Source organism: Impatiens glandulifera, chromosome 8 (genome assembly GCF_907164915.1).
Source record: "Impatiens glandulifera chromosome 8, dImpGla2.1, whole genome shotgun sequence".
Taxonomy (NCBI): Eukaryota; Viridiplantae; Streptophyta; class Magnoliopsida; order Ericales; family Balsaminaceae; genus Impatiens; species Impatiens glandulifera.
Window position 1 is genome coordinate 13,604,296 of NC_061869.1, and position 142,377 is coordinate 13,746,672.

Here is a 142,377-nt window from a genome sequence, read left to right on the forward strand (position 1 = left end):
TGTACGAATGATCTCCATACTTATTAAAAAAACAATATTTGACACCTCTTGGACATTAGTTGACAATTCATCACTCTTTTGATAATTGTAATTCCTGCTACAACAATTCATCTAGGTTTCGGTTGCACTAGATTACATATCTATTTTTCATTTTAACCTTAGGGTTTTATTTGAAATTGATTTTTTCTTTCACCCTTTTGATTTCGTTTTTAAATATTTTAAAATATACAAAAAAAATATTTATAAATATGATATTTATTTTGTCAATTTATTTTATTTTTGTAAATTTTTGGGTTTAATAAAAAAAATTTTGTAATAAAATGGATATAACTTTATAACTTTTTCCTAAATTATTTATTTTAATCCCTTTTCATTTTTAAAAAAGAATTAATTAGGGATAAAATGTTTCAACATTTATCCCAAATTATTTTATTTATTTTCTTTGGCCATTATCTTTAATTAATATAGAATTTAATTATTACAATAATTAATCCAATTAATTATTTGATTAGGCTTTGGCCTTGGTTTTAATCATTTTCATTTTATTTATTCAAAAATAATCAAAATAACTACTTTAAATTTTAAAAATTGGGTATGTAAATTTTTAGTGCTTATAGAATGCCCTCTCGAATCAAGTTTGATTACAACAAACTAGTTTTGAAAATGCAGATTCAAGTGTGACATCTAACACAAATATTTTCTTATCCAATTTATATTATTGAGGGTGATATCTGGTGTGAGCTAATGTTGGAGTGACGTGGTGTTACTGTATATAAAATTTGTCGAGGTGCTTCCAAGCATTGATTATAGATATTTCTTTTGGTCATTATCCTAACAAGGATAGTTTATGCATCCTGTATCACAAATCTTAAAAAAGTATTCGTAAAATTCAAAGAATAATGATATCAATGCAATTATAGGCATTTTTTTGAAAAATGAAAACCTATTAAGCATGAATATCAACGGATTATTCAACGTAGTCATATATAAATGACTAAGGTTAATGTCACTTAATGGGATATAAAAGGAGAACATGAAAGTCTTAACTACTTTTCATGTAGGTTACTAACAAATAACATCTTCGGGCGATCATATGTATATGATTGTGAGACTATCAACAAATATGTTTAAGTGAAAGCTAATAAGCTTGTCACATGCTTACTAAAAACTAATGCTTCGGACTATCATCTACAAATGATCATAGTAATATCAACAAATGAGTTTATAGTGAGAGTTAACAACTTGCCACAGAGGCTACTAGTTACCAACAAGTAATGTCCAAGATAATCATGTATAAATGATCGTGGTACTATCTACATATATATATATTTTTTTTGTATTTTTTGAATTTGAGGAGATCACTTATTGAGAAATAGAAATTTGATTGGGTACATATCGAGAGATAGAACGGATCATGTATGAATGATAGTAGTACTTGTTTAAAGACAAGGTTTTGGATACCTATCGAGAGGTAGGGTTAACATTCCTATCGAGGGATAAAGTTTTTATTGGATCATATACGTGTGATTTCAGTATTTGTTAACATACAAAGTTTTTGATACCTAATGCGAGATAGGGTTTTTATAGGATCATGTACGAATGTTCTCGGTACTTGTCGACAAATAAGGTTTGGATACCTATTACGAGACAGGGTTTTGATACGTATCGAGGGATAGAGTGTTGATACCTATTAATGTATATGGTTTTTATAGGATCATGTATGAATGATTTCAATACTTCTCGACATACAAGGTTTGGATACCTATCGCGAGATACGATTATGATACCTATTGAAAGATAGTATTTTGATACCTATCGAGATATAGGGTTTTGATACCTATCGAGGGATAGGGTTTTGAAACCTACCGGGAAATAGAGTTTTGATACCTATCGAGAGATAGGGTTTTGTAACTATCAAGAGATAGGGTTTTGATACCTATCGAGATATAGGATTTTACTGGATTATGTACGAATGATCTTAGTACTTTTTAACAAACAAGGTTTGATACCTATCAACAAATAGGATATTTGGACGGAATCAAATAAATCTATATCTCTTACCTATCGACATATAGGGTTTTAATGGATCATGTGCGGATGATCTTTATACTTATTAGCAAACAAGGTTTGATACCTATCAATAAATAATGTTTTAACGGAATCGTGTACAAACGATGTCTTGTACCTATCGACAAATAGAGTTTTAATGGATCGTGTACCAATGATCTTAGTACTTGTTAACAAACAAGGTTTGATACTTATCAATAAATAGGGTTTATGAACAGAATCATGTAAACCAATGTCTCATACCTATCGAAAAATAGGGTTTTAAAGGATCATGTACGAATGCTCATAGAACTTGTTAACAATGAAAGTTTGATACCTATAAAGAAATAGGGTTGTTGGACGTAATCGTGTAAAAAATGTCTTGTTCCTATCGACAAATATGGTTTTAAAGGATCATATACATATGATCTTAGTACTTGTTAACAAACAATGTTTGCCACCTATCAATAAGTATGGTTTTTGGACGGAATTAGGTAAAAATGATGTCTTGTACATATTGACAAATAGAGTTTTAATGGATCGAATGATCTCAGTACTTGTTAACAAACAAGGTTTGACACCTATCAACGAATAAGATTTTAATGAATCATGTACGAATTTTCTCAATACTTGTTAACAAACAAGATTTGATACATATTAACAAATAGAATTTTTGGACGGAATCGTGTAAAAACGATGTCTCATACCTATCGACGTATAGGGTTTTAATGGATCATGTAAGAATGATCTCCATACTAGCTAAAAAATAAGGTTTGACACCTATCGAGGGATATGGTTTGGATACCTATCGACAAATATATTTTTTGTCGGATCATGTACGAATGATCTCGGGTACTTATCGACAGACAAAGTTTGATACATATTAACAAATAGGGCTTTTGAAGGAATCATATACAAATGATGTCTCATACCTATCAACATATAGGGTTTTTGGATACTAATTAACAAATAGGGTTTTAACGGAATCGTGTAAAAACAATGTCTCGTACATATCAATAAACATGGTTTTTGGATCCATAATAACAAATAGGGTTTTAACAGATTCGTGTACAAACGATGTCTTTTACCTATTGACATATGGTTTTTGGAATCTCGGTTTTCTTTTGTAGTATTGGTCACAGATCTTGCCTTTTAAGGAAATATTTCAACAGAAACATTTTCCCTTTTTTTTCATAGTGGACTTCACAACAATTTGAAATCTGTCAATCGACGATTTTGAACTTTATTTATGAATAGATGACTCATGTTTATGGATAAAGGAACATTTTTTTGTTCCTCAGTTCCTTGTATTTTTTTTAGATTGGTATGAACCTGGTCCTTCTAATGAACTATGACATTTTTGGATTCAAAATGTGTTCAAGGTTAAGCTTTGACCACCTCTTCCTATCCATTGTGATGTTTTTTTCTTTCATCAAGAAATCAATTTTTTTCTCCTATTGTCAAGATATCGACTATAAACTGACCTCATGTATAAACGATTATCCGAAATCATAACTCTCGAAGAAGAGAGTCAAAACATTGATGTTTTGACAGGGGTGCAACAATTTTTTTTAGTTTGTCCTTAAACCACATTTCTTGATAGTACACTCACAAATCTTCCTGATAATCAAGGAGTCAATGAGTAGGCTCAATCACATATTGAATAATTCCCTCGACAATTACAACCAAGAGCTCTCCGCGAAGATCAATAATATCAGAATACAGATTGTCGAAGTAACGAACTTTATTAAGCAAACAAGGGACAATCGATAAGGGGTTCCCGATGTTAAAAAGAGGGAAAGTAGTAAAGGAGGAAGAGTAGCGAGGGGGAAACTGGGAAGAGGAAGGTAGAAAGGAAAAGAAGCCAGCTGAAGGATCAAGATAAAGGGGAGAAAATAAACTATGAATATCTTACTTATTTATATTTATATTTATATTTATCATTGTCTATATATATATATATATTCTATATTTCCCTTGCGCATCATAACTTAGTTTTAACATCATCAAAAAGGAGGAAATTGTTAAATTAAGTTAAATTAGGAAAAAGGGAAATTGTTAATTTAAGTTAAAGGGGAAATCATTAAATTAAGTTAAATTATTAAAAACATTTTAATTGATTAAAATGAATTTAGGACAATTAAAATGAACACAAATGGTTTTGATCATGGTTTTGATGAATGAATAAAACAAAGTTCAACAATGTGTTTATGCGTAGGTAAAACTGAAGATGCGCTAACATCAGAGATGACATCTGCTGAAGATGCGCCATCAGCAAAGTTGCGCTAACAGCTGAGTAGCTCAACATCATAGTTGCGCTAACAACTGAGTAGCTCAACAGCAAAGTTGCACTAACAGCCGAGTAGCTCAACAACAGTGTTGCGCTAACAATTGAGTAGTCCATCAGTAGAGTTACGCTAACAACTAAGTTGCCATCAGTAGTATTGCACCAACAACTATGTTGCCATCAGTAGTGTTTCGCCAACAGCTGTGTTGCGCTAACAATTATGTTACACCAACAATTGAGTTGTCATCAGTAGTGTTGCGCCAACAACTATGTTGTGCCAATAGCTGAGTTGTCATCAACAATGTTGCGCCAACAGTTGTGTTGTGCCAATAACTAAGTGTTCTATCAATAGAGTAATCCATCAGTAGAGCTTATCAACAGCTGAGTGCATTATCAGTAAAGTAATTCATTAGCACATTTGATCAACAACTGAATTCGTCATCAACAGAGCTAATCATCAGTAGAGCTTGTCATCAGTTGAGTTCCACATCAGCTAAATACAACAAAATGTACAACTAGCTCTCTACTCTGACATGCAAAATGATAAACGAATATTTCATTCTTTTGCGCACTAAAATCCTGTACGTTAGGGATACAACAAACATACCATTACCACGTATACGAATATTCCATTCGTCCATGCACTACACCCCGTACGCCAGGCATACGACAAATGTACAATTGTCATATATTGAAAGAATGTGCTCGACCGATGCCATGCATGAAAGATAAAAAGGCATTAAAAGAACAACGATGAATCTCCTGGTTCTCTCTTTTGACTCTTTGATTACTTTCTCTCTAGTTCGTTCTTCGCAAGTGAATACGTTAAGCACACACGTTACGATATACGTTGAGAAATAATCATTTGTATCATTCATTAATCATCTACTTGTATAATTTGAACAAATAGTGATCTATTCAACAAGATAGTGTGGGAACTAGGAGTTCAGATAGACAATTGTTAAGACTTTTTATCTGAGTGGGTTTGTGTAGAGGCTATACAAATCAAAGTCTTCTAGTGAAATCCTTATGGAAACTATTAAAAGGGGTAACGTATGAGTGTTATCTCCGAACATCCATAAAATCTTGTGTTATCTTTTGGAAACAGAAATTGTTTCTGCATATCTTATGCTTACTGTGAAGGAATTTGTTGCATGCTATGGGATGTAAACTTGATTGATGTCCAGAAATTCATTCACAGTACGGCTGATCTATATGTTTGCGTCGCTCATTCAGAGCTAGGAGGTATGTATTTTTATTGTATCTTCTATCTTGGTGTGTTTGACAGGCGGAAAGGAACACATGAAAGTAGTAATGACAGTGATTTTAATAATTGGATTGACAATATTTGTTATCATAGTTGTTGCATGTTTTTCTTGGTTTTGGATGGATAAGAGAAGATGTTAGCTTTAAGTTCAAATACAACTAGTTATCTAGCTCTTGGATTCATTTTAATACTTAGATAAATAATTCAGGCACAATGCAATAATATATATGGTGTGTGGTTATTTGAAAAAGGAGATGGGTAAGCAAGGAGAAGAGAGCTTGTTAGGATCGGGATCGCCGATATGGGATCGGGGTCCAGCTAAAGGAGACCTCTTAACATAAAAACACACACAACGGTTGGTTCTAATTCGGTTAAGAATTAAAACCGGTGTGAACACTACACAAACTGTCACAAACCTTAGAAGTAACACACACGGATCGGTTGGAAATGAGAGTGGAGAAAAGTCGGTTAGATTTAGGGAAACCGGTTCGGTTGGTTTGGTGACCGAAAGTAAGTGAATGATAAAGAACACAGATTTTATGGATGTTCGGAGATAAAGCTCCTACGTCACACCTTCCTCTCAAACAATGAGAAGGATATTCACTAAGGAATATTCCACAACACAATACACAATCGACTCTTATTTACAGTCCGATGTACACTTTACAATACTCACATAATATTATAATACACTCTTACAAATATGTGAATACACAGATTTCTTCAATTTGTTCTTATCACTCAATAACTTTTCAGAGTTATCAGAATTTATTCGCAGGATTCAGAGTTCAAAGCTTTTAAGATGAGCGCAAGAATCAGATTGAAGAGAAGCAAGTTTTCGCACGGGAGTTGGAGACTTAACAAGAGAGTTTTTCTTCATCCTTTGTGCTTCCTTTTAGTAGAAATATAACAACGGTCATATTTCTCTCTCTTCAAGGTGAATTGTCAAAAGGAGCCGTGTCGGTCCAGATTAGGTGCCTTGCACGCTTTGTCTTTTGTACACTAACCTGTCCATGTCCCTTGAAGATTGCTTGTAGACTTGTATAAAGCTAGATAATCATTTGTATATATTTTTGTCTTGTTTCAGAACCTTCTTCTTCATATTCCCAAGAAATATTTTGTTTATCTTAACACGTTAACTTCCAACGTATCCATATCTTTGATTAATCTGTCCGTTGGAGATGTGCGGTGACTTTAAGATCTTCAAGATATTGAGTCAACTGGATAATTTCGGTTTGCAATTCAACCGGCTTTGATGTTGAGCCGATCCGGATTTCTTGGGAGGATAAATTAGTTGAGGAATTCCGGTTTGAGATTTTTTAGGATAATCGGTTTGACCGGTCTGGTTGGAGATATGTACTTAGCAATGGGTTGACCGTTCTGGTTGGAGATATGTACCTGCACATAAAGTTGAATTTAGTTAAGTTCTTTTAGATAGTTAATTACTTATTAATTAACTATCTAGTTTTTCTAACAATTTCTCCCTTTTTGATTATTTAGAATAAATATTCAAAACTTGTAATCGTTGGTCGGTTTAATAGAACTTAATTTTGGTTTGGTCGATTTAAGAAAAATGGTTTGAGAAGAAAATTTTTGTATACGTAGCAATTTCTCCCTTTTTGATACTCTTAATATAAGAGTGTCAAAACTAGTAAGATAAAAATTGAAGCCGAAAATTCTGTATTTTTCAAAATATAATTAATTTCCCAAAATAAACTTAAGTCATATTATATATAAGCTTGAACCGAAATATTATAGATATTATAAGCAAAATTATAGGATATATATATTTGAAATGGAAATTCTTAAGAATTCATTCGCCCTTTTCTCCGGTTTGTTGATCATGTGATGAACCCATCTGTATACAAAACCCGTTCCCGAAGTGGTTGGGTCGTCGAGATTGTCACCCGGTTGACCTGAGAATCCAGCTGACTCTTGATGTCTTATTGGTAGAGCATGGTCTTGAATATGTGAGGATTAGTGACATTGCATGAATTGTTCAACCGCGTCTTCTCTAGTTCCTTGATCTGACCGGGCGCTAGATCGGACAGATTGGATTGGAGCTGGTGAGATCGGTGTGTTTGAGATTGCAGCCCAGCGCCTTCTTGGATTTAAAGGTGGAGCATCTTCCTCTACTTATTCAGCGGTTTGATATATGAAAGGATTTGCATTCGTCTGAATTCCTGTCTGTTCAGCGAGGTCTAGAACTCTTGATACTTTTGTCCTTTTTCGTTTCTTTGTCTGACCCCATGTGTTTTTGGCAATCGGAGTGGATGTCTTTCTCCTTTCTTCATTTGCCTCGGCTAGGATTTCTTGTTGCTGGAAGTTTCTAGCCGCATCATCATTTGCGTGTACAGCCGCTTTGGGGTTATCTTCCTCGTCTTGCATTTTCTGGGCTAACTTTGCATCAGTAAATACGGTTTCCTAAGCTAACCGAACCTTTTCTTCCTCATCAGCCAAAATATTTCTGGCTGTTTTTCATCTTTTTTGATTTGTTCGGTATTGTCAACAGTTTTGACTCTTGCCAACTCATCTAGCTAGACCGACATGGGTTGAATCATTTCAAGTATTTGAGACGTGGCCCTTTCAACTTTTTCTAATTTAGAATCGGTCGAGGAAGCTCTAGCTTCGAATGATGCCTGCCACAAGTTAGCTTTATCATCCAGGGATGCCTTCCATAAGGTTATTGAGTCCTGGACCGTTTTCTGGATGAATGCCTTTAATTCATCCGGGAGAAAGACAACTTGATGTTGTACCGGAGACCTAGAGTGAAACGATAACGAGAGAGAGGGGTCGGTCTGGTTTGAAGTGTTAGGAGACTCACCCACTGGAGACTTACCCGCTCTATCTTTTTCTTGGGACGCGGAGGAGGATTCTGATTGGCTTTCTTCGATTTTATCTTCTGCCGGTCTAGATGATTGACCGACCTTAAAGTTTGTTTGTACAAGCTGTTTCCCGTGTCGGTCAACCTCTCCAGCCGGAGTGTAGTACATTGCAACATTCCTCTTTGTTTCTTCCTCCATCCGCTTTATGTCGACTTGAAGTCTTTCTATAACCGAGTCCAGAGTATCGGTTGACTGACTAACCGATTTATCAGCCATCGACTTCTTTCCTTTCTTCGCTTTTCCCTTAGATTCTTTAACCTTAGGCTTCTTAGCCTTCGGTTCACTTTCCTTTGGTTCCTTCTCTTTTGGTGTCTTTGCGGCTCTAACTAGACTTTTTCCGATGTTTACGGCATTTACAATTTTGGAGTTGAGAAGAGGAGTACCTGATCCGGTTGGGATCTGAATATGTTGCAGTATCTTACCGATCTACATGGCGTAGCCTAGAGACCGGTCCTTCTTTCCGACCACCATTTCACATAAGTTCTCAAATAGTACACTGGCCCAGTCAATTTTATCGCCACGAATAATGTCAGCCATCATCTCAAACTTCGACCAAGTCAGGTTATCAAAATTACCTCCTTTCCCTTGAATGGATTTGGAAACGATGTCGCATACCAACCGATATTCAAACTTCAGCAGTCTTTTCTTTCCGGTGAACTCCACCAATTCATCCGTATTGGAGATTATTTTCAGAATTTCCACAGATTCTTCTTCCTGTAAGTTTGTCGAAAAATCGCGTAACTTAGTGGGAAAACGAAGGGCTGCGGAAAACGTTTCCTCCGATAGCTGGAACTCAGTGCTACCCACTTTTGAAGAAATAACCCTCTTCTTCAGACTTATGTTCTCAAAGAACTCTTTAACTTCCTCCTGATATACCACGAACGGTCCGTCAAGGAAGGATTCCAGACCAGAATGTTTGATCAGATCCATCATCCTCTTGATTTCTGCAGTTCCGTTGTTGTTGATGTCCTTGAAATCCACTTGCACGATGTGAACGAAAAGTGCACTATCACGTCCCATATTTGAGATTTAAAGAAGGGCTATGAAGAATATAGAATAAATTGAAGGCAAGAGCAGTTAGAATGCACAATAGAGAGAAAGTAAGCGTGAATAAAATAATGAGCAAGTATGTCTATATATATGAAGCGGTTTGTGACGGTTACATAACTGAACCGTCACGTTCTTTTGGGAAAAGGCGCCAAAGTTTCCCTCCAAAAGTTATTGCGGTAACTTTTGGCGGTAAACTATGGGCGCTAAGAAATGAGCGGTAAACTCGGGGCGGTAAACTATGGACGGTAACTGCGGTCCATTTAAACGTTAACATGAAGTTAGCCGCGTTATCTAGCCGAAATGTTTGATAAGTTAGCCGACATTTTTTAAGTTCACCGAAATTGATAAGTTAACCGAAATTTTTGAGTTATACGTTTTAAATGTTAAGGTGAATATTCTTTGAGGTGACCGAGATTGATAATTCAACCGAAATATGTTTGAGATCTAACCAAAAATTTTGAATTTCACCGAAATTGACAAGTTACCCGAAATTTTGTGGGTTAACCAAGATTTCGAAATGAGCGGTTAAATTTAAGTAGGAATAACAAACGGTCGTACAACAAAATGACCGGATTGTTCAGAAACAACAAGTGCAAGATATTAAAAGGCTTAGTCCCTAGTTCCCATTCTTTCAATCGAGCCTTCCACCGTTGAACCGGTCCTTGCTTCTATTCTTTGAATCCAATTTTCCACCGTTTTTTCAGTCAGAATGTTGGCCAAACTCAGTGGAGTTCCCGGTCCAGTATTTGGGATGATGGAGCGAAAATATCGGTTTATCTAAGGAGCGAAACCGATTCTTCTTCTACGGGCTCGAATCAACTTCTTCAAGAGGTTGAAGATGAGGGAGGCTCAGTTGATGGGCATATCTTGTGTTATTGCGATTATCATTTCATAGACTTGCCGAGTATAATTCTGGTTCGTCATATGTCCCAAAATGGAACGTTGAATGATATCACTAAAAATTTCAACGTGAGGGGCAAGATCAGATTTGCGGCCATGATAGTTGACCGGATTGGAGGTGCGAGAGAGTGTGTAAGAGAAATCCTTATTTTCTTGGATGAGGGGAGATGGAAAATCCGAAAATCCTTCGGATGGTAGATCGAAGAACTCCGCAAATGAGTCTTCAGAGATCTGATAGAATTCACAATCTATGTAAGTAGTGATGCTCCCATCATCCTGACAACAACATTGTTGAAGAACTCGGTGACTTTCTCATCTAGGATGGAATCGGATCCTTCAATAAATTTCCGTAGTCTGAAATGAACAAGAGGATAAAAGATGACTTCTCTTGCTCTAGAGGATAAGACGGATTCGAAATCGATGATCAAGGAGTTTCTAATTTGTGGATTCATCTTGAAGGATGTTGGATGTCAGAGTTTTAGCTTAAAGAGAGTAACGCAAGGAATGTTGTGATTTTGATTTGTTGGCGAGGGACTCTTTAAATAGTTGAACTGTTTTAAGGACATTTATCATCTTCATTTATTGAGAGGATTTGTCCGTTATGAGATATCTTGTCAATATTCCTGAATTGAATTCTTTTTGGGATTTGGGCAAGATATTCTTTTTTCAAGAATATATCTTGGAAAGGAGTGATATAAATTGTCCTGCCTAGGTTGAACGGTTAAGTTTTTGAAAAACGGTTAAGTGTAGACTTTGTTTTTAACATATTCAGTTTCAAGCTTTGAGAAGCGGTAGCTTCTCCCTGAGAATGTGCCCGGTTAGATATTAAACATTTGAAAAAGGCAGTAGACCGAAATTTTTAACACTGAATTTCATTTAAAACCGGAAATTTTCATAACCGAAAGAACAAAAAAATATTCGATTATGAATTTTGGGATACATATTGAACTAATGGACCTTAAAATAAGTAGTGAGATGGAACAATAGCCGGAGTTTTTCTAGCTTTTGCTTTGTCCATCAGGTCAAGGCGTGCTTGGATCCTATCCTTTGTCAGCAACTGGTTCGGATAGAAGTTGACACTTGGGTCGAGATAGACGTTGAGATCAAAGAACATACCGCAGAGCTATGGAGCATATCCAGTTTGTCCTTTGTTAAAAATGATCATATCCTTCAGATTGTTGAATATGATCCGGGACTAGTTCAACGGAGTGTCTTCGGTGATGGCAACTATCATTTCAAAGATTTGCTGGGTGTATTGTTGAGTGTTTTCCCTTGCAAGAACACTTTTGCTAAGGATTTCACTAAGGATTTGAAACTCATTTTGAAGAGAGCTCTTGGATCCCCAAGTGTTGATGGGAGTCATAGAGCCGGAAAAGTGATGACGCGTCTCATTGATGACTATTGGAGAGTAGGTAAGATCGGTGAAGCCTTCAGTGGGTAAACTGTAGCTTAGTGCTAGGTCAATTTCATTGAAGAAGATGGTTTTACCATGAACTTGAGCGAGGATAATATCCCCCTCAATAACCTTAGCGGTTCTGAAAAACTCATTAACTACATTATAGTCAATGACATATCGGTCCTCTAGAAATTTTCGTAAACCGGTGGTTTCAAGAGATCATAACAGACATTGAATTTCAACATCGTCAGATTGAGAAGCCAATTCGAAGTCGGTGAGAAGAACTTTATTTGCAAGAAGGAAAGACATTTTGTTTGATGATGTTGATAGAGAGTGTGATTGGAAGTGAAAGAGGAATGTGTTATTTAAATACCCATGGTTTGGTTAGCGTATCTAGGTGGGGTATATTCATGTTTAGATATGATGGTTATTTCTAAGAAAAATAATGATGAGATTAGATGTTCAAAGAAATTTTGATGGAGTGTTAGTCTTTCTCTTAATAGTAATAGACATGTGTCTTCACGTTGTTTGAGATTTAGACTATTTTCTTTTTAAAAGGATAATTTTTAAGCATGCATGACAAACAATGTCCACCTGTCCCATGTTGACCGGAAAATAAAACTAATCGAAATTAAGATATACATAATCAGTTGATTTTTTATGACCGGTTTTTCGAGATAGATTATTTTATTTTGGATAAATACTTGCTGATTAGGCAGTAGTTATTCAACTTAAAAAATAATTCCACCTATTTTATCCGAATCATTTGAATCGCTTGATTTGTGTACATATAATTTGGTAAGTTGATTTAACCCATCTCAACCAAAGACAGCTGTCCGGTTTAACATACTCGACTTTTTATCCCATTAGTTTTTCATGCACATGATGGATAAGGTTCCGATCGGTTTTTAAATAGAGTGCAGGTTTTCAAAACATATACGATCAGTTTTTCAAAAAGTTCCAAGAGCGTGATTTGAGAAGCGCCCGGTTTTCATGAGAAAATCTTTTTGAAAACATGCAGAAGCATTTAAGACAAAAGTTGACTACTATCAGCAAGTCCTAAAATGTTTCTAAAGAAAGAAAACATAGCTTCCGGTAGTGACTTTTTGAAGATACCGGTCACTTGCTGATCGGTTGAGACGTATTTTAGCCGGATGTGCTTCTGCTGCACATGCTCTCGGATGAAATGATGTCTGATGTCGATATGTTTTGTTCTTGAGTGCAGCACTGGATTGTATGTGATAGCTATCGCGCTGGTATTGTCACAAAAGATTGGTGATTCTTCAGCAGTTATACCGAAATCCTTCAGTCACTGTTGGATCTAGAGAAGTTGAGCACAACAGCTTCCGACCGCAAGATACTCCGCCTCTGCGGTTGAAGTAGCAACCGAAGTTTGTTTCTTACTGAACCTTGAGACAAATCGGTCACTCAAGAACTGGCATGTACCATTGGTACTCTTTCGGTCTATTTTACAGCCCACGTAGTCTACATCAGAGTAGCTGATTAGGTTAGAGCTTGAGTCATTTGGATACCATAATCCCACATCTTGAGTGCCCTTTAGATATTTCAGGACTCTTTTAGCCGATGTATAGTGTGATTGCTTTGGATTGACCTGAAATCTTCCGCATACTCCGACCGCAAACAATATGTTCGGTCGGCTTGCAGTCAGGTACAATAGTGAGCCGATAATCCCTCGGTAAGCCGTAATATCTACTCCTTGACTGTCCTCATCTTTGTCTAACTTGATAGATGAACTCATGGGAGTTGCAGCTGAAGAACATGTGTCATTCTGAATTTTTTAGCAATTCGGTTGTGTACTTGGATTGGTTGATAAATGTATTTCCCTCTATCTACCGAACCTGGAGACCTATAAAGAAGCTTAACTCCCCCATCATACTCATTTCAAATTTTTCAGTCATTAAATTTGAAAATTTGTCACACAACTTAGAATCGGTTGAACCGAAAATTATGTCGTCCACATATATTTAAACAAGGTTTTATTTACCGAGCCTATGGTAAAGTCATGATTAAATAAAAATTTTGTTAATGTATCATACCATGCTCTAGGAGCTTGTTTCAAACCGTAAATGTCTTTATCTAGCCGATATACATGACTTATTAATTCTGGATTTTTAAAACTAGGAGGTTGTTCAACATAAACCTCTTCACTTAACTCACCATTTAGAAATGCACTTTTAACATCCATTTGAAATACTTTGAAATTTTTGAAAGCCACAAACGCAAGAAATATTCTAATGGCTTCAAATCTAGCCATGGGAGAAAATGATTCTTAAAAATCTATGCATTCTTCCTATTTATATCCTTAGGCCACTAATCTGGCCTTGTTCCTCATAACTAAACCGTTTTCATTGAGTTTATTTCTAAACACCCATCTTGTTCCTATAACCGATTGATGTTTCAGTCTTGGAACTAGATGTCAGACTTTATTTCTCTCAAACTGATTTAGTTTCTCTTTCATTGCTAATATCCAATTGAGATCTATCAATGCTTCATCCACTTTTTTCGGCTCAATTTGTGTTATGAAAGCCGATTTTTCACATTCTTCCAAAAGTTGATGCCTAGTTCGGATGGGTGATGAGGGGTTACCTAAGGATGATCTTTTTTCCTTTTAATGTTCGGTCTAGTTATTTCTCCCAAATGACCAGTTATCTGATCAAGGTTAGACATACCAGGAGGCTGAACATAGTCAAGCCAACCGGTTCCTCAGTAAACTTTGAGTTGTCAACTTTCTGCTATGGGGCAGCTTGATCCGGCTGATTTTCAGCATTAACCGCTTGATCATAGACAAATCTTCTAAAAACAGGGACCTCATCTTTATCATCAGATTGGATATTTGAATTTTCCAACCGATTATGTAGATCAAAGGATGAAGCAGTATTACTTTCAACTGATTCATCGAAAACAATGTGCGAAGATTCTTTAACATTTAAGGTCCTAGTATTATATACTCTATATGTCTTACTAACTACTGAATAACCCAACATTATTCCTATATCAGATTTAGCATCAAATGCGGTCAAATAATGTTTGTCGTTGATGTGAATACAACATTTACAACCAAAAATTTAAAGATAACGGATGTTAGGAACTTTGTTATAGCATACTTCAAACGGTGTTTTATTTAGCCGTTTGTTGATCAAAGATCGGTTTTGTGTATGACATGCAGTGTTGATAGCTTCAGCCCAAAACTTTTGAGTGACAACCGAATTGGCTATCATGGACCTTGCGGCTTCCTTAAGAGTTCAGTTTCTTCTCTTGGCCAGTCCGTTTTGTTGAGAAGTTCTAGCACTAGACAACTCGTGCCTAATACCGGAATCATCAAAATTGCAGTTATCGTACTGTTTGTATATTCGGTTCCTCTATCACTTCTAATCTTATTTATTCATATTGATTTCTCATTTTGTAATCTTCTAAGCAGTTTAATCAAGTTTGGAGTAGCTTTATTTTTGGAAACTATAAAAATCACCCAAGTAAATCGAGAGTAGTCATCAATAACAACCATAGTGTAATGCATACCGCCTAGGCTTGTGATCCTGACTAATCCAAATAAATCCATATGAAGTAATTATAAGCATCGGTTTGATTGAAAATTGACTGTATTTGTTTTCCCATTTGACATGCAAAACATACTTTATTTTTTGCAAATTTCATGTAAGCCATTCCTTGGACTAACCCTTTGGTGTAAATAACATTAATATTTTTAAAGTTCAAGTGGTTTAGTCGTTTGTTCCAGAGCCAATTTAAATCATTTTTAGTTATCATGCAAACCGTGTTTTCACTTTTCATTTTCCAATCTACTTTGTAAATGTTTCCTAACCTATTTTCGGTTAATAAAACGTTACCCTGAGTGTTCTTAACTAAACATGCATATTTGTGAAATTCAATTTTGTATCCTACATCACACATTTGACTAATGTTTAGCAAGTTAAAATGCAGGTTTTCAACAAGAAGTACATTGCTTATAGTTAAGTTGCCATAGACAATCTTACCCTTGCCCACGGCTCTACCTTTAGAGTTATCACCAAAAGTGATCATTGCACCAGTTTCTTGAATGATATTGGTTAGCAAACCACTATTTCCAGTTATGTGTCTAGAGTAACCGCTATCTAGATACCATTCCGAGTTTCCTAGCCGCTTGTTTTTCTTAATCTACAAAAATAAATATTTACACTTATTTGGTACCCACATTTACTTGGGTCCGTGGTTGATTAGTCCCTTGGGAATCCAAACTTTAATTAATCGAATGACTTTCCCAGTAATAGTGTTAATTATTTCACTGTTACCTGGCTTGACATCTCTTTATCTGCCAGTTGGTGTTTCATTGTATCGTGGTGAATGTTGATTTGTTCTGTATGAACGTCTGTCGGTTTCTTTTCTTACCAGCCGGTTGACTTTCCTTCTCTTAGGATGAAGCCATTTAGCCGTGTCGGTTGGACTTACATATTTAATTTCCTTAGCCAGTTGTATGTCATGATCTGCCTCGGTATCGGTTGAACTACTTTTAACAAAACTTATGAACAGAAGCTTGTTCTTGTTGAGATTAAACTCTTTGGAATGTTTCCGGTTAGCTGATTTACCACCTTTGTATCCAAGGACAAACTTGCATTTTGGGTGTCTTTGGTAGATAGACATCTGACTTATGACTTCACTGGATTTTTTACAAGCAGACATGACATACTTAGATCTTTCATTTTCTTCGGTTTGCGATTGAGCTGTCTCCTTGAGCTTCTCATTCTCATAGGATAGTTCAACTGGTTCATCTGTCTTGGTTCCACTCGATTCACCGGTTTAAAAGTTGCTCAGTTGATCAGTATGGACACTTAGCCGGGTTGGTACACGGGGAAACAGGTTCTTGAACTCAATGACCATGTCGGTGAGAGTAGTGACCAAATCTTCCTTGGTAAACTATTCAGAAATGAAATCAGATACCTCTTCCTCCTTAGCCATGAGACAAGGAAATTTGTTGTCATCGTTCTCCATGTCGGAATAAGCCCAATAGCTACCACCGTCATCGACTAATAATGCCTTCTGAACTTCTTTGCCTTCACCGGATTGCTGATATTCACCTCTCTGGTTATTGTCAACCGGTCTTCGGTCATCCGGTCTTCGGTTGTCTATCCTTGGTCTTCTGCATTCCGACCTGTAGTAACCTAAAGGATTACAATTATAACATCTAACATTAGATTTATCACCGTAGTTGTAGTTCTTTTTATTTGATGGTTGAATCTTCTTTATGAATCTTTCGAATTTTCTTGCAAGCATGGTCATTGCATCTTCGGTAAATTGTTCAGTGGTTTTGATTGGTGTCGGAACGGTTGGCTCCAAATATGTCACTAGAGCTTTGGTTGCGGTTGACGTTGAGGATTCATCTTCGATCCGAGATCTCATCTCGAACTCGTATGCCTTCAAGTCCTCAAACACATCATGCAGTTTCATTTTTCCAAGACGGTTAGATTCTCGCATCACCATTATTTTTATGTCCCAAGAACTAGGAAGAGATCTCAATGCTTTGACAATGGTCTCTTTGTTGTCATACTTCTTCCCAAGTGTAGACAACTCATTCACCACATTTGTGAACCAATCACTGAACTCCTTCATGGTTTCACCCGATTTCATTTTAATGTTCTCAAATTTCTGAGTTGCCACCAGTATCTTGTTTTATTTTGTTCTTTCATTTCCCTCATGAAGCTGAATCACCGTTTCCTAGGCTTCCTTTGCAGTCATACAATCTCTGACTTTTCCGAAAGTGTTTATGTTTAGAGATTTGAAGATATGTCTCCTGCAATGGTTGTCTATGATGTTTCTCCTCCTATCTTCGGCTGTCCATTCACTCTTTTCCTTCTCAATTTTTATCGGACCTTCGTTAAGAATGGTCGCCATTTCATCATCCATGGTAATCAAATGTAGATACATCTGAACCTTCCAATCGACAAACGCCTCACTTTCTAGCATTGAGGGCTTCTTATTGTGAGTCATGTTTCCCAGCTTCGTATTACTCGAGTGTTGAGACTAGATACTCTGATACCACTTGTTAGGATCGGGATCGCCAATAGGGGACCGGGGTCCGGCTGATGGAGACCTCTTAACACAAAAACGCACACACAACAGTTGACTCTAATTCGGTTAAAGATTAAAATTGGTCTGAACATTACACAAACTGTCACAAACTCTTGAACCAGGTTCAAGTGCCGAAGTAGTTTGTTTCACCTTGAAGTAACACACACGGATCGGTTGGAAATGAGAGTGGAGAAAAGTCGGTTAGAATGAGAGAAACCGGTTCGGTTGGTTTGGTGACCGAAAGTAAGTGAAAGACAAATAACACAGATTTCATGGATGTTCGGAGATAAAGCTCTTACGTCACCTTTTCCTCTCAAACAATGAGAATGATATTCACTAAGGAATATTTCAAAACACAATACACAATCGAGTCTTATTTACTTCTCAATGTACACTTTACAATACTCACACAGTATTGTAATACACTCTTAAAAATATGTAAATACACAGATTTCTTCAATTCGTTCTTATCACTCAATAGCTTTTCAGATTTATCAGAGTTTATTCGCAGGATTCAGAGTTCAAAGCTTTTATGATGAGCGCAAGAATCAGATTGAAGAGAATAAAGTTATCGCACGGGAGCTGGAGACTTAACCAAAGAGTTTTTTTTCATCCTTTGTGCTTCCTTTTATAGTGGAAATATGACAACGATCATATTTCTCTCTCTTCAAGGTAATTGGTCAGAAGGAGCCGTGCCGATCCAGATTAGGTGCCTTGCAACGCTTTGTCTTTTGTACACATAGTAGTTGTATATTTAGTGGTTTCCTACCCCTTGAAGATTTTTTGTAGACTTGTACAAAGTCAGGTAATCATTTGCCTGTATTTTTGTCTTGTTTTAGAACCTTTGTTGGGTCAAATTATTTTGACTGAGTGTCAAAATATTTTGACTATAGGAATTTTGATGATGAGTGTGTATAAAACTTAATTTAAGTCGTCTAATCGTTTTTGGTGGAGGTGTATCGAAAACAAGTTATATTAGACTAAGTCTAAATGAGGTTCATTAGACTGATTGGCCATTAGATGCATTGAGTTAGATGTGCAGTTTAACGGATATGCAGTTAGACGTGTAGTCTAACAGGAGTAGTTAGACGTGCAGTCTAATGGATATGTAGTTAGACGTGTAGTCTAATGGATACGTAGTTAGACATGCAGTCTAACGGATACGTAGTTAGACGTGTAGTCTAATTGATACGTAGTTAGACGTGCAGTCTAACAGGCGTAGTTAGACTTGTAGTCTAACGGATACGTAGTTAGATGTGTAGTCTAACGGATACGTAGTTAGACGTGCAGTCTAACGGATACGTAGTTAGACGTGCAGTCTAACGGATACGTAGTTAGACGTGCAGTCTAACAGGCGTAGTTAGACGTGCAGTGTAACGGATACGCAGTTAGACGTGTAATCTAATAGGCGTAGTTAGACGTGTAGTCTAACGTACGAGAGTTAGATGTGCAGTCTAACGTATGAGAGTTAGACATGCAGTCTAACTCCTTCAAATTAGTCTGAAGGGATACGTAGTTAGATGTGCAGTCTAACGTATGAGAGTTAGACGTGTAGTCTAACTCCTTCGGATTAGTCTGAAGGGATGCGTAGTTAGACGTGCAGTCTAACGTATGAGAGTTAGACGTGCAGTCTAACTCCTTCAGATTAGTTTGAACGGAACTATAATTAGACGTGTCGTCTAATCACATTAGACCAGGTGGTCTAATGGATCCTGCTATTAGATGTGGGCGTCTAATTTCATTAAACGAGGTCGTCTATGTGAAATACGTCTAATGTCATGCTTAAGCATTTTCTTGAAGCTAGCACACGTCTACCCACGATCAACTAGCTGTACGCTACTCCTGCTTCACTTTCCAGTGAGGATCAGTACGACAACCAGTTGCAACCAATTGATTAATGCCACGTAAGCAAATATTCTTACTACTACTTGTTTTTTCAGAAATATCCTAGAAGAATATTTGGCGCACTTCCAGATTGGTATGGCCACGATCCTGGTACTCAGAGTCTGTTGTGTACTATGGAGGCGTTCCAATGGAAGCTCGCCACGTGTCATTATGGAAGATTTGATCGTTGGTACCTATTCCCTATTTAAAGATCTTCAAGGACAATGGAAGAACTGCTGGAAACTACTGCTTGAATTACAGATTAATCTATATATCGATACTCAGACGCATAAAAACTGATATACGAAAGAGCTGCTTTCTTACTTTACTGTGTTTATCAAGAGAGAGTTAGAATCAAAGCATTGTTTTAGCTGAGTGATATATTTCATCATATTGTAAGTTAAATAGAGTTTGTTCTGTTCAACAATGAGCTAATCGTGCGACTGTATTTGATTCTAAGATACTTATAGTGAATCCTTCCGGTGGTTGGAAGAAGGGGTGACGTAGGAGAGTTTGCTCCGAACATCCATAAACAAACTGCTGTGTCATTTTCATTATGTCATCTTCTCATTCTTGGTTCTTAGCTTCAAACCTGAGAAAACGTTTCCGTACTTGAATTGTTCAAGAGTTTGTAAGGGTTTGTGTAGAATAGAAAGTGATTTAAATCCTTAACAGGATTTCTATCAAACCGTTTTCCCGAAGCCGTCATCAATAGCCAGACCCTGTATCTATTGATTACGTCGATCCTATCAACCTTATTCTTCATATTCCAAAGGAATATTTTGTTTATCTTAACACGTTAACTTTCAACGTATTCATGTCTTTGATTAATCTGTCCGTTGGAGATGTGCGGTGGCTTTAAGATCTTCAAGATATTGAGCCGGTCGGACAATTTCGGTTTGCAATTCAACTAGTTTTGATGTTGAGCCGATGCGGATTTCTTGGGAGGATAAATTAGTTGAGGAATTCCGGTTTGAGCTTTTCCAGGATAATCGGTTTGATCGGTCTGGTTGGAGATATGTACTTAGCAATGGTTTGACCGGTCTGGTTTGAGATATGCACCTGTACATAAAGTTGAATTTTGTTAAATTCTTTTAGATAGTTAATTACTTATTAATTAATCATCTAGTTTTTCTAACAGAGCTGAATGAGTTTTGTATGAATGCAACTAATATGATAGGTGTGTCATTTAAAATAGACAGAATAAACGTTTTTTTTTTGTGTAAAAGTCTCAAATATCAAATCTTGGACAGTTTGATCCTTAAATAGCTAAACTCAAAGATAATTAGGCGGTTTTCTTTAAAGAGTGATAGATCCTTTTAAAATTGAGTAAACAAATGAATAAATTTATAATATAAATAAAATCGTATTATTGACCACTTAATATTTTTTTTAATTACCCATCTTGCAATTAGTTCATGATGTGGAAGATTTTAATTAAATTGTAATATTTTAATGTATCTTTTTAAAAAGTGATTATTTGTTACAATCACACTTTTGATAATTACAAAATAAATAATAAAAGTGATTTTGATATAAAAAAATATTATTTTAATTGATGTTTAATTATAGATGAAATGAGTTGAAAAGTTAAGTAAAAAAGTAATATTATTGTCCAAATATATACTCATTGCTAAAAAAAGATTTACATTCCCTATATCTATAAATTAAAGTTTTCTTTAAAGAAATATTGATAAAATTTTCTTATACTTTAAAAACATAGTAGACCAAATTAAAATTTGATTTGTTAGCATCAGAAAGAAAATCTCATATGGATTCAACATTTCTTTGGTACGATCCTCAAGTTTGCGAATGGTCTAAGGATGAACAAGCTCAATTGGAAAAATTGCTTATCATGTACGTGATTACTCAATCTCTTTATTTATTTTTTCTCTTTTCAATATAAATAAATTTGTTCAGTTTTCAAGAAAATTATGCTAATCTAAATGGAAAAACCCATTTCATGAAATTTTAGTTACATCGATTACCTAATTAGTGCTAAGTTAAAACTATATTGATTAAAAATTATTTGATTTTGCATTCTAGGCCTGTCTAGAATAATCTCTTAAACTCGTGTGTTTTTTTTCGTTTTTGGGAATTTTTAATAAAATAACGCTAAGTCGTTTTTCCCAAAAAAAAACATTTGTTTGATTTTGTATATTAACCTAATTATATGGCTGATATTAACTTTAAATATTTTGAGATTTTGAAAGAGAAAATGAATTTAATATTGTTTTCATTTTTTTTTCTTGTTTCGATTATGTGTAATGAAACAGATGAATGAATTTACTTTTATTTATTTATTATTTATTTTTTCTATTATGTTGAACTCTATGTTATAAAATATAATGTGGTGACATATTCTGTATTTATTTGATTGTGTATCATAAAACAGTTGTGCATATTATCTACGGTCGACTTCTTTAAAACAAAATTGTAATAAATAAATGAATTTGGTTTTTTCTTATTATTCTTTTAAGAGGTGTTGTTTATTCTTTTATTCTTATTTTTATTTGTTTACATTATGCCTTTTATAATTTTTTCTATTTCTCATTCTAATTAACCTTCTCATTTTAATTATGACTCTTATTGTAACGATTGACTTTTTTTTTCAAATAAGCTTAAATAATAATTATCATTAATATATATTTCAGATATGCATCAGAGACTAACATAGACAAATATATAAAGATTGCTGATCATTTGCCTGGAAAGACAATTCGTGATGTGGCATTTCGCATCAAATGGCTAATTGTTTGTGTTTTTTGAATCATAACCTATTAATCTCATTTGGTGTTTTTTTTTTCTTTATGTTTCAATCATGAAAACATTTGATGTTTTATGATTTGCAGGAAAAGAAAATTATGAAAAAAGATAAAATGGTATTTTCTTAATTATTTGTGCAATCTATTGTAAACTATACCTATTTTAATCTTCTCCTACAATAAAAGTTTTAAATTTCATATTGAAATTAATTAAGAATGCAATTGTTATTTATTAATGGGTCTTCCTTTCTTTACAAAAACAGGGCACAAAGAAACCGAATGATGACAAACCTAATATCTTTGTGGGTTCAATTAATTCACATGAGACAGCCTCGTTCAAAGGTTTTTCTATCAAAACTTTTCTTTTGTGACAATAATTTCGTAACTCAATAATGAGATCTTGTTGTAAAATTTTAGAATTTTTTTTGTGTCTTTTACTATTATATGGTTTAATGGGTTTAATCAGAGTTTTCTTTTCAAATTAAAAAATAATAATAATTTTGTTTCTATTACAGCTACATTAGGGGGAGCTGGAGAGCTGTTCGAAGAAAATAACAAAATTTATGATCAAATTACCTCAAATTTCAGCTTTCTCGAGGTGAATCATTAATTTTCTACATTAATTAATCATCATTTTAGTCTAATCTGATTTTATATGATTTTATTTTTATTGCAGATACATACGAATTCCAATCTCTTAAGCCAAACAAAGAATAACATATTTAAAATGTTTAGCAAGTATGATACTTTATCTTCCATCATTCCTTTTGTTTTAGTTTTGGATTTGTTGAGTTTAACTATTTTTTGATAGATTTAACATTTAATAATTGAAACTTATTGTTTGATATTTGTGATTGTGAAGCATGGATGAAGATATAGAGCTAATGAAGCACTTGCCGCCAATTCCCGAAACGATTAACATTGATGTCGCCAATTTGTTCCTGAGGAAAGGGTGTGGAAGGAAAAGGAAACAAAGGATGGATCCGAATCGGACCTAAATGGCCTTCTTAGGTTAAAATGATCTTACCTTGCTATTTTTCTCTTGGGAGTTTTCTGAATTCACTTTCTACATGGATTAACAAGTTGACAATTATTCTACCCTATTCTTGTTTGATTTTGTTGTTGTTTAGATGTTTGAATGTGTTGAATTATTTGAGTTTTTATAGATTCTTTTTACTCCCCCAATGAATGGTTAATCATGATAAATTTTAGTTTTGTTTTTAAATATTGTGAATGTTGAATTGGTTTTTGTGGTTCACAATTGGCTTATGTTGAAAAGATATTTGATAATCTTTTTAATTCTATAGAAAAACTATTTATATTTGTTATTGGTTGTGGTAAGATTATATTAAAAACAATCAGTCTAGTGGTGTCCTTTATGTTCACAATAGGTTAGTCAAATAAATTAGCTTTGAATATTTTTGGGGATTTTCATTTCTTTGAGATTTTATACATGTTAATTTGTTTTGATTTTTTCCCATGAACTTTTTCATTGGTCTCATGGATAGATAATAATTTTTTTATATAACATTTGTGTAGTTAAACATTAATGTTTTGCATACAAAAAAAATGATGAGTTAATTGAACAAAAATAACTAAGCTTATAATCAAATTATTCAACTTTCAACTCATGGTTTTATATTTTTCATCAATAATAAATAATTCTTCTTCTCTAATATCTTTTTTAATATATTTAGTTAAATAATTATTTAATAATTTGTAAATTATCCGGGGTGTGAGCATATGAACTCATGAACATGTGCCTCTAGAAAAATGATTAATCTATTTAATATTAAATGTTAATTGTTTTCCTAAAGTAATGTGTAATTATTGTTAAACAAAGAATAATAAATTTGTTTAGGAAAAACAGTTATTTAAATTATTATTTAAAAATGAATTCTAAAAATATTGTAAATTAAAGAAATAATTGAAGAAAAGATGAAAACAAAAACATTTTAAATTATAATAAAGTTTAGAAGACAATATGTATACTTGGAAAACATGTGTATTCCTCTTTGCTATCCAGCGATTTTACTGCCATTTTCAAAAAAAAAACTTAAAAAAATAATAATACCTCCCAACAAAAATTAAACGTTATAAAAGGCACGTTTAACGACGCTTATTTAAGCGTCGGTAAAAATAATTCAAACGTCGCCAAAGCCTAATTTATTTTTAAACTATTATTTTAACATTTTTTTTAAAATGATATTTTAATATTTAATTTTTTTTATAAATTAAATAATTAAATTAAAACATCTCAAAGATAATAAAAAATTAAATAATTAAATGAAAAGAACATTAAATAGTTAACTTACATATAATTCTATTTATTTAAATAAAATACAATTAAATTTGAAATAAATAATTTCATTGAGATAGAAATAACTTTACTAATCTCTGTCACACTTTCATCCACGATCAGGATCCTTCGACAATTTGAGATCCTTAGGCGATTTGAGTGTTGGTACAGTTGACTCAGCTTCTATTAATGCATCCACAATTGCCTCAACTTCTATTAACCAACTTCTTTTAATGTATTCACAATTCTCATTTTCAAGTTAAATGAGTAAACAACAAATACAGACAATGGTTTCAATACTGCAAATACAGACAATGGTTTCAATACTTCTATTAGAAAAACAAAGTGGCATGCATACCTCTTTTGCACCACAAATGCTACCACAAATGATGGTCATGGTTCAATGGTTTCAACTCTATCAAGGGCCATTCAGATGATGAGTACATAACCAAAGAGTACTTAACAAATACTTAACAAACAAGATTCAGTCATTAACCTAGGCCAAAAGTCTATGACCCAGGAACATAAACAATGAAATGCTAACAGACATTAGCAATGCTGATAACCCTCTGAAAATGTTGTTACAGGCAACAAATAAAATGGAAAAAAAGGCAAAGTGAACCCTCTGAAAATGTTGGTACAGCCAACAAATAAAATGCAAAAAAAAGGCAAAGAGATTGTCAATTAATAATTGAACCCTATTAAGTAAAATATGATTTCCAAAAGAGTTATTCAATAAAAAAGAATGAGAAAAACAATTCCGCATTAACCAAAGACCTAACTAACTTAAAAAATAAGATCACCTTTATGTGGATACACTTCCAGCACCCCATATTTCTCCATCTACTGATGTACCCATTCCTACCATTCAATCTTTAAATAGACAATAACATATCAAATGCCGAAGATAATAGAAAATAGTAAAGACGAAAACCACCACCAAATATTTAGAAGATAAATATACATTCACAACAAAAACTTTCAAGAATGTTGTCTCCAAGGTAGTCATTAAAAGGTAAGATCAAGTAGGAAATGAAGTCTTAAATTAAAACCTCTTTTAAAAGCTCATGATATAACACAATGCTCAAGTTGACATTTTAACATGAACTTGTGAAAACATATTAGACGATAATTATGGATCAATACTTAGTACCATTAAATGAAAAAAAAATCCATGATATTAATGCTAAGATAACTGCAGGTTTCTACCTCTTGAACTATTTTGAGTCCCCAAAAGATTAAGGGGCTTTCCAGTCTCGACATTGTCACTTCAAGAAGCAAAACATGTTAGAAACAACAATAAGCCTTCATTACATAAAAACAAAAAACTATATTTTACTGAGTATAAAATAGTACACATTGAAGAATAAGCACAACTCTTTCCACGAACTTCAGTTAGGTGTTCACATTTAACTACAACAAGAAAAATAAGATGAAAATAACAACAAAGAAATAATCAGGGGAGAATATATAAAACTTCATCAACCTGTAAGAATTTTGTGTTGTGAATCAAGCTTTACAATGAAATCTGAACGACGCAGGGCTAAAACACGACACCGATAACCTTTTACATGACCAACTTTGATCCTCAAAGATATATCAATTGTGAACATTGCTTTGTTAATCCTCAAAGATATCAATTATGAACATTTCTTCGTTGTCCACTCGGTTGACTACAGAAATACATATATTATTTACATGAATATACTAATATAAAAAATAGGATAGAAAATAGGAACATAAACAAAAGATGAATTTGAACACACATTTGTTGTTATTTTCGTCCTGTTCTCATGGCCTCTTAGTCGGTAAAAGTGTTTTATGAGATGACGGACCATCATCAAATGCTGAAACCACTGTTTCTTCACCCTAATTAAATATAGAACATTAGATTAGAAAGTAAAAAAAATCCATACAATTGGAAACATGAAAATAGTTATAGTTAAGCTAAGAACAACCTTTCCACTATAGATTTTTAGCTTATCACACAAATGAGATTTGCAGTAGATATAACCACTATTTTCTAGTTCATTTCATTATATAAATATATATACACCATTCATATGTATATCAACTTTACAATCCATTGTCTTCCCTGAAATAGTTGTGAAAATAAGGTCAGTATTCATAAGCTAAAATTAAACAACCAGTACTAGAAATGGTTTAAGAACTAAAATGAACCATCTACAACTCGAACAGTGTCGTTCACCAACAAAGTCTTTTTGTTGTTATCTAATGTGTGACATGTACAAATGATCTCAATACTTGTTAAAAAAAACAAGGTTTGACACCTATCGAGGGATATGGTTTGGATACCTATCGACAAAAATCTATGATCCGGGAACATAAACAATGAAATGCTAAAAGAGACATTAGCTATACTGAAAACCCTCTAAAAATATTGGTACAACAAATAAATAAAATGCAATAAAAGGCAAAGAGAACCCTCTGAAAATGTTGGTAAAGCCAACAAAAAAAAGGCAAAGAGATTGTCAATTAATAATTGGACCCCATTAAGTAAAATATGATTTCCAAAAGAGTTATTCAATAAAAAAGAATGAGAAAAGTAATTTCGCCTGATGTACCCATTCCTACCATCCAATCTTTAAATAGATAATAACATATCAAACACAAAAGATAATAGAAAATAGTAAAGACCAAACCACCACCAAATATTTAGAAAATAAATATGCATTCACAACAAAAACTTTCAAGAATGTTGTCTCCAAGGTAGTCAATAAAAGGCTATAATCAAGTAGGAAATGGAGTCTTAAATTAAAACCTCTTTTATAATCTCATAACATAACACAATGCTCAAGTTGACATTTTAACATGAACTTTTGAAAACATATTAGACGATAATTATGGATCAATACTCAGTACCATTAAATGAAAAAAAATCCATGATATTAATGCTAAGATAACTGCAGATTTCTACCTCTCGAACTATTTTGAGTCCCCAAAAGATTAAGGGGCTTTCTAGTCTCGGCATTGTCACTTCAAGAAGCAAAACATGTTAGAAACAACAATAAGCCTTCATTACATAAAAACAAAAAACTGTATTTTAATGGGTATAAAATAGTACACATTGAAGAATAAGCACTACACTTTCCACGAACTTCAGTTAGGTGTTCACATTTAACTGCAACAAGAAAAATAAGATGAAAATAACAACAAGGAAATAATCAGGAGGGAATATATAGAACTTCATCAACCTGTAAGAATTTTGTGTTGTGAATCAAGCTTTACAATGATGACGCAGGGCTAAAATACGACACCCATAACCTTTTACATGACCAACTTTAATCATCAAAGATTGATCAATTGTGAACATTGCTTTGTTGATCCTCAAAGATATCAATTGTGAACATTGCTTCGTTGTCCACTCGGTTGACTACAGAAATACATATATTATTTACATGAATACACTAATATGAAAAATAGGATAGAAAATAGGAACATAAACAAAAGATGAATTTGAAAAACACATTTGTTGTTGTTTTCATCCTATTCCCATGGCCTCTTAGTCGGTAAAGGTGTTTTATTAGATGATGGACATCATCAAAGGCTGAAACCACTGTTTCTTCACCCTAATTAAATATAGAACATTAGATTAGAAAGTAAAAGAAAATCCATACAATTGGAAACATGAAAATAATTATAGTTAAACTAAGAACAACCTTTCCACTAGAGATTTTTAGTTTTTCACACAAATTAGATTTGCAGCAGATATAACCACTATTTTCAAGTTCATTTTCATCATATATATATATACCATTCCTATGTATATCAACTTTACAATCCATTGTCTTCCTTGAAATAGTTGTGAAATTGAGGTCAGTATTCATAAGTTAAAATTAAACAACAAGCACTAGAAATGATTTAAGAACTTTAATGAACCATCTACAACTCGAAGAGTTCACCAGCAAAGTCTTTTTGTGGTTATCTAATGTGTGAATTTCCTTTCAAAAGATCCACATTTCAATTGACTTGCTTCAAGAGTCATCACAATTGGTCTTATAGAACTATTCTTCAAAATCTGAAACAAGAAGAATAAGTGAATAGTTAATTACGAGAACAAACAATAATATTTCCAGACCATATACCTTTATACTATCATCTTTCTCAAAATCCAACTACCACACCAAAATCACTTCTTCTGCAATAGAAAATTAACACTTGAGATTGCAAAAAATAAAATTAAGGTAAATTTAAGGAACATAAGGCCTTACCCAAAAATTACAGGGTCATACACTTCAAAGGTGCTATTCATGCTAGAGATGGAAGATGCCTCTCCTTTGCTTCCTGATCCTTCTACCTTGCCACCACCACATTTATCATTCATTTTAGTTGGTGTTTTCTTTGATTGGTCACCATAAATTTCAAACAACCATTCTTTATTAATAGAATCTTCTTGTTGTGGACTAAAACATAGTTGGTTGGTTGGTCACCATAAAGGAGATGACTCATTTGATAGTAGTTGGTCATCATTTTTATGGACTAAAACACAACCCTTAGAATATTTAAATTAAGAAGTAACAATCTTCGCCCTCAACCCATATAAAAACATTGTTTCAAGCATCAAAGTGTATTTACACAAATCAGTTTAATATTAGAAGCTTAAGAAATACTACAAGTAGAATCAATGATTGCAGATAGAACTTAATAAGTTCAAACAATAAATTGGATTTCTAATTATCATTAAGATACTAAAAAGAAACATTTTATCTTTAACCCTAGAAACATTTTTAGGATCAAAATAAAATATCGACCAATAGATAAGATATATATAACATCATTAGCTTCAGAATTAAATATATTTATATCTTGGAGTGAAAGAAGTATTTTCATATAAACAATTTTTTCAAAAAGTAAATATAAAATGCAGAAATTTGTAAGGGTGTTAGTAGATATAATAAAAACTTTACAAAATTTTCAGACATCAGTTGTAAGTCAATTCTTGGAATCAACTTCACAGGTCAATTCTTGGAATCAACTTCACTGTAGCTTTTTTCCTTGATTCATTTACATGTATAACCTTTAAATAAAGATTGAAAATTTGAGATAATAAAAGCTCCCAATTAGTGCAAGAACCAATATTCTCTGAAAAAATATAAGGACGGAAACACTAAAAGGAAATCATCAATAGCCTAGCTGAAAAATAGAAAATAGATTACCCTATACTTCCCCTTCTTGACATGAGCCCAATTACCAACAGGAATTTTACTAAATCTGCTCCTAACAGAGAGTAAATGGGACATTTCATTCTTTGGAACAGGCGCAACTCCGCTCCAATACCTGGTACAAAGAACTTTATAATACATACAATTAAAAGACATAATTATCCATATAATACACTAATTTAAGGATATTAATGCACTTCTACAAGTGTTGCACTACAAGGACAAAATTTCAACAACTTCAAAAAAATTAAAATAACTAGCCTTCAAAATTGATTGACAAAATTATCAGCAATATAAACACTAATACAGGAATAGTGATGCACTACAAGGAGATATGATATGAAGAAAATGCTTCAAAATTTTATGGACTAACTGAATTTCAACACCCTTGACCAAATTTAAAATAACTAGCCTTGAAATTAGATTTATTGCCGGTGTTGACATTTATAGCAGTTTTATTACAAATAAAAGCTAAAATAACAATGTCTATGTCTAAACGGTTGATTTCAGATGGGCATGTTCAATTTAACTATATTATTAGTTTCTCTCAAAATATCTAACACATCCATTGAATGAAGTAGATGCATGGATCGGTCTACTATTGGGTTTAATGATTCCAACTTAAGATTTCGAATATCTGAATTATCCTCCACCGTATCGATTGTCACTAGCATAGCTAGTTCTAGATTCTCCTCCATATTTAATATTGACCAACGAGAATTCTCAAGCAATTCGATAAAATCTCAGTAATACAAAATAGTAATATAAATGAACCAGATATGTGCCAGATTAATCTATAAGCGTACCTCAAAAGAAGAATTGACTCCCGTTAAGTGGTAATCAAGCCGAATATACTAAAACCCTAATTGGCTTCTCATAGGATGAATTCTCAAAGTAAAATGGATATGAGAAATGAGAATAAAATGATTACCTTTCCGGGAGGTGAAATGGAGATTCGGAGAGTCAGTTCTGTTGTTTCACGATGGAGTTTGAAGAGTTTGGAACAGTGGAGTAGAGTTGGAAAAGAAACTCCCATTTCCCTAACTTGCAATATGTTAGGTTTCCAAGTTGAGAAAAAGAGTAAATAAGTTGAGAAAGAAAAGAAATAGGCTAGGCCCAATGGGTTATAACCCTATTAAAACAAATACAGAGGGAAATTTAACGAGATGACCCTAAAAAGGCCTTAAATGCGCTGGTGACTAGCGCATAAATTAAATTGCACTGGTGACCAATTTATATTTTTTTGACAAAAATTCCCCCTTCTCCTAATGCGAAGGGGAGGATCGTCACGCGATGGGAAGACCTGTGAAAAGTTTAGAATACCTTTACTATTTAATATAACTTCCCTTTTTTTCATTTCTCTTCTCCTTCTTCTCTCTCTTCCCGCTCTTCTCCTCCTTCACTCTAAATGAAGACCTAAACGACGAACATCCACGAAGATCTTCGACGGACAGCCATAGTGGCAATCTTTGACAAACACAACCATGTGCACGAGTACGAATACTATGGAAACTGATACTCTTCTTCCTCGATCTATTTATTGTTTTTGTTTAAAAATGGTACGGTTGTCTCGTGAAGGGTGAAGGGAAAAATCATCACGTGAAGGGGACGATTGTCTCGCAAAGGGGACGATCGTCTCGTGAAGGGCCTTCTCGGCTCGCGATGGGCCTTCTCGTCTCGAGATGAGGAGAAGGAGAATAAAGATGAAGAGATGAGGAGAAGGATAATGAATATGAGAAGATGAGGAGAAGGAATATGAGGAGATGAGGAGAAAGAGAATGACGATGAAAAGATGAGGAGATGAGGAGAAGGAAGATGAAGAGATGGGGAGATGTGGAGATGAGAAGAAGGGGAATGAAGATGATGAGATAAGGAGAATGAAGATGAGGAGATGAGGAGAAGGATAATGAAGATGAAGAGATGAGGACATGAGGACATGAAATAAAATAAAATTTGTTATAATTCATTTTATTTTATTAAAATTCACTTGATATATTTTATGATAAAATCACTTAAAATTTGTATGTGATTCATTTTATTTTATAAATCTTACAAATTGATAATCCAAATTATAGGTTATTTTTTCTCTTTTATTTTGGTATAAAAAATATTTTTAGTGATAATGTATATTATAGTTTGATTTTTGGCTTTAATTAAATAAACATAGAAATGGGCAGAACATCCTTAAAATAGTCATGACAAACAAACAATGTTAATTATACAAAGGAAACAACACATGAGATTACAAGCAAAACTAAAGGCAAATAAATACTTGGTCAGTCTTTTGGCAAAAATAAGAAGAGATTTGCAAACAAGAAACACAAACAGTGTCAATGTCATCGCTTTCTTCTTGCAACATCAAATCGGAGTTTGGGGACAGATTCTATAAAATCTTAGAGCTGATCAGTTTCCCGAGCGAATGGAATGAAATCAAAGATGCAGCACTACTCAAAGCCAAGGGAAATAGATTTGCAACAAGCGTATTCAAGTGCGGCTTAGGAGCAGTGGTGTATAATATTTGGCAAGAACAGAATGCAAGGGTATATGGTAGAACCCGTAGTAGCGTTGAAGAGTTATGGAAAGATATTGTATCGGATTGCAGTGCCCTCGCGGGAACGTGGAGAAGAATTCCAAGCACGGAGCAAAACTGGAATATCTGTAGGAACTGGAATTTACCGTTTTTTAAACTCACTAAAATTGAAAGCATTGTAATCAGATAATTCATTTACGTTTTTAGCTTTTATTCAGAATGTTACGACTTCAAAATCATTCTAGGCCTGTCTAAAATGATCTCTTAAACTCGTGGTTTTTTCCCATTTTTGGGAATTTTTAATGAAATGACGCTAAGTTGTTTTTCCTAAAAAAAATATGATGCACCCTAACCTACCAATTTGACAACCTTCCTTCAATAATCTAATGGATTTCAAATTCCCCATCCATGACCAAGTCCATATGCATCCATAAAATCACCATGCCCATGATCACGATCATCGTGAACATGGTGGTGATGATTGTTATCAATCGCTTCATCATGAATCTTCTCCACACACTGCTCTACAAAAATTTCCTCACTCTCCTTAACGGATTTTGGTAAACTTGACAAAAACCCATAAATACTTTCAGCTAGTTCATCAACATTATCATCCTAACCAACATTCACAACAACAACAAATCAAGTATGAGATTTAGCCCATTTCCTAAACCATGTTTTTTTATCAACTATTATTAAGTAAGTTAGTTAATTAGCTGAGGCCACCTTCCTCCCAAATGTGTAAGAATCGGCGCATGTGATAAAAAATATATTTCAAACACAAAAGGGTCAATCAAATCAATTCAATTCCTAAGTAGTTCAATAGAAAGTAAAATCGTACCAATGGACAATAAAAAATAATGTTGAGCATCGTCCACACATTCAAGCATGGTCAAATGAAAGATCATTGTAATAATCATGAAAGAAATTGAAACAAGTACTTGTCCATGGTACACAAAAGTCCCATACGCTGCCAGGAAGATTATAACAACCAAGGTCCCCATAGCCATTAACTTCCCAAAGCTTCTAAGGATCCCTCCACAAAAATAATGGCGAAACAAGTAGACAAAATACATAGGCACAACCACGACAAACAAATGTTTAAAACAAAGAAGAACGGAAAAAATAAATCCCCCCATCAAGTCATTCCCTTCTTCAAGAAAAGATAGGGAGAGTAATAGTATGCCTAAACCCTAAACCCATCACGAGAAGGGATGACCCTTCGCGAGAAAGAATAGCCCATCGTGAGAAGGGATGGCCCATCACGAGAAGGGATGGCTCATCACGAGAAGGGATGGCTCATCACGAGAAGGGCTGGCATGTCACGATAAAGGATGGCCCATCACGAGAAGGAATAGCTCTTCGTGAGAAGGGACGACCCATCGTGAGAAGGGATGGCCCTTTGCGAGAAGTTCCATTGTGAGAATCACATAAATCTTCCCTGAAACGGAGACGAATCAGAGCATCATCTGCAAATAAGAACAACCTCATCTGCATGCATTTGCAAATATCATGGTTTAGGATTCCAACTGCATCCAACCTACATTGAAGATGAACACAAAAATATTTCATAAAACTATAATGGAAATAAGAACATAAATCGATCCAATCACATGATACTAGAACATGTTTTCGTCGTTGATCTTTATGATGTGTTCGTTTAAGGTTCTGTCGCCGTCGCGAGAGATAGAGAAAGTGGAGTAGAGAGAGAAGAGATAGAAAGGAAAATACTGAAATGAAAAAAAATGAGTATTTATATAAAGATTTAGGGTCTTTCGCGTGACGATCCTCCTTTCGTGTTACACGAATGGATATTTTTATAAAAAAAAATAAAAAGTGGTCAGCAGCGCAATTAAAATTATGCGCTAGTCACTTGTGCATTTAAGGCATTTTTTAAGGTCATTTGGTCAAATTTCCTAATATAAATTTAACAAATTATTTTATAACCATAATATTAAACAAATATAGGTTTAATATAATATTTTATTTTATTTTAGTTTATTTTATTTTTTAATTTTGATTTAATTAAATTTAAATAATAATTGATTAAAAGACAGTTGGTTAGTTGGTTGGTTATGATATAAAAGAATTAATAATTTAATTTTAAATTTAATAAAATTTTATATCAAATCTAATTTACAAAAATTAAAATAATAAAATAAAATATTTATAAAATTAAAAAAGTAAAATATAAAGAATATTAAAAGCACTAGTAGTTAACCTATAAGGTTTTTAATAAGTTTGTATATAAAAATTAATAAAGGTTGGTGTTGGTGTATGTAAATTTGGAATTTTATAAAAAAAAAATTGATTTTTACCTACGCTTAATATGGGTTGGCATTTAAGCGTCGCCGAAAATATATTTCGTACACATGTAAGAAAGTTACAAGTTCCTCGCACCTGATTAACTCGCGGGTTGATCGGGCTCGCCTGATTAATTTGCGGGTTTAATAGGCTCACCTTGTTGACTCGCCTGTGACTCCGGTAGGATACTGCTGGCAGACCGCTATCCACGACGGTCTCGGGCGACTTCTTCTATTTAAATTTCCAAAAAACAGATCAAACAAACTTAGAACTGTCTTCCTTAATTCTCTCTAACTAAATGATAAATATATAAAATTATAGTAGAATTTTATATAGTATTTATATATAATATTATTAAAGGAGAAATTTAGAATCTTGAAGTAGAGAACTTATAAACAAGATCAAGAATCTTACGATTATCTACAAACTTTTGCCTCTTGTTTATTTAAATAGTACCGTCTTCTTATAAATAGATTATTAGATAACTAGGTGCAGGATTAGGATGGAATGATCCTTACACGCAGGATTAGATACCATAATGAATAACTAAAAAACTATAAAATTGTAGTTTTAGAAAATGTTCAAATATTTAAAATAGAGACCATCCTTTGAAAGGCTAAAGGGATAAGCATTCATGCCTTTACCATGCGTAACTTAGCACCCAACGAAAACATAATTTTTTTAATTTCAATGTCATTCTTCATTGTCGACTTCTCAGGGAGAAAACCGGGTGACAACTCTTTCAAAAATAAATGGTAGTCAATTTTCTAAATCCAAATTTTGGTTCCTAATCTTCTTTTGTGAGATTAAGGAATAAGGTAAGACATGTAGTTTTGACAAAGATCGACGTTTTTTTAAATATTCTAGTCGTATATACCATTTGGTTCTTTATCTTCTTTTACAATATTTGAGAGTAAAATAAGTTTTGAGGTATTGACTATTTAGTGGAAACAAAACAATTTTTTAAAAAAAGTCTATTTTTAAACGTTATGAAATACAAATAAAACTATTATTCATTTTTTCTTTAAGATAAATAAAAATGTGATTGTAATGACGATTGTTCACATTTTTATTCATTCTCAATCTATCATAAACAATTTGATTACACTATGTATGTTAGAACAATATAGGCTCTCTCTGACCCATTGAGGCAATTCCATAGACACATAACCCATACGTATGGAAGAAAACACAATAGAAAGCAAAGGGAAGAAGGTCAATATCTCATATATATACATAAATGTTCTTAAACTATATTGAAGGTCACTTGAAGATCCCCTTCTTTGAACACATCAATTGTGAGTTCCTATTCAGCCGATCCACTTTCATTACAAATTCTTTATTTGTTGATCGGTCGATTGAAATCGTCAAGCTAGTTAGCTGATTTCACTTTGTAATTGCGGAAATTTGAGATCAAAATTATAGAATCATCATAGTATTGATCGTTGATTTCAAATTTTTCGTAATAGGTTTCACATTACTTTTCATTTGGAAAAATCACAATGGATGAATAATTTTGCAATGCAAGGGCTTGGTGCATAAAAAAATATGAAGGAGATCGAGCTAGAGTTCAACTCATTGATTTAGAAAGTTATTAGTATGCAGTCATTGATGAAGTGGTCTAGATCACATAAGGATTTTAATATTGAATTACCCTATTGTATCATTCATGATTTCACTAATTCAAGAAGGGTTCATTCATTATAGAGAACTAAAAATAATGTTAAACGTCAGTTCCTATCATTTTCATGATCGATCTGTTGAGATATATATTGTGATACATCAAGTAGACATATTTGTAGGATTGCAGCGCCCTCGCGGAAACGTGGACAAGAATTTCAAGCACGGAGCAGAACTGGAATATCTGTAGAAACTGGAATTTACCGTTTTTTAAACTCACTAGAATTGAAAACATTGTAATCAAATATTTCATTTATGTTTTTAGCTTTTTAACTTTTATTCAGAATGTTACGATTTCAAAATCATTCTAGATCTGTCTATAATGATCTCTTAAACTCGTGGTTTTTTCTCATTTTTGGAAAATATTTAATGAAATAACGCTAAGTCGTTTAAAAAAAAAAAGTAAACATATTTTATGAATTTAATAATTTTCATATTTGCTAATTTCCCCAAACAGCATAATGTTATTTTTAACCATATAAATTATTAAACAAAATTATACTATATATATATATATATATATATATATAAACACTAAATTTTTTATTGAGTTTTTTTAAAAAAATAATTATCTGTCTATCTTAACATTATTATTTTAATGATTAAATTACTTAAATTTTCAATCAGAATATTAAAATTCTTTTAATTTATTTTTAATAAATTTAATAACCTATCATAAAATAAAATCCCAATTAATTCATTCAAACAAACTGAAAAATTAACTCATAAAAATTCCAAAACCAAAAACAGGTCAAACAAGTTCCTTAATTCTCTCTAAATAAAAAATAAATAAAGATTTTTTGTTTAGTATTTATATATATAATTTTATTAACAGTAGGGGAAGAAATTTAGAATCTTGAAGTAGAGAAGTTATTACAAGATCAAGAATCTTAAAATTATCTAGAAACCTTTGCCTCTTGTTTATTTAAATTAATACCATCTTCTTCATTGAAACTGCTCGATCATTCTTTCATCTTCACTTTATACTAATTTAACAATGTTGTCCATTGATGATCTTGAGGATGAAGATAGTAATCTCAATCTTGGCATCACACAATCTTCTCTTTCTATAGTAAACTCACCTAACATTAGTTCTCTTATCAACCCTAGTCCTGCCGATCAGCCATCGTCATCGCCACCTCCGTCGCAGTCGCAGTCGCAGTCGCAGACGCAGTCGCAGTCGCAGTCACAGTCACAGTCACAGCGAGCAATAACCCCATGTCAACTCCGTCCCAACAAATCTCTTACTATTCGGCCTCCGTTTCCTTGGGCCACCGACCGACGTGCAACTGTCCATAACCTTAAGTAAGACTACTCTTTTTTTTTAGTTAAAGATATTTTAGTTTAGAGAAAATATATTTTATAGAATGATTTATTAAACAACCTTAGTATCAAATAAGGAATGATTTTCCAAGATGAGTAATAGTTATTTTCATCATTTATTTTTGTTCAGGCATATTTTATCGAGAAGAATCTTTACAATTAATGGAAGGGTTGAATGCAAGAAATGTGACTTTTCTTATGAGATATGTTTTGACCTCCATAAAAAATTTGAAGAGATCAAGATTTATATCCTCAAGAACAGTTCTAGCATGCAATATACCGCGACAGAGAAGTGGATGGATCAAAGATTCTTAAACTGCATATTATGTAGGGAAGAAAAATGTGTCAAACCGATAATTTCTCAAAAGAAGAAATCCATTAATTGGTTATTCTTGTTATTGGGTGAATTTTTGGGATTCTGTAACATTAAACAACTCAAGTATTTCTGCAGGCACTCTATGGATACAAATATGCCTATATTAAAAGGATGCTTAATTTACAATACGTACATGGGGCTATGTCATCAATTAGAGCCTCATGGTATTTTCGATTTGTTGTTTCCTTTTTAATAAACCTAATTCGTGAATTGTTTTTTTTAACAAGAAAGTGTACATTTAAGACCTAGTTTTTGTCTCATTTGTCTCAGCTGAATTCTAGCTTTCCTATTTTTACTAGTTTATCTAACAATTTGTTAATTAATAGGGTGATAAATAAGGGCCTCTTACTTTATCTAAAAATTTGTTAATTAAAGAATTTTTCGGTGGGTCGCTCTGACCTAGAATTTTTCCATAAATCCAGCGTCAATTGGGATTTTTGAATAATTAATCAATGGTAAAAGTGTTTATAAGAATGAGATAATACTATTATCCTTTCTCATAATCTCTTTTTTATCCTTTCACTTAATTTATTTTTTCAATATATAATTGACAACCATTTATAACAGATCATAAATTAAAACATATTTTCATTCTAACGTTACAAAAAAATAAACCAATAAGATTAAAATAAGTAAAAAAGAAATAATTGGCCAACGTTTTAGAGAGAGAAGAGAGTTCGAAAAGCCCTAATACTCGAGAACTCAGTTGTTTCTGTCGAACTCTCCGGAAAAACGCAGAAGCTTGAAGGTGACATCTAAGTTTGGATCTGCTTTGATAGAAAACTACCTTAGACTTCCTTGAAACTTCTTGAATGATTGTAAGTTGTCATTCAACCTGTAACTCGACTTCTCGATAAAATAATATTCAATCAACTTGAGAGTTGATTTCGTGTTTTTAGTTCTAGCATTTCATTCTTTTATTTTATAGCATAGGATTGATCCTTTGGTTTTTGGTTGATTAGAAACTATTGACCGAATCAGTTTCATCTTAATATGTATGTTTGAATTGAAAACGCCTAAAAATAAAATTGAATTTCTAAACAAATAAGTTGTTGTTTTTGAGCTCTGGCTCAATAATAGCGACTTGAAAACGATCTCTCAATGTTATGAAACAAATTAAGATTGGTCTTAGGTAATTTAATAATCATTTTAGGCGTTAAGAAAATATCTTAAAAAATATAAGGAACTATCGAAATTTTGATCGGTGTTAGGATGATCTAGACTTGAATTAAACAAGCTAGATAAGTTATAATCGATACTAAGAGTATTTTGAAATCTATCTTAAGTGGTGTTAAATTGAGTAAATTCTAATTTGGCATTGAGATTTATTTTCTCATATGTATGCCGGCGATGTGAAGACGATAGATTTGTTGTGTTATGGAGGTTGAAAATAACTCCATTATAAAGGATGAAGGGTCGAACGCAAGTATCGATTTGAAGAACTATGGCTCCTATTGTGAAGTGGTCTAACACGTGAATGATTATGTTATATATAAATACTCAAATGACCATTACATTGTCACCCAATTATGATAATTGAATATTATTATCTCGAATTAATAAATGTATCTTCTTTGTTTCATATTATTGTCTTTAAAAAAATAAAATAGTAAAAATAATTTTGTTGATTATAATTAACTAAAAACTCTTGGCCTAATTTGTTGATTATAATCTACTAAAACTCTAGGGTCTAATGAGTAGGGATAGCAATGGGGTAATTCGGGACGGGGAATGTATTTATCATCTCCGCCCTATTTTAATTTCGGGGATTTTTTTAATACCATCCCCGCCCCGTTCAGTTTTTTTCGGGTTCGAGGAATCCCGTGAGGTACCCTTAATAAATTTTTTTTTAAAAATAAATTAATATTAAAAAATATTATATAAATTAATTTTTTAATATAATATATATTGTAATATATTAAAATTTTATATTATTATAAAGAAATAACCTTATTACTCTTATAAAATAAAGTGAATAAATAAATATATTAGTGATTTAATATATTTAATTATGTATATGGTGTTCGGGATAGAATCAATGTGAAATTGGGTCGGGGCGGGGGGACACAAATACCTTCCCCGCCCCATCCCCGTTCGGTTTCAGGAAAAAACAGTCTCAAACGAGGTAATTCGATTCGGTTTTCGCGGAGCAGTTTCAAATTGCCATCCTTACTAATGAGTCACACACAATAAAAAAAATCAAGTTAAAATGTAAAACAACAATGTATTTTGAATTCGTTAATGAATATTATTGAGGATTTATAAGTTATTTACGATAAATAAATATTATATATAAAATGAGGATTAATTCTAATGGTTAGAAATTGTATTTGAATAAAAAAAATGTAAGATAATTTATTTAATTTATTAAATAAAATATTTTAAATTTAAAGAATTACATTGATGGTCAAATGCAATAATGTGTTCTCAATCTTGTGATTATTTTGTAATAATTGGGTTCTTTTGAGAGTCATTCCATTAGTTTTTCATTTTTTAATCTCTCAATTTTTTTTCATAGATTTTTTTCTTTTTAAAAGTTATTTTTAGAAAGAAAATATTAAACAATAAAAATACTAGCTTGTTTTTGTTGTTTAATCAATTTTTTTATACAACTATTTTTAGTTGTTTTGAATTTAAATTTTTTTTTTTTTGCGTGAATCAACATTAGAGATGCTGAAAAGACGTTTGGTGAATTAGAAGATGAATGGTCAATCAAGTCTTAATCATCCAGTGTTTCTGGGATTGAAAAAGGTACTTCACATACACTTCTTGAGAAGTCTAAGAAACCACAAGTAATATAGATAAAAAGTAGAATTCGTGGTCGTTAACGGTAATTATTTCAAATCCATAACTTTCCCATTGATTCATAAAGCACTACAGCAAAACAGATCTAGGGTGACGCTTAAAAAAACTTCTGCCAACCCTTAAAAGCGTCGCCAAAAATATCACCGACACTTACTTTTGCGTCGCCATAAGCAGGGTGGGCGCTTGTTATAACGACGCTTATTTAAGCGTCGGTAACATCAATTTAAGCGTCGCCAAATGTCTATAATTTTAAAAATAATTTTTATTTTTAATTTATTTTAACAATTTTATTCGAATTTTCATTTTGTTTTTAATTTTAATTATTCATTGAAAAGTACATTTAAAAATAATTGCATAATCATTAGTGACATTTTTAATAATAAAAAAATTAACATAAATTCTCACAGCATCAAATATATTTCAAACAAAAAAGTTTTTTTGAACAAAATAGCAATAGAGAACTGGAATGTCATCCACTTAATCTTCTTCTTGGACCAAAACTGCAATTATGTGAAAGGGATTATTTTTAAGATAAAGAAAGAAAAATGGTATATTGATGTAAATTAAATCAACACAAAATTTGAAAAACAAAACCTAATTGCTTTTTCATGCAATTGACAACTCAAAGATGAAGACGAGCATATAACACATGATTCACAATTAAACTGCTAAAAGGGAAATGAATTGAACTTCAATTATTGGAATCTAGATATTAAGATGGTTCATTACAAAATTTCAAGAATAAACTTTGAGAATTCTTGAAGGTTAATATACCGATTTGAAAACACCATTTCAACCAAATATGAATCTACATTGGATTATGTTTCACATGCCCTAAATGAGTGATATGCATGACCTAAAATTCTATATAACCCAATTTAAGAATACATTTTATATCTAGCTTTGTATCTAGATTAAGACATAAACATAAATAAGTTTTTCAGTTTAACAATGACTAATCGATTTGTGTCATTTGAATAATCTTTAAATAATCCAAAAACTTTTACCTATTCTCTCATCAATTAATTTATCAATCAAAATACTAATAAATGTTAATTCTATTCCCCAAATAACCCAACTTTTTATAATTTCAATCCGAAAAAGTATCATCAATAGTTTATCTATATAAATCTAGACAAAAAAAAGAGTATTTCCAATGTAGAATTGGCAAAATAATAGCCTTGGAAATACAAATATCTAGTTTAAAGATGTTTTCAAATTCTATGAGACAATTCATATGCAAAATAAAGACTTGAAATAACCAATAAAGATCATGAGACATAAAGTATAAACTATTTAAAATAGAATACCTTAGTGAATCTACTTAAAGCCACTAATATATGATATTATTAATTATATAAAGATCGACAATAATAATTGTCGAATTTCTTTGATAATCATGATTAATAAGGATGTTTGGTGCACATATCTATCACTAACAAATATTTCTATAAACAATTATCTTTAGCAGATATCATATATGTTAAATAGAAATATTCAATCAATCAACAACCAAACAAAGATAGACAAGACAAAATTGGAATGGATTAAATCCAAAATTAGAACTTAGAATAAGTTCCAACAACAATACTACAGCCATTCATCAATACTGTCAAAAGAAAAAACCAAATATAGAGGATTAATTTTCCTTTTATAATATTATAGCTCAAACATAAAAGTATAAAACTGTCATATCGTGGTCTTAGTATAAAAAACAAATAAAATAATAAACATATAATATATTCCTTGTCATAATGATTCAATAGAAAAATTTATATGAAAAATTTTGTATGACTTCTCCAAACAAAATAATAAACCCGTACCTTTGTAGCAAAAAAAAATGTACCTTATCAACAGTCTTCTCCAAATAGAATGCTTGATGACCCAACTGAACATATTTATTCTGTTCTAACACAAAGAGAACTTTCATAAGGACATATTTATGATCTTTAGAACAATTAAAAATAACAAGGAATAAAAAAATTACATCAACTATAAATATCATCAATAGTCATCAATAGTTTATCTATATAAATCTAGACAAAAAAAAAGAGTATTTCCAATGTAGAATTGGCAAAATAATAGCCTTGGAAATACAAATATCTAGTTTAAAGATGTTTTCAAATTCTATGAGACAATTCATATGCAAAATAAAGACATAAAATAACCAATAAAGATCATGAGACATAAGGTATAAACTATTTAAAATAGAATACCTTAGTGAATCTACTTAAAGCCACTAATATATTATATTATTAATTATATAAAGATCGACAATAATAATTGTCGAATTTCTTTGATAATCATGATTAATAAGGATGTTTGGTGCACATATCTATCACTAACAAATATTTCTATAAACAATTATCTCTAGCAGATATCATATATGTTAAATAGAAATATTCAATCAATCAACAACCAAACAAAGATAGACAAGACAAAATTGGAATGGATTAAATCCAAAAATAGAACTTAGAATAAGTTCCAACAACAATATTACAGCCATCATCAATACTGTCAAAAGAAAAAACCAAATATAGAGGATTAATTTTTCTTTTATAATATTATAGCTCAAACATAAAAGTATAAAACTGTCATACCGTGGTCTTAGTATAAAAAACAAATAAAATAATAAACATATAATATATTCCTTGTCATATTGATTCTATAGAAAACTTTATATGAAAAATTTTGTATGACTTCTCCAAACAAAATAATAAACCCGTACTTTGTAGCAAAAAAAAATGTACCTTATCAACAGTCTTCTCCAAATAGAATGCTTGATGACCCAACTGAACATATTTATTCTGTTCCAACACAAAGAGAACTTTCATAAGGACATATTTATGATCTTTAGAACAATTAAAAATAACAAAGAATAAAAAAATTACATCAACTATAAGCGTACAACCTAGTTCATATTGTGCATCTGAATCACCCATGCTGCAGCTTCAACTAATAAAGTAACTCCTCTATTTAAGTAGACAAACTACCTAGTTATTTGATATAACCATGTCAAAAGAAACAATTTACTATAGGAGGAGTTAATAATCAACTGAAAAGGAGAATGCAATTGTTATCCCTTAAAATATAAAAAAACATCAAGGAAGAAGTAAGCCGACAAAACAAACAAAGGAAAAAAGGTACAAGGTTTAGAGCTTGTTATCACTTACACAGCTACACATGCCCCCGTGTGTATGATATTTAAAATGTAACTTTGATAATAAAAAAAATGTATCTAGCTTGTGTATTTGAATTGTCAACCTCCATGGCTAACTCAAAATTTCCTTTGCCGTCTGCAATGTCTTTGGGTGATTTCCAAAGCCATTTTTATCATAATAACTTGAAGCTCTGTTCCAACCACCAAGATTATCTGAAAATTATAGTATAGTTCACAAATTACATCTAAATTCATAAACAAGACAAGTTCATAAAAAGAGATTCCTTAATCCTTACCACTAAATGAATTAATGATCCCCAAAACAATATATGTCATCTTGAAAGAAGATTTTTATGAGTTCATAATTAATGTTGGAAAGAAAAGTCATAGCTATTACCAGAACAATGTCTCACCATTAATATTCAGGAGCAAGAAGATCACAAATGACGCCCACAAGACAGGACTATTAATATTAAAAATAATACAATTTTCAGCAAAATACATATTTTTTAATCTAAAAAAATCATATTTGTTTAGATAATAACCTTACTCCTACAACTGTTTTGAAATCATCATCCAATGATGTTTGAATATACTTTTGAAAGTAAAATTTACTTCCTAGACCCATATGAACCTGCACCAGTACAATAAATGAAGATCATTACCATCCTCTCTCAATGAATTTCAATCTATAGAAGAAACTCTTATACTTATGAAACCATTTCGCAATGTTAAATAGTCAGACTTAGTAACTGATTTGAAAAATTGTTGAAAGAAGCATCTCTGCAACATATTGTTATCAATGGACCAGCCAAACCAATAAGAGATATAATAAATATGTCTTACAATATAGAAGAAGAATGGACTCCGACTGCAGAAATTAGTGTGAGCTCAAACAAATGAAGAATGGACTCCGACTGCAGAAATTAGTGTGAGCTCAAACAAATGATGTCTCGTAGGTAAGCCTAAATCGTGAAAGATCTACACATACTCGCAAAAAGAAAAAAATGTAAATTTCAAACATTTAATCAAAATTCCTATAATAATAATAATAATAATCCTACCGGTGGAAAAATAAAAATCAGGGGAGGGGATGTATTCTCCGATTCCCAATTTTTCTAACTACGGATCTTGAAGATAAAAAACAATTTATATAAGTTCATTCCTTTTGCAATATAATACAAATTTGGTTAGTTTTTGTTTATAGTTAAAATACCCTGAGTTTTGTAACTCCAATAGTGTAACTACACTGTATAATAACATGAAACGGTGCATGATGAAGTCCACTTATAGTTATAAGTGGTGCATTTACCTGTAGATGATGAAGAAAAAATCAATCAATAATGACTATAAGTTTCTATGTTGGGGGTGGTGGTGGGACACTTTATTCTTCGACCGTGATAGATAACTCATTCCAAATGTATCACTTTTCTTCCTTTTAACTAATCTTACATCTTTAGTGTCTATGTAAGAACACTCAGCAGCAAAAAAACACATGTTAATGAATTGGGTCGAACTGAGTATTAGTTTAAGAACAATAGATTGAGCCAGCCATAAATGACTTGGTTTGTTCTATGTTTTTCTTTTGAACATAAATAAAAAAAATGAGTTTTCAAGATGAAGAGAGCAAGAGTTATCACCTACCCGCTTACCTTCTGTGCAAAAAGCCTCCCCTAAGACAGAAATAATCAAGATATTCAAAATTCTGCCTCAATCACGAAGCTCCAAACAGTATTCTATAAGTAATGACCCATGTAGAACAATTGAGCAGCTATGAATTTCATAAAACAAATATAATTAGAAGAAATTACTATCGATCAAACGTGGATAATGAAACAATTAAAAGAATATAAACAAAAGTGAAACAATTAGAAGAAGATAAACCAAAGTGAAAGATCGATACATACTGACGAGATTTCTTCGAATCGATTTTCTCCGATCATGTACTCTAAAAGCATTAGAAGAAGATAAACAAAAGTGATGATTACCTATCGGTGGAATATTATTATGTCCAAACTTCGATGAAACGTTCTCTTTCAGTTGTTCTTGTCGTGCGTTGATTGCGACGTCCAGGAGAATGAGGAGTCGTAAGTGATTACCTAGTTAGATAGATGGAGCAATTTGAAGTAGCTCCACGAGAAAAATATATCAGGAATTGATATGATTTCATGAATATATCATGATGATGATGAAGATCTGCTCTAGAGATAGGAGGAAGAAAATGCCTACAACAGAGAGATTGGGAAAGTCGGTGATTAGGTTAGAAAATGAATGGATATGTTCTCAAAAAATTAATTAAGTTTGGGCTTAGGTGTTCTATCTACAGAGAAAAGAAGATTTTTAATTTAAAAAAAATATATAACTTTAATATTTGTTTTTAAATATAATATAATGTTTAGTTAATTTATTTTTAGTTTATATTATTTTTTATTTTTTATTAAATTAAATTTAAATAATAATTAATTAAAAGACAAATGTTAATTTTTTTTTAAGAATGATATAAAAAGTTTAAAAATTATGTTATATAAAAAATAATAATTAAATTTTAATGTTATTAAAATTTTAAGTCAATTTTAATTTATAAAATTAAAATAGTGAAATAAAATATTTAAAAATTTAAAAATAAAATATAAAAAATATAAAAATTTAGAATAAATAAATTATAAGGTTTTAAAAAAGTTTATATATAAAAAAATTAAAGGTGGTTGTATATGTATAAAAGTTGGAAAAGTATTTTTTTTTAACTTTTAACAACACTTAATATGCGTTGGCATATAAGGGTGGTTGAAAGTATGTTTTGTTACAGTGAGGGTTGTTTTCACAGATGGATAAAGAATTTTTGTGTTGCCCATAAAGTTCCCAACAATAACAGAATCCCAAGTTTTCACGCATTTTTCTTCAATCTCCAGAGGCAGTTCAAATCTGTATGGATGATCAAGGATGATAACTCTTGGGAACATAGTATCTATACAGACTTTCCCTTCTTTGAATCAGGCGCAACCCTGTTGCCCCACACTTGGTCATTTTGCCACGTTATATTTGGGTTATTTTTTATAGTATACACTATCATTTTATTGCACTTTGAGACCTCCTTCATGGTATTAACCGACCACTAAATTATCTCATCATATTGATCTTTGTTGAATTTGTTCCTTTGTTTTATAGTGATTAATGAACCGCATGTTCACTTCTTACTTTCTCCATAGTAATTTATTGCTTCTTGATTTGTAGAAATAATTTCCTCAGGACATGCCAGATTACCAATCTTATTTTTCTTCATAGACCAGGCTGAATGAACAAGAGTATTGTTAGAAAGAGTTATTGTATCTTTAGGAGGAGTATCACTAGTAGGGATTGTTGTGTTGGATGAAATCGCCTCCTTAGTACTGCCTCTTTTTACCTGATTAAGTTGGTCAGCCCACCTAACTCTTTTGTCACCTAAATTTCTAATAACCTCAACCCTTCCTGTCTTCATTAGAATGTCATCATTTGATGCCTTATTTTTTCTTTGGTTAGTAATTTTTTGTCCTTCAATAGGGGTATCTTCTTGACCGGGTAACTTTTTATGGATCTTTACTTCGGGATCAAGAGTTGCGAATGGGATAAAGGCTCCAAGGTGGGTAGGTTTTGGTTCTGGTCTTGTTTCAATTGTTGTAATACGAGGCATTTTAAGTTCAGCGTTTGAGATTGCTTTATTGGCTTATTTCATTTCTTTTGAATTAAAATTCTTCTTCAATTTCTTAGCGTACTTGGAATTGTTCAGTTCTGAATTAGGACTCTTCTTTATAGGATAAATACCCGCCTTCGATTTTTCAGCTGGTGTTCTTGATATAACTTTATGGTATTCCAAGTCACAAATAATTGCTACATCTGAATCAAATCCAGCCTCAATTTCAGAGTTTGTTTTGGCATTCGAATTCTTTCCATTGTGTTTATCGAATTCATTTGGACTTTGACCTATCAACTTGGTCAGTTCTGAAATTCGGATCGAGGTTTTTATCATTTCCGGTTGCAGTAGGAATGAGGTTTTCAGCATTCCCAGTTGTAGGAGGACCGAGTTTTATGGGTCCTTCGGTCCTGATTTTCGCATCTGGTTTTGTTGTGGATCTCATAGCTTTTCCATGTGTTGAACCAGTATGTTCATATTCAATTCTCATTATATGACCCATAATATATTCAGACTTAGACCCTGTATTAATTTTGACCGTAAAATTTTCAAGCCGGGATCTAGAATTCTCAGCTTCCTGTGTAATAATATCAGTTGAAGGACCGAGGGCATCGTCGGTCCTGGTTTCAGCCTTTGAATTTGTGAGGGATTCATGAGTCTTTCCATATACTGCATTCATGCATTTTAATTTCAAGTCCTGACCTTGAACTCCATCCGTTTTAGACCCAAAAGTAATCACAGACTATTCAATATATGACTTAATCCTATTTTTCTCAGCTTTTCAATTTTCTGCAGATTTTGACCGTTGATAGCAGGAGTTTCCTTGGTCAAAGCCCCTGTTTGTTCACCATATACGAGATTTGATTCATGATTCTCAATTTTATTACCCATCAGACCCATCATTTCAAAAATATCAATAGCAAGTTCTATGTCCAATGTTGATCTGCTTAACCCAACAGTTTCAAAGCCCATGAATTCAGCGCTATTGCTATTAATTTCGTCAAATACTGCGCTTTTCTTCAATGGTTCAATTGTTTGATCATAACCAGAAATCTTTCTGGACTTTTTAATAAATCAAGTCGAGCTAGATTCTGGCTTTGATTCGTTTTTCATAGTAACGTCTGAGTTTGGTGGATCTTGGATATAATTATCATGTTTCTTCTCGGTCTGGGGCTTAAAAATAACTGTAGGTTTTTTATTTATGTTTTTGATTTTCTGTATTTTTAAATTTGCATTAGTATCCACCTTTGCATCAGGATCAGACCCAATTTTTCCTACATAGACTTCTTCTTCACTTGACCCAACTTTTACTAATCCTTTCTGTGTTGATCCATCATCTTTGACCGTGATTAACTGAGCATCAGGATCGATTGAATTTATTTTTCTAACATATTATTAGCATTAATACACATCAGACTAATGTTAGTATCAGCTCTTAGAATTCCGCCTTTATATCCCAATTTTCCAACAATGTATGAACTTGATAGTTCATAACATTCAATATTTTGATGATCCGATGCACGCAAAGTGTTATGCCCAAACTCATCTTTTATGTTCAAAAAGGCTAGTAGGGTCAAGGGTGCAATTCTGGAATTGTTCATCCTTATGTATTTATTTATGGGTCATTTTAGGAAGAGACTTGTATTATTATTACTAGGGGCTGAAATATAAAAAGGCTGTGTTAATTATATTATGGGACAGTTTGTAGGAAGAACCATGGTAAAAGAGGCTCACACTTAAAATTTAGGAATAGACTTGCTGCTGCTATTATGAATTGGGATATAATTGCTATGTGTTAAATTATAAATATAGCCAGAATGTATAAGGGACATGGTATACTAGAGGCTTTTATTTTTACTTAGCCAATTTTTAATAAAAACAGCAAGTTGCATGGACCCATGTAAGGGGACCTACCAGAATAATTAGGATAAGTTTAATCCTAATTAATTCCCTCTTTAGTCAATAATTAAACCAACTTGCCTATTAATTAATTTGGACACATGGCATCCTAAAAACACCCCCACCATAACCATTTGCATGCCTTCCATTTAACCTAGCTGCATGCAATCCACTTTGCATATCAGCCCTTTAAATATACCCTTAGCCATTTATTTTCTTCATCAGCAAATTCCATTTTCTCTCTATATAAGCCAAACTTAGGAGCTTTGAAGAGAAGCAAGAGCAACCCTAGCAAAGACTATCTTCTTTATCCAATTTCGAAATTAAGGCAAGTCCTTCTCAAAATCACTCTTAAAACCCACACATAGCTATTTATATCAAGTACTTTCTACCAGATTTTCATATATGTTTGAAATATATGTTTTTATGTCATAACATGGGTTTTATGGATCAATCTGGTTTATAAACATACTGTTTTATCAAGCATTACAATGGTCATCATCTTTTTCAGAAAATACTAGGGTTTCTTGATTTGTTAAGTATAAACTTTTATAAAACAGAAACCCTTAAGATTTATGCATATATGGGCGCATATTAATATTTATGGATGAGTATTGACGGATAAGGGAGGAGGCTGGCTGGCATGAGCTCTAGTCAGCCAATTCCAAATGTATTGGCTGAATTATTTATGGGACCAGGGTATATAGCATGAGTTCTATTTACTGCTGCCCAACTAAAAGACGGTCCAAACAGGTTGAGGGCTTTTAGGGCTGGACTCCTAATTGTGCCTTTTCCAAATACGGCTCAAACAGATTCCTAGCCTTTAGGATCATCTCTGAATGGTGTAGGGTCAAACATGGCTCAAGATGTTACTGTACAGGCCCATTAACTCATATTTTATAAACATGCATATGGCTTTTTATGGACTGATCATCTCTTTTAAAGTATGAATCTTTTATGCATACATCTTTCTTTTTAAAAGCAAAGCATTCCAGCAGGTTTTACAATATTAATTGCTTGCTGAGTCTTTAGACTCATTATGTTGTGTGTGGTGTAGGTACCCAGCCTTATCTTTTGTACACTTGAAGGAATGAGGCTTGGAGAGGTGCAAGCTGTGGGAGAAAGTGTGGGAGGAGGGACCGAGGTTGTTAGATTTACTTGTCTTTTGTATCCACACTTGACTTTTATTTTGGGTCCTTTCTTATTGTCTTATGGTTCCTGTGTATAATACTTGTACAGAAATATGTTTGCATGATGGTTTATAGGTTATCCTTTTGTAGTACTTGTTGCTGTTTGATGCAGCTTGTATATATATCATATATTTTTTAACAGAACAAGTGTATATGGCTTCAGCTAGGGCTCTTAAAGTTAAATAGAGATACATGTTAAGTAGTAGCTTTAATATATGAGCAGGGACATCTCAGTTGGTATCAGAGCAACGGTCCCGATCCTTAGTACTTCCACACTCCAGCTCCTACAGTTTCATCTCCAAGATCTCGCCTTCAAATGTTTGTAAGTTTTATGTGATTAAATGTGATATTAGGATCGATGATAGGGAATAAGAATTCAGTTTATATGGTTTTAAAATATGCTAAGTTTTTCTTAGGGCTATATGTGATTTTAGATCTAAGACAATGGGGAAAGCTGCCAAATCCCAGTCTTCATCATCTTCTGCAGCAACAGAGCCAGATCAGAATACACTTTTGACAGGATTAATTTAGACCTTGAAGGAGCAGAATCGTCTTCAAGGGGAGCAAATGAGGGCAATGTTTCAGAATAATAATCATAATAGTACTCACCACAATCAGGAGGGAGGGCAAGCCCCTGTGTACAAACAGTTCATGACCTTTAAGCCAGTTGAGTTCAAGGGCAGTTCAGATCCTATTGTTTCTGAAGAGTGGGTACAGTCTATGGAAACCATCTTCGAGTTTATGCAGATTTTAGAGGTGGAAAGGGTCAGGTGTGCCACGTTTATGCTGAGGGATGATGCTAGAATTTGGTGGCAGGGTGCTAAGGCAGCGCTTGATCTTAGCAGCATCTCATGGGGGGAATTTAAAGATGTTTTCTATGGCAAGTATTTTACTTTAAGCACCAGAAACAAGCTAGCGCGAGAATTTATTTAAATTAAGCAAGGGGATTCGAGTATTGCAGATTATGTAAAGAGGTTTTAAAGAGGTAAGTACTTTGCTCCAATGGTGACCGGAAACGCTTCCATGGAGCTTAATCACTTTCTTGAGGGCCTCAATGCTACAATCCGTCGGGATGTGAGACTTAGTAATCCTTCTTCTATGCGGGAAACGATTGACCGAGCTCTAATGGCTGAGAAGGACAGCCAAGATATTATTAAGGAGGCTCAGGCCAAGAGGACCAGTTATCAAGGAAGGGATTCTCATGTTCCAGCAATGAAGAGGCCTTTTAATCAGTTCTTCAATAGAAATGCTTTGCCCCAGTCATCTCATAATCAAGCTGCTACTTCCCAACATTTTCAGCAGCCAAGGAACTTCTACCACAACAACAACAACCAAAGATTTTCTCAAAGGCCCCAACAGTCACAACAATCAAAGAGGGTTCAACCAGCTGAATCAGTATCCTCAGCCAAATCTTCCAACACTCCAATTCCAGTATGTACCATATGTGGGAAGACTCATATAGGGAGCTGTATGCAAGGGTCCAATGTTTGTTTTATACGTAAGCAGCGAGGGCACTTCCAAAGAGACTGTCCCAAGAAGAATGAGGTTGCACCAGGGAAGGTTTTCTCGATGACAAGGGAGGAGGCCGACCCTAAGACCACGATCATTACGGGTAATCTTCTAATAGCAAATATTTTAGCCAACACTTTGATAGACACTAGAGCAACACATTCCTTTATTACTGCATGTTTTATTCAAAAAGCTGGTTTAAAACCTGAGGAATCGTTGATGGCATATAGCATATCACTTCCTTCAGGCTCTCACCTGAATTCTAATAAGATTATTAAGGTCTGCCCAGTTTATAATCAGAACCATAATATGTTAGCAGATCTTGTGGTAGTAGATATGGTAGGATTTGATGTGATCCTAGGTATGGACTGGCTATTCCGACATGAGGCGCAGATTAATTGTAATAAGAAGACGGTTGTGCTAACAGATTAGTATGGGAAGACCTTTCTGTTTCGTGCGAATCCATCTTTTAAAAGGCATCAGCTATTTTTGGAAAGAGCCACCAGGGTGATGTCTTATAATTGTGCTATGATAGTTGGGCAGAAACTTAAGTTGGAAGACATTGAAGTAGTGAAAGATTTCCCTAGTGTATTTCCGGATGATATTTCAAGTTTGCCGCCAAAGCGTGATGTGGAGTTCTCTATAACATTGAAGCCATGGACACTGCCAATTTCAAAGGTGTCTTATCGTTTAGCACCTACAGAAATGAAAGAGCTGAAAGATCAATTGCAAGATTATCTAGACAAAGGCTTCATCCACCCAAGTGTGTCTCCATGGGGTGCACCAGTCTTTCTTGTGAATAAGAAAGATGGTTCCAAAAGGTTGTGTATTGATTATAGAGAGTTGAACAAGGTGACAATTCAGAATAAGTACTCGTTGCCAAGAATTGATGACCTGTTTGATCAACTTCAAGGTGCTGCGGTGTTTTCCAAGATTGATCTGCGTTCTGGGTATCATCAGTTGAGAATCAAGGAAGAAGATGTAAAGATAACCGCATTCCGAACCCGCTATGGGCATTATGAGTTCTTGGTTCTGTCGTTTGGACTAACCAATGCACTCGTTGTTTTCATGGAACTGATGCATAGGGTATTCCATTCATATTTGGATTAGTTTGTGGTGGTTTTCTTAGATGATATATTAATCTATTCGCGTTCGGAGGAAGAGCATAGGCAGCACTTGGCTATAGTTTTGCAAGTCTTAAAAGAAAATCAATTGTTTGCAAAGTTAAGTAAGTGTGACTTCTGGCTCAAACAGATTGCTTTCTTGTGGCATATTATTTCAGCAAAGGGGTTGGAAGTTGACCCATCAAAGGTGGAAACAGTTAAGGAGTGGGCGACGCCAAAGAACATGACTGAGGTGAGGAGCTTTCTTGGATTAGCAGGCTATTATAGGAGGTTCATCAAGGGCTTTTCTAAGATAGAACTGCCTCTTACAACTCTAACGCGCAAGAATGTGAAATTTTTGTGGTCTGATGAATGAGAGACAAGTTTTAATGAGTTAAAGCGGTGCCTGATTTCTGCCCCGGTGCTTACCATTCCAGAAGGAGTGGGCAACTTTGTGGTTTGCACAGATGCATCAAAGTGTGGTCTAGGAGCTGTTCTTATGCAAAACGGGAACGTGGTGGCTTATGCATCAAGGCAACTAAAGATTTATGAAAGGAATTATCCCACCCATGACTTGGAATTAGCTGATGTAGTCTTTGCTCTTAAAATCTGGAGGCATTATCTTTATGGTGAGAAGTCTCAAATATTTACGGATCATCAAGGTTTAAAATATTTATTTACTCAAAAGGAGTTGAATATGAGGTAGCGGCGTTGGCTGGAACTGGTTAAAGATTATGATTGTGAAATTGTTTATCAACCGGGGAGGGTCAATGTTGTAGTTGATGCCTTAAGCCGTAAGTCGGGTACCCTTAATATAATCACTGCCCAGTCTGACCTGATTCAAGAGTTTGAAAGATTAGATCTGGCTGTGATTGAGCCAAGGCAGGAGTGCATTCTTGCAACTCTGGCCATTGTTCCTGATCTTGTGGAAAGAATTAGGTTGGGACAAGCTGATGACCCATAACTAACATTATGGAAGGAAAGAGATGATAAGAGGGAGACACCTTTGTATAGCACGAGGAATAATCTGGTGTATGACAGGAATCGACTATGGGTACCTTCAGTTGGTTTGTTAAGGCAAGAGTTATTGGTTGAAGCACACACTACTCCATATTATATTCATCCAGGAAGCACCAAAATGTTCAAAGATCTTCAAATGTTGTATTGGTGGCCGGGTATGAAGAAGGATATCATCAAGTATGTTAGTGAGTGCTTAACTTGCCAGCAAGTTAAGTTGGAGCGTCAAAGGCCTTCTGGACTTCTTTGTCCACCGCCCATACCTGTTTCGAAATGGGATGATATTGCTATGGACTTTGTGGTTGGGTTACCTTTGACCTAGAGGAAAATGAATGTCATATGGGTAATAGTTGATCGTCTTACTAAGTCAGCACACTTTCTGCCGGTAAAGACAACTTTTTCAATGAATCAATATGCGGAGCTGTACTTACAAGAGATCGTTAGACTCCACGGCATCCCAACCAGAATCGTGTCCGACCGAGACACTCGTTTTACCTCTCACTTTTGGGAAATCTTGCACAAAGGTTTGGGAACAAAGTTAGCATTCAATACTGCATTCACCCCCAAATAGATGGCCAATCTGAAAGAGTGATCCAAATCCTAGAAGATCTGCTAAGGGCATGTCTTATTGATTTTGGTGGTGATTGGGAATCAAGGCTTCCGTTACTAGAGTTTGCCTACAACAATAGTTATCAATCTTCAATTGGCATGGCACCATTTGAAGCTCTCTATGGGAAGAAGTGTAGAACTCCCTTGCATTGGGATGAAGTTGGGGAAAGAGTGTTAATAGAGCCTGAGATCGTCTCTAACAGCTCAAAACCGACAGAAGAGATATGCAGATAAGAAGCGCCGGGATATAATATTCAACAAAGGTGACCATGTGTTTCTTAAGGTATCTCCTTGCAAAGGTATCATTCGGTTTGGAAAGAAGGGAAAATTGAATCCAAGATACATAGGGCCTTTTGAGATTCTGGAGGTAGTTGGTGAAGTTGCATATAGATTAGCATTGCCTCCGAGCCTTGTTGTTGTTCACAATGTTTTTCATGTTTCCAATTTGAGGAATTACATTCCTAATGCCAACCATGTGATTCAGTATGAAGAAGTTCAGTTAGCAAAGGATCTATCTTATGATGAGAGACCAACCCAGATCCTGGCCAGGCAAACCAGGAAGTTAAGAAATAAAGAAGTAAATATGGTCAAGGTGCTTTGGCACAACAGTTCAGTAGAAGAAGCCACCTGGGAAATAGAGCAGGATATGCAGCAGAACTATCCTGAACTGTTCCGTAAGTAAATTTCGAGGTCGAAATTTTTATAAGTAAGGTAGAATTGTTATGCCCAAACTCATCTTTTTTGTTCAAAAAGGCTAATAGGGTCAAGGGTGCAATTCTGAAATTGTTGACCCTTATGTATTTATTTATGGCTCATTTTAGGAAGAGACTTGTATTATTATTACTAGGGGCTGAAATATAAAAAGGTTGTGCTAATTATATTATGGGACAGTTTGTAGGAAGAACCATGGTAGAAGAGGCTCACACTTAAAATTTAGGAATAGACTTGCTGCTGCTATTATGAATTGGGATATAATTGCTATGTGTTAAATTATAAATATAGCCAGAATGTATAAGGGACATGGTATACTAGAGGCTTTTATTTTTACTTAGCCAATTTTTAATAAAAACAACAAGTTGCATGGACCCATGTAAGAGGACCCACTAGAATAATTAGGATAAGTTTAATCCTAATTAATTCCCTCTTTAGTCAATAATTAAACCAACTTGCCTATTAATTAATTTGGACACATGGCATCCTAAAAACATCCCACCATAACCATTTGCATGCCTTCCATTTAACCTAGCTGCATGCAATCCACCTTGCATATCGGCCCTTTAAATATACCCTTAGCCATTTATTTTCTTCATCAGCAAATTCCATTTTCTCTCTCTATAAGCCAAACTTAGGAGCTTTGAAGAGAAGCAAGAGCAACCCTAGCAAAGACTATCTTCTTTATCCAATTTCGAAATTAAGGCAAATCCTTCTCAAAATCACTCTTATAACCCACACATAGCTATTTATATCAAGTACTTTCTGCCAGATTTTCATGTATGTTTTTATGTCATAACCTGGGTTTTATGGATCAATCTGGTTTATAAACATACTGTTTTATCAAGCATGACAATGGTCATCATCTTTTTTAGAAAATACTAGGTTTCTTGATTTGTTAAGTATAAACTTTTATAAAACAAAAACCCTTAAGATTTATGCATACATGGGCGCATATTAATATTGATGGATGAGTATTGACGGATAAGGGAGGAGGCTGGCTGGCATGAGCTCTAGTCAGCCAATTCCAAATGTACTGGCTAAATTATTTATGGGACCATGGTATATAGCATGAGCTCTATTTACTGCTTACCAACTAAAAGACGGTCCAAACAGGTTGAGGGCTTTTAGGGCTGGACTCCTAATTGTGCCTTTTCCAAATACGGCTCAAACAGATTCCTAGCCTTCAAGATCAGCTATGAATGGTGTAGGGTCAAACATGGCTCAAGATGTTACTGTACAGGCCCATTAACTCATATTTTATAAACATGCATATGGCTTTTTATGGACTGGTCATCTCTTTTAAAGTATGAATATTTTATGCATACATCTTTCTTTTTAAAAGCAAAGCATTCCAGCAGATTTTACAATATTAATTGCTTGCTGAGTCTTTAGACTCATTATGTTGTGTATGGTGTAGGTACCCAGCATTAGCTTTTGTACACTTGAAGGAATGAGGCTTGGAGAGGTGCAAGTTGTGGGAGAAAGTGTGGGAGGAGGGACCGAGGCTGTTAGATTTACTTGTCTTTTGTATCCACACTTACTTTTATTCTGGGTCCTTTCTTAGTGTCTAATGGTTCCTGTGTATAATACTTGTACAGAAACATGTTTGCATGATGGTTTATAGGTTATCCTTTTTAGTACTTGTTGTTTGATGCAGCTTGTATATATAACATATATTTTTGAACAGAACAAGTGTATATGGATTCAGCTATGGCTCTTAAAGTTAAATAGAGATATATGTTAAGTAGTATCTTTAATATATGAGCAGGGACGTCTCACAAAGTCTTCACATCGGTCATGACTAGACCGAAATTTCCAAATACCTTTGCATTGCCCACTATACTCAATATTGCATCAACTAATTGATCATCCATATCTGTTCTGGACCCTGAATTCCCAGCAAGATTAGGACCCCAAATGGTCATCTAAATATCATCCATTAGACTAGAAGACCGAGGGACCTTCTGAAATGCAGCTATTTATTATATTTTCACCAAAGTCAGCATCACTTGATTTTTTAATAGCAAGATTCGATCGAGATTTTATTCCTATTATTCTCAGCCTCTTTAGGACCCAATATATCATATGAACAGCTCCCCAAAGTTTGTTGGACTGATAGGCTGTTAGGACTTTGATTCTCATCGATCATATTAATAGGAACGATAATTTCCAGTTCCTCTATTTCATTTGATTACCCAAAATGGTTTAGGCTCATTTTTCATTTTTCCCAAACCCAATCCCTAAATTCACATACTTAGACCCTAATTTCTTAATAGCTTTGGAACCCGATAATTCATTGGAGCGGCACCTTATAGTAACCAACTTCTCCACTTCACCCGAATTACCCAAGTTAGCATTAGTTTATAGTACATTTAACCCAGACCTGAATTTGTAGCAGCATTAGGCCCTAAAAGTTCATCGGAAATAAACACAGTAGATTGCAGGACTGAGGGTCTAGAATACCTGCATTTACCCATCAGATACTCATCCGTTTCAGCAGCAATGGACCATGTTTTCTCAAACTCATTGCCTGCTTCCTTAGCACCCGATGTTCACCCGTTTCATCCAGTATAACATAAGATCTTAGCACAATTAACCAAAACCTCAACCCTGAATTTACACTTGCACTATGACTCGGTTGTTCATTAGATATGCACCTAGTTGACTGTATGACCGAAGGATAATTAAACTGCATCTCCTCATCAGATTCTCATCACATTAACAACAACATACCCTAATTCAAATTTACTTACCACCCTTGACTCAGCATTAACACCCATTCCTTCCCAATTTGAATCCAACATTAGACCGGTAGAATTAGGACCCTATAGACACAAATCTTCAGAATTATACGCATTAAACTATAAGACCGGGGGACCCTCAACGTTTGACCCAGGATTAACACCCATCAGTTTTCCATCAGATTCAGCACCCACATACCATGTTTTAGCTTTTCCCACTTCACGACTCAGCAATAGAATCCAAATCATTCTTACCTGAATTCAGTATAAGACCGATAGAACTAGGACCCAACAGACACGACCTTGCATCAGCCTTTAGATTTTTCAATCCAGCATCATACCTTGAGGTCTCTACATCATCTAAACCCGATATAGCCTAAGGACCGATGGATATGCACCCGGTAGCTTGATTAATGGTTTCTTCCATCTCTTGGACCTAATTAACCTCAGTTTCAATAGGATTCGATTTCAAGACCGAATTTTCCACAAAGACTCAACTTTTGTAGCTGATCTCAAGAAATTTTTATAGATTGTAGGAATTAAAATTATATCTAATCTACTTCCAGTTCTATCATTCCTAGCCAAGCTAATCCTATCTTTTCTAACATGCTCATGAATGATAGATGCATCCCCAGTTCAACTATTCACATAACAATCTACATCAATGGGTTAGAAATCATAACTGAAAGAGGATTTGCATTAGAATCAATAGAGCTCTTATCTTCCATAGGCAAGACTCAATCCTTGATAGTAGGGATCGGTTTCTCATGATTGTTACTTAATCTGAGTGTTCTTCTGTCTCTCTCAGTCTTTTTGCAGGCCTCTGATCTCTTTGGCAGCTTCTCCAGATCAGCAGACTGAGCCAGTATGGCTCCCTTTGCCCGTGTTACAACGCTGGAAGGGCTCATTACTAGCCAAAGGATAAATCAACCTATAAAGAGGATTGATCTGCAAAGGAACCATAGAGTGGTGAGCTCTGCAGTAAACGGTTGACTCAATAGACACAATTGGAATTCCAAATGCACCTCAACAAGGGTTTGAGATTAGAAATTCAGTCAAGAATAGAACTAAATTACTTTGAATCAGCCCGTAGCTAGTACAACTTCCACCTCACAGTGTGGCCTAAAGCCTAGACCGAAGCCTTAGACTGTACTTGTAAGCGATGGATGAAGAGGGGAGTGTGACTGACGCTAGGAGTGCGACCGGTCTCGGTAGAAAGATGATTCGATGATTCACTCCGGTCCTACAGCAAAGTGACAACCACGACCATACCATGCTAAAAATGATTCTCGATTTGCAACAATTGAAACACGATCGACACGGTTGACACAACATAATCGACGACACGATCGGCACGAACGACACGATTCAACTAAAACTATGTTAATTTATAATAATTTTATGACAATATATTATTAAATATTAAATAAAATCCTTTTGAAATCAAAACAAATGGAAAGTCCCAAAATACTCAAAAGCTCAATGGAGGTTCTTAATTTGACTAAGGCCCTCTTGAAGCTTATTTCAGTTAACTAACCTATTATGAACCTAACACGACACTTCTGGATGAATTTTTATTTTAATATAATCTAACCACAACCAATCAATAGAAAATATAAATCTCTTCATAATTAAAATGTTGATCAAATATCTTCTCAAAATAAACTAATTTCCAATTACCAAAACCAATTGATCATCCACAAAATGATTATTAAAGAAAAACTAAAATTCATCATGATTAACCATCCATTGGTGAGACAAAAGTTAAATCTCAAACAATTCAACTCATTCAATTATCTAAATCAACCAAAAATCAAACAAAAATAAAGTAGAACAGTTGCTAACTTGTTTAGCCATGTTGAGGGTAAATTCAGAAGAATCCAAGAGAAATATAGCAAATTTAGACAATCTCCACCTAGAATGGTCCTAGGAACAAGTTGGCAACTTCAATGTTAATCTTTTCGGGAATTGGTGGCAGGTACTTCATTAGCTCTACATCTTCGTCCATGCTTCATAATCACAAATATCAAAGAATAAGTTTCAAGTATTAAATGTTAAATAATAACAATTTGATCAAAGATAAAGTATCATACTAGCTAATTATTTTAAATATGTTATTCCTTGCTTGGCTTAAAAGATTGAAATTTGTATATGTCTGCAAGAAAAAAAAATCATTAAAAGATCAAAATAGAGGAAAAGGATGATTAATTATTATAGGAAATTTTCTAATATTCAATTGAGATGATGTGCTTCACCTCTAGAGAACCAAAGTTTGAGTTAATTTGATCATAAGCTTTGTAATTTTCTTCAACTAGCTCTCCAACAACACCTAATGAAGCTACAATAAAATAAAGTTGTTGTTATTTTTAGTTTGAATCTGATTAAAATCATCTAATCATCTAAAATCTCAAAACATTTACAACAGATCTCATGATTGCCTTACAAATATTTGTCAAAAAAAAAAATATAAAATTTGAATATGGAAACCTTTGAATGAATCAGCTTCATCTGAATTAATAGAACCCACACTAATACTTGGGTTGTCATCAACTCGTCTTTTTGTACCCTATTTTTAAAAGAAAAGAAAAGAAGAACAATTAATAGATAACGGATTGCATACTTAATTTGAATATGAACTTTAAGGATTTTATTGTAGAAGAATCTTATAATGGGTAAGGTATAGATTGCACAAATAATTAAAAAAAATACCCTTTTATCACTTTTCATAATTTCTTTTTTATTATTATTGATCACAGTTTCCTGCATATCATAAAAACATCAAATTATTTCATTATTGAAACATAAAGAAACAAAAAATAAGATAATAGGGTTATAATTCGAGAAACACAAACATTCATCCATTTGATGCGGAATGCCACGTCACGAATGGTCTTGTCAGGCAAATGGTTTGCAATATTTGCATACTTGACTATGTTGGGCTCTGATGCATATCTGAAATGTATTTTAATGAGACATTGTTTATCTGTATTTAGAAAATTGAATTTGTACCATATGAGTTAAAGTAAGCTAATTAGAATAAGAAATAGAAAAACATTCTAGACCTAAGAAGAATGAAAAGAATAAAGAACTAAAAGTAGACTTTTTAATTATGAGAGTGAAAAAATTAAACCATTAAAAACCAAATCACTAAATCAATGGTTATAAGTTAACAAAAATGAGAATAAAGAAAACATATTAGATCTAACAAGAATCAATAATCAATTAAAATGAGACTTCTTATTAATAAATCATACAATTAAGTTTAATTAGTTAAGTTGACTTCAAATAATGAATAAGAAAAATGAGAATAAGAGAACAAAATTGACCTCAAATGAACAAGAAGAAAACATCAAATTCATTTAATTTGTTACAAAATTCTGCAAAGAGTTGAAGTCGACAAACATACGAGAAAAATAAATATTTTAAGATATATACATAATCAAATTATTACAAAATAAATCACCACATTAGCCTTCATAACTTATTTCAACATAATTTAATTTGTGAAACAAAACTTATTAAGATTCAAAGTATATAACAGCAAATAAATAAATAAATAAATAAATAAATAAATAAATAAATAAATAAATAAATAGAGATTGACTATTACATGATAAGCAAGTTTTCCAACATAGCTTGTTCATCCTTAGACCACTCAGAAATTTGAGGATCGTGCCTAAGAAATGCCGAATCCATATGATATTTTCTTCTTGATGCCATTAAATCAAATTCCAAATATCTCTTAAAGAATAGTAATTAAAAAAATTCAATATCCCAATCAAGAAAATCTTTATTTATAGATAAACTTTAGAAGGGGTTGAATTAGATGGTAATAAAAGAGAATACATTTATGTTAATATATCTATATTATTATTTTACTCATTAATCAAAATTAAGGACCATTATTATAATTAAAAATTAATTTTTAAAGAAAATAGATTGGAAGATTTTTTTGGTATTCATCTTTATCAAGTGGCTACAAATTAAAGTATTAGGAGAATAATTATAATATAAAATCATATTAAGTATGACTTATATATTTGACAAAAATGTAATCTTTTTTATTTATTTTTTACCTTTTTCAACCCATTTGACCTACAAAAGAATTATTACATTTATTTGTTACCTTTTTCAACCCATTTGACCTACAAAAGAATTATTACAATATTAAATTATAATTATTATATTAAATACAATCAATATTATTTTTACTTTTTAGATTATAATAATAATAATCAATTCACATTCTATCACTTTTTCTAAATAACTTTTTAAAAGATTCATGAAAAGATTACAAATTAATTAAAAAGATATGTTATTTGGGAATTAATTATAAAATGGGATTGAAAAAAAATCACATTTTTATGGTAAAAAATCTAATTTTATTTATATTTTAAAATCTAATTATTTAAACAAAAAAGATAAAAATGTGATTATACTATATTGTTGTTTTCAACATTATTATAACAAACTATCATAATATAAGAATGGGATAAGAAATAACTAATAAGAAATAAAAAATAAAAAAAATAACTATTTCAATCAAAATATATAGAGGTAATTATATTTTTACTATTAAATTCTATACAAATTTTTATATTACTCCTTAAAATATAGTGTCTAATTTTTCTCCAAAACACTATTAAATAATAAATAATTTGAAATACTACTATCACTCACTTTAAAACTTAACACAATTAGTTAATATTTTTTATTTAAATATTTTTATTATTTTATTTTTCTACTTTTTAATTTATTTTTATTAAACTTCTTTTTATTTAATAATATGTAACTTAATATAATTATTAATTTTTAATACAATATAACATTAATTTTTATTTATATTTAACAATAATTACATAATATTTTATATAAAAATAAATGTACAACTATATTAAAATTATAAATTAAAATAATAAATATTTATCAATTATTTTATATATCAATATATATTACAGTTAATTATATTTATTTAATATTTAAATATATATAATATATGTATTACAATTATTTATTAAATTTTATAGACTTATTTTTATAAAATATATTTATATAAATAATAAATAGTTATAAAATATCAACAAAATTACAATAATTCAAAATTTTTATTTTATTTTTTAATTTTAAGTTTCATTTCAATTAAATCATTCTTATAAACACTAAAAATCTACCTAACCAATTTATAAATATTAAAATAATTATAATTATTTTTTAAAAATAAAATCAAAATAATTAACCACAGTATCAAATTATAATTAAAAAATTAATTAAATTAAAGATTGTGATAATTAAAACCTAATTAATTAAGGAAAATGTCCAAAGAAATTAAATAAAATTATTTGGGATAAATGTTATACTTATTTTATCTCAAAATAATTTTTGAAAAAATTAAAGAGATTAAAATAAAGAATTTATGATGAAATGTGGTACTCATTTTATCCCCAAAAATTATTTATTTAGCCTAAAAAAAATTGACAAAATATTTTTCATATTTATTTTAAATATTTTTTATATTTTAAAGATTTACAAATAAAACCAAAAAGGTAAAAGAAATATTAATTTCAAACAAACCCTTAAGGTTTTAAATAAAAATTAAATTTACAATCGGGTGTAGCCGAAATTCAGAATAATGGTTACAGCTGAAACCACATCCATCGGATGGGCGTTGAATTTTCATCGTACGCCTAAGAGTCACTAGTGTCGCCTGCTGCAGTGAATGAAACACGCTTCTGCACCGCATACGAATAACTAACATCCCATTAGCTGAAACGTAACAGAGTGTCTGGAACGCGATAGAACGTTGACAGAACGCTAACAGACTGCTTCGTGTCTGCATTTTCGCCGGAAATGACATCGTTTCTTTTGCGGCTTTCTCTTCGTCGCGATCATTGGAGGGATAAGAACAGTAGCCATATTTGATTTTTCAAAGATAGAACTCTTTCGTTTCTAGATGATTTGGCTTCATTCAAAAGCTGAAATGATCATTTTTCCTACACTATAGGCATCAATGATGCCTATTCTGGTAACTAGTTGGAAGAATAGCCAAAATGTCATTAATGACTTTTGACTAACTCAAGCCACTTTCCTGCCTCAACCGACATCGGGAGGCTATTTAACAATTCTAAAAGAGAGATCATCTTAAGCCACGAATCAAAAGTTTCAGAAAATCCACAATTGAAGCTACAAGCTTTTGATTTTTTTAAATTTTCGTGTAAAGCCTTAAAATTTGGATACAGACATCTAGAAAGCTTCCTTAAGGTCTAAGGTGTGTTCTCCAACACTTGGTAAACTTCCAATCATCCTTTAATTCATACTTCCACTTTGAAATTGAAATTTTATATTTCAGTTTTCATAAGCTTGTATGATGTATGTTTCTTGAATTTGATAATTGGAAAATGATCTTAGGATAATTTATTAGCTTTCTATGAAAGCCAAGATCGATCAATCAATCTCAAACAAAAATTCCCAAATTTGAATTATAAAAAGATAAAAAAAAATGGGTTTTTTTGTTCTTTGTTAATCCTCATGAACAGCAGCTTAAAAAGCTTTTTAATATGTTTTTAATGATGTTAGACAACTATTTGGATAATGTTTGATCCATCCCAATCATGTTTGATCATAATCAAAAATTTCAAAATAAATGAAATTTTTGAGTTCTTCAATTGATCCAAATAAACAGTCAGTGTTCATGTTTTATTATCAATCAACTATATGAAGTATAAGAAAGTTATTGACAAACTCCTTATACTTCAAAACAACTTTAAAACCGAAAACTCGATTTTTGGCCATAAATTATTTTGAACAAATTGATCATCACCTAGGTCGAATGATACATTGGGATGATGATTTTAATGTTCTTGAGAGCTTTGTGAAGCTACCCAAGCCCTTGGATAAAAATATCCAAGCCTCCATTAAAATTGCAAAACCTTAAATTTTGATGTTCTTGAGGACAGACAAGTCTGACTAGGACCGACAGGTCCGACCGATGATCTTTAGTCAAGACCGAGAGGTCCGACCATGGATCTTTGGTCAAGACCGAGAGGTCCGACTAGTAAATCTTAGCCTCGACTGAAATATCCGAACGAGTCTTTTCAACTAGGACCGAGAGGTTCGATCGATGTTCTTCATCTAGGACCGAGATGTCCAACCGATGCTTTTTTACATCCAATCGAGAAATCGAACCTAGGACCAAGAAGTCTCATACCCCACCGAGAACTCCCAAACCTAGAATCAATGATCTCTAGTTAGGACTAAGACATTTGACCGAGAAGTCAGAACTATGATTGAGGGAGTCTCGCACCCGACCGAGAACTCCTGAACCTAGGATCGATGACTTCCACCTAGGACCAAAGTGTTTGACCGAGAATTCGAACCTAGGGCCAAGGAGTCTCGCACCCAACCAAGTACTCCCAAACACATAACACATGACTGATGACTTCGACTTAGGACTGAGGCTTCCGACCGAGAATTCTAGCACCCGAACGAGAATTATGGACAAGGACTGAAACACCCTAGCACCTTGACTGAGGGACTTCCACACCCCAACCGAAGATCTTGAACCCAGACCGAGGGGTCCCCGACCAGGACCAATGGCTTTTTATCCCCAATCGATAAAACGAACCTAAGACACCAGTCCTAAGGCCCATTTGGTTACATTTTTAAAATTCCAAAAGTACTTTTATAATTTTGGAACCTCAAACCATTTTATAAAAATCCCAAAATAGAAAATAATTTCAAAATATTTTTGAATATTTTTGAATATTTCCAAGATAGCACTGCCTCTTACAATTCTAACGCGCAAGAATGTGAAATTTGTGTGGTCTGATGAATGTGAGACAAGTTTTAATGAGTTAAAGCGGTGCCTGATTTCTGCCCCAGTGCTTACCATTCCAGAAGGAGTGGGCAACTTTGTGGTTTGCACAGATGCATCAAAGTGTGGTCTAGGAGCTGTTCTTATGCAAAACGGGAACGTAGTGGCTTATGCATCAAGGCAACTAAAGATTCATGAAAGGAATTATCCCACCCATGACTTGGAATTAGCTGATGTAGTCTTTGCTCTTAAAATCTGGAGGCATTATCTTTATGGTGAGAAGTCTCAAATATTTACGGATCATCAAAGTTTGAAATATTTATTTACTCAAAAGGAGTTGAATATGAGGCAGCGGCGTTGGCTGGAACTGGTTAAAGATTATGATTGTGAAATTGTTTATCAACCGGGGAGGGTCAATGTTGTAGCTGATGCCTTAAGCCGTAATTCGGGTACCCTTAATATAATCACTACCTAGTCTGACCTGATTCAAGAGTTTGAAAGATTAGATCTGGCTGTGATTGAGCCAAGGCAGGAGTGCATTCTTGCAACTCTAGCCATTGTTCCTGATCTTGTGGAAAGAATTAGGTTGGGACAAGCTGATGACCCATAACTAACATTATGGAAGCAAAGAGATGATAAGAGGGAGACACCTTTGTATAGCACGAGGAATAATCTGGTGTATCACAGGAATCAACTATGGGTGCCTTCAGTTGGTTCGTTAAGGCAAGAGTTATTGGTTGAAGAACACACTACTCCATATTATATTCATCCAGGAAGCACCAAAATGTTCAAAGATCTTCAAATGTTGTATTGGTGGCCGGGTATGAAGAAGGATATCATCAAGTATGTTAGTGAGTGCTTAACTTGCCAGCAAGTTAAGGTGGAGCGTCAAAGGCCTTCTGGACTTCTTTGTCCACTGCCCATACCTGTTTCAAAATGGGATGATATTACTATGGACTTTGTGGTTGGGTTACCTTTGACCTTGAGGAAAATGAATGCCATCTGGGTAATAGTTGATCGTCTTACTAAGTCAGCACACTTTCTGCCGGTAAAGACAACTTTTTCAATGAATCAATATGCAGAGCTGTACTTACAAGAGATCGTTAGACTCCACGACATCCCAACCAGAATCGTGTCCGACCGAGACCCTCGTATTACCTCTCACTTTTGGGAAATCTTGCACAAAGGTTTGGGAACAAAGTTAGCATTCAGTACTGCATTTCACCCCCAAACAGATGGCCAGTCTGAAAGAGTGATCCAAATCCTAGAAGATCTGCTAAGGGCATGTCTTATTGATTTTGGTGGTGATTGGGAATCAAGGCTTCTGTTACTAGAGTTTGCCTACAACAATAGTTATCAATCTTCTATTGGCATGGCACCATTTGAATCTCTCTATGGGAAGAAGTGTAGAACTCCCTTGCATTGGGATGAAGTTGGGGAAAGAGTGTTAATAGAGCCTGAGATCGTCTCTAACAGCTCAAAGCCGACAGAAGAGATATGCAGATAAGACGCGCCGGGATATAATATTCAACAAAGGTGACCATGTGTTTCTTAAGGTATCTCCTTGCAAAGGTATCATTCGGTTTGGAAAGAAGGGAAAATTGAATCCAAGATACATAGGGCCTTTTGAGATTCTGGAGGTAGTTGGTGAAGTTGCATATAGATTAGCATTGCCTCCGAGCCTTGCTGTTGTTCACAATGTTTTTCATGTTCCAATTTGAGGAATTACATTCCTAATGCCAACCATGTGATTCAGTATGAAGAAGTTCAGTTAGAAAAGGATCTATCTTATGATGAGAGACCAACCCAGATCCTGTCCAGGCAAACCAGGAAGTTAAGAAATAAAGAAGTAAATATGGTCAAGGTGCTTTGGCACAACAGTTCAGTAGAAGAAGCCACCTGGGAAGTAGAGCAGGATATGCAGCAGAACTATCCTGAACTGTTCCGTAAGTAAATTTCGAGGTCAAAATTTTTATAAGTAAGGTAGAATTGTTATGCCCAAACTCATCTTTTTCTGTTCAAAAAGGCTAGTAGGGTCAAAGGGTGCAATTCTGGAATTGTTGACCCTTATGTATTTATTTATGGGTCATTTAAGGAAGAGACTTGTATTATTATTACTAGGGGCTGAAATATAAAAAGGCTGTGCTAATTATATTATGGGACAGTTTGTAGGAAGAACCATGGTAGAAGAGGCTCACACTTAAAATTTAGGAATAGACTTGTTGTTGCTATTATGAATTGGGATATAATTGCTATGTGTTAAATTATAAATATAGCCAGAATGTATAAGGGACATGCTATACTAGAGGCTTTTATTTTTACTTAGCCAATTTTTAATAAAAACAACAAGTTGCATGGACCCATGTAAGAGGACCCACCAGAATAATTAGGATAAGTTTAATCCTAATTAATCCCCTCTTTAGTCAATAATTAAACAAACTTGCCTATTAATTAATTTGGACACATGGCATCCTAAAAACACCCCACCATAACCATTTGCATGCCTTCCATTTAACCTAGCTGCATGCAATCCACCTTGCATATCGGCCCTTTAAATATACCCTTAGCCATTTATTTTCTTCATCAGCAAATTCCATTTTCTCTCTCTATAAGCCAAACTTAGGAGCTTTGAAGAGAAGCAAGAGCAACCCTAGCAAAGACTATCTTCTTTATCCAATTTCGAAATTAAGGCAAATCCTTCTCAAAATCACTCTTATAACCCACACATAGCTATTTATATCAAGTACTTTCTGCCAGATTTTCATATATGTTTGAAATATATATTTTTATGTCATAACCTGGGTTTTATGGATCAATCTGGTTTATAAACATACTGTTTTATCAAGCATGACAATGGTCATCATCTTTTCAGAAAATACTAGGTTTCTTGATTTGTTAAGTATAAACTATTATAAAACAGAAACCCTTAAGATTTATGCATACATGGGCGCATATTAATATTGATGGATGAGTATTGACGGATAAGGGAGGAGGCTGGCTGGCATGAGCTCTAGTCAGCCAATTCCAAATGTACTGGCTGAATTATTTATGGGACCATGGTATATAGCATGAGCTCTATTTACTGCTGCCCAACTAAAAGACGGTCCAAACAGGTTGAGGGCTTTTAGGGCTGGACTCTTAATTGTGTCTTTTCCAAATACGGCTCAAACAGATTCCTAGCCTTCAAGATCAGCTCTGAATGGTGTAGGGTCAAACATGGCTCAAGATGTTACTGTACAGGCCCATTAACTCATATTTATAAATATGCATATGGCTTTTTATGGACTATTAACTCATATTTTATAAACATGCATATGGCTTTTTATGGACTGATCATCTCTTTTAAAGTATGAATATTTTATGCATACATATTTCTTTTTAAAAGCAAAGCATTCCAGCAGATTTTACAATATTAATTGCTTGCTGAGTCTTTAGACTCATTATGTTGTGTATGGTGTAGGTACCCAGCCTTAGCTTTTGTACACTTGAAGGAATGAGGCTTGGAGAGGTGCAAGTTGTGGGAGAAAGTGTGGGAGGAGGGATCGAGGCTGTTAGATTTACTTGTCTTTTGTATCCACACTTGATTTTTATTCTGGGTCCTTTCTTACTGTCTAATGGTTCCTGTGTATAATACTTGTACAGAAACATGTTTGCATGATGGTTTATAGGTTATCCTTTTTTGTACTTGTTGTTGTTTGATGCAGCTTGTATATATAACATATATTTTTGAACAGAACAAGTGTATATGGCTTCAGCTAGGGCTCTTAAAGTTAAATAGAGATATATGTTAAGTAGTATCTTTAATATATGAGCAGGGACGTCTCACAAAGTCTTCACATCGGTCATGACTAGACCGAAATTTCCCAATACCTTTGCATCGCCCACTATACTCAATATTGCATCAACTAATTGATCATCCATATCTGTTCTGGACCCTGAATTCCCAGCAAGATTAGGACCCCAAATGGTCATCTAAATATCATCCATTAGACTAGAAGATCGAGGGACCTTCTGAAATGCAGCTATTTATTATATTTTCACCAAAGTCAGCATCAATTGATTTTTTAATAGCAGGATTCGACCGAGATTTTATTCCTATTATCTCAGCCTCTTTAGGACCCAATATATCATATGAACAGCTCCCCAAAGTTTGTTGGACTGATAGGCTGTTAGGACTTTGATTCTCATCGATCATATTAATAGGAACGATAACTTCCAATTCCTCTATTTCATTTGATTACCCAAAATGGTTTATGCTCATTTTTCATTTTTCCCAAACCCAATCCCTAAATTCACATACTTAGACCCTGATTTCTTAATAGCTTTGGAACCCGATAATTCATTGGAGCGGCACCTTATAGTAACCAACTTCTCCACTTCACCCGAATTACCCAAGTTAGCATTAGTTTATAGTACATTTAACCCAGACCTGAATTTGTAGCAGCATTAGGCCCTAAAAGTTCATCGGAAATAAACACAGTAGATTGCAGGACTGAGGGTCTAGAATACCTGCATTTACCCATCAGATACTCATCCGTTTCAACAGCAATAAACCATGTTTTCTCAAACTCATTGCCTGCTTCCTTAGCACCCGATGTTCACCCGTTTCATCCAGTATAACATAAGATCTTAGCACAATTAACCAAAACCTCAACCCTGAATTTACACTTGCACTATGACTCGGTTGTTCATTAGATATGCACCTGGTTGACTGTATGACCAAAGGATAATTAAACTGCATCTCCTCATCAGATTCTCATCACATTAACAACAACATACCCTAATTCAAATTTAGGTACCACCCTTTACTCAGCATTAACACTCATTCCTTCCCAATTTGAATCCAACATTAGACCTGTAGAATTAGGACCCTACAGACACAAATCTTCAGAATTATACGCATTAGACTATAAGACCGGGGGACCCTCAACGTTTGACCCAGGATTAACACCCATCAGTTTTCCATCAGATTCAGCACCCACATACCATGTTTTAGCTTTTCCCACTTCACGACTCAGCAATAGAATCCAAATCATTCTTACCTGAATTCAGTATAAGACCGATAGAACTAGGACCCAACAGACACGACCTTGCATCAGCCTTTAGATTTTTCAATCTAGCATCATACCTTGAGGTCTCTACATCATCTAAACCCGATATAGCCTAAGGACCGATGGATATGTACCCGGTAGCTTGATTAATGGTTTCTTCCATCTCTTGGACCTAATTAACCTCAGTTTCAATAGGATTCGATTTCAAGACCGAATTTTCCACAAATAAGTCATTTTGGTCCAGATTATCAACCTTATACTCTAATGACTCAACTTTTGTAGATGATCTCAAGAAATTTTTATAGATTGTAGGAATTAAAATTCTATCTAATCTACTTCCAGTTTTATCATTCCTAGCCAAGCTAATCCTATCTTTTCTAACATGCTCATGAATGATAGATGCATCCCCGGTTCAACTATTCACATAACAATCTACATCAATGGGTTAGAAATCATAACTGAAAGAGGATTTGCATTAGAATCAATAGAGCTCTTATCTTCCATAGGCAAGACTCAATCCTTGATAGTAGGGATCGGTTTCTCATGATTGTTACTTAATCTGAGTGTTCTTCTGTCTCTCTCAGTCTTTTTGCAGGCCTCTAATCTCTTTGGCAGCTTCTCCAGATCAACAGACTGAGCCAGTATGGCTCCCTTTGCCCGTGTTACAACGCTGGAAGGGCTCATTACTAGCCAAAGGATAAATCAACCTATAAAGAGGATTGATCTGCAAAGGAACCATAGAGTGGTGAGATCTGCAGTAAAGGGTTGACTCAATAGACACAATTGGAATTCCAAATGCACCTCAATAAGGGTTTGAGATTAGAAATTCAGTCAAGAACAGAACTAAATTACTTTGAATCAGCCCGTAGCTAGTACAACTTCCACCTCACAGTTTGGCCTAAAGCCTAGACCGAAGCCTTAGACTGTACTTGTAAGCGATGGATGAAGAGGGGAGTGTGACTGACGCTAGGAGTGCGACCGGTCTCGGTAGAAAGATGATTCGATGATTCACTCCGGTCCTACAGCAAAGTGACAACCACGACCGTACCACGCTAAAAATGATTCTCGATTTGCAACAATTGAAACACGATCGACACGGTTGACACAACATAATCGACGACACGATCGGCACGAACGACACGATTCAACTAAAACTATGTTAATTTATAGTAATTTTATGACAATATATTATTAAATATTAAATAAAATCCTTTTGAAATCAAAACAAATGAAAAGTCCCAAATACTCAAAAGCTCAATGGAGGTTCTTAATTTGACTAAGGCCCTCTCGAAGCTTATTTCAGTTAACTAACCTATTATGAACCTAACACGACACTTCTGGATGAATTTTTATTTTAATATAATCTAACCACAACCAATCAATAGAAAATATAAATCTCTTCATAATTAAAATGTTGATCAAATATCTTCTCAAAATAAACTAATTTCCAATTACTAATTTCCAATTACCAAAACCAATTGATCATCCACAAAATGATTATTAAAGAAAAACTAAAATTCATCATGATTAACCATCCATTGGTGAGACAAAATTTAAATCTCAAACAATTCAACTCATTCAATTATCTAAATCAACCAAAAATCAAACAAAAATAAAGTAGAACAGTTGCTAACTTGTTTAGCCATGTTGAGGGTAAATTCAGAAGAATCCAAGAAAAATATAGCAAATTTAGACAATCTCCACCTAGAATGGTCCTAGGAACAAGTTGGCAACTTCAATGTTAATCTTTTCGGGAATTGGTGGCAGGTACTTCATTAGTTCTACATCTTCGTCCATGCTTCATAATCACAAATATCAAAGAATAAGTTTCAAGTATTAAATGTTAAATAATAACAATTTGATCAAAGATAAAGTATCATACCAGCTAATTATTTTAAATATGTTAGTCCTTGCTTGGCTTAAAAGATTGAAATTTGTATATATCTGCAAGAAAAAAAATCATTAAAAAATCAAAGAGGAAAGGATGATTAATTATTATAGGAAATTTTCTAATATTCAATTGAGATGATGTGCTTCACCTCTAGAGAACCAAAGTTTGAGTTAATTTGATCATAAGCTTTGTAATTTTCTTCAACTAGCTCTCCAACAACACCTAATGAAGCTACAATAAAATAAAGTTGTTGTTATTTTTAGTTTGAATCTGATTAAAATCATCTAATCATCTAAAATCTCGAAAATTTTACAACAGATCTCATGATTGCCTTACAAATATTTGTCAAAACAAAATATAAAATTTGAATATGGAAACCTTTGAATGAATCAGCTTCATCTGAATTAATAGAACCCACACTAATACTTGGGTTGTCATCAACTCGTCTTTTAGTACCCTATTTTTAAAAGAAAAGAAAAGAAAAGAAGAACAATTAATAGATAACGGATTGCATACTTAATTTGAATAAGAACTTTAAGGATTTTATTGTAGAAGAATCTTATAATGGGTAAGGTATAGATTGCACAAATAATTAAAAAAAAAAATACCCTTTTATCACTTTTCATAATTTCTTTTTTATTATTATTGATCACAGTTTCCTGCATATCATAAAAACATCAAATTATTTCATTATTGAAACATAAAGAAACAAAAAATAAGATAATAGGGTTATAATTCGAGAAACACAAACATTCATCCATTTGATGCGGAATGCCACGTCACGAATGGTCTTGTCAGGCAAATGGTTTGCAATATTTGCATACTTGACTATGTTGGGCTCTGATGCATATCTGAAATATATTTTAATGAGACATTGTTTATCTGTATTTAGTAAATTGAATTTGTACCATATGAGTTAAAGTAAGCTAATTAGAATAAAAAATAGAAAAACATTCTAGACCTAAGAAGAATGAAAAGAATAAAGAACTAAAAGTAGACTTTTTAATTATGAGAGTGAAAAAATTAAACCATTAAAAACCAAATCACTAAATCAATGGTTATAAGTTAACAAAAATGAGAATAAAGAAAACATATTGGATCTAATAAGATTCAATAATCAATTAAAATGAGACTTCTTATTAATAAATCATACAATTAAGTTTAATTAGTTAAGTTGACTTCCAATGAATAAGCAAAATGAGAATAAGCAAAATGAGAATAAGAGAACAAAATTGACCTCAAATGAACAAGAAGAAAACATCAAATTCATTTAATTTGTTACAAAATTCTGCAAAGAGTTGAAGTCGACAAACATACGAGAAAAATAAATATTTTAAGATATATACATAATCAAATTATTACGAAATAAATCACCACATTAGCCTTCATAACTTATTTCAACATAATTTAATTTGTGAAACAAAACTTATTAAGATTCAAAGTATATAACAGCAAATAAATAAATAAATAAATAGAGATTGACTATTACATGATAAGCAAGTTTTCCAACATAGCTTGTTCATCCTTAGACCACTCGGAAATTTGAGGATCGTGCCTAAGAAATGCCGAATCCATATGAGATTTTCTTCTTGATGCCATTAAATCAAATTCCAAATATCTCTTAAAGAATAGTAATTAAAATTTTTCAATATCCCAATCAAGAAATCTTTATTTATAGATAAACTTTAGAAGGGGGTGAATTAGATGGTAATAAAAGATAATACATTTATGTTAATATATCTATATTATTATTTTACTCATTAATCAAAATTAAGGACCATTATTATAATTAAAAATTAATTTTTAAAGAAAATAGATTGGAAGATTTTTTTGTATTCATCTTTATCAAGTGGCTACAAATTAAAAGTATTAGGAGAATAATTATAATATAAAATCATATTAAGTATAACTTTATATTTGACAAAAATGTAATCTTTTTTATTTATTTTTTACCTTTTTCAACCCATTTGACCTACAAAAGAATTATTACATTTATTTGTTACCTTTTTCAACCCATTTGACCTACAAAAGAATTATTACAATATTAAATTATAATTATTATATTAAATACAATCAATATTATTTTTACTTTTTAGATTATAATAATAATAATCAATTCACATTCTATCACTTTTTCTAAATAACTTTTTAAAAGATTCATGAAAAGATTACAAATTAATTAAAAAGATATGTTATTTGGGAATTAATTATAAAATGGGATTGAAAAAAAAAAATCACATTTTTATGGTAAAAAATCTAATTTTATTTATATTTTAAATCTAATTATTTAAACAAAAAAAGATAAAAATGTGATTATACTATATTGTTGTTTTCAACATTATTATAACAAACTATCATAATATAAGAATGGGATAAGAAATAACTAATAAGAAATAAAAAAAAAAAAATCACTATTTCAATCAAAATATATAGAGGTAATTATATTTTTACTATTAAATTCTATACAAATTTTTATATTACTCCTTAAAATACTTAAAATATAGTGTCTAATTTTTCTCCAAAACACTATTAATAATAATAATTTGAAATACTACTATCACTCACTTTAAAACTTAACACAATTAGTTAATATTTTTTATTTAAATATTTTTATTATTTTATTTTTCTACTTTTTAATTTATTTTTATTAAACTTCTTTTTATTTAATAATATGTAACTTAATATAATTATTAATTTTTAATACAATATAACATAATTTTTATTTATATTTAACAATAATTACATAATATGTTATATAAAAATAAATGTACAACTATATAAAATTATAATTAAAATAATAAATATTTATCAATTATTTTATATATCAATATATATTACAGTTAATTATATTTATTTAATATTTAAATATAATATAATATATGTATTACAATTATTTATTAAATTTTATAGACTTATTTTTATAAATATATTTATATAAATTAATAAATAGTTATAAAATATCAACAAAATTACAATAATTCACAATTTTTATTTTATTTTTTAATTTTAAGTTTCATTTCAATTAAATCATTCTTATAAGCATTAAAAATCTACCTAACCAATTTATAAATATTAATATAATTATAATTATTTTTTATAAATAAAATCAAAATAATTAACCACAATATCAAATTATAATTAAAAAATTAATTAAATTAAAGATTGTGATAATTAAAACCTAATTAATTAAGGAAAATGTCCAAAGAAAGTAAATAAAATTATTTGGGATAAATGTTATACTTATTTTATCTCAAAATAATTTTTGAAAAATTAAAGAGATTAAATAAAGAATTTATGATGAAATGTGGTACTCATTTTATCCCCAAAAATTATTTATTTAACGTAAAAAAATTGGCAAATATTTTTCATATTTATTTTAAATATTTTTTATATTTTAAAGATTTACAAATAAACCAAAAGGGTTAAAAGAAATATTAATTTCAACAAACCCTTAAGGTTTTAAATAAAATTAAATTTACAATCGGGTGTAGCCGAAATTCAAAATAATGGTTACAGCTGAAACCACATCCATCGGATGGGCGTTGAATTTTCATCGTACACCTAAGAGTCACTAGTGTCGCCCGCTGTAGTGAATGAAACACGCTTCTGCACCGCATACGAATAACTAACATCCCATTAGCTGAAACGTAATAGAGTGCCTGGAACGCGACAGAACGTTGGCAGAACGCTAACAGACTGCTTCGTGTCTGCATTTTCGTCGGAAATGACATCGTTTCGTTTTGCGGCTTTCGTCTTCGTCGCGATCATTGGAGGGATCAAGAACAGTAGCCATATTTTGATTTTTCAAAGATAGAACTCTTTCGTTTCTAGATGATTTGGCTTCATTCAAAAGCTGAAATGATCCTTTTTCCTACACTATAGGCATCAATGATGCCTATTCTGGTAACTAGTTGGAAGAATAGCCAAAATGTCATTAATGACTTTTGACTAACTCAAGCCACTTTCCTGCCTCAACCGACATCGGGAGGCTATTTAACAATTCTAAAAGAGAGATCATCTTAAGCCACGAATCAAAGTTTTAGAAAATCCACAATTGAAGCTACAAGCTTTGATTTTTTTAAATTTTCGTGTAAAGCCTTAAAATTTGGATTACAGACATCTAGAAAGCTTCCTTAAGGTCTAAGGTGTGTTCTCCAACACTTGGTAAACTTCCAATCATCCTTTAATTCATACTTCCACTTTGAAATTGAAATTTTATATTTCAATTTTCATAAGCTTGTATGATGTATGTTTCTTGAATTTGATAATTGGAAAATGATCTTAGGATAATTTATTAGCTTTCTATGAAAGCCAAGATCGATCAATCAATCTCAAACAAAAATTCCCAAATTTGAATTATAAAAAGATAAAAAAAATGGGTTTTTTTTGTTCTTTGTTAATCCTCATGAACAGCAGCTTAAAAAGCTTTTTAATATGTTTTTAATGATGTTAGACAACTATTTGGATAATGTTTGATCCATCCCAATCATGTTGATCATAATCAAAAATTTCAAAATAAATGAAATTTTTGAGTTCTTCAATTGATCCAATAAACAGTCAGTGTTCATGTTTTATTATCAATCTACTATAGAAGTATAAGAAAGTTATTGACAAACTCCTTATACTTCAAAACAACTTTAAAAACGAAAACTCGATTTTGGCCATAAATTATATTGAACAAATTGATCATCACCTAGGTCGAATTGATACATTGGGATGATGATTTTAATGTTCTTGAGAGCTTTGTGAAAACTACCCAAGCCCTTGGATAAAAATATCCAAGCCTCCATTACAATTGCAAAACCTTAAATTTTGATGTTTTTGAGGATAACAAGTCTGACTAGGACCGAGAGATTCGACCGATGATCTTTAGTTCAAGACCGGAGAGGTCCGACCAAGGATCTTGGTCAAGACCGAGAAGTCCGATCTAGTAAATCTAGCCTGGACTGAAATACCGAACGAGTCTTTTCAACTAGGACCGAGAGGTTCGTATCGATGTTCTTCATCTAGTGTACCGATGATGTCCAACCGATGCTTTTTACACTCCAATCGAGAAATCGAATCTAGGACCGAGGAGTCTCATCTCCCACCGAGAACTCCCAAACCTAGAACCAATTGATCTCTACTTAGGACTAAGACATTTGACCGAGAAGTCAGAACTATGATTGAGGGAGTCTCGCACCCGACCGAGAACTCCTGAACCTAGGATCGATGACTTCCACCTAGGACCAAAGTGTTCGACCGAGAATTCGAACCTAGGACCAAGGAGTTTCGCACCCAACCAAGTACTCCCAAACACATGACACGTGACTGATGACTTCGACTTAGGACCGAGGCTTCCGACCGAGAATTCTAGCACCCGAACGAGAATTATGGCCAGGACTGAAATCACCCTAGCACCTTGACTGAGGGACTTCCACACCCCAACCGAGGATCCTAAACCCAGACCGAGGGGTCCCCGACCAGGACCAATGGCTTTTTAGCCCCAATCGATAAAATGAACCTAAGACACCAGTCCTAAGGCCTATTTGGTTTACATTTTTTAAAATTCCAAAAGTACTTTTATAATTTTGGAACCTCAACCATTTTATAAAAATTCCTAAATAGAAAATGATTTCAAATATTTTTGATATTTCTATAAGAAAAGATGTTGATAAGGCTTGTTTGGGATTTATGCGTAAACCTTAATGCCTATAAATATTGATGTTCTTTACGTGTATTCTTCCCTAGCCATCATCTACAACAGGTACCATTAATTAATAATTGTTGTTATAATTTTTTAAATAAGCAAAAACATATACACAGCTTAATAAAATATATAATTAAATAAAAAAAAACAAAAATAAAAATAATTTTAGAAAGTTGAAAAATAAAATATATAACTAAATGAATTAATTTTTAAAATGAATGAGGAAATATTTCATACTTATTTAATAATAAATAAAACAAAATCAAGCATGAATGTACTTTAATGAGGAATATTTATAAAACGGTGAGAAATTAATATATCGAGATAAAATAAAGATAAAAGTAAAATTAAATAAAAATTTAGAATAACTAGATGAAAAAACGTGACATTATTTAACCATTAGAATCCTTTCTTACCATTTTTCTTAGCTCCCCATGTATCCTCTTACAATGGACAAAATTGTAATAAATTAATTTTTTTAATTACAGTTTTGCCCCCTCTCTTGTGAGGGGATAGCGAGAAAATTGTAACAGATTAATTTATACTTTCGATATTTCGTCTTTCAAATTTAATAATTAATCAAATTTAAGTCTGATTATATTCTATCTTTAAAAATTAAACACAATCTTATACTTTAAATTAAATACAACCCGTACACATCCAAACATAAACCACACACACCCTAATTATTATCAAATACAAACTTTTATACATCTATAATAAAACACAAACTTATACTTGTAAATCAATCACAATCCCTATACTTAGAAATTGATACACAATTCATATGTTTAGATAATTAAACAAGATTCATATATTTAGAAACTAAAATACCACTTAAAAAGGGAAAAGAAAATAGAGAAGAGGTTAACACCGACAAAATTTGAGAAAATCTTTCCGTATTTGGTGCAAAAACAGAAAGATTTACCTATTTTTGTCGGCTTTGGTCTTAATTACCCAAAAAAAATTAAAGTGTTGGGAAGGGGCCACAATTCTTTCTGCATTGGCCTTAAATACCAAAATATTTAATTCAAAACTTTCGATATTTCATCCCTTAAAATTTAAAAATTAATCAGACTGAAGCCTAATTATATTTTATCCTTAAGAAACTAAACACAATCCTATATACTTAAAAATTAAACACAAACCCTACACATCCAAACACAAACCATACAAACACATCCTAATTATAATCAAACACAAATTTGTATACATCCTTTTATAATCAAACACTAACCTATACTTTTAAAATTAATCACAATCGGTATACTTAGAAATTGACACACAATTCATATGTCTATATAATTAAACAAGATTCATATACTTAGAAACTAAAACACTACTTTAAAAATGGAAAATAAATTAGTGAAGAAGGCCATTACCCCGGAGAATTGGGGAAAATATTTAGGTATTTTTGAGCCAAAACCGACCAAATTTCCTATTTCTTTCAGCTTTGGCTTAATTACCCATAAATTTTATGAGTGTTAGGAAGGGGTCAATACCGAAAGAATTGAGAATTGTTTTCGGCATTTCCCTTAAATACCGAAAGATTTAATTCAAAACTCTTGATATTTCATCCTACAAATTTAATAATTAATTATATTTAAGCCTGATTATATTTAATCCTTAAGAAACTAAACACAGTCCTATACTTAAAAATTAAATACAACCCCTACACATCTAAAGACAAACCATACACACACATCCTAATTATAATCAAACACAACCCTTTTTACATTTTTTTCTTCCCAAAAAAAAAACCTTTATACATTCTTGTATAATAAAACACAAACATATATACTTGTAAAATAATTCACAATCCTATATTTGGAAATTGAAACACAATTCATATGCTTAGAAAATTAAACAAGATCCATATACTTAGAAACTAAAATACCACTTAGAAAAGGGAAAGTAAATTTGTGAAGAAGGCCATTACCGAGAGAATTGGGGAAAATCTTTCGGCATTTTGGGCCAAATTTCTTTCGGCTTTGAGCTTAATTATCCAAAAATTTTCTAAGTGTTGGGAAGGGGCCAATACTGAAATAATTGAGTCATTTTTAGGTATTGCCCTTAAATATCGAAGGATTTAATTCAAAACTTTCGGTATTTCATACTTCAAATTTAATAATTAATCAGATTTAAGCCTATACTTAAAAATTACACACAACCCCTATACATTCAAACACAAATCATACACACACATCCTAATTGTAAAAAAACACAAACCTTAATTTATTCATTCTTTATACTTAGAAACTAAAACACATCCCTATATACTTGGAAATTGACACACAATTCATATGCCTTAGATATTAAGCAAGATCCATATATACTTAGAAACTAAAACATCACTTAGGAAGGGGAAAGAAATTAGTGAAGAAGGCTAAAATTGACATATTTAGTCTAAATATATCGAGAATTTCCCCTCTAGAAAAACACCAACACTTAGAAATTTTTTTTATTTTTTTAAAAGGAGCTCTAGGTGTGGCTATACAACTCACTGTTAATATTAGAACAGCGGATGGGATGAAATATTATGATCTAGAATCATGTAATGAATTGCTATAATAATTATGTGGTGCATTGATTAATCTTAGTAAGTGTAGCTAGGCTAAGGAATAGGAATTAGATCCATTGAATTCCATATTTAAGCTATTTCAGTAATGATATGAAGCTGTAATCAATGAAGTATAAGTATAGACTTGTTGGGTCAGCTCATTTGGCAGTTGGGCCCTGACAAATTAATAAAGCCCCATTAGAGCATATTTAATTAAAGAAAAAAAAAACAGCAGTTGATTAGTTTTTCTCTCCCTCTTCCTCTATTGAAGCAGCAATTCCTCCATTTAAGAGCAGCAAGTTCTTCTAATTTCTTTTATCCCTTCTCCATTTGGTTCGCCATCTTTAGTGATGATGATAATGTATGTGAATGACAAGTTAGGATGAGGTTAATTGATACTTTTTATTATATTGTCTCTAGGCTTGTATTGACAACATTGTATACACATTGTTATAGTGGATGATTTAAGTGGCCGAAGTGTACCCGTGGTTTTACCTAATTTGGGTTTTCCATGTAAAATCTTGGTGTCTTGCTCTCTGTTCTTTGATTGTTTGATTGTTTGATGCTCAATTGAAGTGGCTGCCTATTTGATTATATAAAAGGGAGAAAAAGAATTGTTAGGCCTTTGTTGTAGTTTGTCTATTTCTGGATTGCTAAATAGGTGTTATTATTTGATTTTCTCCAACAAGACTGGTATAGATAGTTAGAACTGACAAATTGGTTGATATTACAACAGCGGATGGACTGAATATTATGATCTAGAGGAAGGAAAAGGTCATATTGCTGAGAATGGATTATATGTTGAGGTTTGAGCATATATCATCACAAAAATGATAAGGTTTTCTTCTTGAATTGGTTCTAAATTCACTTTTCCAATTTCTTTAGGTTTCTTTCGACTGTGTTTATAGAGGATTACAGTAATTTCAACCTGAGAAATCCAAACTTTTGGCTGGAAACCCAAACACTAGTTTAAAAAAAAGGATCATTACCGAGAGTAAAAATTGTCGGTATTGACCATATATCTGTCGGTATAACTCAAATGTCAAAGATTAAAAAACTGTCAGCATTCGACAGTATAGCGACTTTCGGTAAATCTTTTTAGTTTTCCCAAGAGATTTATAAATCTCTCGGTATTTCCCCATAGGAAATAATGAAGGTTTTGAAAATCTCTCGTATTTCCCCAAGAAAAAATACCAAAGGTTATTCAAAAATCTTTCGGTATTGCCCCCAAGAGAAAATACCGAAGGTTAATTCAAAATTTTCTCGGTATTTTCCCCAAGAGGAAATATAGAAGGATTTTAGATTATCTCCTCGGTATTTCCCCCCAAGAGAAAATACCGAAGGTTATCGAAATCGCTCGGTATTACCCCAAGAGAAAATACCGAAAGTTATTTTATTATCTCTCGGTATTTCTCTCGGTGTGAAATATCGAGAGATGATTTATTATCTCTCGGTATTGTCATTGAAAATTACTCAAATAGGTCGGTCCATTTTTTACGCAACCAAACCCTGTTATTAGTCAAACCAAAAAATATACATACCATTCATAAACAAAAATATCATTATATTTCTAAAATTCTAAACCACCAAAACGTTTACAAATGTTTCAAAAAAGAAATACAATATACTAACTAGGGGTGGAAACATTGTCATTATGTATGCAATTTTTTGTTTAAATTTCTCCATTTGTGTATCCCTTTCCCGCATTCCTACAGTCCCGGAAATGTACACTCAATAAAATCTTCATCCTCATTCTCATTTGTTCCACATGTGGGCTAGCACTAGTTAATGGTCCACAACATACATTGTGTCATTGGAAGAGTCTCCTCGGATCGTAAAGGTCATCTGCTTGTGCGAGAAGGTTTTGTAATTACTTTTTTAGTTTCTTTGGAGTTGCCGTAAACTCATTCCAATTATCCCCGCGACCACGATTCATCCTGTACACACATACCATAAGTATACCCTAATCAATCAAGTATAATACTCTAATTAATCAGGTCAACATACCACTAATACCCTAATTATACTCACAAATCAAACATATCTTCAAATTAAATAAAACCTTAAATCATCATTAATGAAGCATCAGATTCAAAATCAAAAGCAAACCCTAATTAATCAATCATAGTGAAAATCTAGCATAAATTCTAACAAAATATAACATAAAATATAACAAAATCTAACTTAAATCTACATAAATCTAACAATAATATAACTAAACTAACCTTGAAAACAGCGACAGTGGAGAGGAGAGAAACGAAGGGCAGGAAGCATCAGCGCGAGGAGCTCAAAGTGGCGGCAGCGAAAAGAGATCGTGTCGGTCGTCGTCAGCGGCGAGAGGAGAATCGGCGGTAGTGCATCAGCGGTCGTCAATCTCCTGTATAGAACTCGGGAGAATATAGGGAGGGCGCATCGGGTAATCGGGGAAGAAAGGGTTTGAATCTAAATTATAAAGTTGTTTTATCGAGAGATATACAAATCTCTCGCTATTGACCTTAATTGATACCGAGAGATCTATAAATCTCTCCATATTGACCTGTTTTAGAATGAGATCAATACCGAGAGATTTATATAATTTTCTTCCCTAGTAGACCTCATCGAACACTTAAATTATTTTCGTGTTTTTTGGATGAGGTCAATACCAAGAGATTTATATAAATCTCTTCATATTGACCTCTTTAAACACTTATAATTATTTTCGTATTTTTGGGATGAGGTCATACTGAGAGATTTATATAAAGCTCTCCCTATTGACATCATCTAGTTTTTGTGGGATGGGGGGTCAATACCGAGATATTTATAATAAATCTCTCCCTATTGACCTCATCCACACTTAAAATTATTTTTGTGCTTTTTGGATGAGTCAATACCAAGAGATTTATATAAATATCGTCCCTATTGACCTCTTCTAGCACTTAGAATTATTTTCGTGTTTTTTGGATGAGGTCAATACCGAGAGATTTATATAAATCTCTACCTATTTATATCATCTAAGTTTTTTAGGGATGAGGTCAATACTGAGAGATTTATATAAATATCTCCCTATTGACCTCATCCAACTCTTATAAATTAGTTTCTATTTTGGGATGAGGTTAGTACCGAGAGATTTATATAAATCTCTCCCTATTGATCTCATCCAACACTTATAATTATTTTCGTATTTTGGGATGAGGTTAATACCGAGAGATTTATATAAATCTCTCTCTACTAACATCATTCGACACTTAGAATTATTTTGTGTTATGGGATAGGGTCAATACCGAGAGATTTATATAAATATCTCTCTATTGACCTCAAGCAACACTTAAATTTTTACGTGTTTTTTAGATGAGGTACAAATACCGAGAGATTTATATAATCTCTCCCTATTGACCTCTTTTAACACTTAGAATTATTTTCGTGTTTTGGGATTGAGACCGAGAGATTTATCTAAATCTCTCCATATTGAACCTCATCTAACATTTTTTCTTGATGTTTAGGATGATGTTAATACCGAGAGATTTATATATATATATATATTTTAAAACCCATAAAATCATAGAAAATATATGATTTTAAGACTACTCTTTTCTTATGTAAGACTACTCTTTTTATGTATGTAAGACTACTCTTTTTTTAATTAGAGTGTTTTGTTTTAAGAAAATAGTATGTTTAGAATTTTTTTAAATCGTCAATATTAGTTAGACGGGCTTAAACCCTAGGAACTTAGGATTAACTATCCACGATTAACGATAGGGTTTGAAAAAGAAATTATTTTATTTATTAATAGCATACTCTTTAAATATTTTTATCAAGAATAATTAATACATCCTCAAAATTATCAACAATTATTATTTTTTCTCTCTAAATTTTTTAAATAACCCCAATCACGAAAAGCTCAACAATAATTGTATTTGTCAGTACATCTTATCGATAAATATCTTAACAATTAAGGAGAATCTTTGAATGCAAGAAATGTATCCTTATAAGATAAAATTTAACCTTCGCGAAAAATTTGAAGAGATCAAGATGGTATATCCTCGAGTTCAAAACTGATGGCCACTACAAGCCCCTGAAAAGTGGATGAATCAGAAATTCTTAAACTACACGTTTTGTGGGAGAAAGAAGTGTGTCAAACCGAAAATGGCCATTAATTGGTTATTCTTATTCTTGGATGAATTCTTAGGATGGTGTACTATCAAACAACTTAGGTATTTCTGCAAGCACACTATGAATATGTACACATATAAATTGAAAGACCAGTTAATTTACAATGTGTATATGGGGCTATGCCATCAATTAGAGCCTCACGGTCAATTAGATTGGTTATTTTCTGGTGAATAAACCTTATTCATGATTATTATAATTTTGATTTTCAAATAATAGTTAGCGTTCAAGTTGTATAAAATAGGGATAATATTCTACACAAGGAGGTGTACATTTTATTGACCATATTATTGAGTTCTTACTAAATTTGTTGTTTATCTAACAATTTGTTAATTAATTGAGGTTGATAAATAAAGGCCCCCTTTACTTTAATTAAATCATTTTTATACTAACTAATATCTATTTGAATAATAAATTTGAACTAGCATTGAAATTTATTATTTCTCTTTGAACCAAACAAGATTGGATCCAATCTAGAGAAATTTTTTATCCTTCTTGTCTATAAAGCAAAAAATAATATCTTCATTTTTTATCTTCCACTTCAATTTCTTTATTACAACAGAGAAAGAAAATAAATTAAAATAATAATAATTTATTTGTGTAATATAAATAAATAATTAAGTAAATGTGTATATGCTTAGTGTATTGGTAAGCACGATTGGTGCATAAAATCCTATAAGTAGCTATAGTTGTTTTATGGTTAATCCAATATATATATAATAATGTATAAATACTTAATTATCATATCTATTTATAATTTTAAATTCTGATTTCATCTCTAAATTTTATAATAATAATAATAATGTTTAAAAAAAAGAGTAACATAATTTGAATAATAAACTAGGTTAGTTTGAGAAAGAATCGATCAACTATATAAGTTAATTTGAGAAATTAAAATTTAAATTAATATTATTTTGAAAAAACCTCCCGAAAACAAAATGCAGTAAGACCCAAAAATAATGTAAGGAAAAGGCCTCTCTAAATTGAACAATTATATTTGATAAGTGTAGTTTCGAATTTACTGTGAATATAATATTATCGACATAAGAAAAAGTAAGTATGCAGTAATTTCAACATACCCATGTATGAATAGAGATGAGTTGGACTGAGACCAAACAACTCAAAGAGAGAGGAGAGATTGTCTTAATGTGGACCGTCAAGATATCTTGTTGAAGAATAGCAAATGAGCAAAAACGTCCGAATAAATAAAACTACGCGATTGCACCATATAACTTCTTAATAGTGAAAATGAGGCTTCGGTAACGAAGTTTAGTAATAGCTCTATAGCGTCCTTACTGATAATTTTTATCAGTAGCGGTTTAACATATTCGTTACTGTTAATAAGATATCAGTAACGGCTATATAAAATCGTTACTAATATAAATCTTCAGTAATGGGCGAGTCGTCGGTATGGGCTCCGGTGTGACACTTACATCTTTTAGAGCAGATGCTTGTGGGGGTTCTTCTAGCACTCTGCATAGTGACACGCAACAGATCCGTGAGTAAAACCGAGCTTTACAAGAGGAGATGCGAAAAATGCGAGAGGAGCGTGAAGCTGAAAGACTCCAATCACGAAGAGAACGCGAGAAAGCACTAATGAAGCGTGAAGAAACACAAAGGGAGAGACAACGATCAATACAAGAGCGTGATCAAATGCGGAATGATATGATCGAGACGAGGGAGCAGATGGCCTTCTTATTATCCCTGTATCCTAGTAACTCTCGCCCTCCACGTCCCCTTGCCCCTCCCACAAGAGATGATTGAGTGATATTTAGATTATGGTTTTTTGGATTCTGGTTTATAGTTTAGGGTTTATTGGATTGATGATTGATGATTTTGGTTTTAGATTGATGATGGTGTTTTTTTGGATTGATGATTGTGTTTTTGGATTATATTAATGGTTTTGGAAAATTTGATAATTATTATTAGTTATAGAGGTACAAATATAAATATTCAAAAAAATGATTATATTTTTTAGTACGTATTAAGTTTGAAGACCCGTTACTAATATGATATCAGTAATGATATTAAGCATAAGAAAACTGTTACTATTATATATCAGTAACGGTATTAAACATAAAAAAATCGTTATTATATTAACATATCAGTAACGGTATTAAGAATAGAATAACAGTTACTAATTCTATTATCAGTAACGGTATTAAGCATAAGAAACCCGTACTAATATGTATCAGTTTTACCTTTGGTAAAAACCCTTACTAATGTTATACCAGTAACGGTTGTTTAGGTCGTTACTAATATGAATTTCAGTAACGATTTTCAAAACCCGTTACTGATAATAGAATAATATCAGTAACGCTCGTTTCTTAACGAATGGTAACGGCAATAAATGTCGTTATAGATTTATCAGTAACGATTTTAGGGTCTTTCAGTGACGGCTTTCCCCCTACTAATACTCATTTTTATTAGTGTCTTCTATGAATATCTAGTGTAAGGGATCTTTCTTGACTATTTGATCGTAGGTACCCGACTAAGGTCTAAACACCCTAACCTAGTTGGAGCTATGAAGATTACCACCCTTACGTGAGAGAAATGGCAACTTTCTTGATTCACTAAGCTCGTATTCTCATCCACCTCAAGATCTCGTCAAGTTGGCTTCTGATCAACCACTTAAGTTTGGAAGCATGTGGTTGTTGTGCAGCCCTTTGTTATCCATCCTCGCAGCGGTAGAATTTACTTGAATCGACCCGAACCTTTCATAATACACTTTTGATATCAAGTTAGCTTATAAACCAATTTTGTATTATCAAAATAAAAATAATTATTTTTAATAATAAGATTAATTTAAGCATAACATGCATTGGGATAACATTATAAGTTTTGTATACTTTATTCAAAATGGGGATCACATGAAAAATGCAAATCAAGAGTGAGCCCTTGTTTGTGAAGCTAGAAGTGGATTTGCTTATATAGGCCTTACAAAACTTAGGGATAATAAGAAATCCAAATTCCCACCACCTCCACTAAAAAACAAATTTATAATATATTTATTTTACTTTTATTTTTAAGATGGTTTACAGGTTCGATTTCATCTTAAAGCGTTTTGAGTTTAAAAAACGGGACCATGGGTTTTTATACTAGTTCTCCTTTAATTTCCCAACAAAAACAAATGAGTTTAAAACTCAAACAAGGCATTAAGAGGAGGGGGCGCGTAAACTTCCATTGCATCTCCCTCCCGTTTCTAGTAATTATAACTGAAGAACTGAAGAAAGCTAACCCACTTGGTTAGTAATGGCGAAACCCTATTTCTCTTCTCTGGTTTCTTTCCTCATGATTCCTCCTCCATTTTACTACTCTGCACCTCACAGTTGGAATTAGAACAAGAGTAATATTAACAAACTTATCTTTCATTCTTCTCTGCAATTCATTTAACCTAATATCTTGAATTCAATTTTACAGGTTCTTCAAATGATCTACCATTCCTCCTCACGCCACGAAATCCCAGCAGAAGAATACTACGATTACATCATCGTCGGAGGCGTACCGCCGGCTGTCCACTGGCAGCTACATTATCGGAACAATTCAAGGTTCTTTACTAGAACGAGGTGGAGTTCCTTACGGAAGACCCAATTTAATGAACCAAGAAGGGTTCTTAATGACCTTAATCGACGTCGATTCTCCATCTTCTCCAGCACAGGCCTTCATTTCAGAAGACGGAGTAGCTAACGTACGTGGACGTGTTCTTGGTGGAAGTAGCGCCATTAACGCCGTTTCTACAGCCGGCAGACCAAGAATTCTTTAAGAAATCCGGTATCAATTGGGATTTCGGTATGGTTAATCAATCGTATGAATGGGTTGAGAATGAAATCGTTTTCCGACCTGAATTGAAAAACTGGCAATCTGCGATTAGAGGATTCATTACTTGAAGCTGGTTTTCACCCATATAATGGATTCAACTTAAATCATGTAATTTGGCACTAAGATTGGTGGTACTACTTTCGACACCGATGGGCGTCGCCATAGTGCTGCTGATCTCCTTTCTTACTCAAATAGTTCAAATATCAAGGTTGCTATACATGCAAACGTGGAAAGAATCATAATCTCATCTTCATCCAACACTTCTTGGTTGGACCCAATTGCCACAGGAGTTATCTACAGAGACGAAAAAGGCGGTTACCATCGCGCGATGACTGCGGAAAACGGAGAAGTCATCCTCTCCGCCGGTGCTCTTGGCACCCCACAATTACTTCTCTTGAGTGGAATCGGACCGAGAGCTTACCTTTCTTCATTAGGGATTCCGGTGAATGTACATCACCATACGTTGGGAGAATACATGTATGACAACCCACGAAATGGAATCTCAATTGTATCTCCATTTCCTTTAGAACATTCGTTAATCCAGGTGGTTGGAATACAGATTGCGGCGCGTATCTAGAAGCAGCATCGAATACAATTCCATTTTCATCCCCTGCTAATTCCATAATGAGATCACATTTACCTCTTTATTTCACAATAGCAACTCTAATGGAAAAGATAATTGGACCATCTTCAATTGGGTCATTACGATTAGCATCGGCTAATGTTAGAACAAACCCAGTCGTTCCGATTCAATTACTTCAGCGATCCAAGTGATCTGGCTAGATGTATAAAACGGGACGAGAAAGATTGGTGAGGGTGCTTCAGAGCAGGGCAATGGAGTATTTCCAAGTTTGAAGTTCGTTATGGGCAGAGAGAATTTCGGTATGTAGGTTCTTCTTTGCCGGATGATTTGTTTGATGAGTGGAAATGGGGGAATTCTGTAGAAGAACTGTGAATACGATATGGCATTATCATGGAGGTTGTGTGGTGGGGAAAGTGGTCGATGTGGATTGAAGGTGGTCGGGGTTAAGTCTTTAAGAGTGGTCGATGGTTCTACTTTTACGGTTTCGCCAGGGACTAACCCTCAGGCAACGCTCATGATGATGGGTCGGTAAGTATTTGTTCTACAAAATCTTCATTTTTAAGGGCATACAATAGTGCATAATGTTTGAAACTAATCAAAATCACTGTGTTCTTTGGTTTTGATCAGGTATGTTGGACTGAACATTATGAAGGACAGACAACATAGTAAGTGTGACCTGTTTGTTGATTATCCTATCCAATCCAATCAACATTCATCTCAGATTCTATATTTGAGATTTTCTCTGTTTTTAGTTGTAGTTTTTCTGTGATATTTGAACATTTGATTTGTTGTTGTAAATGGCTATATAGAGATAAAGGGTTGTTAAAAGTTGATTGAGTTGAAATGAGGGTCATGATATGGTGTCTGTTCAATAAAAAAACAAATTTACTCATAATATGAAAAGAGTTGTTACTATTTAATTAATGGATTACTCTGGTTGTCAAAAATAAAACTCATGTTAAACTTACAAGAAATAAAGCCTTAATGATGTATTTTAATAACTGCTAACAGGGGTTTGTAGTATACTATTATAACCTATACATAACAAAGTAACTCCCACGAAGAAACAATGCACGTCTGGGGGTTTTCCGTGTCCAATAACTTGAACAAATCCTACTCACTAGTAAATTTTGGTTTCCAACCGTAACAATGAGCTGCTACAAAACTGATACACGAGAGACACAGGGCCAAAAGAATCATGGGAGAAGGGTACTACCGTCAAGGTGCGACATTTTCAGTTGACAGAAGCTTCTTCAGAGTTTCATAAGTCATGAAAGCGATTCCCACACCAGGAACAACCTTATAGTATTCGGGAAGAATTCCTCTGTAAAATCCACGCATGCCTTCACCACGGAATATATGGGCAAAGTGTCCATATAAAATTTGTATTGTAGATTCGAGCTTGACCACCAGCCCCTTCCAACTGCTTTCTTCTTCTCACAAGGTCTATTGGGAATGTTGCTGCAATCACAATATTAAGAAATAAATAAATAGAGAAGGAAAAATGAGAGTGGGAGCTCCTAAGATCATATATTCTAAAGATTTCCATTGGATTAAATGGGTTTAGCTATTTGCAAAAAAAATAGTTAATAAAATTTGTTAGCTAAATAGCTATGTTTGATGTGGGTTAATTGATTATTAAAAGGTTAAGGAATTAAAATCATGTTTGATAAAAAAGCAGCTTAGTTCAGATTATTTGGTTTAAATTACAAAAATGCCTATCTTTATATAAAATCTAAATTTTATAATTTGAGGGTATTTTGGTATTTTAGTTTGTGAATGAAGTGATCTGATGGTTGAAAGGATGTGTCATGTGATAGATGATTATTTTGAAAAAAAATAAAAATAACCCAGGATCAAACAGGCTCCTAAGGCCTTGTCTGATGAAGGGGTTATTTAGATTTAATTCAATAACCTCCAATCCATCATCAACCAATTCATCAATCGACTATACTTAACTTTTTATAACATTTTAAAACATTAAATACAAAAGAAATTTTCATCATTTATAACACAAATAATCCACTTTTTTTTAAATAAAACTACATTGAGTAAGCTCTTAGAGTGTTTCTGAAGGTGAAAGCAACCACTTAAGGACACAATCACAAACATCAAAATGTAAAAAAAAAATGAATGCCATTAAATGATGGAAACAACAATAAAGTCACGTGCTCAATTGGGAGCAGCACTTGAAGTTGAAGATCTAGACCTACGAGGAGTTATTTCTAGCTTATATGTCATTTAATTATAATTTTTTATTCATGGATCACGCACCTGTTGACGATGCAATGCCCGAAAGACTGCCACATGCAAGGCTTACCACAACGGTCGAATCATGAGGCCTAGTTAACGAGAATAAAAAAGGGGGATCAGAAATACCCAAAAAGTTTCTAAGGAAATAAATCATCTTGTAAAGCTCACCTTATAGACTGCCAATAAGATCTCAAGGACTCATACACTGAAAAGCTTATTGCTATACTGGGTCCAACCCCCTGCATGCGACAACTTTTCAGATCGACAGAACTTTAAATAAAAGATTTAAGATCAATTCTTTACCAGTAGAGTTGCTCCAAGCCCTTTGTACAGACCCAAAACTCCTTCTTCTCTACAAATAGTATGAAGTGCATGCCACATGCCCTTATAGTACATTGTATTTCTCTGCACAATTCAAACTCACATAAGATTTAACTACTAGTTGCTTAATAGATATAGGCATATCATGTAATAAATTTAAACATGTTTACTAACCTGAGCAGCTAGTCGAGTTCTGACAAGATCCAATGGATATGTAACAGAGGCAGATGTCATTCCCGACATTCCACCGCCTACAAAGTGCACCAAGGCATCTGTCCCAGCATTTCTCCGATGGTTTTCCGTACAGAGTACAGATTTCAAAAACTAGAAAAGATAAACCATTGGTATGGAAAAATCAGTAAATGGATTTAAATCTCTTTTTCACTTAACTTCTTGAACGGTTATATAACGTACGCTTTTGTAATGCTCGTAAGAATAAAAATTGACTGAAGAGTATGGAAGGCGGTGAACAATTGTAACCAGATTGCCTTTCCAAAATGCTCGAAACCCTTCTTCATTAACTATTCGTAGAGCCTCACGACACATGCTAACATTTCTTACTGATGTTGCATCAGAATGCATACCTTGAACCTGAAAATTGGAAAATTTTGAGCTAGGAGACACAAGGGTAGCTTGTATTTAAGCAAATGAACATCCAATACAATATATATGTAGTTTCTTTTTCATCAGCAAATATAAAAGTTTCAATTTTTTCAGAAAGATATGCATCTCATGGAAATATCTACAGCAATGAACGGATTTCATTTCAAAATCCCAAATATTCAATTCCTAAGGTCCAATCTCAGGTGAATTAAAAGTAGTGAATACGCATAATTAGACAGATAAACTGAGCTAATAAAGAAGTAATCCTAGTTATTAAAACATTAACCTGAAAGAGAATAGTGAGACGAGATAAAGGGGCAGTGCAGGTCTTGCTAAACGCGCCAGCAATGCCTCCAGACAGAAGCTGAGGCACGGTCCCTATATGCGATTGCGGCTGAACAGTGGAAGGCTGCTGGACGGACCGAAGATGTTGCTGTGTCTGCAATAACTTTCTGGCATTTCCATCCACCACAACAGCTCCATGGCTGGAGACACCAACACGTGCTTCCATTGTGAAGCAGGATCTAAACTTGTCTCTCGTTCTGCCCCGTGTATGATCTGTTCAGACGACAAGAACGAATGTAAAAAGTCAACCACTGGAAATGGGATTCTGAGGCGGCGTTTCCATTGATCGCGGGAGTGAAAGCAAAACCCTAGTGTAAAACCCTACAGGGAAAGGCTTTTGAAGTTGGGAATGTATTGTATATATTATTTCATTGAGAAGGGAGTTTATTAATTTCTTATTAATAATTAAATTATATTTTAAAATCAATATTAAATAAAGAATTTAAAGAGGAAGGATGAAGTGCATTAATTTAGTTATGAATTGTATTGGTATTGATATAAGCATCTTAATTGGAGTTTGAGAGAAAAAAATAAAATTCATCTTATCGACACGTCAATCTCGACACAATTCATGATATCAAATTCACGGTATCTATAGTTCTTCGTTCATAAATTTTGATAAGATTAATCTTTTTAGATGAATTTTAGTTTTTTATATTAAACATTTTATAATATTTCACTTAAAAAATGATATTATCATCCTAAGTTTATGCGTTCGTGTCCATCAGACGATAAATTCTCTGTTTAAATGGTTGAGTGTATTTGCAGGCTACCTACTTAATTCTTCGTTGTCCCAATATTTTTATTTCATTTGAATAAAGGTGATACATGGTCCTATATTATTATTATTTTTAATAAATGAATCAATTATATATTCAATTGATGGAATGTGTTCTTTTGAATAAATGATTCAATTATATATTATTGAATGTATCATATATTGGATAATGAGTTTTAAATTTTTATAATAATTTTTATAGATAAATTTATTTAATTAATTAAATAAAATTAATTATAAATTATCAATATAATAATTATTTTAAACAGATTTTATTAAAAATTATATTAAATTGATATATTTATAAAAAAAAAATTATTCTAATTTCAATTAATGCATTTTTAGTAAGAATATATCAAAGTCTTAAATTTGGGCTAATTAAATATTATACATTCTAACTTTAATTAATATATTTGAATGGTCATTCTGACTCTAATATCTTGATTAAATGAGAAATTTAACATCAAATAAAATGAAAATAATTTTAAACCAAAAAATAAAAAGTCATTTTCTTAAAATTCTTACTACTTAGGTGATAGTTATCATTGCACAATTACAATGATTAACTATCATGATTTTATATTGTAGATTCGGATTCAATAATGTCTGAAATATTGTCTGAATTTTTTTCATCTTAGACATTAGTTAGTTGAAGGAAATAAATAAGTGACACATTCATTATCTCATATTTAATTTCATTGTACACTATCTTTTAGATTTCAACTAAATTAGATAAGATTTTGTAAGTGGACTAACAAAATATTCAAATGTCTTCCATTGTTTGAAATACATAAATTATAAATAATAATTATTTTCATCTCAGTTAATTTTGTAAGTCACGAGTCTTAATATTAAAATTCTCGAATTCAATTCACATTTAAAAATATTATTAATTGTAATAGAAGGTTGTGAAATAAGTTTGTATTAAGTCTCTGAAATAATAAAAATCCAGCAAATATTTATGTGACTAGAATCAAATAAAATAGTACTCTTAAATAATGCCCCTCTCAAATGTGTTAGCCGTCTTTACACCAAAGTTACTTACGATTTTTAACAAGATGGCCAAGTGTAGCTTACATTTATTAAAACGCCCAATTATTTAATTAATGGGTTCGAACTTGGAGCGATTTTATCATATGGGCTCGAACTTTAATTTGAGTCATATAGGACTCGAACTATCAAAGTTTTGGCCATTTGAGTCTTTTTACTATCCGTTTATTTAATATGACTTGACATTTTTTTTTACACAAACTATATGATATTTGAATAAAAAGAGAAAAAAATAATAATTCTTCTTTTAATCTCCTCTCTTTTTGTCTCTTCTCTATGTATGCGTTTTCCTCTCAAAATTTCTTCATGTCTTTCATCTTCTTAGTAATTCGTTCAATCAAATTAGATCTACGTGAATCTTCCGTCAAATATCACAACTAACCATTCTAACAACAAAAGTGAGTATTTTTCACTCGTCTCCCATTCTCGATTTAAGGTTTGATTTAGAAATAGTGAAGACAATGCGTATTTTAGGTTTTATACCGACCGATCCGTATTTTAGGCTTTACATAGTTGTTCAAGTAAGAATCATTATGCCTTTTTCAGGCTCGGACGAGATTTTATTCTTATCCCTATTTTAGGGGGAAAAAATATTATTCTAGTGGAACTTATAATATTACAGTTGAAATGGATGTGCTATGTTGAGTGTTGCATTTATTCTATCTTATTTCTTCAACACTTATCTCATATGAATCCCATTGATACTACCAGCAGAAAACAGATTTCTAACGAGGGCATAAACTCTCGGAGAAAGTTAAAATGCTTTCGGTAATTGCTTTCGTCAAGGGCGATAAATGCTCTCGGACGTTGTCGGTGAAGAAAATATAGGTTTCACCGAGATCAGTTGTGGCTCTCAGATATAATTATATTTTTTTACCAAGGGTAGAGCTAATGCTCTCAGAGATAATAAACTTTTATAAAAAAAAATATTATGAAATTTCCATCTGGGTTTCGCCCTCCTTCCCTCGGATCATTTTTCCGTCAATTTCTTCTCGTTCATCGTTACCGACCTCAGATCTCTTCTAGATAGCATTGATATTTAGACTTCATCCCACCATTTTTATTAGACCTAACATCACGTTCGTCCTTCATAGATTTTATGTTATGTTTTGTTTTTTTATTCAATGGTAGATGATGAGAACTAAAGAGATTAACTTTATATATTGTCAATTTTATTATAAGTCATTTTAATTCTTAGATAGTGGCATATTCAGTAGGATTTATTTAAATAAATCTTAAAAATTGATATCATCATTTAATTTATTTGTTAAAATACTAAAATATTTGTTATCTTAACAAAAATAAATTATTTAGTATTATATTTTAATAATTTTATAAAAAATATAACTTTATAAAATTTTCTACCAACCAAATTTAGATTTATTCAATTTGAATGCTTCTAATCTATTGAGTATGGTTAATTATTTTCTTTTTAGTGTGTTTTGTTTTGGAAGCACATTTGTGTTTGTAGATAATTATCATGTAACAATACGATTAAATTTGTTTTTTTAGTACATGATAATATTTGAAGGTACAAATATTAATGATTAATATGTGAATTGAGTGATAAATTATTTGAAATAATCAATTATATTTAATATATTATAATTCTTATATTATTTATAACATGTGACAGTTTGGCCGAGCGGTCTAAGGCGCCAGATTTAGGCTCTGGTCCGAAAGGGCGTGGGTTCAAATCCCACAGCTGTCACTAATATTTTTTATTTCCTTTTTTTCTTTTTCTCAATCAAAAATTAATTCTTTTATGAATGTTTCAAAATAAAATAGTGGAGTAAAAAAAGTTTGTTCATTTTTGTAATAGTCAAATCTACCATGTTCTAATCAATCTGAATTACAAGGAAATCATATCAGATTTAGATGAAAGGGAAATGAGTGAATGAGTTCCAAAATTAAAAATTTCTCATATAAATATATATAGATTAGGTTAAGAAGTATCATTTTAAGAAGGATATAAATATATATAGATTAGGTTAAGAAGTATCATTTTAAGAAGGATATAGATAAATTTAAAAAAATATATAACACATTGACAAATCATTTTTATAGTTGAAGTCATACATATATGAATTACAAGGAAATCATATCAGATTTAGATGAAAGGGAAATGAGTGAATGAGTTCCAAAATTAAAATTTGCTCATATAAATATATATAGATTAGGTTAAGAAGTATCATTTTAAGAAGGATATAGATAAATTAAAAAAAAAAATATAACACATTGACAAATCATTTTTATAGTTGAAGTCATATATATATATATATATATATATATATATATATATATATATATATATATATATATATATATATATATATATATATATATATATATATATATATATATATATATATATATAGGTTTAACAATTTAATCTCTTTTTTTTGCTTGATAGAAATATATATGTTGTGTATTGCAAATGAAAGATAAAAGAAGATGATAATAAAACACAATAGAATTATAGTATTTCAAACTATCAATATAGTCTTGAAATTTTAAGGGAGAACAACATATATTATTGTGGAGAACTAACTTGGTTAATATGTATTTGTTGATTTATGAATATTCTTATACTTTTGGTGACACTATTATTGAACTGGGGAGTCAATGTGTGACAAAATCTTGATTTGAATATTTGAATAGGTTTTATGTCTTTTTCATTATATTAATCCATTATAATGGATTTTAGAGTAATGCATAAGTTCACTTATTTCTTTTCCACAGACTAACATAAATTATTATTTAAATTTAGTTATCCTTATATATATATATATATATATATATATATATATATATATATATATATATATATATATATATATATATATATATATATATATATATATATATATATATATATATATATATATATATATATATATATATTAAAACGATAAATTAATAACTTCGATAAAATTAATAATTTATACAGTCCTAACTTAAGACTAGTACAAAATTGGACCACAATCGATAAAATAATAAAATAATAACTTTTTTGAAATCTCAATGTATATATTGGTCGCGAAATTATAAATTAATAATTACCAAAAGATTCCAAATTTTAAGATTGTCTAGTAAAAAATAATCTATAGTCACTTTAAATTTTCTCATTGCACTTAAGAGTTGGGGCATTGTTTTCTTGTATTGCAACTTTGTTGCACTTAAGAGTTGGGCATTTTTCTTGTATTGCAACAACAAAGTTGTGAAGAGTTGTTGCCGCTTGTAATGCTTCTTTCTGGGTAACCAAATCCAAAGCTATTGAATCATCCTCAACTTCGTTATCGATCGGATTTTAAATGGTATCCATCATTTCTTCAATGCTTTGAACCTCTTTAAATTAATAAATTATTAATTTATCGATATAATAATAACTCGCTAAATTAATAAAATATCTCGGTCCCAACATTATTAATTTATAGAGATTTTGCTGTATTTAATATTTTATTAATATTATAATTTATTATTAAATATATTTTAAATTTAATTATTTATATTTATATATTTAAATTATTATTTTTATATAATATAAAAGAAGTTACGATTTTATTCTAGTTTAGAATGCCTTATATAAAAGTAAAAATTATGAATATAAGGTTATAACGATTTGCCTTTAGTATATGAATTAATACTAATCATTAATTGTTTGTGGTTTATATTATTCGTTAAATTACTATTATTATACAATTACACTTATTTAAGTTAGGTGTTTACGTTTTTTGTAATTGATATATTAATTGTGGTAGTCCTTTTCATTTGTAATAGACTTTCATTTTAATAATTGAATTATATCTCTTCATCTATCATGATCAACATTTTCTTTCATTCCGCACAACAATTGTTATCAGAGCGGGTTAAATCCGATTAGTTTATCAATATTTGTTATATGGTGAGAAGATGTCTACAATGACTTTAAAATTCGTAAAATTCATAGGGTAAAAAAATTTTGGTCTATGAAAGATCAAAATGTGAGCCTTGCATAAACAAGAAGGCGTTTGGGCACCACTGTCGAAGAAAATGTGAAAATTGTTGTAGGTCCTACAAAGGAGTCTATCTCTAGTAAAATCATTGTTGAGCTTGAGACATTGGAAGAGAAGGAACACTCAACGATTTTACTCTATCTATCTAATGAAGTTATTACTAAGGTATTAGATGAAGATACCACAATCGGTCTGTGGTCGAAGTTAGAGCTTGTACATGAAAAAGTCAATAACTAACAAGTTGTTATTAAAGCAACGTATGTTTAGTCTTTGTATGCTTGAAGGTAAGTCTCTTCGTGAACATCACGATAAGTTAAACACTATATTACTTGAATTGAGAAATATAGATGTTAAGATCTAAGATGAAGATGTTGCATTAATTATGTTGATATCTTTACCCAACTGCTTTGAAATTTTTGTTCAATCGTTTGTTGTGGGCAAGACATCGTGACTCTAGAGGAAGTTCGGTCAACACTTCATACTAGAGAACGATGCCACAAGGAGAGCAGTGAAATTTTAGACAGTAAAACATCTGGGTTGATTGTCAGCACAGTCAACTAAAAAGGGTTCGAAAAGTAGAAGAATCAAAAATATAAATCTAAGGGCCGTAGTGTTAAAGAAATCTGCAATTACTATAAAGAATTTAGTCATTGGAAGAACAATTGTGCTAAGATAAAGGACAAACATTCCACGACTTCTATAACACATAAAGACAAAGACACCGACTCTGAGAAGGACATTGCCCTTGTAGCTAACGCTTTTTTACACCCTATTGATGCATGAGTGTTGAATTCAGGATGTTCATATCATATGAGTGCAAAAAAAGAATTGTTTGATATCTATGAAGATTATGATGGTGAAAACATTGTCATGGGAAACAATGGCATATATAAAATTTTGGGTACTGGGACTATCAAGATTCAGACTGATGATGGTAAAATAAGGACCCTAACTAGCGTTTGACATCTTCCTCAACTGAAGCAAAACTTAATTATCTTTAGGCATTTTAGATGCTAAAGGTTTTAAGTTTAGCAATGAAGAAGAAACATTGTGCATCAATAAAGGTTTAAAAGTAATACTGAAAGGTATCAAACAAAATAACTTGTATATACTACAAGCTAAAATGATGTCAGGTTCCACTGCGATCACATCCAAAATTTTGAATCGACATCCTGATATAGCCAAGTTGTGGCATATGCGACTTGGACATATGGGTGAGAGGGGGATGCAAATTTTGTCCAAATAAGATCTTCTATCTGGCCACAAGTTTACCAACCTTGAGTTGTATGAACACTATATTTTCGGGAAAAAAATTGTAAGTTTGGTAAGGGAGTTCACAAAATTAAGGGTACACTATATTATATCAACTCTGATTGTTAGAGTATTTCTCCAGTTAAAGGTATAGGAGGTTATAACTATTTTGTAACATTTAAAGATGATTACTCAAGGATGACTTGGTTGTATCTTCTGAGACATAAAAATGATGTATTTAAGACCTTCAAACATTGGAAGGCACTGGTGGAGAATCAAATTAAAAAGAAGGTTAAGAGGTTGCGAATAGATAATAGACTTTCTTTTCATCTGAGTTTGATGAGTTTCTGTAGGGATATGGGGATTATAAGACATACTGTCCAAAGCAGAATGGTGTAGAAAAAAAGGGTAAATCAAACACTACTAGAGAGAGTTAGAAGCATTCTCTCTAATATTGGATTAGCTAGAAAATACTAGAGCGACGTTGTCTTAACGACTTGTTATCTGATAAATCATGCACCTCATACTAGGATTGATTGCAGAATTTCTTACTAGGTATGGTCTGGTAATGTTGTTGATTATTCTCATTTGAAATTTTTGGGTGCACAACTTACTATCATGTTAGTGAATGAAAACTGAAACTAATGGAAAAACATTGTATCTTCATGGGCTATGAAGATGGAATCAAAAGATATAGAATCTGGTCATCTTTTGAAGGTAAAGTAATCATCAGTAGGGATGTCACATTTAATGATATATTTATACTTAACTTATATGTCAAACCATCAATTTATGATGAAAATGATAGTACCAAGAAACAAATGGAGATTGAGGTGGCTCTAGTTCAAGAGACAACTATCATGACACACGATACTAATAAACCATATGGAGAATTTTATCAATTTGGAGTACCTGAAAGTAAATCTGACATTGCTATGCGACCTAAATGGAAAATTAAAGCTCATAACAAGTTAATTCATTCAATCGAGGGAAGAAATACCTCAAATGGTCCTGGAAGTAGGACACTCAATCCATGTATGAATGATATTGAATAAATGGCATGCACTTCAGGTATAGTTGAAGATGTCATACATAATGATCCATCTTCTTATAATGAAGTTCTTAATGGTGGTGATTCTATGCAATGGATTGCTGCTATGTGTGAGGAAATTGAATCACTTCACAAGAATAATACATGGGAGTTGATTACTTTACCTAAGGGGAGAAGAGTCATTGGATACAACTGAATTTTCAAAAGGAAAGATGGAACCACCAGTGTTGAAGGGACTAGATATAAAGCACGACTAATTGCAAAGGGGTTAGTCAAAAGGAAGGCATGGATTACAACGAGATACTCTCACCTGTAGTCCGACACACTTCTATCAGGGTACTACCAACTATAGTAGCACATCAAGATCTGGAACTCGAGCAACTAGACGTGAAGACGACTTTCTTACATGGTGAGATTGAAGAGGATATATTAGTGAGTCAGCCTGAAGGGTTTTTGTTCCTAAGAATGAAACATATGATTGCAGTCCGAATAAGTATTTGTATGGACTTAAATAGTCTCCTCGATAGTGGTATAAGCGAATTGACAATTTCATGATTGAACATGGTTACAATAGGAGTGCATATGATTTTTGTGTCTATCACAACAAAATCGATGATGGTTCTTTAATTTATTTACTTTTGTATGTAGACGACATGTTAGTCACAACCAAGAAAATGTTAGAGATTCAAAAGTTGAAAGACCTTTTTAGTTTCAAGTTTTATATGAAAGATCTAGGTGGAGCACAAAAAAATTTTGGGCATGAAAATAATAAGAGATCGAGTTCAAAAGAAGCTATTTCTTTCGCAGAAGGGTTATATATTGAAAATGTTGTCTCGTTTTGGGATGAGTATAAAAAAGGCTTTAAATACTCATGGAATTGTTACTGCTCATTTGTCTGCGTTCACACCCTAGTTTGAAGCTAAGAAGTTACACATGTCTCATGTACCGTATTCTAGTTTGGTGGACAGTTTAATGTATGTCATGGTTTGTACTAAATCTGATATTGCATATTTAGTTAGTGTTATTAGCAGGTTTATGTCTCAACCACATAAGGAACACTAGCAAGCGGTAAAGCGAATATTTCGCTATCTGAGAGGCACATCAGATGTTGGTCTCATTTATGGGAGTAACAACTAGTGTCTCGTAACTAGTTATTCAGACTCAGACTATGCTACATTTATCGATGGTAGAAGATTAATGATTGGTTATGTTTACACCCTTGGTGACTATGTGGTTAGATGGAAGGCAACATTACAGTTGGCTATGACGTTGTCCACTACCGAGGCTGAGTATATGACGATAACAGAAGCACCCAATGAGGATATATGGTTGAAAGGATTAATTAGTGACATTGGTATCCATCACGACCTGACAATTGTTTTTTGTGATAGCTTAAGTGTTATTTGTTTGACTAAGGATTAAGTGCATCATGATAGAACCAAACATATTGATGTTCGTTATTATTTTCTTCGTACTGAGAGAATAATCAAGTTAAAGAAGACCAACACTCATCATAATCCTACTGATATGTTTACGAAGTTGGTCCCACTTAACAAATTCACCAATTATTTGGACTTGCTAAATGTTGATAGTTGAAAGTAACCTGATAAGGCTAATCTTATTGGGTGATACTAAGGCAAGGTGGAGATTTTTAACAATTTTTCTTCAGTATATGAATTATTATCAACCATTAATTATTTGTGGTTTATATTAAATTTTGTTATATCACAATTATTTTACGGTTACATTTATTTAAGTTAGGTATTTACATTTTTCTATAATTGACATATTGATAGTGAGTATTTTTTATTTGTAGTAGGCTTTCATTTTGATAATTGAATTTTCTCTCTTCATTTTTTTTCATCTTATTGATCATCATTTTCTTTCATTCCGCAATATATAATAATATCTCGCTAAATTAATAAAATACCATGGTCCCAATATTAATAATTTATAGATGTTTTATTGTATTTAATATTATTAATATTATAATTTATTATTAAATATATTTTAAATTTAATTATTTAAATTTATATATTTATATTATTATTTTAATATAATATAATATAATATAATATAATATAATATAATATAATATAATATAATATAATATAATATAATATAATATAATATAATATAATATAATATAATATAATATAATATAATGCCTTATATAAAATTATATAAAAGTAAAAATTATGAATATAAGGTAATGTTAGATTCTTATGATGAAATAATAATATAATATAATAAATGTTATTTCACTTAATATTTTATAAATATTTATTTACCTAATTTTTTTTAATTTCCAAAAAGAAAATTGCATGATACCCACCTCCATGGTTATTCGCTTAAACGTTTAAATTCAGAGTGCTTTTAAAATAATATTTATATATTTTTTATAAATATTTATTTACATAATTAATTTAAAATATTAAAAAAGTTACAATATAATCATTTCATAATTAATAAAATATTATTATAATTATCTTATAATAAAATTTGACCATTTTGATAACTACAAAATACACATCTCACAAATTATAATATTTAAGTTATAATAATAATATTTAATTTTAGATTCTCTTCAATTAAGAAGTTTATCGATTAATGTGATTTAGATTTGTATGTGATTCAAAATGAATTTAAATATAAATTCAATTAAATGGTATGGGTATAAATTATACCAAAAAAATCATTTTTTTAATTATATATATTAAAATATTAATTAATACATATTAATTATGAATATTAAAGTCTTTATTTTTTAATTCTAATTTATATTTTTTAATAAATAATTATATATATTAATTATTTTAATTTTATTTTGTATTAATTATTTTATAATCTATATAATTATATATTAAATATATATAATAATATATTTAAAAATTAATTAGTTAAATATTTAAATAAAAATAAATTAATTTGTTTAATTATTTTTTTTGATTAATTATTAAAAATTAATTATTAATGTCAAAAAGTCTTCATTTTTAGTTTTACTTTATATTTTTTAATAAATAATTATATGTATATTAATAATTTTATTTATATAAATTATTTTATAATCTATATAATTATATGTATATTATGTATATATATAACAATATATATAAATTAATTTATATTAAATTGAAATAAAAATAAATTAATCTGTTTGATTATTTGTCTCTCTAATTTATTATATATATATATATATATATTAATAATTTAATTTATATTAATTATTTTATAATTTATATAATTATATTATATATATATATATATATAACAACCTATTTAAAAAATAATTTTTAATATATATAAATAAAATAAATTAATTTGTTTGATTATTTTTTTATATTATATTATTTTGTTATATATATTTTTGATTTAGATTAATATATATATATATATATATATATATATATATTTACTTTTCTTCTTATGTATTAGATATAGTCATTATTGTAAATTTTTTTCTTAATTTAATATTTTTAAATCTTATATATTTTTTCACTTGATTTTTTTAATAAATAATTTAATATATATATATCATTAAATATATTTTTATTAATAATGTTATACTATAGAGTTATATATTAAAATTTAAAAATATTTTCATCTTATCAAATAATTTATTAAAATATATATATTTTTATATATTCTCTACATATTTATTATTTATATAATGAATTAAGAAAATTAAAATCCAAGGAACATACACTTCTTCGCTTTCGAATCAAGCTTTCCAACTCGTTGGTGCATGTAAGTCACACACCTAAATACCTTTAGGTTGTCGAGTTTTTGGAGGAGTGGCATTCCACCCTTCATTCGGTGTCTTGCATTTCAATATCATCGATGGACAACGATTGATAAAATAAGTCGTAGTGTTAACCGCCTCACCCAAAACCCGCTTCGGTAAACCGACCTCAAACAACATATAGTGGACACGCTCAAGTAACGTTCTGTAACCCTCAATACATTCTTCTCACCCTTCCATGCAAAACCAAGTTGGTCTAGTGAGCCGAGAGAGATTAAATTCATTCTAAGGTTAAGGATGTGTCATACATCCGTCAAGACCCTTTCAATTTCATCATGTGTCTTCAAACGCACTATTCTGATCCCCATCACCCTACAAGACCGTGATTCATAATCAAATATAGTAGCACTAATATATTATTGAACTTAGACTGTCTCTCCCATGACTTTCCAACCTAACAAAATCTCGCCCACCGAAGTCTTCTCATAGGTTTCGAACCAACTCTCGTTAAGTGTCATATGGAACGAACCCCCGAAATTCATAATCCAACGATCATTGGACTAATTAATGGATACAACGAGAATGTCTGCACTTTTCTACCCATTCTTAACCTCTTGAACAATCATTTTTTCTCCTCTCTTCTTCCCGTCGTTACTCAAATCTGGATAATCTCGCTTAAAGTTCCTCTCATTGTCATAATTATCGCACTTAGTAAATTTCTTTCCGGTAGAATTGAAAAATATAGCACATTTTCAAATCATGTTGAAGTCATATATGTATAAGTTTAATAATTTAATCTCTTTTTTGCTTGATAGAAATATATATGTTGTGAATTGCAAACTCAAATGAAAGATAAAAGAAGACGATAATAAAAAACAATAGAAATATAGTATTTCAAGCTAGCAATATAGTCTTGAAATTTCAATTTCAAGGGAGAATAACATATATTATTGAGGAGTACTAACTTGGTTAATATGATAAAGTAGTTAAAATAAAGAAATATCACATTGATCAATCATTTTTATAGTTGAAGTCATATATAATTTTAATAATTTTATCTCATATTTGCTTAATAACAATATATGTATATAAAAAACTCAAATGAAAGATAAAAGAGATGATAATAAAACACAATAGAATTATAGTATTTCAAACTAGCAATATAGTTTTGAAATTTCAAGGGAGAACCACATATATTATTGTGGAGAACTAACTTGGTTAATATGATAAAAATAAAGAAATATCACATTGACAAGTCATTTTTATAGTTGAGGTCATATATAATTTTAATAATCTTATCTCATTTTTGCTCAATAATATATATATCCGACCAAATTCGAATAAATCGAATTCAAATTACATTCTCGATTTTCGAATCGAATTCTAAACCAATTTGAATTCAAATACAGTTTTCGATTTGGTTTACGAGTTTGAGTTTTAACTCGAAAATCGAATTCAAATTTTATTATATATTATATAATTAATTACATATTATATTATATATTAAATTATTATGGGCCTCCTACAATTTCCCTAATATCCAATCCAATAATTCAATAAATCTACGATCCTTCATTCATTTTCCTTTTTTCTTTTCGTACACCTTCATAGCCTTTGTGATCTTTCCAGTTGCCTACCTAATCTCTAACTTTAAAATATCTAAATTCTTCACATGTCTAGATATTTCACTAGTAATATCACCAATGTCATCAACATCTCTCCACCGATATATATTGTTGTCGTCAACATTGTTTTACTTCCGCTGTTCAATTGTCGAATGTTGACGATGAGTCACTAAACTTAACTTGCGTGATTTATACTTTCTTATAATTTAAATAGATAAGATTTTTTAACAACTTATTTATTTATTTGATAACTCTTTTAAGAAAATTTCTTTTATTTTATGGGTAGGTGATGTTCAATATATGGTCTAAACGAATACTCGACCGAATTCAAATTTATTCAATCGGTTCGGTTTTCGAATTTATGAACACCCCTATATGTTGTGATTAGCAATATAGTCTTCAGGAGAGAACAACATCTATTATCGTACAAAACTAACTTGGTTAATAGGTATGTGTTGATTTTATGAATATTGTTATAATTTTGGTGACACTATTGGATTAGGCGAGTTCAATTTGTGACGAAACCTTGATTTTGGATAAGTTTAAATGTCTTTTTCTTTATATTGATATTAATCCCATTATAATGGATTTGAGAGTAAGACATCATTTTATGATATTAGCCAGTATCATTTTTTTTAAATTGTCGGAATTGTTTGAAATAATTTTGTGATTTAGATTAATCCAAATTTAATTGATATTAATCCTATTATATTGAAAATGACATACTTTGATTTAAATGGAATGGTGTTTAAGAAGGTTGAAGTCACTCCATAACTTCATTCACAAAGGTTAGAAATTTAATTTCTATAATATGAATAATTAAATTTAAAATATATTTAATAATAAATTATAATATCAATAAAAATATAATTTAAATATTAAATTAGTTTATTTGAAAAAGATAAAAATAGGTTAGATTTAAAAGAAAATCAATGTTAGTAAAAAAAAAAATAAAAAATAAGAGGAAATAGGGGAGATTTGATTAAATGACCCGGGTCATTTCCATTTTTAACCTAAAAAAAATCAATTTTTATTTTTAACCTTTTTTTTAAATTTTTTTCATTTCTACCCTTACTAACCTTTTTTTTTTTTCTCTTTTTCTTTTTTTTTTCTTTTCCTTTTTTCTTTTTCTTTTTTTTCTTCTTTTTCTTCTTCTTCTTTTTCCTTTTCCTTTTCCTTTTCCCCCATTTCTCCTTCCCGTTTTCTCTTTTCTCCCCCTTTCTTCCCCAAGCGACATTACTCCAGCCCCAGCCAGCCACAACCGCCGTCCCCTATCTTCCCCGGCGACCTTGCTCCAGCCCCAGCCACCGTTGCTCCTTGGAATCACAAACAGGCCGACTCCCGACGATTGCCAAGCCCCGGAGACGCTGAGCCCGACGTTCACTCAGCATTACTGAGGTTAGTAATGCTTAGTTAATTCTACTCCCCAATAATTTTTCCGTTTTTTGCATGTTGAGTATGAAGTTGTATGGTTTTAGTTTAGGATTTAGGCTTTAGTAAGGGTTTAAGGTTGAAATGCTTATAGTTAGTTCTATTGTTTTGGTTTGAAATGCTTTGATCCGAGAAATGTAGTTTAATCTGAATGGTTTGTGAATGGGGTGTGGATCGTGGGGGTGGGGGCGTGGGGGTTGTGCGAGGGGCGTGGGGTAGTGCGTGGGGCGTGGGCTTGGTCTTGGGCGTGGGTGGGGCGTGGAGCATGGGCGGGACGTGGGCGTGGGCGTGGGCGTGGGCGGGGCGGGGCGGGGCGGGGCGTGGGCTTGGGCTTGGGCGTGGGCTTGGGCGTGGGCGTGGGCTTGGGCTTGGGCGTGGGCTTGGGCGTGGGTGAGGCGTGGAGCGTGGGCTTGAGCGTGGATTTAATTGCAATTCTCAACTATATAAAACGAATTTAATAAATTTATTAATAAGCGGGGATACCTCAGTTGGGAGAGCGTCAGACTGAAGATCTGAAGGTTAGGTGTTTGATCTACCTTCACTGCAAAAAAAAAAAGTTTCTATTGGAAATTTTAAACAAACCATGTGATATCCCTGGTAAAACAGAGTTGTTATGCTGTAATGGATTCCTTATCTAAAACTAAATGGTTGTTTATTCCAAGACTTGCTGCAGGTCTCTGGTAAGAACTGATGGATCCACTGAAACAACTATGAACAGTAGTAGCAACGTTCATGTTTTGGATGATGTGAAATTGTTTGAGATAAGAACTAAAGTAGTTAAGGAGAAAAAATCGTTTAAAAAACCTCCAAGGCCTCCTCGATCTTCAAAACCTTTGTCACTTGATGTTGCTGATCAGAAGCTAATCATAGAGATTTCTCAACTTATAATCTTGAAACGGGCTAGAGTTGAGAGAATCAAGCACTCAAGGTTAAATCTGCCAAAGCTGCTTCAACATCGGTTAATGGCAATCTCTTTGCCATGATATGCACAATCCTCTTCTGCGTCGTTCTCATCTTCTAGGGTCTGTAAAATTGGCTGCTTTCCTTTCAATTTATTTCTTTTTTCAATATGTACTACATAAACAAAATCATCCTACGTGATTATCCTTTTACTTCACAGGAGTTTCCTCTGGAAGAAGTATCGATACAACGACGGCCGACGGGCTTTCAGAGTTCTCGGGTATTGTCTGAAATTGTTGGTTATGAGTTGCCAATTCCACCACTAAATTATAATAGTATGAAACCCAAGGTTGAAGAAGATGCAGATGCTACAAGTTGAAAGTTTTATGTGTTTTAAGTAGGGAATGCATTTTTTTCTCATTTTGTTCATTGATTGTCCAATCAAAATTGCAGTATATATTATTTCAAGCTCTCTTGGTGATCCATAATCTATTTTTATGATGATAATAATTTGTTGGAGATTCCACTCCGACTAACATTTGAACTCTTTTAAACAGAGAGTCTTGTGCTTTAATTTATCGGAATAGATAGATCCATAAATACGAATTCTAAGCAATTTTTAAAAAAAAATAGAGAATACAAATGACAGTGAAATTGAAAACTGGATAAAAGTGTGCTTGCTCATTCATTCTTCTGCAGCACTGGTTGCACTTAGATCCACACTAAGATCTAAGACCTGCAATGAACCAAACCAGAAGTAGAGTTTTAGTATAACATTCATTCTTTGCTAACTAACTACACTATTTTAAGAAATTAAACTTAACCAAGAATCATATTACTTATATTATTTGAATTCAGAAAAGGAAAAAAAACACACTTGACATGTGCAATTTTCATGAATCTCAATTATGGGATGCATAACAACTCTGTTTTACCAGGGATGTCACATGGTTTATTTAAAATTTCCAATAGAAAAAAAAATTTGCGGTGAAGGTGGATCAAACACCTGACCTTCAGATCTTCAGTCTGACACTCTCCCAACTGAACTATCCCCGCTTATTAATAAATTTATTAAATTCGTTTTACATATTACGTGGTACGCAATTGAATTGTAATTAAATCCACGCTCCACGCCCCCCTCGCACAACCCCCACGCCTGACCCCCACGCCTGACCCCCACGATCCACGCCCCATTCACAAACCATTCAGATTAAACTATATTTCTCGGATCAAAGCATTTCAAACCAAAACAATAAAACTAAATAAGCATTTCAACCTTAAACCCTAACTAAAGCTTAAATCCTAAACTAAAACCCTAAAACCATAAAACTTCATACTCAACATGCAAAAAACGGAAAAATCATTGGGAGTAGAACTAACTAAGCATTACTAACCTCAGTAATGCTGGGAGAACATCGGGCTCAACGTCTTCAGGGCTTGGCGATCGTCGGGAGTCGGCCTGTTTGTGATTCTAGGGAGCAATGACGGCTGGGGCTGGAGCAAGGTCGCCGGGGAAGATAGGGGGACGGCGGTTGTGGCTGACTGGGGCTGGAGCAATGTCGCCTGAGGAGTTGTCGGGGAATAGAGGGGGAGAAAAGAGAAAATGGGAAGGAGAAATGGGGGAAAAGGAAAAGGAAAAGGAAAAGGAAAAGGAAGAAGAAGAAGAAAAAGAAGAAAAAGAAAAAGAAAAAGAGAAAAAAAAAAGGTTAGTAAGGATAGAAATGGAAAATTAAAAAAAAAAGGGTTAAAATTAAAAAAAATAAAATTTAAGTTAAATATGAGAATGACCCTTTCATCAAATTTTCCGAAATGGGTATTCACACATCAAGAACAAGGCATGAAATTGGGATTAATAATCTATTGGAGAAAGATCAAGAATAACCAACCGACTCAAGGGAGACGATTCGATTGGTATTTTCCCAGTAAACTCACTTGTTGATTCTTTTGTTTAGCTTTTACTTAGTCAATTAGCTGTTACCATTAGTGAGAGAATTGTGAGGTGAAATCTTGAGAGAAACAAGAACGAAATGGGAGAGAAGAGCGATTTAGGTCTTCCAAGGATTCCTCACTTTGATTTAGGTCTTCAAACACCTTATAATTTACCTCAATGTGATCAAACATGCATAATCTAGCATCAACATACCTTATTAAATCATAATGTGATTTTTGGTATCTCATTACCCATTTCATTCCTTTCAAATGTTCCTTTTCATATTGAACCATGAACATGTTTACCAGTTACCAAACTAGAATCTTGATCAGGTCTACTTCCAATTGCACTAGCTTGAAATGTGAAGCCTATGATTCATTCCAAATTCTTTTCCCCAATTCAGATTTCAGTGATGAATTTAAGTTATGCAGTGATTATGTGGAGGTGATTCTAGTTGATGATGGTTTTGGTTATTCTTTTATGTTAATGTTTGTATTATACAATTTTTAAGAACGCAAATAAAAACACACAAACTTTAATATTACTCGTAAACAATACATAAATCATTCATCTTCTTCTATTGCGGTTTCTTCTTCCTTTGCCTCCTCCCCATTGAAACATCTGAAAAATGATCTTATCAACATGACTGTAATATGCCATTCTCCATCTTTGATTGAATACGAGGGGCCAAACAACTGCACTCAAACCCACAAAAAAACCTGTTATCATACTTATGTATATGCCTAGATTGAGAGGGAAAACTCCATTTTCAGAAACATTAGGACATGAAGATGGTGCAAGGGAAATGCTGTTGCAATTTATGTCCGATGGGATTTCTTTTGTGTTGCAAGATACATTGAGGACAACTCCACATAATCCTGGATTTCCGAGGAAAGAAGATTCAGAGAATGTTAGGAATTGTCTGCTATATGGGATCATTCCTGTAAGTTTGTTGTGAGATAGGTTTAGGACCGCAAGAAACGTAAGATCCAGAAGCTGTAACGGTATATTCCCATTGAGCTTGTTATTTGACAGATCAAGAGAACCGAGCTGCGTCAAAGTTCCTATTGCCGATGGTATCTGACCAATCAAGGCATTGTGAGATAAGTTGAGAACATATAGTGATTCCAGAGCTCCAATAGTTGAAGGTATCTCTCCCTCTAATTGGTTTCCTGAGAAATCAATGCAAGTAAATATCGTCAAGATCTTGACCAGCTCCATTTGTAATCCTTTGTTGGTAACTATCACTGTGTCTTGATAATAGAAGCGATCAAGTTCCATGAATTCGAAACGCAGATGGTCGAGATCGGTCTTCTCGCCATCAACACTCTTCATCATCCCTTTCTTGTTCAAGAACCATTTCGGAGGTATAGTACCAGTGATTTGGTTTAAAGAAAGATCCACTATTTGCAGCTTTTTCCATCTGCTATTACTGCTATCACCTGTATAATTAGTACAACTGATATTCCCATGAAAATTGTTCCTTCTCAAAACAAGAACGCGCAAGTTAGAGGAGTTTTCCAGAAAGCATGGGTAGTTATCATTCATATTATTATTTCCAAGATTCAAGACTTCCAAATCCTTGCAATTGGCCAGAGATCTCGGAACTTTCCCTCCCAAAAGGTTTCCATTCAAGTCTATTGTCTTCAGATTACATTTTTTTGGGAAATTTCCGGTTAAATTGCCACTTAGACTGTTATTCTGAAGATTCAATACTCCAAGATACATACTGTTCTCCTCAATCAAACAACTAGGCATGCTCCCGTTGAATTTGTTATTGGACAAATCAAGAACCAAAAGGTATATCGCGTTGCATATTGATATAGGAATAACTCCACTGAAACGGTTCCTCGCAAGTGAGAAGAAACTAGCAGATGTAAGGTTATTGCCTATTTCATCCGGAAGAGAAGATTCCAAATTATTGCTGGAATAATCCAAATAGACGATAGATGGCGGTACAATTGGTATCTCACCACCCAGCCTATTTAAATGCAGATCCAGGATGATAAGACTGGTTGGAATAGCATAAGGCTTCTGCATACCCACAAGCAAATTAGAAGAAAGATTTAGATGACGAAGAGAGCTGACATTCCATAACCAGTTTGGTATTTCCCCATCAATCTCATTATCTGAAAGATCAAGAATGTTAATTCTTGACCGGTTTCTTAGATTAGGGAATTGGTTCAGCTTTGAAGAAGCCAATTTCAGCACTGCCAGCATGGGAAAACTATCATTACTGAAGTTGGCATCAATTGACAAGTTGTTACACGACAACTCTAGTCGTGTAAGGTTTGGGAAATTCGTTGCCATTTCTTCAAGCTTCAAGTGGCCACTGAAGTTGTTGTAGGAGAGTGATAGGACGTTGAGACTTCTAAATTGGAAAAGAGAATTTGGAATAGGGCCTTGCACATTATTATGACTCAGATCCAAGGTATCTAGACTAGAGTTTGGATTCAAAAATTCAGTAATTTGATCACCAAACTGGTTGTTCGAAAGCTGAATTTTCTGCAAGGATGGGATAGAAAACAGTGACGTTGGAACAGTCCCGTTGAACATATTGTTTCTCCAATCAATGTTCACAAGTTTCTCAAGGCCATCAAAGTACGACGAAGGAACTGAACCTGAAAGTGAGTTTTCAGATAGGTCCATGTAGGTGAGATTCTTGCAGATTTGAAAAGATGGGATCGGCCCAGAAAATGAGTTCAGTGACAAGTCCAAGTGAACTAGTTTGGCAAGTTTCCCCATTGATGTCGGTATATCTCCACTAAAATTGCAGTTAGAAAGCTCTATTCTAGACAGATTCATCAGCTTCCCAATAGAATCAGGCAGCCGACCAGAAAAGTTTGAATAACTCAGCTTCAAATTCTGCAGAGAGCTATTATTGGGAAGTTCAGGTAATGACCCGTGAAGATTCTTGTTGTTCGACAAGTCTAAAGTTTGTAGCATAGGAAGCTGAAAAATCCTTGCTGGAAATGTCCCATTCAAGTTACAAGAACTGAGACGTAGAACCGTCAAATTCCTGAAACCCACAATGAAATCTGGAACAGGTGCGGCCAGGTTATTCTGATCCAGCCGGATAATGGATAGGAACTTTAGATTCATTAGAGAAGGATCAATCGGTCCAGTGAGGTAACAGTTGAACATGCTTAATACTTCCAAATTAGGCAACGAGGTGGAAATGGCCTGCCCCCACTCATTTCCTGTGGCTGAGATATTCATGCCATCAAGGTACAGTTCCTTAAGTACTGTCAGGTTCCGAACAAGCGTCATTAAATTGGGATTTTCCAGATTTAATGATTTAAGTCCAGCAAAGTAAAGGGAAGAAAGATCCAGGACAATCAAGCGCGTCAAGCGCGATAAATCAATTGGTATTTTCCCAATAAACCCACAACTTGATAGATTCAAATACCTTAGCTCAGTGAGATTTCCAAAACCAGATGGAAATTGGGACAAATCAAATCTATTGTTTGCCAAATTTAGCTGTTGGAGGAACTGAAGACTGAAAAGGCTGCTAGTCTGATTGATTCCGCCGGATATCATTTCGCTGCTCAGGTCAAGAACGGTGACCCGCCCGTTCACATCGCAATCCACCCCTTTCCATTGACAACAATCTCTGTTTTGATCCCAACTCGACAGCTTGCTTGAGGGAGAGAAAGTGAATGTGAGCTCATTCTTCAGTTGGATTAATGAAGATTGCTGGTCTCTCCGACATTGACCAGAGACATTTGTTGTAGTAATGGAGATTAAGAGTAAGTGTAAGAAGAAAGAAGACCATGAAGTTACTGAAATTCTCATTGTTGAGAACTGAATGAGCAAACACCTGAATGACAGAATATGTAAAAGATTGGACCAATTGGGTTATCTAAAAAGTTGAAGTGAGCAGAAAAAAAAACAAGAATCAAGCGAGAGGAAAATACCTGCAAAAGTAATGCTCTGCAAACTCCACAAATGAGGTAGAAGGAGCTTGTTTGAAATCCTCAGCTAGTGCCACTTTAAATTTTTTATAATGGTGGCTGAGAAGACTTTCAGTAGTAATCCAAATGAAAAAGACAATGACTTCTTTTTTTTTGACTCAAGGAAGCTGGGGTCATGACTTTCACTTACTTTGATTAAATTCATTATGATTATGATAAATTTTATTGATATTATACTTTTTGGTCATCAGTCAACAGTTTTCCATTATTACCTTCAAATTGTGGTCTATTAGTGATTAGTCACATCAACTCTAAATTGGAAAATAACACATCAGTCATTGTAAATTAAATAGTCATTGATAATGTTTGTAAACTGTTCTTTCTTAGTGGGGAAATGGAGTTTTGAGTTTAATAAAAATGAAATAGCCATTGATAGAACTCAATAAAGCTATTGTTACTTGATATGGAATTTATAAGATATGTGTGAATTCAATCTGCTTTGGTTGATATGTATTGATGAAAAGATACAAAACAAGCTGGATGAATTTTGTTTTCACATAAAATAAACATTAGAATATATTGGTCCTTATGTTGCTTTACAATGCTTTTAGAGTTTTGTATATCTCATAAAATAAGTTTGCATCACTCTCTTTGTGCTCTTCATTCTCTTCTTCTATTATGGTTTCTTCTTCCTTCTGTAAATTTGACTGCAAGTATTTCATTCTTTTGCTGAATAAGAGAGGGGCCACATAGCTATAAAAACCCACAACAAAACCTATTATCATACTTATGTATATGCCTAGATGTAGAGTGAAAATTTCATTTTCAGGAACAAGAGGAGATGAAGATGGGTTTTTTCTGTGAATTAAATAGTCCCAATTTGAGCTGAAAAATCTTCTCCATCCCCTTACGAGGAAATCAACCAAATTAAGTTTGACTATAAGACATGATACCCATAATTAGTGGCCAAATAGAAAAGTACTTGAAAAAGAGATCATTTTAAATATTTGATCAACTGTTCAATAAACAACCAATATCAAATATTGATTAAGTGAGAGAGTTCACATGTTGATTTGGTTGTTTGGTGTATTTTAATCCATTCACTTAGACTAGAAGACAACTAATTAGTTAGGTTAATTAATTTTGTTTTTTTCAAGGAGTTGACTAACATGATATTTTTTTTTTTTTGTTAATTTTATCGTCAACATGTTATATATCTCAAATGTTTCTTAAAAAATGTTAAAAGACTTAAACTGGTTGTTCTACACTGTAGACAATATCTAGCATACTAAAATTTATTTATAATCGTCATCTATAACCTTTCTAGATAAATGAGTGCAAGCTTCAAAAGTCCATCAATGATCTGAAGAATGAATCCAATAGTTGAAACATTGGATTCAATGTAACTATATAAAGAGTTTTATTTCATTAACAAAAAAATCTCCTTAAAATAGGTTCTTATACGGATCAAGAACTCACCTAAATGAGGTGCGCTCCAAAATTACATGTTTTCACACATTAACATGGAATGCAATTGTGAGATACCAACACCCCATCATCATTGCTAGTTCCTTTATCGATTGTATGTTTTTTTGTAACATTTTTTACAGAATCTTTCTCAGATTTCATTTTTCGTAGAAAAAAATATAAAAGAGCTCACCTAAACGTCATGAGCTCTTTGTCTGGCAACATATTATAGATTTATGAGTATCATTACAGCCAACGAGTTAAACATTGAACAGGTATAAGAACAGGTATATTGAGATATTTTAAACACACTTAAATGTATAGATAACATTGTATTTATTGTATATTTAGACCTTAATATAACTCATAAACAATACATAAATCATTCATCTTCTTCTATTGCGGTTTCTTCTTCCTTTGCTTCCTCCCCATTGAAACATCTGAAAAATGATCTCATCAACATGACTGTAGTATGCCATTCTCCATCTTTGATTGAATACGAGGGGCCAAACAACTGCACTCAAACCCACAAAAAAACCTGTTATCATACTTATGTATATGCCTAGATTGAGAGGGAAAAGTCCATTTTCAGAAACATTAGGACATGAAGATGGTGCAAGGGAAATGCTGTTACAATTTATGTCCGATGGGATTTCTTTTGTGTTGCAAGGTACATTGAGTAAAATTCCACATAATCCTGGATTTCCAAGGAAAGAAGATTCAGAGAGTGTTAGGAATTGTCTGCTATATGGGATCATTCCTGTAAGTTTGTTGTATGATAGGTTTAGGACCGAAAGAAACGTAAGATCCAGAAGCTGTAACGGTATATTCCCATTGAGCTTGTTATTTGACAGATCAAGGGAACCGAGCTGCTTCAAATTTCCTATTGCAGATGGTATCTGACCAGTCAGAGCATTGTGAGATAAGTTGAGAACATAGAGTGATTCCAGAGCTCCAATAGTTGAAGGTATCTCTCCCTCTAATTGGTTTCCTGAGAAGTCAATGCAAGTAAATATCGTCAAGATCTTGACCAGCTCCATTTGTGACCCTTTGTTGGTAACTGTCACTGTGTCTTGATAATAGAAGAGATTGAGTTTCATGAAGTCGAAATGCAGATGGTCGAGATCTGTCTTCATCATCCCTTTCTTGTTCAAGAACCATTTCGGAGGTATAGTACCAGTGATTTGGTTTAAAGAAAGATCCACTATTTGCAGCTTTTTCCATCTGCTATTACTGCTATCACCTGTATAATTAGTACAACTGATATTCCCATGAAAATTGTTCCTTCTCAAAACAAGAACGCGCAAGTTAGAGGAGTTTTCCAGAAAGCATGGGTAGTTATCATTCATATTATTATTTCCAAGATTCAAGACTTCCAAATCCTTGCAATTGGCCAGAGATCTCGGAACTTTCCCTCCCAAAAGGTTTCCATTCAAGTCTATTGTCTTCAGATTACATTTTTTTGGGAAATTTCCGGTTAAATTGCCACTTAGACTGTTATTCTGAAGATTCAATACTCCAAGATACATACTGTTCTCCTCAATCAAACAACTAGGCATGCTCCCGTTGAATTTGTTATTGGACAAATCAAGAACCAAAAGGTATATCGCGTTGCATATTGATATAGGAATAACTCCACTGAAACGGTTCCTCGCAAGTGAGAAGAAACTAGCAGATGTAAGGTTATTGCCTATTTCATCCGGAAGAGAAGATTCCAAATTATTGCTGGAATAATCCAAATAGACGATAGATGGCGGTACAATTGGTATCTCACCACCCAGCCTATTTAAATGCAGATCCAGGATGATAAGACTGGTTGGAATAGCATAAGGCTTCTGCATACCCACAAGCAAATTAGAAGAAAGATTTAGATGACGAAGAGAGCTGACATTCCATAACCAGTTTGGTATTTCCCCATCAATCTCATTATCTGAAAGATCAAGAATGTTAATTCTTGACAGGTTTCTTAGATTAGGGAATTGGTTCAGCTTTGAAGAAGCCAATTTCAGCACTGCCAGCATGGGAAAACTATCATTACTGAAGTTGGCATCAATTGACAAGTTGTTACACGACAACTCTAGTCGTGTAAGGTTTGGGAAATTCGTTGCCATTTCTTCAAGCTTCAAGTGGCCACTGAAGTTGTTGTAGGAGAGTGATAGGACGTTGAGACTTCTAAATTGGAAAAGAGAATTTGGAATAGGGCCTTGCACATTATTATGACTCAGATCCAAGGTATCTAGACTAGAGTTTGGATTCAAAAATTCAGTAATTTGATCACCAAACTGGTTGTTCGAAAGCTGAATTTTCTGCAAGGATGGGATAGAAAACAGTGACGTTGGAACAGTCCCGTTGAACATATTGTTTCTCCAATCAATGTTCACAAGTTTCTCAAGGCCATCAAAGTACGACGAAGGAACTGAACCTGAAAGTGAGTTTTCAGATAGGTCCATGTAGGTGAGATTCTTGCAGATTTGAAAAGATGGGATCGGCCCAGAAAATGAGTTCAGTGACAAGTCCAAGTGAAGTAGTTTGGCAAGTTTCCCCATTGATGTCGGTATATCTCCACTAAAATTGCAGTTAGAAAGCTCTATTCTAGACAGATTCATCAGCTTCCCAATAGAATCAGGCAGCCGACCAGAAAAGTTTGAATAACTCAGCTTCAAATTCTGCAGAGAGCTATTATTGGGAAGTTCAGGTAATGACAAGTGAAGCTTAGTGTTGGTTGTTAAGTCCAAAATTTGAAGTGTTGGAGCCTTAAGAATCTTTTCTGGAAATGTCCCATTCAAGTTACAAGAACTAAGTTGCAGAACCGTCAAATTCCTGAAATCCGGAATGAAATCTGGAACAGTTGTGGACAGGTTATTCTGATCCAGCCGGATAATGGATAGGAACGTTAGATTCATAAGAGAATGATCAATCGGTCCGGCGAGGTAACAGTTGGACATGCTTAATACTTCCAGATTAGGCAACGATGAGGAAATGGCCTGCCCCCATTCATTTCCTGAGGCTGAGATATTCACACCATCAAGATACAGTTCTTTAAGTACTGTCAGGTTCCGAACAGACATCATTAAATTGGGATTTTCCAGTTTTAACGATTCAAGTCCAGCAAAGTAAAGGGTAGAAAGATCCAGAACAACCAACCTCGTCAATCGCGATAACTCGATTGGTATTTGCCCAGTTAACCCACAACTTGATAGATTCAAATACCTTAATTCAGTGAGATTTCCAACACCAGATGGAATTTGGGACGAATTAAATCCGTTGTTAGCCAAATTTAACCGTTGGAGGAACTGAAGACCGAAGAGGCTGCTAGTCTGATTGATTCCGCCGGAGATCATTTCACCGCTCAAGTCGAGAACGATGACTCGACCATTTAAATCGCAATCGATCCCTTTCCATTTACAACAATCGGTTGTTTGATTCCAACTTGACAGCTTGCTTGAGGGAGAGGAAGTGAATGTTAGCTCATTCTTCAGTTGGATTAATGAAGATTGCTGGTCTCTCAGACATTGACCAGAGACATTTGTTTTAGTAATGGAGATTAAGAATAAGTGTAAGAAGAAAGAAGACCATGAATTTACTGGAATTCTCATTGGCAAGAACTGAGACAAACACTGGATTGACAGAGAATCTGCAATTGTATGAACATTGAACAACCCATCAAAAGATTGAACCAATTTGGTTATCTAAAACAAATGGTGAGTTGATACCATATTTTGATAGAATCTAGCTAGAGGAAAATACCTGCAGAAATAATGCTCTGCAAACTCCACAAATGAAGAACCTACACTTATTTGGCAGCCTCAGTAAGTACTCTTCTTTTTGTTTTTGAAGAAAATGATGAACATTTTATTAAAACCTCAATAGGTGCTTTTGAATATTCTTCAGTTCATATTAAACTTATCAAATATATCACCTTTCATTGAATTTCAGGTGGACCAATAATTTGAATTTTCTTTCATAGCCATAAATTTGGTTAATTATTTGTCGGATGTTTCATTGTCATGGGTTCTGTTCTTATTCCAGGTCAAACATAAGCTGGTTGGCCGTCTTGAATTCGAAATTTCTTGGACTGAATGTAACAAATTTGATACTTTCTTGACTAGCTGGTAAGATTTTTTCCATGTGAATGAGCGTATTTTGTTATACTGAGTAAAAGCTCTCGTATGAGCATATGAGAATCATCAGGCTTCATTACCAAAATTGAAACTGAAATGAAACCTTTTCGATATCATTTATAGTAACTGAAACTCAAATTAAACCTCTTACATGTGTCAACATTCAGATTCACCTCGAAATCATCTATACAAGAGAATAATTTTATAACATGGCTAATGAAAAAAACTTGAGCCTAACTGACTTTTCAAGTCAATGGTTAATTAATTATGATAATGTTAAATTTTTATTCAAAAAATTATGATCATGTTAATACTTTTCTTGGTTGTGAGTCAACTGTTTTCCATTATTTCGTTCAAATTGTGGGTCTATCAGTCACATCAGTTCTTAAATGACATAGAAAAAATATGCATGAAGAAAAAAAACTAGGAAATCCTTTCATTTGTCATGAAAAGAAACTTGGAAATAATCCAATCATTTTTTTTTATCGCAATCACTGGACCAACCAAATAATGATCGCATGAGATCATGGTTGGACCTGTTCTAGTTAACGACCTGGGGATATTTCTGTTCTTAAAAAATTTCAAGCTAAAAGATGCGTTTTTGTTCAAAGGTATCAAAAATATGTTTAATGAGATTGTACATTATTTTATTTTATAGAGGATGTCATTTATATTAACAGATACTGATGAGTATAGTGCCTATATAATTGCTAGATATTGGTTTTGAAATAGAGGTAAACTTCAAAATGACAGGATAATGTCAATTTTTTTGATAGATTTTCTTAGAAGTTGTTTAATAGGATCAAATACTTTCTTTTAGATGATTACATTAGCTGAAATTAAGCTTGTTTCTTCATTCTTTTACTATTTTCATTTTTGTGAATATCTAAATGTTATAAATCGCTTTCTTGTCATTATTGCAATTCATGAAATACAAGGATGAGGTCGGGTTAAGCATCTCTTCTCAATTTTACAGTTGCAATGAAATGAGTGCATATACATATTCATCGTTTTAAATTTATATAAAATTATTTAAAGCAGAAAATAAAAAGAAAGTAAATATTGTCATTGTGTTTTATCATTATTTCTAATTTCTTGGAATATATTATCTCTTACAAGACCTAAAACAACTTAATTGGATTTGAAACAAAGGCTAAAGTAACTGAAAGTAACTATCAGCCAAAAAAGAAAACTATAAATCAAAGATGATTGGGGTCTACATATTTACGCCATAGACATTTATTTATTTTTGAAAAATATTAATGTATTTGTGAATGAAAATGAATTTAATAATAATAATATAAAAATAAAAAAAAATTGAAAGAAAAAGAAAGAAAGACGAAAACAAAACAAAGAGGGTGGCAAACAAACTAAATAAACGATTGAAATGTATTCGTTGAATCATATGATCTATCAATATGAATAATAACATTGTTACAAACTTTGACTAAGTTCCTCTTTTTATACGATATTTACTAGTCATCATGAATTTTCAGTCACGAATATCCGTTTCAACAACAAAAAAAAAAAAATCTTAAAAGGAACATCTCTACCTTATATATTCTCTCAATTTTGGCGCAAAACCTTCAAACTCACCGTAAAGTCATTTATATCCTATCACTTAAAAATATTTTATCAAGCTAGTAATTATTTTTGTCCATTCAATTAAAATTGATGGGTTACTAGTATAATAAATAATTGTGTAAATGTCATCTTATATAGATTAAAATGATACAATCTAATTTGAAATCAAATTTATGACTTAAAGATATATTTATCATTAATACAAAATAAAATACCAAATAATATATCTAATTTTATAAAAGGATTAAATTAAAATGATAAAAAAAAATGATATAACAAGCAAAATATAATATAATTAATTGACCCATTTCTCCCACAATGCTCATACAAAACATAATATCTATAATGAATTCTAATTAACATGATTTCAAGTTTTCTTAATATTGAGCTTAACAAAGACACACTTAGATTTAGATGAATTAGCCTAATAGATACCCTCATTAGCAATAAGGGTCATATAAAAAATTTGTCTCCTTTGCATGTAGTTTTCTTGAAATAGATATTTGTTCAATCTTTATTCTTCAAATCTTTTAGTCCATAATTATTTTTGAGATATAAGTTCTCATCCATTCATTGCATGTAACTTATTTTGGGTTGTATTAATTACTTTGTTTTATATTCTACTTAAAATAATGATGCATTCTTGAATTTATTTTCATACATGTTTCTTATTTATATTTTTCTTTCAAAAGATTTATACATTTCTTTTCTTTCTGACTTTATAATTAATCAACATAGATCAATAATAAAAGGGGAAGAAAGACACTTCATTTAAGCTTACATGTAATATATAGAGAAACTGGTTGTTGATCATGAAAAAATTTGAGGGAAAAGGTAACTAGAAAACATTTCAATCATATAAGAAAACCATGTATTTATCTTATTGTTAACTTATGAAAATAATTTCATCACTAAAATCTTCCTCACATTTTTTATCCCAAAGAATTGTTGTATATGGCAAAGGCAAACACAATCCCATAACAAATAATGTGGGTTTTCGATGCCCCGAATTCTAGGCACATCATTTTTGTTTGAACAAAATTCATTTCATAAAAAGAATAGAGAATAGAAAATAAAAAAATAAAAAAACAACATTGTACAATTGTTATGACGGAGCCGCACATGGAACCAAATTGATGACGATAAAAAAATGACAATCCAAAACAACGACTAAAGTGATGAACAAATCAACACTTTCCCACAAAACCTAATAAATGAGAACCCAATATCAAAACGTTGCTCGAAAAACAGTCTCTTTCATGCCCAACGCAATCAAAAGAAATCGAATCGAGACACAATTCTAAACAGCACCAACGAACCTGGTCAACAATCATAGATGATATCTTTAAAACAAAATACTCATAGGGGACAAGACAAAATTCAAAACACTCACATGAACATGCTCATGTTCGACCCAACACCGAATTAACTACCGCAAGTCAGAACAAACAGTTAGAAATCAAAGCAACAATAACCTAAATCCGGAAAAAACCAATTGAACACATGTTTCAAAAGAAAATGGCAGCCAAATGCAACTTAAAAACTTTACTTTCTCCGTTCTAGACACAAAATATAATATAACGTTGAATGAGAATTATTAAATTAGAGACCGACATGTGACATAATATGTGCGAGATTCCACCTCTTTCGTACACTTTTCACTCGACTCTTTCTACGCCAAACATTTATAATACTATAGGGATAACGTCTCAAAACTTCTGATTAATTTTTATTAATAATTTGATCCTTTTAAATATTTAACAAATCAAACCAAACTATTCATTTCCATGTATATATCTCTAAAAAAAACATATAAAATTGATGTATATAAAATGAACAAGCATACAAGTTGATGACATTAATGAAGCATGAAATTTTACTTTACTAGGGAGATGAGAAGACAAAGTCAGTTCAAGATAGAATTTAGCCCTAAAGAATGGAAGAGAGAGATTCCTTCCATATTCGATTGCTACTTTTCAGGAATTTCAAGACTGATGGACCGACGATCTCTTCTTTTACTAGAAAGGAGAGAAATTTATATATATAACTGGATTTCTGTAGACTGTAGACTGCTTCAAAAACACTGAGAGATTCATTTCACTTTTTGCGTTATTCAACAGTCACTGATTCTGGCCATTTTGATCGGAGTTTGAATCATTCCGGGAACGACCTTGATTCAGGAGTATCTTATTTGATTTTGAACCAATTCAATTCTTGAAGAGAATGAATTAATTTTTCTTAAACTTTTTGAGATTAGTGTATCAAATTCCGATGGAACTTGGCCTGTGACTTTGATGTAATATGAAACTGATCCTAATACGTAAAGAAGATGTATCTTTACATTGGTCGCGAGGCTTCAAAGGTTCGTAGTTTACAGTTATTCTTCTATGTATTCCGGGATTTGTATATATGTTTTTGTTGTTAATTTCCTCGTGTTTCAATCAGCTGTGGAAGAGACTTTGTGCAGAAACTGCCACTGAGTTCAACCTTCTTCTCCACAACTGGAAGTATCTTCTCGCCGGAATCTTCTTCCAGGTTTCTCGCTTAGATAGACACTTCGATCTAGATTTATCTATATTAATTCGAAATACAGTTTAATTCGAATAATTTTACATTTACAATTGAATAATTCAAATTCGAATGTTGTGTTTTCGCCTTACCAAGTTTCTGTGTTAATTGGATGCTTAATTAGGTCTGCAGTGCATATCCTTGAAATTGAATGCTGCTTCATTAGGCATTAAATTGAATGTAAATGCTGTATATTTTTTCTGGTTGATCATATAAGTATGTTTTGTTTACACTGGCTTTATTCAATCATTGCTATTTGTTCACAAATCCTCATCAGGAATGCCATTTCTGCAGCATATCCAGAAAGTTTCCGGTCTCTAGAAATGGTTTTCAAGTTTAGATCTCCTGAACGTGATTTATTTGTTTTCTTCCAAGGTTAAGACATCAGTTAATTACCTTTCTGAAAAGGTCAGGAGTGCATTTTGTTCGCTTCTTCAGAAGTTAAGGTAATAAGTAAACGGAAGTTTCACTAGATAGATTATAGAGTTACCATTTCAGCAAACCTTTCAAATCTTTATCTGTCTGTGTCTTAGCTTGAATCATGGAAGTCAAGCTAGACCCATCATGACAGCTCTGCATGCCAGGAAACTTCCCCCAAACATCGATGTTGTTGAGCCCATTCTTTGTCATGATACTTAACCAAATTATCCCAAGTGAATTTCATCATAACTCGTGTTTGTACCTTTCTGTGCTGTTCTTCAGCAACAACTGTTTCTGTTGCAGAATTAACAGTTATTTAATCAACAAAGGAAATAAGAGTAATTTCTTTGTCTGAATATTACACACAAGTTATCCATTTTCTATTCAGAGGAGTACTTTGGGTGGAAAAAAGGGATACACCCTTATTATATTATATAGTAAATGATCATAAGGGATTATAAGTCTGATAGATAAGTATTTTTCTACTTTGCCTTACTATACACTTGGTAATGTTATTCATTTGAACTTAATTCTGAATTATTTGCAATATCCAATAGTTTGTCTGCTTCTATATAGTATACTTGTTTTCATTTGGTCGAATGACAGTGCTTGGTGTAGTATGTTTTTCAGATATGTAGGCTGTAAAAATGAATTTATTTTGTCTATTCAGTACATTCATGGGGTTGCTGCTAGAGGAGTCCACTATTTTCATCGGCCAGGACCAATTCTTCAGGATGTTGGTTTTTATCTTCTTCCGGTATGTCTACTTTAATTTTTATAATATTGTTTTAGTTTTCATGTTTTAGGATGCATTTAATGAAACTGAAAATCAATGTTGAATATTAAACTTTTAAGTGTCGAATGAGTTAAGTATGCGAAAAATAAATTTTGCATAAGCCAAAATGAAAATATTGAAATTTTAAGTATAACTGTATAAGTTGATTTGATAAAGTGTAGAACTAACTAAAGATTATTTTAAGATGTTAGTTGATTAATTTCAGGCTTATATGTCTTTTACATACTTTTACTATATTGAGTTAACACATTCATAGCTTACCAAATTAAATATAAATAATTAAGTGATTGTATTAAAATGTTTTTAAAATAATTAAATGATTTAACTATGGAAAAGAACTTAAATCATTTAGATTAAGAGATAAGCTTTTTTTTTTATCAAACACCACTTTTGAATACCTGCGTGCATATCTTCATTATTATACATTGTTCCAACTCGTTATTTTCTTATTTATTCTTTTGTTTTTTCCTTCCCTTCTGTGACGTTTGAACGTATCTTGCGCTCTTTTTAATAAAAGTTCACATTTAAAAAAAAAGTACATTGTTCCAACTCGTGTTCTTCTATTACAGGAACTTGGACTGGACAAAGCTTATATAAGTGAGACTGTATTCACTTCTATCTTTGTCTCCTTTTTCCTGGTACCATTCTCTCTTCATACATCATTCTTTGATTTAATTGTCATTTTTACTTTGCTAGTTGTGCACATTCATGTTCTTATTTTCAACCTCCTTCCATTTAGGCTGAAAGAATTCCATGTGTTTGTTCCTGCAATGGTTTAATATATCCCGTTTTTTTACTTTGGTATTTTCGATACAGTGGACTTTTCACCCATTCATCTTCAAGAGCAAGAAGATCTATACAGTTCTTATATGGTGCAGAGTTCTTGCCTTTTTGGTGGTAAGTGATGGTTCTTACGAGAAAAAGTGGCTTGAGCTACAAGTTTCTTCATTTGGAAACACAATTTATCTGAACTTCTGACTCAGAAATCATATGGTGGTTTCTATGTTAGATCTAGATCAAGATTCAGAAACATAAGTGTCTCCAAATAGGTCCACTTATTGATGTTTTTTCATATGTGAATGATGTTCCTTTTTTTTGGTGAATCATTATGTTTACAGGCTTGTCAAATACTTCGAATATTGACGTTCTATTCCACGCAGCTCCCGGGGCCTAATTATCATTGCCGTATGGTGAGTGTTTATTTGAAAAAACAATGATTTATTCGATTTTGGAATATATCTTTACTAACAATTAACCCAAACACCATTTAGAAATTAAATCTAGTACAAACTTATAACAATTGTTGCTTACTTTAACAGGGTTCAGAGCTTGCTACGCTCCCTCCTCCGAATAATCCTTTAGAAGTTTTCATTATAAGTAAGCAATGTTGCTTATTTTGGTCCCTATACAAGTCTTTCTCTAAACGCTTAGGCCAGTCTGGTTCGAGGGGAGTAAGAATTAGAATTTGAATTGGAATTGATGATCCATTTTCAAATTCTTTGAAGGATTTGGAAATGGATATGATTTTTCCGATTCTTATACAACTGTATTTATAAGTCTAATTCCAATTATAGGGTACGGGATTAGAATTTTTTTGATCTTATTGACAGTTAAAATTCTTACATTGTTTTTTATTTATTGTTTTGTTTTTCCCTTTCCTTTTTGTAACGTTTGAACGCATCTTGTTCTCTTTTTAATAAAAGTTGACATTTAAAAAAAGAAAAATCCAATTCCAATTATACACGTCCAAACATTAAGTGTGTTCCTGATCTTTGAGTGCTATTCAATGCAGTTCCTGGAAGTATATTATATGGATGCGGTGATTTGATATTCTCATCACATATGATCTTCACTCTTGTGTTTGTGCACACATATCATAAATACGGAACGAGAAGGTAACAACTGGATTAATTTATCTTAAGTTGATTTTCATTTATAATCCAACTAATCCGTATAAACATTTGTAGGTTTATTAAGTATTGTGCCTGGTTAGCCGCTGTGATTCAAAGTTTATTGATTATAGCATCCCGTAAACATTATACTGTTGATGTCGTCGTGGCTTGGTAAATAAATAAAGAACCTTTATATATGGTTATCAAGTATTTCAAACAAAAAAATGAATAATTTTAAACTTCCATTACAGGTATACAGTTAATTTGATGATATTCTTTTTAGACCATACATTGCCAGGTTAGAACCTAGCTTTACTTGTAATTAGTTATCAAGGAAAAATCAATTGAAGTTGTATTTGATTGTAATTGCAGAACTGTCTGATCGAACCGGAGCTGCAGCATTCTTACTGCCGGTTAACAAAGATAACAAGGATAAAGAAGAGAATCACAAGCTTCTTAATGGAAGCTCTGGAGAATCTTTGGATAGGGTAAATACTCTTTGATAGAAGAATAACAAATGAATTATTTAGAAAGCTAATTTATTTTTTGGGCTTTCTTTTAGAGATCGAGAAATATAGTTAATAGTAAGATTGTTGAAGATGGAAACACGGGTCATGGCGATATGGGGGATGAATGACGACAAATAAGCTAAGGTAATTAATTTTCGATTAGCCAATTGTCTCGGGTTCTTCATTAGATTTATAGCCTTAGGAGTAGTAGTATGTAGTAAACTTTTGGAATTTTGAGCTTCTTTCTATTATGGATTGCCTTCTATTGATTATGTTCTTTTAGTTTCATTTTTTTGGTCAAATGACATAAATTTTGTTGGGTGTTGACTTAAAAGACTGTTGGATAACATTTAAAGATGTAATTTTAAAACATAAATAAATAGGTGGGCTAATTGAGCTAGAAATTAAAACTCATGGGTTACTAACTATTATTATGAGTTAAAAACATTTATCGTTCATGATCATATATAAATAAATAAAAAAGGTATTCATTGAATGCAGTCAATTCCTAAAAAAAAAAAATACCTATTCATTAATCCAATTAACTTTTTTTCTCTCTAAGAGTGAAAAGTCATTTTTCTTAATCCCTCTAATAACCTGCTTAACATGAGAGATCAATGCATTATTTCTCTTTACACGACCTTGATGGGAGTTGTATTGTAATATATTCGATTTGGTATACTATTTAGTCAAATCGAATTTGTTGTCTCGAGTTTTTATAATTTGAAAAATATTCCCACTTTTGGTGGGTTGTATGGCTGCACAAATCCATCAATTGTTTTTTTAATTATTTTTGGAGTTATGTTCTCATTTTAACAACAAAGAATATTAAGTTGTCAAATATTTAAAAAAAAAAATTAATATAAAGCTATTGGAACTGATTTTCATTTGAAGTCTTTTATATCATCTTGTAAATTATTAGTTATCAATTGTTTACATTTTTTTTTAGCGTTCCTTACTAACCCACGAACAAGGACAAATTTACTAGAATATTTGATAGACATTCTTCAAATACGCTTGATTGGTTTGTTTGATTTTCTCTAATTCACTACTTATCTTTATAAAATTATTCAAACGAGTCCGAATTTAGAGTCACCCTCAATAAATTTTAAGACGGTTAGATTTTTATTCGAAGTTTAATTTTTTTAAAATTTATCATACTACTTAATACATACATTCTCGTTTATTTATTTTGATTCTGTATATGTTATTTTGTATTATTTAAAAAAAAAAATTATATGTAACACTTTATTTTAATCCATGAGAATTAATTTTTTATATTATATATATATATATATATATATATATATATATATTTGTATGAAGCTCAAAAAAAAACTCTTAGAATTGAAATAGCTAAAAATGAAAGCTAAAATAAGCATAAAATTAGAACTCTGTGAATCCATTAAAAAAATGTAACACTTTTTACCGTTTTAACTCATATACGGCTATTTCTTTTCTACTCACAACTAAAATAAATTAATATAATCATAATGTCTTACCATATCTTAATATTAGTATGAAAATATTATTAACTCTAATATATATTATTATATAAGTTAACAAAACCATATTCATTCATTTATAAAATAAGATAGAAAAAAACACACCAAAGGAATAAAAGGTTACACTTATATATATTAAGTAAGATAAATGAAAAAAAACATAGTATAGACTAGAATATAATTATCTTCCATTTTATTATTAATACTTTAAAATTATATCCCATTACAAAATGAAATTTATATATAACACGAAATTTTCATTCTCAACCTTATTCATTCAATTAGATTTTGGGGGTATGAATCGCTGACCTTGGCAAGTACATGATCCATGACCTATACAAAATGGCTGAAATCCTTGGCACTTAACACGACAATCTTCATTACTACCGCAAGTCCCGCAATTACAAACACCTTGAATGCATTTCGGCACCCAATGTTGACACCAATCAAAGCAATCACTAACAACTTTGCAAGAATGAAAACTTAATGGAAGTTTCTCTACAAGAAAATTATTATGAAAATGTAATTCATTTACAAAAAAATATTCAAATAAACTATGCAAAGATAGAGGAATACCATAACCATAAGTAGAGATGATGAAAGACATAGCCAAGATGGTGATCAATAGTACTCCTCTTCTATCCATTTGTATTAGTTGAAATGTTTCTAAGGTTGTAATAATATTTTAAGCAAATTACTCATTTACCAATATTTATAAAGGTTCTTTTTAATTAATTAATTTGATTTGATATTGTCAATATCTTTTACATTTAATTGCATTTAATAGACTTCATTTATTAAAAGTAACTGCATCAACTACTCTAAATCTAAATATCTAAAATACATTAAAACAACATAAACCTACTTTAGCATCTCAAATTTTAACGGGTCAATACATCATCTACTCTAAATTTTACAATTCTATCCTACAAAATTATAAAATATTCATTCTCTACAAAATCTATTATTATAATAAGAGAGAAATAAGAGAGAGATAAAGAATGATAGAGAAGAGAGAGGAGAGAGAAAGAATTATTAAAAAATTATAGAATTTGTATTTGGTATGCTAAATTTAAACTAGAAGAGTCAAAATTTTAGAATTTTCTATTTTAGAATTAATGTTTAGATTAACTGATGTATGATGTATGGTCTTTTTTAAAGATATTTTTGTTAAAAAAATCTAATATAGCATAGATGGTTGTGTTTAGAGTAACCGATGCACTTGCTCTAATAATCTTAATATTGCATAGTTTAAGCCATTTTTAGAAAGTTATATTTTTTTACCACTTATCATCACATAATGGTACTTAATTTGGATATATGTTAAATTAAGAAATTGAAATAAAATATATTTTTAGGTAAGAAAATAATTAGATTACAATTTTGACATAATATTTCTTTTTTAGTTTACTTTTATAAAAATAATACCAAAAAGCATTATATATATAATATTTGTATTTGTCACAATAAATCATAATATATTTAAAAAATTGTCAAAGTTAAAATTAATAGTTTTTTTAATTATAAATCAAATTATAATGTAAGTTTTAATATAAATATTATTTTTCATCATGATTAAATCATGTATAAATGATTAATATTCACAATATTAGACTGTCCTGACCCAAATGAGTTTTTGATAGGGACATAGACTTAGGCTCATAATATAATAAAATAAAATCATAATTGTTTGATATTGGATTCACTGGACCCAATTATATGATTATAAATATATAGTCTTAATTAAAGTTTTATTTACTGTATTCACATACATAATATTTGTTATTATTTTTCTCTCTCTAAGTTGTAATCTTCTACTTTAATTATAGTGAAATTTTCTTTATCTGTCCATGATTTTCCCGTCTTGAGTTTCCACGTAAATCTTGGGTTATTTATCGTACTTTCTTGATTGATACTTCATCTATTCTTTATCTTGATTTGTCTTATACTCATATCCTGTTTTTTAACAATTGGTTTCAGAGTCTTAAACTTTTTTTTATTCTAAAACTATATTTATTTTCGAAGATGTCAAATATGAAGTACGGTATTCCGTTATTGGATCACAATACCAGATTTTTATGGAAGATAACGATGCGAGATTTGCTCACTCAGATTAATTTGGACGAAACTCTATTAAGGTTTAATAAGATGCCCAGTTCATGGACAGTAGAAGAGAAAAGGAGGAAGAATCGCAAGACTATGTCTCATATATATCTACATCTACATCTACATCTACATCTATCAAACAATATTCTACAAGATGTTCTGAAGGAGACGAGTACTAATGGGTTATGGCTAAAGTTAGAAAAACTATGTTGCACAACGAATGATAAAAAATACAAATTAAAATAAATTCGTTAAAAAATAAATAGAAATAACTTAATCATAAAATATGAACAAAATGTATCTTAAGTATCAAGTTATCAACTTTATTTAAAAAATATTTTTGTACAGACATTAAGAATAGTTGTACGGGGAGCATGGCTTCGTCTGAATGGTTCAGAAACAACAAACATGATGCTGATATGTCTAGAAGGTATTCTATACTTCGATTCAATACCACAAATATAACAATTTAGTTTAATCATTTATCTCAAAAGTTTACTTTATACCTAATTTAAAGTAACAAACGCATGCATCATACATAACATGCAATACTTTTAGTTACTATATAGACACCACAATTGACCACATAACTCAAAAATATAGTACACGCTAGGGCTGCAAATGAGTCAAGCTACTCGTGAGTTGCTCGGTCAAAATTTGACTTGAGCTTGACTTTGACAAAGCTCAAGCCGACTCGTTTAATATTTAAGCTCGAGCTCATATAATTCTTACAAGATAACTTCTCGAGCTTTTACGAACTTGATAATATATACTATATATTTTTTTTCATTCTCTATGTCTTTGTTCAACCACTTTATGTCAAGCCCATTATTATATCATATTGCCCCAAAATTAAAAAATAGAAACTTTAATTACCCAATCTATCATCGTTATAATATAATATATTATAGAATATATGTACTAAATATGTTATATTTTAGCAATAATATCATATATATATATATATTTTTCGTGTTCTTTCTTTTACACAATTTCTTTCACTTATTTACAATTATTTGTTTTTTTCCACAATTTTTATCACTTATTTACAAACACTTTTTTCTCTTCTGTCGCTTCATTTTTATATTATTTAATTCGAGAATTAGTAAACTCAAGTTACTTAACTATTTCTTTCGTTGAATAAATATAGAAATATGATATTTTCGTTTTGAAAATAAATTTTAGTTTAAGTTAAAGCTCAAGCTTGAAAATTTAATTTTAGTTCAAATTTTTCGAGTCGAGTCGATTCGAGCTCAAACTCAAATTTATAAACTTATTTGAGTTTGAATCGAGCTAATAAATATTTAATCGAGTCGAACTCGAGCTCAAGCTGGTGAGAGCTCAGCTCGACTCATTTGCAATCCTAATTCTGGACATGTAATGATGATGTAAACATTCTTCAAACTTCAAACTTCAAACTTGGTTACGCCAAAAATCATAATTTTTCAAAAAAATATCATCATCTCGCATTGCTTTAGAATAATGTATTATATAATTTACAATCAAGTGTACTTTCACAAAGTCTTAATCCCCAAAATTAAATTGCATCATGGATATCAAATTTGAGTTTCTACGCATCCTCATATGTATTGTCTAAAACAATATCATTATTGAATATATTCTTCAATTTCAACACTTATTCACAAGGTTTTAAAATACGCGGTCGGACCGCCGGTCCAACCGATCCGACCGTGAAACGGGTGATTAACCGTACCGGTTGTTGGCTTCAATACGTGAACCTTACGAACCGGTCAAAATCCGGTTGAACCAGACGGTTTGAACGGAAAAATGATCCCGAAATTTCCGGTTAGAAAGGTTTTCTCTCTCCAAACACCAAAATTTTAATATGATCTCCTCTTATCAGATCTGTTCAAGATTGATCTCCTTCCTCTGTGTCCACCTTCGTTGATTAGATCTGTTCAGCTCAAATAAAAAGCATGGAGAATGAGCATTCCTTTTACCTTCGTCGGAAGAAGATAAGATGATACTTTGAGAAGATGATATTTCTTAGAGGAGAGAGAAGACAATACTTTTGAAGAAATGATAATGGGAGAGAGAAAATAAATTTAATGTTAAAAATTAATTATAGTTAGGTTAAAAATTAATCATAGTTAAATTAAAAATAAAAGTATATGATTTTGTTTATTTATTACTTTTAAATAATCTTTTTTATTTATTTATTTATTGGTTTCATCTTATAAAAATTAAATCGGTCCAACCAGCGGTTGAACCGATCGGACCGAAGTTCGCCTAAAAAACCGAGTTGATGAACGGAACGATTTTCAAAACCTTGTTTATTCATATCATGGATTATGAGCTCATATCATATTTTTTTTTATTTTTTATTTTTTTAGAATTTTACCTAAAACTCACATTCTCATCATATTTTAAATTAATATAATAAATATTTAATAACTCTTACTAATATTTAAAAACTATATTTATGATAATATATATTTTTAAATGATCCATTATATTAAAAATTATAATAATAATAATTAAATATACCGATCAAAATTGACAATAAAATATATAATAATATAAAGAACGTTTAAAAAAGACTCGTATTCTCTCTCTCTCTCAATTCAAAGTAAAAACACATTGCCCTGTTCTTTTCTTTTTGGATTGATTTTTGTTTTTCATTTGTCTAATATGTGCTCTCTCACGGGGAGATAGAAATGATTGTTTTATTATTATTATTTTAATCATTTCAATTTCTATGTGAGGGGCATAAGTCACTAGATGATATTGAGAGTAATCGAGATGATATATTGAGACAGTGGCGGAATCAAATCGGGGCCAGCATGGGTTTAAGCACTGACTCCTAAATTAGTAAGATAGAAAGAACATGATAAGTTTATATAGCATCAGTAGTTTTAGTATAGTGGTAATTAATTATATATACATGTCATCTGAGTAATCCAAGTTCGAGCCCCGACAAAGTCAGGGCGGATAGGCCTAATGAAATGACCCAACAAGACTGATAGTGCCTGCTTGAAAACTATTATTTTACCAATAAATTTTAGGTTTTTTCTTTCAAATTTTGTACTTGATATAATTTTTTTAATCTAACATTATATATATTAATTGCAGAAACGAAGCGTTACCAGTATAGAAAACAGAAAAAAATTAAAATATGCACATCGATCTGGTAGCAAAACATTCACACAACTACAACGAGAAATTGTAAAAACTATTTTTTAACTTTGTTTTAAAATTGAACTTTCAATCTTAGAAGTGCAAGAAGGATCAGCTCCAAGTTATGAAGAATTCTTTTTGACTACTAGGACCAAATATGATAAATTTGTTGATCCGCACGTATTAGAGAAAATGATAAGTATAGAATATGTTTACTGTACATTTTATTTATTATTGCCATTGACATATTTTGCTGTAAGATAAGCTAAGACATATGCGAGTTGAATGTCTCGACATTTCTAATGTCGATTTAGTTGAAGGAGTTTTGGCCCTCAAGACAAGGGAAAATTATTGGGATGAGATCAGTTTTACCTTCCCAAGTTCGAGGGTCAACACAGTCCAAAAAACAACTTCTCTGGGACAATTTGACAATGCAAAGAAGACTCGATGATATGGAAGAGAGGATGAGGGAGGAGAGGGCCGAGATGGAAAACATGTTGAGGGTTGATATGGGAAAAAAGGATGAGGGAGGAGAGGGCCGAAATGATGTGTCTTATGTCACAGTTTATGTGTGGCGGTGGTTTGTCAATCAATCATGCCTTGTTTGCGAAATTTACTAATGTCGATCAATATCGGGTCAAGGTTCATCAACGACAATTCCACTCGTGCAGCCCCAACAACAAGACGACGATGATTCTGGGAAAGAAGACGCAGATTAAATAAGAACATTTGTTATATATAATTAGAATTCAAATTTGGGTGTAGTACTACTCATTATTTTGTGTTTGTTTAAGAACATTTGTTATGATTTTTAATATGGTTTAATTTTGGTTCAATTTCATTTAGGGGTTTATGGTTTAATTTTGGTTCTATTTTAGGTTTTATAATATTATTAAAATATAATTTTTTTTATTACATCGGTGTTACCGATTGGATATTAAACCAATCGGTGTTACCGTGTTCGCTTTATAACGATTGGTTATTAAACCAATCGGTGTTATCGTGTTCGCCTTATACCGATTGGTTATTAAACCAATCAGTGTTACTCGGTGTGTCTATACCGATTGGTTAGACACCAATCAGTGTTTCTCGATGTGCCTATATTAAGAGAGGTTCTAGCGATCAGTGACGATCAGATTACATCTAATCGGTATTACCCTACACCGATTGGTAATCAAGGTATTACTGATCGGTTTAACGATCGATTAATATTTTAGTTTTTTTTATGACGAAGAACAATTCTGAAGAAGAAAAAAGAATGCGTTCAATAGTAGTTCTGAATTGATAGACTTTAAATAAATGCAACTTTGTTACATACTCTTAGTTTATAGTGAAATTCTTGCCAAATGAAATGAAACTCAAAGTGCCCTAGCCAATCGATAACTTTTCGGTTTTTCACAACTTTTCCGTAATAATAAATCTGACACTTCGGTCTAACTTTATAAATAAAATTGAGATTCTTCTTTTCTCATTAACAAATTCAATTCATCTCTGAATCTGATTAAAGAAAAGTGAGATCCAGATCAGATGGAGATGGAGACGAAGAAGCCACGCTTGAATGTTTTAATGTTTCCATGGCTGGCATATGGTCACATCTCTCCTTACTTAGAACTTGCCAAAAGACTTGCCGACAGAAACTTCCAAATCTATCTATGTTCAACTCCCATCAATCTGAGCTCTATCAGTAAAAGGGTCACGGAGAAACACACTCAATCGATCAAACTCATCGAATTCCATCTCCCATCTCAACCTGACCTTCCTCCCAATTTCCACACCACAAATGGCCTCCCACTTCACCTCAACTCAGTCCTCAAAAGAGCCATGGACATGGCCTGCCCATCTTTCACCCAAATCATTACAACCCTCAAACCAGACATACTCATTTACGACTACCACCAGCCATGGGCCTCTGTTGCCGCTTCTTCACTCGGAATACCAGCCGTTCAGTTCTTCCCTGTGTGCGCTTCCATCATCTGTTATCTTCGCCATAAAATTCTGAAACAGGACGTTCACTTCCCTTATCCCGCCATGAATCCTCGGGGAACTTACTGGAACCAGAAATTTCAAGAAATGATGAAAGGGTTCACAAATACTCAAGGCGGCCAAAGTACTGCAAGTCATTCTTCATTGACTAAAACCTGTGACATTATATTCGTCAAGACTTTTGGAGACATGGAAGGGAAATACATCGAATATGGATCCAAACTACTTGGCAAAAGGATAGTCCCCACAGGTCCACTCCTTCAAGAACAGGCAGATGATGATGATGATGATAATGATGATGATGATAGCTGGATCATGGAGTGGCTTAACAATAAAGATACATCATCAACCATTCTTGTGTCGATTGGATCAGAGTCCTTTCTATCGAAGATGGAAACAGAGGAAATAGCAAAAGGGTTGGAGTTAAGCATGATGAATTTCATTTGGGTAGTTAGATTTCCTTCTGAGGAGAAGATTTCAATTGATGAAGCCTTACCCAATGGCTTCCTTAAGAGGGTAGGAGATAGAGGACTTGTAATTGAGAAATGGGCACCACAAGCTAGAATCTTGGGGCACCCAAATGTTGGAGGATTTGTAAGCCATTGTGGGTGGGGTTCTATAATAGAGGCTATGTCATTTGGAATCCCAATTGTGGCTATACCAATGAACTATGAACAACCGGTGACTGCAAGGCTAGTGGAGGAGATTGGTGTGAGTTTGGAAGTAAATAGAGATGATAATGGAGGGCTTAATGGGGTAGAGATTGCAGATTTGATAAGGGAATTGGTAGTAGGTGAAAAGGGGAAGCAAATGAGGGATAAAGCAAGAGAAATGAGAGAAAATATCAAAAGTAAAGGGGAAGAAGAGATTGATGGTGTTGTTGAAGAATTGTACAAGCTTCACAAGAAGAATATTGAATTCTCAAAGCTTAATTAACCCTATCTTATGTAATATAAGATTTGTGATCTAATTTCTTTATGATTTAAGACAGAAGTAGAAAGAAATAAAGGAGTAAGATTTCAAAGGGTTGAAATCAAAGGTAAGAAGGTAAGGTAAGGTTTTATGTTTAATATCCTTTGATTTACTGTTTGGTATTTCTTTTTGTTTGGTGTGGTTTGCATGTCATGGTGTTTGAATGATTTGTGAATGATTATTTTGTGTTAAGCAATCGTGTGACTGGAGAGATTTTGATTCAAAGGTTTGAACATGTTTTTTTTTTTTTTTTTTTTTTTTGATGTCAAACTCATGTAAGTGAAAAGTTGACTCAATTTCAATTGTGAGGAAGCCCATGTTACAAAACAATTATATTTATTAAAAAATAGAAAGAATAGTATATAAGACTCTTATAGAATTCATGTGAAATTAGAACTTAGAACTTAAAAGAAAGTAGAGATTTTAAAACCTATGATTAAAAAAAAAGAAAATGAAGGTAGGAAGGTCAAAGTGACTACCTTTTGATGTGATCTTGTATATATACTTCTTTGTATTAAAATGTGAAATAAAAAATAGTAAAATACTAAGGTTACAACAAAATAGAGAACTAAAATAAAAATAGGAAGGAAAACATTACAAAGGGAAGTAAAAAGGAAAACATAGTTTTCTTTAATGCATGTTTAAGGCATAAAATGGTTTTCTTAACAATTTTAATTCCGTGCAATTCTCCTTTTAAAAAAAAAAAAATAGGATTATGGATAAAAAGTTATGAAAGATGCATGAATCATGATCCAACAAAATAAACTTAAGAGAGTCTTGCATATCATTTTGTTATGTTGGCAATGATCAAAATACCAAAATAACCCACATATTTTAGGCATATTCATAAGCATCTTGCCTTTTTTTTCTTTCTTTCTTGGCACCTTGTTATAATATCAAAGTATATAATTAAGACTTTTTAACCATAATCATCTATCATAACGAACCAATTTAAATTCTTTAAGTTCACAGAGGTTACTTCACTGAGAACCAATCGATGTCTGACTCACCCATCATGATTGCAGACGCGGTATAAATTATTGTTTGATCAACTATTTATTTTCGAATTTAAATAGTCGACATGTTCTCACAATCACCCAATGTTTCATATGAAAGAAATTTTGGGAATATATATATATAGGTCGCTCAATTAGCATAACATAACGACATATCAAGAGACCTCAAGATCTTAGGATAAGGTCCAAGTATGTACTCGTCTACGTATGTTTGGTATAAAGTAAACGGATACAAATTTTGTTCAAAAAAACACGACGAAGGTTTGACAACTCAAAATAGTGGGGTGATTGTTGAAGGGTACAACGGGTCAGATATTATGTCATACTACAAAGTTTTAACGAATATAATCGAAGTACAATACTTTTCTCACAAACGAGTTGTTTTATTCAAGTGTAAGTGGTTTGATACACACTCGGGGGAACTAGGAGTGAAAGTGAATAAATATGACTTCGTAAGTATATATAAATGTAAACCGAATTTAAAAACCCAAAGTCAGGACCCCGTATATATTGGCGAGTCAAGCAAAACAAGTATTTTACGCCCCTGATCTATACAGTTCTTATATGGTGCAGAGTTCTTGCCTTTTTTGTGGTAAGTGATGGTTCCTACGAGAAAAAGTGGTTTGAGCTATAAGCTTCTTCATTTGGAAACACAATTTATCTGAACTTCTGACTCAGAAATCATATGGTGGTTTCTATGTTAGATCTAGATCAAGATTCAGAAACATAAGTGTCTCCAAATAGGTCCACTTATTGATGTTTTTTAATATGTGAATGATGTTCCTTTTTTTTTGGTGAATCATTATGTTTACAGGCTTGTCAAATACTTCGAATACTGACGTTCTATTCCACGCAGCTCCCGGGGCCTAATTATCATTGCCGTATGGTGAGTGTTTATTTGAAAAAACAATGATTTATTCAATTTTAGAATATATCTTTACTAACAATAACCCAAACACCATTTAGAAATTAAATCTAGTACAAACTTATAACAATTGTTGCTTATTTTAACAGGGTTCAGAGCTTGCTACGCTCCCTCCTCCGAATAATCCTTTAGAAGTTTTCATTATAAGTAAGCAATGTTGCTTATTTTAGTCCCTATACAAGTCTTTCTCTAAACGCTTGGCCATGTTTGGTTCGAGGGAGTAAGAATTAGAATTGGAATTGATAATCCATTTTCAAATTCTTTGAAGGATTTGGAAATGGATATGATTTTTCCGATTCTTATACAATTGTATTTATAAGTCTAATTCCAATTATAGGGTACGGGATTAGAATTTTTTTTGATCTTATTGACAGTTAAAATTCTTACATTGTTTTTTATTTATTGTTTTGTTTTTCTCTTTCCTTTTTATAACGTTTGAACGCATCTTGTTCTCTTTTTAATAAAAGTTGACATTTAAAAAAAGAAAAATCCAATTCCAATTATACACGTCCAAACATTAAGTGTGTTCCTGATCTTTGAGTGCTATTCAATGCAGTTCCTGGAAGTATATTATATGGATGCGGTGATTTGATATTCTCATCACATATGATCTTCACTCTTGTGTTTGTGCACACATATCATAAATACGGAACGAGAAGGTAACAACTGGATTAATTTATCTTAAGTTGATTTTCATTTATAATCCAACTAATCCGTATAAACATTTGTAGGTTTATTAAGTATATATTGTGCCTGGTTAGCCGCTGTGATTCAAAGTTTATTGATTATAGCATCCCGTAAACATTATACTGTTGATGTCGTCGTGGCTTGGTAAATAAATAAAGAACCTTTATATATGGTTATCAAGTATTTCAAACAAAAAAATGAATAATTTTAAACTTCCATTACAGGTATACAGTTAATTTGATGATATTCTTTTTAGACCATACATTGCCAGGTTAGAATCTAGTTTTACATGTAACTAGTTAGTTATCAAGGAAAAAATCAATTGAAGTTGTATTTGATTGTAATTGTAGAACTGTCTGATCGAACCGGAGCTGCAGCATTCTTACTGCCGGTTAACAAAGATAACAAGGATAAAGAAGAGAATCACAAGCTTCTTAATGGAAGCTCTGGAGAATCTTTGGATAGGGTAAATACTCTTTGATAGAAGAATAACAAATGAATTATTTAGAAAGCTAATTTATTTTTTGGGCTTTCTTTTAGAGATCGAGAAATCCAGTTAATAGTAAGATTGTTGAAAATGGAAACACGGGTCATGGCGATATGGGGGATGAATGACGACAAATAAGCTAAGGTAATTAATTTTCGATTAGCCAATTGTCTCGGGTTTTTCATTAGATTTATAGCCTTATGTCACGGGCTAAAATTCGACCCGTGCGGCACTAAGCTAAATCGACCCTGATTCTAGCTTAGAAAGCCTTTTTAAACACAATGCAAGAAGAACTCAAACGCAAGAAAGAACTTAGAGAGAGAAAACTCTTGAGAATAAGAATATATTGAAAGAATGCTTGATAATTACAATGAAATACCTTCAGAGTATTTATAGGACTTACATGTGTTAAATTAGGAATTACGTCTAATTACAATTTAATTACACTAATTTAGGATATTCCTTCCATAGCAAGAATATCCCTACCTAATTTAGAATATCTCTAATAATCTCTTCCTTAATTGGAATATATATTCTAATCCCTTTCTTGATTAGAATATATCTTCCAATTCCTTCCTTAATTAGATTATCTTCCAATCTCTTCCTTGATTAGAAGATTTGCTGGGCCCACGTAGGCAACTGGGCCTCCCCTTGGGCTAACAAGATTAGCGCACTATCAGGCCAAGACTCTAATGGGCCTCGACATCCCCTGGATTGGGTCGTGACTCTAATGGGCCGTGACATACTCCCCCACCTTAGTCGTGGCCGTCCTCGGTTCGACCTTGGCATGATACTC

The 142,377-nt window shown here is 32.3% G+C and overlaps 8 protein-coding genes, 1 long non-coding RNA gene and 2 other non-coding genes across 11 annotated transcripts in view; 5 read left to right on the plus strand and 6 right to left on the minus strand.

The window, feature by feature from the left end:
* LOC124913028 overlaps window positions 1-4,450 on the minus strand; it is a 7,948-nt gene extending 3,498 nt beyond the window's left edge. Inside the window, exon 1 of the mRNA XM_047453654.1 lies at window positions 4,287-4,450. Coding sequence (XP_047309610.1) covers window positions 4,287-4,450 — 164 coding nt within the window. The remainder of the gene's footprint in view (window positions 1-4,286) is intronic.
* Window positions 4,451-60,582: 56,132 nt separating this feature from the next.
* On the minus strand, window positions 60,583-64,521 carry LOC124913029. The gene is made up of 7 exons (XM_047453655.1): window positions 64,421-64,521; window positions 61,520-61,619; window positions 61,377-61,427; window positions 61,155-61,233; window positions 60,923-61,005; window positions 60,761-60,822; window positions 60,583-60,676 (listed from the first exon to the last, which is right to left on the minus strand). Exons 1-7 carry the CDS (start codon window positions 64,519-64,521, stop codon window positions 60,583-60,585), a joined length of 570 nt encoding a protein of 189 aa, XP_047309611.1.
* A 22,829-nt stretch (window positions 64,522-87,350) lies between these two features.
* Window positions 87,351-91,265, plus strand: LOC124913030 ((R)-mandelonitrile lyase-like). The gene is given in 16 exon segments (XM_047453656.1): window positions 87,351-87,520; window positions 87,619-87,670; window positions 89,235-89,313; window positions 89,316-89,363; window positions 89,366-89,543; window positions 89,545-89,686; window positions 89,688-89,747; window positions 89,749-90,184; window positions 90,187-90,377; window positions 90,379-90,423; window positions 90,425-90,448; window positions 90,450-90,485; window positions 90,487-90,553; window positions 90,556-90,642; window positions 90,645-90,744; window positions 90,844-91,265. Coding segments are annotated over 16 exon segments (1,857 nt in total). The 3' UTR covers window positions 90,986-91,265.
* Window positions 91,114-94,065, minus strand: LOC124912403 (mitochondrial substrate carrier family protein B-like). Its single transcript, XM_047453017.1, is given in 8 exon segments — window positions 91,114-91,596; window positions 91,598-91,677; window positions 92,491-92,558; window positions 92,638-92,708; window positions 92,773-92,874; window positions 92,965-93,114; window positions 93,205-93,381; window positions 93,680-94,065. Coding segments are annotated over 8 exon segments (1,035 nt in total). The 5' UTR covers window positions 93,905-94,065; the 3' UTR covers window positions 91,114-91,434.
* Window positions 94,066-97,197: 3,132 nt separating this feature from the next.
* On the plus strand, window positions 97,198-97,277 carry TRNAL-UAG. Its single transcript has one exon. It is a non-coding gene; the product is annotated as a tRNA-Leu (tRNA).
* Window positions 97,278-110,544: 13,267 nt separating this feature from the next.
* TRNAF-GAA lies at window positions 110,545-110,617 on the minus strand. The gene has a single exon. It is a non-coding gene; the product is annotated as a tRNA-Phe (tRNA).
* A 1,441-nt stretch (window positions 110,618-112,058) lies between these two features.
* LOC124913031 (receptor-like protein 6) lies at window positions 112,059-115,286 on the minus strand. Its single transcript, XM_047453657.1, has one exon. The coding sequence runs from the start codon at window positions 115,284-115,286 to the stop codon at window positions 112,059-112,061; it is 3,228 nt and encodes a 1,075-aa protein (XP_047309613.1).
* A 1,972-nt stretch (window positions 115,287-117,258) lies between these two features.
* Window positions 117,259-121,070, minus strand: LOC124913033 (receptor-like protein 32). Its single transcript, XM_047453658.1, has 2 exons — window positions 121,025-121,070; window positions 117,259-120,506 (listed from the first exon to the last, which is right to left on the minus strand). Exons 1-2 carry the CDS (start codon window positions 121,068-121,070, stop codon window positions 117,259-117,261), a joined length of 3,294 nt encoding a protein of 1,097 aa, XP_047309614.1.
* A 3,399-nt stretch (window positions 121,071-124,469) lies between these two features.
* LOC124912226 (phosphatidylinositol:ceramide inositolphosphotransferase 1-like) lies at window positions 124,470-129,013 on the plus strand. The gene is made up of 11 exons (XM_047452793.1): window positions 124,470-125,112; window positions 126,236-126,322; window positions 126,931-126,999; window positions 127,178-127,258; window positions 127,480-127,551; window positions 127,681-127,738; window positions 128,154-128,256; window positions 128,329-128,424; window positions 128,505-128,551; window positions 128,626-128,741; window positions 128,816-129,013. The coding sequence occupies exons 1-11, from the start codon at window positions 124,987-124,989 to the stop codon at window positions 128,888-128,890; spliced, it is 930 nt and encodes a 309-aa protein (XP_047308749.1). The 5' UTR covers window positions 124,470-124,986; the 3' UTR covers window positions 128,891-129,013.
* A 7,994-nt stretch (window positions 129,014-137,007) lies between these two features.
* LOC124912225 (beta-D-glucosyl crocetin beta-1,6-glucosyltransferase-like) lies at window positions 137,008-138,588 on the plus strand. Its single transcript, XM_047452792.1, has one exon. It carries the CDS (start codon window positions 137,039-137,041, stop codon window positions 138,428-138,430), a length of 1,392 nt encoding a protein of 463 aa, XP_047308748.1. The 5' UTR covers window positions 137,008-137,038; the 3' UTR covers window positions 138,431-138,588.
* Window positions 138,589-141,142: 2,554 nt separating this feature from the next.
* LOC124912227 overlaps window positions 141,143-142,377 on the plus strand; it is a 4,582-nt gene continuing 3,347 nt past the window's right edge. Inside the window, exons 1-4 of the long non-coding RNA XR_007096646.1 lie at window positions 141,143-141,238; window positions 141,319-141,365; window positions 141,445-141,560; window positions 141,635-141,783. This is a non-coding gene — a long non-coding RNA (uncharacterized LOC124912227). The remainder of the gene's footprint in view (window positions 141,239-141,318; window positions 141,366-141,444; window positions 141,561-141,634; window positions 141,784-142,377) is intronic.

Coding starts and splice junctions, on each gene's coding strand:
- LOC124912225 (XM_047452792.1), top strand. CDS start 137,039: ATGGAGATGGAGACGAAGAAGCCACGCTTGAATGTTTTAATGTTTCCA.
- LOC124912226 (XM_047452793.1), top strand. CDS start 124,987: ATGTTTTTGTTGTTAATTTCCTCGTGTTTCAATCAGCTGTGGAAGAGA. Junction 128,552..128,625: donor TTTAGACCATACATTGCCAG/GTTAGAACCTAG, acceptor TTGTAATTGCAG/AACTGTCTGATCGAACCGGA. Junction 128,742..128,815: donor CTGGAGAATCTTTGGATAGG/GTAAATACTCTT, acceptor GCTTTCTTTTAG/AGATCGAGAAATATAGTTAA.
- LOC124913031 (XM_047453657.1), bottom strand. CDS start 115,286: ATGAGAATTTCAGTAACTTCATGGTCTTCTTTCTTCTTACACTTACTC.
- LOC124913029 (XM_047453655.1), bottom strand. CDS start 64,521: ATGTCATTTCCGGCGAAAATGCAGACACGAAGCAGTCTGTTAGCGTTC. Junction 60,823..60,922: donor CAAACTTTGGTTCTCTAGAG/GTGAAGCACATC, acceptor TTTTTCTTGCAG/ACATATACAAATTTCAATCT. Junction 60,677..60,760: donor ATATTTAAAATAATTAGCTA/GTATGATACTTT, acceptor GTGATTATGAAG/CATGGACGAAGATGTAGAGC.
- LOC124913033 (XM_047453658.1), bottom strand. CDS start 121,070: ATGAAGCCTGATGATTCTCATATGCTCATACGAGAGCTTTTACTCA. Junction 120,507..121,024: donor CATACGAGAGCTTTTACTCA/GTATAACAAAAT, acceptor ATACAATTGCAG/ATTCTCTGTCAATCCAGTGT.